This window comes from Lepidochelys kempii, chromosome 3, assembly GCF_965140265.1.
Source record: "Lepidochelys kempii isolate rLepKem1 chromosome 3, rLepKem1.hap2, whole genome shotgun sequence".
Lineage (NCBI taxonomy): Eukaryota > Metazoa > Chordata > Testudines > Cheloniidae > Lepidochelys > Lepidochelys kempii.
Window position 1 is genome coordinate 79,928,563 of NC_133258.1, and position 121,896 is coordinate 80,050,458.

At 42.0% G+C, this 121,896-nt stretch overlaps 2 protein-coding genes across 7 annotated transcripts; both read right to left on the reverse strand.

The window, feature by feature from the left end:
* Positions 1-13,449: 13,449 nt before the first annotated feature.
* On the reverse strand, positions 13,450-105,254 carry HACE1 (HECT domain and ankyrin repeat containing E3 ubiquitin protein ligase 1). Of its 5 annotated transcripts, none has more exons than XM_073336880.1 (24): positions 105,004-105,254; positions 100,802-100,856; positions 99,018-99,107; positions 91,236-91,340; positions 88,243-88,318; positions 87,211-87,342; positions 86,082-86,164; positions 83,226-83,322; positions 79,629-79,730; positions 76,637-76,743; positions 70,087-70,237; positions 57,314-57,651; positions 54,851-54,919; positions 54,040-54,127; positions 51,010-51,121; positions 50,815-50,912; positions 50,528-50,615; positions 48,593-48,742; positions 41,314-41,510; positions 28,838-28,969; positions 25,863-25,961; positions 25,524-25,594; positions 14,883-14,996; positions 13,450-14,383 (listed from the first exon to the last, which is right to left on the reverse strand). In XM_073336880.1, the coding sequence occupies exons 1-24, from the start codon at positions 105,221-105,223 to the stop codon at positions 14,281-14,283; spliced, it is 2,877 nt and encodes a 958-aa protein (XP_073192981.1). In that variant the 5' UTR covers positions 105,224-105,254; the 3' UTR covers positions 13,450-14,280. The 5 variants fall into 5 exon arrangements, with proteins under 5 accessions (XP_073192981.1, XP_073192980.1, XP_073192982.1 ...); XM_073336879.1 differs by having other exon boundaries at positions 69,991-70,237; positions 105,004-105,253; XM_073336881.1 differs by lacking the exon at positions 14,883-14,996 and having other exon boundaries at positions 69,991-70,237.
* On the reverse strand, positions 63,119-69,947 carry LOC140908890 (uncharacterized). Of its 2 annotated transcripts, none has more exons than XM_073336884.1 (3): positions 68,295-69,947; positions 64,217-64,817; positions 63,119-63,637 (listed from the first exon to the last, which is right to left on the reverse strand). In XM_073336884.1, the coding sequence occupies exons 1-3, from the start codon at positions 68,295-68,297 to the stop codon at positions 63,483-63,485; spliced, it is 759 nt and encodes a 252-aa protein (XP_073192985.1). In that variant the 5' UTR covers positions 68,298-69,947; the 3' UTR covers positions 63,119-63,482. The 2 variants fall into 2 exon arrangements, with proteins under 2 accessions (XP_073192985.1, XP_073192986.1); XM_073336885.1 differs by having other exon boundaries at positions 68,281-69,947.
* Positions 105,255-121,896: the final 16,642 nt, after the last annotated feature.

Here is a 121,896-nt window from a genome sequence, read left to right on the forward strand (position 1 = left end):
CTCCAGTAATCTGAAAGTTAGGAACTCTGTTTTAACCTACTAAATCCTAGATAGTTTGGGATCTACCTGCCTTATAAACTGCCTCTCACCTCCCAATTCCGTGGCAGGTGTGTTTTTCTGATGTGCTGAAGGTAAAAAACCCCAACTGTAAATGATGGGGTCTGCTGAGAGGATGGTCTTCGTAGGGCAATTTCTGAACTTGAATGTATTTTTTTCTTATCTTTCCCCATTGGCTCACCAGATCCAAAGGTGATTGTCTCCAAAGCAAACTGCAAGAACATCTGCTCTTCAGTGAAATGGGATGATTCATTAGCTACTGTGTTTTGCCACTAAAGGCATTGAGTTGTGGGAGGGAGAGGGTCAGCAACTGATGTCTGGGAAAATATTTTGTTGGCAGGGTGCCATTTTCTAGTGTTGATCAATGTATTAAACTATAGCTAGATTAATAAAATTCCTGGTTAATTTTTTTTTTTTGTATTACAGTAGCACATAGAGGTCCCGTGGGCCCATTGAGATCCTTATTGTACAAACATAATAAGATAACCCCCTGCCCCAAAGAACTTGCAATATCGAAAGACCAAAACACACACACACCAAAAAACACTGTGGAAGAAAAACATGCACAAAGAGACAAAAGTGACTTGACCAGATCAGTAGCAAAGCCAGGGATAGAACGGCAGTGTCCCGAGGCCCAGTGCACTACCTGCAATCACTGGACCATGCTGCTTCTCAAGCATAAAGACAGCTGAAAGAGGCTAAAAGCCCTTACTGCTTCTGTGGAGCAAGGCAGTCAAAACTTGTATAACTAGGGTATAGGGTCTGGAGGCAAGTTAGTCACTTTTCTGACTGGGTTGATTTGAAGCAGAAGCAAGATCTGCAGCCTAACACTTCAAGGAAAGGCCAGGGATGTTTTCTGTGGAATGGGGTCTGCAATGAGAACAGGGTTTCTTATTTTTATGCTCCTGAAAAAAGTACACATAGCTAAGAGCTGTAATTCAATTAACGTAATGATCTCTTCAATAGTCTAAATCAAATCAAAATATTAATACAAATTATTGCAATGTATTGGAAAAGGATGACTTTTTACATTAAAGGGTTATCAGTTTTTAATGCACTTTTTCATTACCTCAGCTCACTTTGCATTTGATAACACTATTATTAGAGTCACAACAGATCATCATCAAATAGAAAAGAAACCTTAATGAATTTTATAAAGGCTGTAAGTAGGCTTGTCCAGTGTTTTGAATGTCATTCTTAAACCACCAGGACCTGTTCAAAGCGACACAGATTCCAGCTCTGTTCAAAAAAGTCATTTCCATCAAGAATGATAAACTTAATGCAAGAAAGCACCGTCTGTTTGAATTTCAACTAGCTTGAGTTTCAATCTTTGTATGGAAATTGCTTTAGAGTAAGGTCAGGAGAGATTCTCTCTTCTTAAAGGGAAGACAGACTACCACTGTTCTAAGTAGTTTTTAAACCACACACACAATTAATATTTCAAAGGCCTTTTCTAGACTAGGAAGGTGGGGTTGAAAATGTTTGAGCTAGATAAGGCTCAAAGGTGTAGATGTGGTAATGAACCATTAAGTTCTCTGCCCGCAGAATTTATGTTCACAGGAGTTACCGTAAATAACCTAGTCATTTTTAATTATAAATGCTCCTAATAGTCAAAGAATGATGCACTCTAAGAATGGGAGTTCTTTCATATTGGCAACCTGTGCCCCATCACTAGAAGCCCAATAGGCTACAGCAAACAGTGTAGAAAAAAATGCATCTCACAGCAGGGTAGGAAAAACTCACGCTAAGCAAAAAACTCTCTGCTGAATTAGCAAAAGGCCCACTATAGACTGGAGTCAATTGTAAAGAAACAAACCCTGCCAAACCCTATTTATTGGTCTTTCCTTTCTCTCCAGGTGGCTCTCCCAATTTCTGTGGTTGTGAACAACTTTTACACTCCAAACAGGGGGTGGGGGGAAGGGGAAAATCTACAGACTCAAGAATTTCTTTACCTCAGGGAGACCTGGCCAGTCCTCCCACTCACCAGCTAGACCAGGGGTGGCCAACCTGAGCCTGAGAAGGAGCCAGAATTTACCAATGTACATTGCCAAAGAGCCACAGTAATACGTCATCAGCTCCCCATCAGCCCCCCCGGCCCGTGGCTTCCATCATTGGCAGCTCCACCGATCAGCGCCTCCCCCTCCCTCCCTGCACCTCCTGATCAGCTGTTTCGTGGCGTGCGGGAAGCTTGGAAGGGAATGAGAGAGGGCAGAAAGGGGTGGAGTGGGAGCAGGGCCTGTGGCAGAGCAGTGAGCACCCCTTGGCACATTGGAAAGTTGGCGCCTGTAGCTCCAGCCCCGGGGTCGGTGCCTATACAAGGAGCCGCATATTAACTTCTGAAGAGCCGCATGTGGCTCCGGAGCCAGAGGTTGGCCACCCCCAAGCTAGAAGTATCTGTGGCCGAAGCATCCCCATCATTTCAGACATTAATTCTCAGAGCCATGAGATCTAATTTCTCACAGGCATCATTCTACCAGGGCAAACAACCCTTTGTAGTCTGCTTCCTGCCTTTAATTTCCTGTTTCTCCCCTGCTCATGCCATCCAGCTGGAGTGTTTCTGGCAGATTTTGCAAGGCAAAGCTCATTGCAGTGCCTATCTGTAGGTCAGATCATTAACCCAGTCCTGCGTGGGGTTTGTATACCCTATCATATATTGCCATTCTGCGCCGCAATAGCACACAAATATTCAGAACAAGTCCAAATCCTAACAAAACCTGCATCTATTTACATTCCTAGCAGTATGGGGTATGCTTGGAAGCGTTAGTCTTTAAATATTTGTATAGTAGACTCACAATATATAGTATATTTCTAGCATTAAATGCACAAAGCACATTAGCCACTTGTGTATTTGTTGAAATCTTTGCACATCCACCCCACCCCCCCATATCACTCTTCAAATATGCAGAGTTTTCTTTACTCTTCACATAATTTGTAGACCAAGATGTTTTTTTTATATTGGACAATGCTAGGGTTCAGTTTCCTGTCACCAAAGTGTTTAAATTTGACTTGACAGTAGCAACTGCTTTTTAATCTAAGCAAACTGATCTGTCAAAGGCAATCAGTACAGTGAAGTTATCCCTTGAGAATCCTAATAATCCAACAGTTGAACTCTTGGCATAGAATGTCACAAGCACTTAATGCAGTACGTATATACAGCTACACAACATTCCTCCACAAAAACTACAGGCTCATTGTGCACCACTTAATAGTTCCGGCACTTCTTATGAAACAATAGACCTGGTTTTGGCCTTTGTCTATTTCTAATTATATTAGTATGAAATTCTCAGGCAAAAATAAGGACACATTCAATGCCATGAAGATATTTATTACTAAGCTTCTAAATCAGTTAATATTCAAAAAGTATTTGAGAGAGCTCTCCCTCGGGCAGAGTAAGAGTTAGGAGTAAGGAGTAAGAAGGTACAGTGTTTGGCAACTAATCTGATGGGAAGGAAGTCAAAGTGGCTAGAAAACTGGCCTTAGAGGAAACATCTCTTGATGGCTCATTACAGCCCCCCGACATTTAGGTCCCAATCCTGTAGACACTAAGGTATGCGTTGCACTCTAAATGCGCGAGAAGGTCATTGAAAAGGAATGTGTTCTACCCACATGACATGGCACAAAGGGAAAGATTAGAAATAATGGGCATCTAATAACTTTCTTTGCAATCAAAATAGAATGGAAAATTTTTGACCTTCAAATCAAAGCTGTCATGGTCTCAAAATTACAAATTAAACATTTTACTCACTCGAGCCGTCATCTTAACTCAGTGGTTTATGTCGAAGTTTTTATCTTACTTAAAATAGCTCAGCTATCTTTAAGTAAACTAAAAGAATTGCAAAATAAACGGCCGCATCATTTCCTAGCTTCCCCCCTCCCCCTCCGCCGCCCCTCATTCTGTGGTCCCCCTTGTCTGTACACGATGCTTAGTCGGTAGAGAAGTTAGTTCCTTGATTTAAATTTTGCTGATCTTAGACAAACTGGAGTGGGTTTCTTGAATTGGTTTGTGTACTGTATGCCTATAAAACAGATCACGGTCTCTACCCTATTGCTGTGTATTACCTCTGGTCATAAACCGATGTGTTGAACTGAAGAGAATACTTGTATTCTTACAGTCCAAGGACCCCTAAGGAACTTGAATTATTTTAATTTGAAGCTTTGACTCCTAATATCAATTTACAGCTGCAAGTGGCTAATTTTATGTTTTGACTGGACAAATAACTCTGTTGTGTGGCATGCTCAGAAGTTCATTGTACCATCTCATGTGTAAAAAAGTTAATCTGGGGTTTACTAAAGTGCTGGTGATTTCAAAAGGTTCACTGAAAAGTTATCCAGTTTCAAAACACTGTACAAGCTAATAAAGGCATAAATTCAGTACAAAAATCTCTCTGTCCATGCTGAAAACAAAGCTTCCTTTTCTCTGCACAAAAGTAGCTCAGTTACAATTAAAAAAAAAACAAACAAACAAACAAGAAAGTTAGATTCCTCACAGCCTGGAAGAAATAATCAAATTTACAGTACTTTGCATTCTCTTTAATGTGTTTATTTCATTTTAAAAACATAATTAAGAAAATAGTACAAGCTTGCTTGAAAAACACAAAGATTTTTCTCTTGTGAAACTGTCTCCCCAATTCCCCATTCTCTGTCCCAAGGGCCTCAGATTAATTCAAAAAACACTTAGAAACGGGCCACAGGCCACCACACCTGTATAGCTTGGCACTGAGACAAAGCACATAGCTCCTTCTCCCTCAGTTCTTGTTTAGCAGCCTGTTGACTGACCTTGCAATCAGCCACACAGCTGGATTTTTCAAACATTTTTCTGAAGCGGGAGGAAAGTTTTCTCTAAGACTGTGTCATCTCAGGAATAAGAAAAGGAAAACACAGAGGGAACTGAGCACTTAACAGTGGGAAACAAGAGATTCCAAAAACAACAGCCAGTTGCTAAATGACCACTTTAGGGCTGCAGATGCTTGGCTCTGTTAAATGTAAAGGGTCTGCCCCAGAAAGGTTCCCTGGGGAAAAGGTTCCTATTGGAGGACAACCCTGAAAACCTTGTGTAACTTGTCTACTGACAGCAGCCAGTGCCAGATTCTTCAGAGGGAATTAACAGAACAGGGAAGTTATCAAGTGATCCATCCCTGGCTGTCCAGTGCCAGCTTCTGGCAGTCAGTTGTTTAGGGACACCCAGATCATGGGGTTGTATCCCTGCCCATCCTGGCTAATAGCCATTGGTGGACCTAGCCTCCATGAGCTTATCTAATTCTTTTTTGAACCCAGTTATAGTTTTGGCCTTCACAACATCCCCAGGCAATGAGTTCCACAGATTGGTTCTGTGAAGAAATACTTCCTCATGTTTATTTTAAACCTGCTGCCTATTAATTTCATCATGTGACCCCTAATTCTTGTGTTATGTGAAAGGGTAAATAGCACTTCCCTATTCACTTTCTCCACATCATTCATAATTTTATAGACCTCTATCATAACCCCCTTTAATCATCTCTTTTCTAAGATGAATGGGCCTAGTCTTTTTAATATCACCTTGTATGGAAGCTGTTCTATATCACTAATTATTGTTGTTGCTCATCTCTGTACTTTTTCCAATTTCTAATATATCTTTCCTGAGATGGGACGATGCAGTATTCATTAATACATGGATTTCTATAGTGGCATTATGATATTTTTTGTCATATTATCTATCCCTTTCCTTATGGTTCCTGACATTGTTAGCTTTTTTTTAAATGCTGCTGCACATTGAACAGATATTTTCAGAGAACTATCCCCAAGACTTCAAGATCTCTTTCTCAAGTGCTAATTTAGAACCCATCATTTTGTATGTATAATTGGAATTATGTTTTGCAATTTGCATTACTTTGCATTTATCATCATTGAATTCATCTGTCATTCTGTTGTCCAATCATAGCGTTTTGAGAGATCCCTTTGTAACTCATCGCAGTCAGCTTTGGACTTATCTTGAGAAATTTTGTATCCTCTGCAAATTTTTCCACCTCACACCCTTTCCCAGATCATTTATGAATATGTTGAACAATCCAGGTCCTACTACAGGTCCTTGAAGTACCCACAATTTAGCTTCTTTCCATTCGAAAGCTAACCATTTATTCCTACCCTTTGTTTCCCATCTTTTAACCAGTTACTGATCCATGAGAAGACCTTCTCTTTTATTCCTTCTCTTTTATGCGTAGTTTGCTGAAGAGCCTTTGGGGAAGGATCTTGTCAAAGGCTTTCTGAAAGTCCAAGTACAATATATCCACTAGATTGCCCTTGTTTGCATGTTGACACCCTCAGAAATTCTAACAGATTGGTGAGGCATGACTTCCCTTTCTAAAAGCCATGTTGACTCTTCCCTAACATACTGTATAGGAAGCTGTAGCAAAGTGCGGCAGGGCCCCTCTGGCCCCTGCCTCTGCTAGGTCCACAAAGTCTCTCTGAGACCCTGGGGTAGTCACCACTGATGCAGTTTGTTCACAGACTTCTTCCCACCACCATTTCACCATGTACAGTTGGCCCTTCCCTCCCTCTAGCCTGCAGATGGTGAAGAGCTACTTCCCCACTTCCACTCCCTGCCTTTTCCCTTTCTTTCTGCTTCTCTTCCCTTTCTTTCCCCCTTGGCTTCCTTCCCCTGAGGCTTTTATATAGCCCCAGGCTAATTAGCCAACAGCTGTCTCTGCTTCCCCAATTCGGGCCAGGTCATCTCCAGCCCGCTCTAATTTAGTTCCCTAAAAAGAAGCTGGTGCAACAGAGGGCTGAATCAGCAACATTTTGCCCAGCACCCTGTCACACACCTCCCCACCTTCTCCAACTGCCTGGTTCGCCCCTCCATGTCCTTCCCTTCCTCTACCGAAGGGGAGAGGGCTTTACGGGGGAGTCTCTTTCCCTCTTTCAGGTCAATTCCAGGGTTTGCAAACTACACTACATGGGGTGGACAGCCCCACAGCTCTGCTGAAACCCACAGGTCCTTGTGCCATTCACAGCCCCTGAGTGTTCCCCCGTTTTCCCCCCCTTCCCTTCTGTCATGGGTTTGTGGTTGGTCCCAGCCCTCTCTCAGACACTCAGGGCCTCCTGTCTCCAAAGCTTGTCCACTGGGGCCTGGTCTCTTCCTTTGGGAGTCCGCTAATAAGGGCCTCTGCTGGGCCTTGCTCTCCAGTCAAAGACTCTGGGGTGGACATTTCGTCCATACCTTCCCTCTCCCTTTTCAGGCTCTATTGGCTTTTTTGCTCGGGGGTCTCTACCCCCATCCTCAGGGAATCTCCTCTTTTTCTTATCTTGGGCTCGAGGGGCACCTGGGCCGTAGGGTATTGCCTCCTATCCCCAGGGACGCATTCTATGTCCATCTTCTCACGAGGAATCCACCAGTGGGCCTCACCAGCTTCCTTTGTGCCAGAGAGCAGGCCAAGGCAGAGTCCACCAAGCATTGCTGGGGTTTCCTCCCCACCATTACTGTAATGGTGGACAGCTTCCGCCCCTTCCCCTGCCCTCCAACATTTGCCCAGCCATAATCCATGTCCGGGCAATCCCCCTTCTTGTGTCCCGGTCATCTGCACTGCCAGAGACCACCAGTCTGAACCCCATGGGGGTCCCTCGGGAATCCTCCTGTTTGTTCTTTGGGCCCTTCCCGGGCGGGGGTTTTCTGGACAGTCTCCCAGTCTCCACTTCCCTGCTCTGCCATCTCTCCCTCCTGGTGAAGTCAGTCTCCACATGCTCCTCCGTAAGCTTTAGAGCAACCTCGACCATATTCGGCTGGTGCCTCCTCACCCACACCTGTATGTTCTCGGGAAGGCCCCATAAAAACTGCTCTAGGATGAGCTCATCCATGATCTCCCCCACTGTCTGGGCATCCGGCCTCAGCAGCAGATGGCCCAGTCCATTAACTTTTGGGCAAATGCCCAGGGCCGCAAACCCCCGCATCTACCTCGCCAACCAGAACTTCTGGTGGTACTTCTCTGCGGACACAATCCAGGATGGCTGCCTTTACCGCTTCACAATTCCATGTAGGCTGCTTGGCCTTCGCCGGCTAGGTAGAGAACCAGTCACAGGGCTCAGGTTGCCCTGTCCCCTCCAGCCCCCATAGCTACTAGTTCAGATATGCCTAGGAAAGCATCGGGGTCATTGGCCAGGCCCATTTTACACAGTCCTAAGCCCAGTACCCGAACACCATTCTCTCCCATGAGACTAACCACTTTCTGCAAGAGCTGCTGTTGGATGCCGGCCTGCTCCCAAATGAAGTCCTGCAGGCTCTTCTGCTGTTCTGCCTTTCAGGTGAGCAAGGCCTGTCTCTCCAGCTGCTGGGCTTGCTGAAAACTCTGCATTGCCTTCTTCACCTCCTCTTGCTGCTTAAACCAGCCATTGCAGGGTCTCCTCCATCTCTGGGCTACCAGACACTTGCTCTAGCATGGAATCCTGGACAAGCCCCCATTTGTAGCAGAGCACGGCAAGGCCCCTCAGGCTCCTGCTTCTGCTAAGTCCACAAAGTCACTCCGAGACTCTCAAGTTAGTCACCACTAGTGCAGTTTATTCATAAGCTTGTTCCCACCATGTAAAGTTGGCCCTTCACCATCTACAGATGGGAGGGAAGTGCTACCTCCCCTCTTCTACTCCCTGCCTTTTCTTTCTGCTCCCCCCCCCCCTTGGCTTCCTTCCCCTAAGGCTTTTATACAACCCCAAGCGAATCAGGCAACAGCTGTCTCTGCTTCGCCAATTAGGGCTACATCATCTCCAGCCAGCTCTAATTTATTCCCCTAAATGAGAGCTGGCATGACAGAGGGCTGAATCAGCAACCCTTTGCCCAGCCCCCTCTAACAGAAGCCTATATGCCTAACTCAGGCTTTGTAAATTCCATTGTTGTTCTAGTGGTTTTATAAATCAGGCACTGCTACGCTCAGCATCACAATGCCTAAGTCCCTTTGTGGATTCAGGCCTTAGTTAAAGTTGTAGTGACCTCTGCTTTTAGCTTTGGAGATGCCCGCTTCAACCCCCAGTCATGGCCAAGATGGCAGTCACCACCAAAGCAGGGACTTGTCTGGGAGGAGTTTCAAAATCTGTAACGTTTTGGCAACGGGCAAGATTTCCTAGCTGACTCCAAAAAACTGAGAACAAGTCAACTATTAACAGAGGACTACTGCTAGCCAGAAAGAGGCTAAATTTTCTGTTTGCTCATTAGGTAAATTAAACTGGTGGTCTCTAAGGCTCAAAAGGGGAGAGGGTGGAGAGAGAGAGCGTAGCTAGATGTGAGAAAACAGAAGTGTAAATGTTATTCTGAAATCCTACCTCATGATACAAATGCTACAAACGAAATTTTTATTCCATGAACATGCATTGCTATAGCAGCAGAAAGAGTTTGGAGAAGTCTATATTGGAAGAACATAGTGGTGGGCTTAACAATGTCTGTTTAAAAAATGTAATGTTTTTCAAATTGCTTACAATGATTTTATTAAATGTAAATATTTGTACAGTAAGCAGTTGTTTGGTACTCTCTCTTTAATAAGACCTGCAGTCAGGATTTTGACTACAATTGCCCTGGGATTTGACTAATCTTTCTGAGACAGAACTTTGGCCTGTGCTACGTCAAAGAGTTAACCAGAGGTGCAGAAAGGGGAGTGTAAAAGTTTGCTCCTGCGGGAATCTGTGCCATTGCACACAGGCAGAATTCATGTCCCTTGCAGAATTTTTTTTCTCTGCAGAAAATGCATTCTGCCAGAGAGGCACTGCAGTTATGCCTTTCGCCCACCAGGGGCTGCTATGGTGCCAGAACAGAGAGCAGCTCCCACATGGGAGCAGCCCAGCTTTGGATAGGGAGAAGAGGCTACTTTCCTCCAGTGCCCTACCCCTGGGGCCAGATGAGGAGACATGGGTTATGGAGGGAAGGGACTACTTAGGGTACATGGGACTGCTACATGTCCCACACTTGAGAAAGGCTTTGAAAACTGCCCAACGTAAATACAACCACAAAGGATTTTTTTAAACATGAATTGCCAGATTTCTTAAGTGGAATTGGCATTAAATATTTTTAATAGTACAATCTTAGAATCCTCAGAAATTAGCCTACAAAAGATTTAGCTCAAAGAAGTTATTTCCCTCCTTCTTCCACTTTTAGCCCGTTACTGTATATTCCATGTGAATTACAACAGTTGTAGTCATTAGGTTACTTCTCACAGTTTATGGTTTTAATGATTTTTGCAACATTAGACGCACAACATTTTCAAGCATCAAAAACCAGCCTTTCCTATCTAACATTTTTATAAAGATAATAAAAGCTAATGAGCACTCATGATCTATGATCTGACAAGACATCTGTTCTTTTCTTTCTGAGATGATAAAACACCTACTGTGTCTTGTTCTGGCACAGTGGGAGAGAACAAATATGATCCAATTAATCATTTTAAACTATAAGCTATATTAAGTTATAGCTTCTTAACAGACTTGTCATACTCCGTTAATAGCTAGCAGGTGTTCTAAAATAGCCTTTGCAATATGATTATTAAATCTTGCTTTCATCATGTGGTCAGCTCCACCTAGTAATCCTGTTTATGTATATTAAATAAAAAAAATGGTTAATGCACATTTAAGGCTGAGCTTCAAAACCTGCAGAAGCAAGAATAGGGAATTCTACATATCATGGCAACAAAAGCTCTACTTCGTAACACGTATTTTGATAGAGTTTTTCAATACATACTCATAAAAAACTTGGCACTGATACATACATATTTATAGAATATTTGCCTGCTAGTGTAACAGAATAGAGCCCTTTATCCACGCCCTATTGTAATAATTTTGTACAAGCATGTCTTGTAAGGTGTCATTTGAAAACTCAGTTTGCTGGAATCATCCTGATAAAATATGTATGGCAACATATAATTTTACATACAAAGATTTCCCTGTATGATAACACATGTTCCCAATCCCACAGCTCTGACTAAACAGAAGTTGGTAAACAGGTTCGTCAAAAACAAAGGAACGTGTGTTCCGCTTAATTTGCATTTAAGCAGTAAACAGCAAGTAGGGAGAGAAGACAACAGAAGTTCAAACAGGTGAGAAAAAAGCAACAGGGACCATCCTTCCACATAGACTTTTTGTCTCCAGGTGCCCAGCTAGAAATGTTTCTCAAGACAGGGACTGAAACTACAAAAAAGGAGGGACAAACACCCCCAGGCCCTCCACTCTTCCCACCCATTGCACTCACTGCACCTGAAGGGACAAAGGAAGCAGTCAGACTCTAGGGGAGGGGTCCAGACCTACAAGGTTTGGTCAGTAAGACTGCTGTGAAAGCATGTGGTGAGAAACTTTGCTTCAATCTGATATAGTTTGTTAAGTTAGGTAGTAGTAGGTGTCTTATCTTTATTTTTCTTGTAACCATTTCTGTCTTTTATACCTCATTACTTGTACTCACTTTAAAATCTATTTTAATAGTTAATAAACCTGTTTTACCTAATCCAGTGTGTTTAAACTGAAGTGTCTGAATAACTATTTGAGATAATCAACTGGCATATTATTCCCTTTAAGGAATAACAGACTTAAAATATTTTGTTCTGTCCAGGAGAGGGCTGGACATATATTTTGGGAGGGAAATCGGAGACTGCGGTGTGTTGGGATCATCCTGCAGTATAACCAAGGCTGATGAGAGCCAGAGTGCAACCCAAGTGTGGCCGGAAGGCTGCATTACACACAGACATTCAGGGTGTAGCTTGCATGCTGGAAGGCTGTTTGTGAGCAGCCCCAGTGGGAGCTACTTCAACAAGGCATTGCAAGGCACTCAGGGTTGCAGGGCAGCTGCTCATTAGTCTGGATTGTACCCTGGTATGTCACAACAGATTAATTAAGCGGAAGTACAGACATGTGGACAGTGAAATATTTTGTTTCTCACCATTTATCTGTGTCAGAAATGGTGTGATTGGTGACACTGTAGAACATAACAGAAAACAGTTGCCCTTTGCAATTTATCATACATGTATACCACCGTCCAAATACTTTAGGAATATTTTTCTGAGAAGAGCATTTATTTAGCTCAACTAGTATTTACACTGTTTATGTTTAGTGTATTGTATGTAGACATCTGTGACCTTTTAAAAGGGGAGGGGCAGGGATGCCACCTTTGAAATTAGAATATAATAATTAGCTCCGATCTTTTTAAAGAAAGATATTTAAAAGGTAGTATCTCTCAACATAGGAGAAGTATGGTAAAATATGCAAGTCTCTATCTTTCTGTAGAATAAAACTGTAACACGTTTGCTCAGCCACCTATAATTATACAAGAATCCATGTATAAATCAAGTTATTTTAAAACAATGTTTACTATTTGTTTGACAACACTATTATGCCAACAGGTAAAATCCCTTTAATACATTACCCCTGTATGTTTTGGTACAAAGTGGTTAGATTGTCCTATGGATCAAAGTATTTACTTCTTTGATAAGAAATTACTTTTAAAAATAGTGGATTACTTGTGTGAGCTTTGTCCTCCTTTTCCTATGTCAATTACTGTCCTTTTAACATCACTGCTTGCTGTCCAGGATCCTTAAGAATATGTAGGGATTTAAAGACTCATTTGAAGATTTTTCAGACCTCCCTCCATATACATGATAATATTTCTGCATCAATGGACTGTTGCAAATCCATTAACAGAAAAGTATAAGACAAATATAAATACAACTTTGAAAATTGTGCATTCAGTCTTATGCCATTTGATGTTTAGTGTTTTAGATATTTCTTTTTAGCAGGCAGAGTTTTATGCTCTTTGCAAACAGCTGTACTCCACAATGAAAGAGAAAATGTGAGAAGTAAATGTTTGACAGAAATTGCTTAGTCATTACAAACCAAAAGCACTTGCAAGTTAAACGCCTGACATAAGCAAAAATATCCCAGGTTAGCTAGAAAAGGCAAAAAGTACAATTTTGTAGGGAGTAATGCTTATTTTACAGAAGGAAAACAAGATGGCAGTAACACTATTCAAAAGTCTTATGGTGTAGGACTTCATGTACAACCAGGGAAAAAACTCTTATCAAGATGGATGAACTGAGCTTGTGTGTAGGTGGGTTGCCCTCTATCCAAGCATCTTAGGGGAAAAAATGTCAAGACAGGAGAGTCCTCCAATAGTTTAAAGAAGCTTTTTTCAATGTAATGTGAAGTATTACTCAGGAGTGGTATGTTTTCTTTGCTAATTCTCTATGAGATGTGGCATAGGATTCTTAGTTATTACAGTCTCCTTGGTATCTCCACACATTCAAGCTTTTTCCTTTGTGCAATGTGAAAGCCTACTCAAAGCAACAGTCTTTGTCAACACAATGAAAGGTATATACTCATGCAAATGATGGTGCAATATGATTGTTCAGACCATTAATATATGAATTCGGTCCAGACAAAAACCAAACACTGGACAGTCACAGATTCTGCTAAAATATTAAAATTTAATTATACCTTTTCCACAGAGGACTATCGCAAGGCATGAGAAAAGGTATTCTTCGAATAAAGAACAGATATACATCTAAAACAATATATATAAGTTCTAAACGGCAAATTGACAACGAAGTCACAAATACTTTAATATTTAGTATAATATAGTGTACATGTTCATATAGAATATAAATTAGATCTTAATTCCATCCGCCGTTTACTTTTTCAGTGACAATGGTCTAAATTTTTACATTATATACATTAAAATACTAAAATGTTAAAAACCTTTTAATATAGGTACAATTCAATAACTGGGAAAATACACTAGATCTGTCATTTTGTACACTATCTAAATCAAACTTTCTATACAGTGTTCTCTGCAAAAATAAATGGCACTTTTACATGCAACAAGACACACAATACAAGTGTGTGTGTTAACAGCATATTATGTGAGTAGGAGGGAAACTATAAAACTCATTCACTCACACAGTTGAGAATCAGAAATAAAATTGGTGGGAAACATTGCGACAAACCTTCTCTTCTTCGTGTTATTTTAATGCTAATGAAAGTATACTGCTTTCAATACTAATCTAACATTAAAAAACAAAGATACAGTGTACTATGAAATTTAAGTCATGTAACAGTATCACAGACTTACTTAGACAACATAATGGACAGTAAACAGATCCTTTATGAATTTAAAAAAAAAAGTCAGCCCTGTCTCTGGGTCACAGCATCTAGGCTGCTTTTGTGTTGACAGTTTCCAAAATTACTTCTGCCACTCTGAATTGTGCATCAGTAGTCAGATGAGTTTTCCGGACTTCATTATGCCATTGTGTAACCATAGCTTCCACAGTGTAATGCCACAAGAAGCCTGTTCTTAAGGGTTTCTTTGCTTGGGTATTCAGGTAACTTGAGCATGTTGATACTAAAATAAAAGCATCACCATTAAATAGGAGAAGTAGAAGTAAAAATTTGATTGTTTTGTACTAGGTAATTAACATGAAACTGTCCTCTCAAATATGTATTCAAATCAGAAAACCCTGAAGTTGTCATATTTATGAAAAAACGCACTGCTGCATTGCAGTACCCGTCAGCATTCAAATGTACTGCAAGAAAATAAGTTCCTTGTGGTTTAAAGTAAAAAGCAACACAGTAATTTAGCTTGAAGCGTCCCTTAGTGATATTGTACTGCCTTCCATTAACTACATGGGAGTAGTTAAGGTTTCTCCTTCAAAAATATACCTACTTATGGCTTAACAACCAGTTTTATATTGGATCGTGGGTATGCTCCAAACTGACCAAAGGTTTTCCTTTTAATTAGGTTGTACAAGAGGGTTGTACCTGAAGTGTAAAACAAATAATGAAAACAATGAAAGGATTCTGCTCGGTTTCTTAATGCATTTAAATGAAACTATTTAACATACCATGTACTTGATGTTGGTAGCAAATTTGGAGTGTATGGCACAGCTGCAATTGTGAAATTCTGCAATCCACTGCCACCCATTATATGGGCAAAGCCACCATGAGGAACCCTGGAACTGAAAGCATCCACCAATTATTAAAACATTAAAAGGGTACTTGGGAGCTGAAAAACCAGCACACTGTAGAAATCTTGTATTGCCACGGCTAATGACCACCTGCTAAAAAATGGTTACCGACCTTTCTGCAACTATTGTTCTTCGAGATGTGTGCACATGTCCACTCCATTAGAGGTGCATGTACAACTCATATACAGTTCGCAGATAACGTTTTCCCCCTCAGCAGTACTCACTGGGGCAGCTCAAGCACCCTCTACGGCCAAGCGCCACTGCATGCCAGTAGAAGAGGACAGAGTCGCCCCCAATCCTCCTCAGCTCCTTCTTACTGGATAGATTCTGATAGAGAGAGGAAGGAGGGCGGGTTGTAGAATGGACTGGGCAACACATCTGAAAGAACGACAGTTACAGAAAGGTAGGTAACAGCTTTTTCTTCAAGTGATTGCACATGTTCATTCTATTATAGGTGATTCACAAGCAGATTAACATGGAGGTGGATTTGGAGTCTACCCGATCATTGTAAAACTGGCATTGTTCCTGGACTGATGGGAAACTACATAATGCGCAGTAAAAGCAAGTACTGATGACCAGACTGCTGCTTTGCAAATATCTAAATAGGTACTTGGACTAGAAAAGCTCCTGAAGTTGTATGTTCTCTACTCAAACGAGCCAACAATCGTGGCATGACATTAGCTAACTGGCAGCACAAACAAATACGAGAGAAAATCCTCTGAGTGGAAACTAGCATGCCTTTCACCCTGTCCACAAATCACAACAAATGACTGCATTGAAGTTCTAAAGGGTCTGGTGCTATCCAAGAATACGGCTTTCCTCGCACCCAACAAATAAAGCTCCTCCTCATCTGTATGCATGGTGAGGCTTCAGGAAAAACATCAGGCAATGTATTTGCTAATGTGGAAACTGGAAGCCACCTTGGTCAAGAATTTTGGGTGAGGGTACAGGTAAATTTTATCCCCATGGAAAATTGTACAAGGATGTTCTGAAACCACGGCTCAAAATTCACCCAATCTCCTTGTTGATGTTATAGGAACCAGAGAAAACACTTTCACAGAGAGGTAGAGTAGGGAGAGCATGTCGCAAGAGGTGCAAAGAGAGGTCCCACTGATTTTGTTAGTAAAGTTGAGATCCCACAGGGGAACAAGTCTTATACTCAAGGGTATAATCTGTTCAACTCTTAGAAATCTGGGCACTGCCTTGAGAGGTGGGCGGCTGTGGAGCAGTGGCTGTTGGCTGGGCATCAAGCTCTGAAGGCAGCGTCCTGCCAGCAGCAGTGCAGAAGTAAGGGTAGCAGTACTTCAACCCCCACTTCAATAAACTTGCAACTCCCCCCTCCCCACAACTCCTTTTTCGGTTAGGACCCCTACAATTACAACAATGTGAAATTTCGATTTAAATAGCTGAAATAATAAAATTTACAATTTTTAAAATCCTATGACTGTGAAATTGACCAAAATAGACTGTGAATTTGTCCAGATGTCGTGACCATTCATGATGAGGGGAGAGAGACCTGTGTCGGTGATCTGCCAACTTGTTCTACTCTCCTGGAAGGCAAACAACTTTGAGGTGAATGGAGTTAGTTATGCAGACTTCCCAAAATAGAACTGCTTCTGGCACAGTTGGGCGGAACATGATCCTTCTTGTCTATTTATATAAAACAGTGTTTAACAGACAAGATATCAACAGATTTTTTTTCCCAGAATACGTGGATTAAAGACAGAGAAGGCTAGACGACATGTAGTTTCCTGATGTTTATTCGAGTCCTCAGATTCCCATTCTTCTCAGATAAGCAGCTACCAGTGCCATTCACTTTGTGAAAAAAGCAAGGGGCTGCTGATATGGCAAATGGATGTTGTCAAGGTTCCTTCCCCACTCTGAATTCTAGGGTACAGATGTGGGGACCTGCATGAAAAGCCCCCCAAGCTTACTTTTACCAGCTTAGGTAAAAACTTTCCCAATGTACAAACTATTTTACCTTTTGCCCTTGGACTTATCGCTGCCACCACCAAACGTCTAACAGGGATATAATTTGGAAAGAGTCCGTTTGGAAACGTCTTTCCCCCCAAAATCCTCCCAAACGTTACATCCCCTTTCCTGGGGAAGGTTTGATAAAAATCCTCACCAATTTGCATAGGTGACCACAGACCCAAATCCTTGGATCTTAAGAACAATGAAAAAAATTCAGTTTCTTAAAGAAGAATTTTAATAGAAGAAAAAGTAAAAAGAATCACCTCTGTAAAATCAAGATGGTAAATACCTTACAGGGTAATCAGATTCAAAACAGAGAATCCCCCTAGGCAAAACCTTAAGTTACAAAAAGACACAAACAGGAATATCCATTCCATTCAGCACAGCTTATTTTCTCAGCCATTTAAAGAAACCAGAATCTAACGCATACCTAACTAGATTACTTACTAAGTTCTAAGACTCCATTCCTGTTCTGTCCCTGGCAAAAACATCACACAGAGAGAGAGAGAGCGCTTTGTTTCTCCCTCCCCCCAGCTTTTGAAAGTATCTGGTCTCCTCATTGGTCATTTTGTTCAGGTGCCAGCGAGGTTGTCCTAGCTTCTTAACCCTTTACAGGTGAAAGGGTTTTTCCTCTGGCCAGAAGGGATTTTAAAGGTGTTTACCCTTCCCTTTATATTTATGACAGATGTACTGTGAATTGGTAATATGTTCCATTTGCTATGAACCCGAGGAACTTGTGGTTGTCTGGACAGATTGCTATATGGAAGTAAGCATCCTTTAAGATGAGAGCAGTGTAGCAATCACCCTTTTCCAGAGAAGGAATAACGTAAATTGGGTGACCGTGCACAACTTTATTTTCTTCAAGTACTTGTTTAACTCTCAAATCTAAAATAGACTGAGACAACCTTTTGCTTCAGGAATAAGGAAAGAGCAGGAATTAAAAATCCTGCCCTCTGAGGAATAGAGGAACTTCCGCTATTGCTCCCACTAGAAAGAGATTGGTCCTCCTGCTGAAGAACGATCTCATGAGAGTGGTCCGTGAAAAGAGGTGGGGATGTGGAGACAGGAATAAATTGAAGGAAATATCCCACATCCACCATCCGTAGGACCCACTGATCCGATGTGAGTCCTAGCACACAGGAAGTGGGACAGAAGACTGGCAAAGGTATGGGTAGGAACCGATTCATCTGCAAGTACTGGTATGCTGCCCTCAACGAGCCCATCACAATGCATGTTTAGACTGGGCCACTGGTTGAGAGGAACCTGCTGTTGCAGATAACTAGAGGGGTGATGGTAGCTTCCTACAATTCCTGCCTCCTTTTCTTGGCAGGTCTGGGGGACAAAGTACAAAGAGCTGATATCTGCAAGCTTGCTGGAGCCAGAATTGCATCCTCTGTTACCTCTGTATGTAAATTCCAAGGGATTTTAGTGCTACCCTGGAATCTTTTAGGTAATGCAGCCTAACATCCTGTCTTTTCAGAAAAGAGGGATAAACCCTCAAATGGCAAATCCTGGATGGCCTGCTGTACTTCAGGAGCAAGACTAGAACAGAGGTGGGCAAACTACAGCCCGCAGGACTCTCCTGCCCAGCCCCTGAGCTCCTGGCCCAGGAGACTACCCCTGGCTCCTCCCCCGCTGTTCCCCTCCCCCACAGCCTCAGCTCACTGCGCCACCAGTGCAATGCTCTGGGCAACGGGACTGTGAGCTCCTGTGGCAGCGCAGCTGCAGAGCCCGGCCAGACCCGGTGCTCTGTGCTGCATGGCTGCCTGTCCTGGTGCAGCCGCGCCGCTAGCCACTGGTGCTCCAGGCAGCGCAGTAAGGGAGCAGGGAGGAGATTGGATAGAGGGCAAGGGAGTTAGGGGGGTGATCAGGGGCTGGATAGGGGTCGAGGCAGTCAGAAGGCAGGGAACAGGGGGGTTGAATGCGGTCAGGGGACAGGGAGAAGGGGTAGTTGGATGGGGTAGGGGTGTTAGGGGGGCAGTCCCAGGTGGGCCCTCCATACAATTTCAAAAACCCGATGGGGCCCTCAGGCCAAAAAGTTTGCCCGCCCCTGGACTAGAAAATTACAGCGACGAACACCTCCTCATAGCAATAGCAAATGCCATGGAACGAGTCTGGTGCATCCGAACTGTCACAAGCTTACCTTTCGCTACCATGAGAGTGAACTCCTGCCTGGAGTCCTCTGGTAGCCTGTTCTTAAACTTCACGATATTTTCCCATAGGGTGAAGTCATAGCACAGTGATAGACCTCAATGGTACAAGAGCCAAATTAGCATTCAACATTATCCAAAAGAGCCACAGGTAGCGTGAATTCATTTTTTCATTTACTACAGAACTACATATTCACATTTAAACAGTATAGGAGGGGAAATATTTAGTTTCTATTGGGGTGTCAAATAATCACAGTTAACTCATGTGATTAACTCAAAAAAAGTAATCACGATTAAAAAAAGTAATAGCAATTAATCAGTTTTAATAACACTGTTATTTAATACATTTAAATTGATATTGTATTGTTTATTTTGGATGTTTTCTCTACATTTTCAAATATATTAATTTCAAATTACAACACAGTATACAAAGTAGAGAGAGTGCTCACTATATAGTATTTTTATTACAAATATTTGCACTGTAAAAACAACAAAAGAAATAGTATTTTTCAATTCACATCATACAAGTACCATAGTGCAATCTCTTTATAGTGAAAGTGCAACTTACAAATGTAGATTTTTTTTGTTACATTCCTGCAGTCAAAAACAAAACAATGTAAAACTTTAGAGCCTACAAATCCGCTCAGTCCTACTTCTTGTTCAGCCAATCGCTAAGACAAACAAGTTTGTTCACATTTACGGGAGATAATGCTGCCCGCTTCTTATTTACAATGTCACCTGAAAGTGAGAACAGGAGTTCTCATGGCACTTTTGTAGCTGGCACTGCAAGGTATTTACGTGCCAGATATGCTAAACATTTGTATGTCCCTTCATGCTTCAGCCACCATTCCAGAATACATGCTTCCATGCAGATGATGTTCATTAAAAAAATAATGCATTAATTAAATTTGTGGCTGAACTCCTTGGGGGAGAACTGCATGTCTCCTACTCTGTTTTACCCGCATTCTGCCATTTATTTCATATTACAGCAGTCTTGCACGATAAGCCAGCACATGATGTTTGCTTTAAAAACACTTTCACTGCAGATCTGACAAAACGCAAAGAAGATACCAATGTGAGATTTCTAAAGATAGCTACAGTACTCAACCCAAGGTTTAAGAATCTGAAGGGCCTTCCAAAATCCAAGCGGGACAAGATGTAGAGCATGCTTTCAGAAGTCTTAAAAGAGTAACATTCTGATACAGAAACTACAAAACCTGAACCACCAAAAAAGAATATCGACCTTCTGCTGGTGGCATCTGATTCAGATGAAAATGAATATTGTCGGACCACACTGCTTTGGATTGTTATCGAGCAGATCATCATCATCAGCACGGACACATGTCCTCTGGAATGGTTGTTGAAGAATGAAGGGACATATGAAACTTTAGGGCATCTGGCACACAAATATCTTGTGATGCCAGCTACAAAAATGCCATATGAATGCCTGTTCTCACTTTCAGGTGATATTGTAAACAAGAAGCAGGCAGCATTATCTCCCGCAAAGGTAAACAAACTTGTTTGTCTAAGTCATTGGCTGAACAAGAAATAGAACTGAGTGGACTTATAGGCTCTAAAGTTTTATTTTTGAATGCAGTTATTTTTTGTACATAATTCTACATTTGTAAGTTCAACTTGCATGATAGAGATTGCACTACAGTACTTCTATTAGTTGAATTGAAAAATATTACTACTTTTGTTTTTTACAGTGCAAATATTTGTAATAAAAAATATAAACTGAGCACTATACACTTTGTATTGGTGTTGTAATTGAAGTCAATATTTTTGAAAATGTAGAAAATATTCCAAACTATTTAAATAAATAGTATTCTATTATTAACACTATGATTAATCGCAATTATTTTTAATCGCTTGACAGACTAAGTTTTTATATATATTATTCTCACAACAAAATGATGAATCAAGTATTATTTTATCAAATACAACTGGCTAACAAAACAGTAAAAGCTTCCTGATTGGTTAATAAGTTAGAACGGTTAATAATTAAATCACAGTGTTTTAATATGTGCTGCAAAGAGCCAAAGGAGAGACATTAAAGAGCCACAGTCGGAGTGTCACTGTCATAGCATCTTAGGAGAGCCTGCTGGTAAGCAATTCTTAGTTGTAGACCTCCTGTTGAATAAAGTTATTACTCACTCCTTGGCATTGATGCTTAGTGACCCTGCCTCTTGTGCTCATTAGCTGCTGTCACCACCAACACCTAATGGCAAGTGAGGGTTGAAGCCCTTAGAAGGGGTGGAATATCTCCTTTCTGCCCATTTTATCATAGGTGAGAGGAAAGAAGGGAATCTGTCAAAGCATTTTATCCAGTTCCAGAAGGGCTTCATTAAATCAGAAGTGCAACTCTGGAGGGTCCAGCAAACAGTAAAATGTCCAGATGGTGGAATTTCTCATGGACCTCTTCCATGTGAAGGTCTAAAACAGAGGGCACCTTTTTAAGCAGTTCCTGGTGAGCCTTGTGATACTCTGGTGGCAGCAAATCACTCACCCATCTCTACAGCCTCATTTGGTGATGAGGAAGATGATGCACCAGGATGCAGAGACAATGGCTGGTCTGCCTCTTGCAGGGGAGGAGCTCTCAGACTTCCAGTTGCTCAGTACCTGTACAGGTACTAGGCCTCCAAGACTGTTGCCTATGCTGCCAATTATCTCAGTGCATCCTTGAGGAAGTCAACTCAGATGGGTGAGGAAAAGGTCCTAGCAGAGGGAGGGACACCCCACGGTGTCCAGAGCGATCACTGGTATAGGGTGAGGGGGTGGATCCCATGGTTGACTTGTCACTTGCAACGTGCCTATTATTGAGACTGTCTTGACTTCCATGGATCCCAGGGCTCTAATGGAGGACAACCCTCCCTTCCGGTATGGGACACAAAAGATCCCACTTCCAAATCTGACAAAGGTGACTCAGTCCTGCGATAACGGTGGAGCAGAATCATTGTGCACTGGAGACAGTTAAGCTGAACCCGGAGATGCTGATACCAGGGATATTAATGGTGGCATGCCCCTGGAGTGTACCGGCCTCCTAGGTATCAGGAGCGGCACTGGCATCACAGACTCTTGCAGAGCTGGCATAGAGACCTGATATCAGGAGCAGCTGGAACACTTCCTACACTGCCAGGGACACCGGTGCCAGAGGGTTAAGTAATTCTTTTGCAGTAGCGTACACTTCCAGCATCCTCAGTACCGGGACCGGGTCTGAAACAAACTTCAGGGGTTGGCCTCGACAGACCTGACACTGGCTCTGGAGTCGATTAGCCTCACTTTGCAGCAGTGAAGCACTCAGGGGAATCTTTGCCTTCAAAGTCCGTCCCACAAATCTTTCTTTTACCTGACCTCAGTACCGAGATCTTACTGGATAAGGTACCATGTCATTGGCAGATGTGTCTCTCTCTTCTTCGGTACTGTCGATACAGAACATGGTGCCAAAGATGTCTTGGGAGGCACACACTGCGCTGATGGTCTAAGAATGTTCTGAACCCAATGGCTCTGATGAAGGGTGAAGTGCCATCCTCATAAAGAGACAGTTAAGTCTCACTGCTCTGTCTTTTTGAGTAAGGCTTAAATTCTGAGCAAATGTGTTACCTGTCACTGACATGGGACTCCCCCAGATACTTTTGGCAGCTGGGGTGTGGGTCACTGACTGGCATCAGTCTGACACATGACCGGCAAGACTTGAACCCTGGAGAGCAAGGCATGACTTCAGTACCAAATAACAAATTTGGTCCAAAAGGGACCTAACAACTGAAACCTAACTATGTATTACAACTCACTAACTAAGTACTAAATGGAAAAGACTATATACAGAGAGTGAGGGAACTAAACTTGCGATAGCAAGACTGGAAGTGCTCCAACCACTGTCACTGGCTGTAAGAAGGAACTGAGGGTGGATGAGGGGCAGTTCCAGCCTCTTATATTGGCACGCAGCGGTAGAGGGTGCTCAAGCCACCCTAACAGGTACCTCTGAGGAGGAAAGTTCTCTGACAACTGTGCACAAGGCACACACATACCTACAGTGGAACGGACATGTGCAATCACTCAAGGAAGAATGGTTGTTAGCAATAGGTCCCACTCTTCACCAATAGTGAAAATCTCTGCCTCACTCATGTTTTCTGTAATGCTGTTGAAAATGGGAGTGTCCCATTTATGATAGCTGTTAAATTGTTTAAACACTAGATAAGAGGGGCAAGCATGTGTTTGAGGAACTCACTCATTGTTAGCACTTGATGATTTTCCTTTATATATATATATATATATATATATATATATATATATATATATATAAACCTGTTGTCTTTATAGTTGAAGAAACATCAGTTAAAAAACTACCCTTCCATTATAAAAAGTAAGTTAATCTACCAAATATTCTTGACATGTCTTTTCCAGATCTTTGGCTTTTTTAAGAGTCAAGACTTAACAGTGTGGTATTTCTCACAGTAAAGCCAGTATACTAAAGAAAAGTGACTTAATAGAGTAATTATCAATTGTAATATTGTGGAACACTAAGGAAAATATTAACCGAAGAAATACTGTGAGCTTGACTATAAATCCATTCTCACCCTGAATAATGTGACTCACACTAACCTACAGTATGAGACTCAGCATAGTACCTATACCATTAGAGGCCATCTTTAAAATAGTGGTATAAAAACCTCTTCAATGGTGGGAGTGGGAGGGGTGTTTTGTTTTTTTGTTTTGTATAGTAGTGGTGTTTTCTCTCAGGAGACATGATCCCCCCTCCCATAGTATTCAAAAACAATTAAAAAAAAAAGACAACCAGATAGAGACATAACTCCAAAGGATCCCTCAACCCAAATTCTCAGTAATGAAAAGTCACAATAGTTTCGTAAAAGTGCAACCATTATTTGATATCAACTTAAATTCTTATGTATACAGTGCACATGAATGTTAAAATATAAATGACATTACTATGAGACCCTCACTTGGAATATTAAGATACTGTTCAATAAGAGTTGTAGCTAGAATAAAATAATCTGATAAACACAAGGACATTCTTCTAAAGAATCTGAATATGACTTAAAATTCTGGATTTCAGGTACAGTTTTAAAAATATGCTTGCAAAATAATGAAAAAAACACTGAGTCTTTGCAAGGATTGAATGCGGAAGGAGAATGAAATACCTTCTCAATTCTAGGGGTCAATCTCTCTTTCAAACAGGGTTAAAGCCTACTGGGTGAAGTAGTGGAAATGGGGAGGGCTTGCATTGCCATGTATGTTTTGTGACTAAATAAAGGATTTTATAGTCAAACAGTAATCCAATTAATGGTACTTAAATATTTAGATGCTAAATATCAGTACTAGCTATCCATATCCAACAGATAACCAATATAAACTATTACCACGATGAGATTTAACAGACAACTTTCTTCTTCCAGTATTTATGGTCACCCATGGATGTACAGACTTGGGCTTACACCTTCTGAAGTAACAAAGTTTCTCAAACGGAACTGTGCTTAGAGCTACAATTCAGAATGGTTACAAGTAAAGATTATAAAAGTATCCACTTGTAATGTGCTTATGGTTGTATCTCTCTAACATGATTTTTCCTCCTGAGAATGATGATCTTTTGCTCTACAAACAGTTAAGAGTTCCACATTCAAATACAAAATAAAACTCAGGCCTTCTCATTCATCCAGCTATTAGCTACTGATTCTATGGCTTGGCATCTCATGTCAGTAAGTCAAAATGATACAAAATAGCTAGCTAGGGATATTCTGAAAGACTAATTTGCTGCAGAATTGTGCTTCACAGTATAAACTTTCATTCTGAAAAAAGTTTTAGTCATTTTTATGACGAAAACCTTTCAGATGTGAACCAAATATAAAGTGGTATTATGATATTAACCTCCTGAGTCTGCAGACAGTCTTCAGCAATAGCTCTCGGGGCATAAACTGTTCCCATTCATTTCAATGGAATCCAAACTTGAAGTTTAATGATAACTAAAATATAAACATTAAATATGTCCAGTCTCATGATTAAGAACAAACATATCCATCACTACTGGATGACCCTGAAGCATATTGGGGAAACTGTTGAGCTTAAGTTCTTCAAAAATTTCTACTCACCAGAAATCACAAGCCTGCTCCCACAAATAGAAGGAAAATGGAAAATGCATATCCTCCTCAGTGATAAAACATTAACCGACTCCTGGTGCAAAATCACTTTTCCTCCCATGACTTCCTCCATGCCAAAAGCCCCAAGTTACCTCCCACCCACAGCAAACGGTAGACTCCTAAGTGAGTATTCAGTTAAGAAAAAACACAGTTCTTGGTCAGGAAATGTGTCTTTCCATTTGCAATCCAGTTGATTCAAGAGTACGAGTAACATATGAAATATAAACAGAAATATTTCTCACCTGCCAGTAACAAATTGTAATAGTAACACTCGTTCTTCCTGAGTTAGTTCTTCTACAACATCCCAGAACCACTAAATGAAAAATAAGTTTAAAAAAAGTTTTCATTTTCCATTAATTTGAAAAAAAAGATATAAACAAATAAGGGCACATTTATAAATTTATGGTTTAAATTATGGAAATTAGCTCCGAGTCGGATTCATACCTCATTTTATTATGCGACATTCCCATCTTAAGTGATTTATAGGAATACTTTGGTTAATGTAAGTTTTCATCCAAAAATAGCAAAAACTTTGAAGGATTAAAATACAATATTCTCCATCCATTCAGCTGGGACTTTACCTGAACAACAGGGTCTTCTCTTTCATAGCCACTTGTGTAGTCTGTATTTTTTATCCAATCACTCACATCAATTTCTGGCATACCAGACAGCAACAGCTCCTTCAGGGGAAAAAAAACACAAATCCTGATTAGTCTTCTCGACAAACAATTAATTTTGAAGAGTGCAGTTGCCTTAATTAAAGAATAATCCTGAATGAAACCAAGACGCCTTTTCTGTTCCAATTTGCTTTTAATACTTTATTCCTAATAATAAATAAGATATCAAATCTTATAATACAGGATCCTTGAGTCTCCTACATTTTAAATAAGACAGGCAAACCTTTGTGTATTATTTAATTCCACCTGCAAGTCATCAGAAGTAGAAATTTAATTACAAGCAAGTGCAGTGTAAGCAAGGGAGCTAGTACAGTCCTGGTACCGGAGTTCCTCTAGAGCCAACCTATCTACCCGTCCTGCAGGCAAGGTGGATCTTTGCAGACTACTAGCTCTCCAATGAACAGAAATGGATTGGCTGAAAAACCTCTCTCCTTGACTGGGAAAGTCTTGTGCCACAGCTGGAGGTAGTTTTTTCTTTGGCCTTCTCTCCTGGCAAGGGGGAAGCAACTTTCATCCTTTTTGGCAGAGATAATCCAAATCCATATCTGATCTACTGTGAGACAGAAGGAAGACTAGCATCTTTCTAAACAGGCTGTTCTCAGTAGAGGGATGCCAAAAATCCATTAGAGTTGGAGGATCAACCTACGCTGAGACAATGAGGAGGGGCACCATACTAATTCATTACTTCCAGACTAAGACAATTTAATATTTTAGATATGAAAGTAGAAGTCAAAGATACAATGTCAAAGTAGGTAAAAGCATTCTCAGACACCAGGACCCCTTTTAATAAAACAGATTCTAAGGGGAACAGTTAAGTGTATGAGGGTTGCAAAGTTTGTCTGCACTGAACTACATATTCAACCTTACTATAAAATGCATCAGATCCCTTATATAAGAATGAGAAATCCTTTGTGTTTTATGGTTGCACAGACCTCTGATAATGGAAGAAATCCTCTTAAAAAGCATACTTGAATATTAAAAACCAAAACACTTGCATAACTGGAAGACTGTGGTGTTAATTTCATTTTGAAAGGTCTGAATCAGTTGCTATCTCTACAATAAAACCTGCTAAAGATTTTACAGGTTAAGAAATTTTAAGTCTGTAAGTGATCACCTGATATGACAGGTTTTCCTTTTTAATAATAATAAAACATTCTTTAAATTTTAATATAATATTTTTGAATGCTATATTAAAATATCAATGTTGGTTTTAAATTTAGAGAAGTACAGGTTAGTGGCTGTACCACAAACTACTATTCAGAAGGCCAAATTTGGAGCTTAAAGCTGTGTTTTGTTCCTTGCCCAGCAGGAGCTGAATGCATTGTGGAGAAGAAGAAAAGGGAGCAAAAGAGGCACACTGTTCTTAACACTTGTCTGACACACCTTGCTGATCTGAGGATTGAAGATCTGTTTCTAGACTGACCCCACCACCTTAATCGAGGTGACAGTGACAGAACAGACATGAGGGGAGGAGATACCCAATGATCAAAAAAGCATCCCTGAGAGGGGACAGAAGAAAATAAAATGCTTAATGAACAGCAGCAAAACTTTTGTGAAGGCCTCCAGTTAGAACTCAGTGGACTGGCAGAACAGCATAATCTACAATATGGGGGGTGGGGGGGGTGTAATTTCAACATTCTACAAAAAATAGCACATATGACGAATCACAGGGCAATATTTCAACTCCTTCAGATAGTGTGTCTAATGAACTGGTGTCCCTAACATGACAACTTGGAATTGTATTTAAGCTTGCATGTGTGCGCACATGTGTACTATGTACAACGGGATCTTAGACGTACATAGATAGGGGGCAGCAAGACAAAGGACAAAATGCTGAAGAAATGAAAGTCCGCATTTCTTTAAGAACAAGGGAAGCAAATTAATTTTCAGTGGCTTCTCTGTTCCCCCTCCAATGACACCCTAAATGTGTGTACAAATACACATACACTTTGCAGGAGAAAACATGAGAGCATTTTAGAAATTTGTAACATCAGCACATGCAAGTGTTGGTTTCACAAGTACAAATATTAGAAGACATGCTGAACTTTTAAATATGTACACGTAGTGGAGGCTAGAACTCTTCGGAATAAAATAAATGGGACAAGACTGCATAAGAAGGATTTTTTATGGAATTTCTGCTCTGAATTTTCTGGTTTTAGTAAAAGATTTGGGTGTTAGTTTAACTACAAAACTCCAGTAGAAGTAAAATTTCCAATCTTAACTATTTTACATTAAATAATATTTAATGCTTGTAGTTTGATCTATGTTTTTACATTCAGTGAGACTTGGGCTCCTAAATCATTATGAAAATTTTACACCAAGTGATTTTGTGGCTTAGGAAGAAGGAAAGAAGAGAAACATCCAGATAGGGAAACAAATCATGGAATATCATGGAAAACAGGCAGAAAAGACCCAGACTGGTCATTTTCTCCAAGGTATTAAGTAGGTATATATGTAGTCAGAGATGAAAAATGCAGCAACTCCACGAAGATTTTTTAGGAAAGTAAATTTGAATTTGATTCAGAGAGTAGGAAATGGGTGAAGATGATAAACAAACTAGGCAATAGGAGCGTTTCCTGAAGTTTCCTGAAGGGAATTATGGACACCACAAGACACATGCACTTTCTATCTTGGGTATTACAAAGCAAGACTTTACTCTTATAATGAGTGATCAATAGTACCATCTTTCAGGAAAATGCTCACCTAAGGTAATCAGCGTGAACAAGGACAGATATTTCAGAGCAGGTGTACAGAAGTGAAAACCAAAGCATGGATATCAAATTATCATCTTTCAAAACACTGAGCTTTACTTTTACCTCATTACATTAGTGATCAAGTGCTGAATGCTGTCAGTTACAAATATAGGCACTGCTGCTTACCAGTTCATATTCATCAAAAAGCTGTATAAGAGAAGGTGGTATGAACATATGAAATCCTTGCAAAAAAGCATTTATCTGAGGTTGAATGGCTCTTGTCATTCGAAGTTCAGTAACAAGTTGGACATACTCAGCCTGCAAAGAAAGATACTGAACATTAAAACGAGATATTTTATGGTAAAAATACATGAACATACATATGCACAAACAAAGTTCTGCCTACATTAAGATTATCATTAAAAGTAAATTCTAGCTGCGACTTTGAATGCATCCTTCACTCACCTAACCGAGACTGGCAACTGCAGCACACATGGCCACATTTTCAAAAGGCCTCTTAAAAAGAGAAAGAGAGACCTACGAAGTTTGAGCAAGCACCCTTCTGTTTCCTTTTTGCCCATACAAATGTATGTAGCACAGCCATATTTTGTGGGGCATGTTTTTGGAGACCACTTCTGGAATGACAGTGCAGCACAGTCCCAGCAGGGGTTTGGATCTATACCAGGGGTGACCTATCTGAGCTTGAGAAGGAGCCAGAATTTACCAATGTACATTGCCAAAGAGCCATAGTAATATGTCAGCAGCCCCCCACTGGCTCCCCCCTCACTCCCAGCGGCAGCCCCACCGATCAGCACCTCCCCCTCCCTCCCCACACCTCCCAATCATCTGTTTCATGGCATGCAGGAGGTGGGGGGGACGGGGAGGAAGAGGAGGAGCGAGGGCACGGCCTGTGAAAGAGCCAGGGGTTGAGCAGTGAGTATCCCCAGCACATTGGAAAGTTGGCACCTGTAGCTTCAGCCCCAGAGTCGGTGCCTATACAAGGAGCCGTACATTAACTTCTGAAGAGCAACATGTGGCTCCAGAGCCACATGTTGGCCACTCCAATCTAGACCAAGAATGTTAATGGAATTTTACCTTGTCATTTTCTGACTGAATGAACAATACAACCTCAACGTTCTTAAAATCAGTTTGGATGGAATTTCCTTTTCTTGTTTTTTAACAAACAGGAGAAAAACAGAAGACTCACAATATGAAAATATTCAGTTGGACACCACTGAAATACTGTATCCCATACATTTTAAGCAATTGCCAGTGGGAACCTCTTACTCGCCACCTTCCAAGATACACACTAAATGAAACAAGGCCTTGGCTCACTCCCATTTTATCATTCAAAACTGCTACTACTATGGAGCAGACAAAAAGGAAAAGGGACTTTCAGATGGGGGCAGAAAGACAGCCCCTTCCAGCTTTACACTGCCTGGACCATGTACATAGCACCATGCGCTCGTGCACAGCTTGCCAGTCTATTCCAGCTCATCTTGATGCACAATATATAAGTCTTTAACACATTCTCTTTACTCAATGCAGACATCTTTCTACTTGGGAACCGAAAACTTATGCCAAGACTTCTCAAAACTAAGTTAAATCAACTTTGACTCCAAGTGATGCATGATTTCTAATTATTGGAAAAAAAAAAAAAGGTATTTCCAGGCTTACCCACCAAACAGATTAACTGAGTTACTGTCTGTGATGATTTGGGGAATCTGTCTATGTACAGTTTATAAATTCTGCTTGGATGTTATGAAGTTGCTATAAAAATTTAATCAGGGAATTCTATGTGGACGTGGAATCCATCATGTGCTAACATGGACTGTAGCACATTCCTACCAGACCAGGGTCAATAGAAAGTCATTAACTTTAACGTGTCCTGGACTGAAAAACTGCTTTGCTAAAGAGGCTGACTGGAACTGGAAGACGCTTCTTCCTCCAACTTGTCTGAAAGGATGGAAAAGTAGAGAGAAACTGGAAAATTCCCCAAACAGAACAAAGGGATAGAGGTGACAGAGCAGGATTTAAAAAGGACTCCCAGGGAGAAGCCTTTTAGAGGGACAGAAAGCTTGGGACAGGCATAGAAGAGACAAGTATGCTTTTGTAGCAGCGGTCTGTTTGAACTGTGGGACGAACCAAGGTCAGAGAAAGCAAGCTGAGCTGGAAAGATTCCACGTTTCTGAAGAAAAGAAAAAGTTGCAGGGAAAGGATCCTGGGCACCCCAGGGGACTCTGCCCAAGGGCAAAGAACTCTCAAAATGGTGAAGAACCCAAGACAGGGAAATTAATATAGGTTTATTTTATACACATCTGTATATTTCTTGTGCTATGTGGAGATCAACGGTGTTTTTGGATCCTGTACAAAGTCTGTCTGTTGGCTTTCACTGTCACACACCTCTTAAGAGGTGAATTGTAAACCAGAAGGTTCACAGCTTTGGTAGGATTCTGGGGACTGTTCAAGAGCTGCTGGGGATGTCTGGGGCAGACTGCACTAATTTAAGGGCTTAGACAATGGAGTACCCACTCCCATGAGGGGCATCACACACGAAGTCTGCATCTTGAGTGTGTGCTTAGAGGCCCAAAGCCACAAACAGTGCCTAAACTCTGCCCAGTCCCATCAAGTGAAGGGCACAGAGGATTCAGCATTGAATCCCCTCACAGCTGTCTAGTGAAAGTCCAACAGCAGGAGCTCAGCCAGATCTGAGACACCATCTTGTTCCAAAACAACAAGTTTGGACACAGTTTCTACTTAAGTTTTTATACCATACCCATCACCACAGCATCTAAGCATCTGGTTTCTTGAAGAATCAATTAACCTCTCTGCCTCCAGTTCCCCATTTACACACTGAAGATACAATAGAAACTCAGAGTTACGAACACCAGAGTTACAAACTGACCAGTCAACCACACATCTCATTTGGAACTGGAAGTACGCAATCAGGCAGCAGCAGAGAAAAAAAGCAATACAGTACAGTACTGTATTAAACATAAAGTACTAAAAAATAATGGGAACGTGTAAAAAAAGATTTGTCAAGGTAAGGAAACTGTTTTCGTGCTGATTTCATTTAAATTAACATGGTTAAAAGCAGCATTTTTTTTTTCTGCACAGTAAAGTTTCAAAGCTGAATTAAGTCAATGGTCAGCTGTAAACTTTTGAAACAACCACCATAATGTTTTGTTCAGCGTTACAAACATTTCAGAGTTACAAACAACCTCCATTCCCGAGGTGTTTGTAACTCCGAGGTTCTACTGTAAGTTGATATCTAAAGTGACATTTTAAAAATATCCCTATTTTGAAAGCCTGCCCAATTTCAGAGAAATCCCTTATACACCTCTGCCCCAATATAACATGGGTTTGCATACAACACAGTAAAGCAGGCTTCCTCCCCTGCACCCCAGGATCTGGGAGCTGGGGGGTGCACTTTTGGGGGCCCCGCAGGCCCAGGTGATTAGCAGGGGGCCAGGAGCAGCCCGCTCCACTTCCCTCGCCTCAGCCCCAGCTGTGTCGCTCGGGGGAGGGAGCTTGGGGGAAGAGATCTCTCCCCCCCCCCACCCTCACCGGCAGCAGCGGAAGCGGAGCAGCCCGACCCCAGCCCTCTCCACTCTGCCAGCTCCCAGCCACGGCGCTTCGCTCCCAGCCGCCAATGAGTGCGGTGGGCATCCTTTCCCCAACCTCCCTGCACTCCCCGGCGGCAGGAAGTGGAGAGCTGCGGCTGAGAGCTGGAGGAGTGCAGCGGGCTGGGGCTGCATCGCTCCACTTCCCGCCGCAGGTGAGTGCGGGGGGCGTCTTTTCCCCAACCTCCGTGCACTCCCCGGCAGCAGCGGAAGCGAAGCAGACCGGTCCCAGTCCGCTCCACTCCGCCAGCTCCCAGCTGCAGTGGGAAGCTGAGCGCCGCTAGTGAGTGTGGGGGGTGTCCTTTCCCCAACCCCCCCGCACTGACCAACGGAGGGAAGCAGAGCGCCACAGCTGGGAGCTGACGGAGTGCAGCGGGCTGGGGCCACATTTCTCCGCTTTCCACCGCTGCCGGTGAGTGACTGTCAGGGGACAGGGATGTGGATAGGGGTCGGGGCAGTCAGGGGACAGGGAGGTTGGGTATGGGGTGGGGTCCTGGGGTGATTAGGGACGGGGGTCTCTGGAGAGGACGGTCAGGGAACAAGGAGCAGGGGGGCCAAAGCAAGTTCGATATAACGCGGTTTCACATAGAACATGGTTTCACATATAACACGGTAAGATTTTTTTGGCTCCTGCGGACCGCGTTACATCGGGATAGAGGTGTACTTTATCCTAACAAGAACTGGTAGCCTCTTCAAAATTGGAAGAAATTCTTTTTTCAGTGTAAATGTGAGATGAATGATTAGTTAAATGTTTGTGAAGTGCTTGCAAGAGGAGAAGGGTTACTTAAGTACATCTTCAACTAAGATTCCGGTCTCTTCCAAGGTCACCACTGAATGGTAGGCTAAACCAGGTTGAGGGAACCCATGGGGGGAGAGACACCTCTGGTGAGAAAAAATGCTAATCTCCAACATGCATAGGACTGGGAATGGTTTAAGAACACTTTTCTAGATGCCCAAAAAGCCACAATCCCACAGTCGAGGAAGGCGGCCATAATGGTTTTAAAAAACAAAAAACCAAAACGGATTTAACAGGGAAGTGAAGACGGCTATAAAAAAAATTCATTTGTATATCAGGAGGATGTTAAATAGCAGCTACTAAAGTTAAGCATTTTAAAATCAGCAGTTCCAGACAATCTGCATCCAAGGGTCTTAAAAGCTGACTGAAGAGTTCACTGGATTGGTAATGATTATTTTCAGTTAAGTTAACATACCGCGGAAGTTCCAGTAGACTGGAAGAAAGCTCATTATGTGCCAATATATGAAAAGAAACAGGATGACCCAGGTAATTATAGGCCTGTCTGTCTGACATTGACCCTGGGCAAGATAGTGGAACAGTTGGTACAGGAAAGAATTCAAGAAGGGTAATATGGGTTTATGGAAACATGGGTTTATGGAAAATAAACATGGGTTCATGGAAAATAGTCTATCAAACTAACTTGATATCTTTTTCTTATGAGATTACAGGTTTGCTTGACTAAGGCAATAGTGTTGATGTAGTATACTTTGACTTAGTCCCAACATGACATTTTGATAAAAAAATAGAAAGATATAAAATGTACCTGTCACTCGTTAAATGAATTAAAATCAGGCTAACTGATAGGTCTCAAAATGTATCTGTACATAGGACATAATCAAGTGGGTGTGTTTTTAGTGGGGTACCGCAGGGATCAGTTCTTGACCCTTACTATAACGTTCTTATTGAACGACATGGAATAAAACAAAGGTCAATCACTAATAAAGTTTTCAGACGACACAAAAATTGGGGAGTGGTAAATAATGAAGAGGACAGGTTACTGATACAGAACAATCTACATCGCTTAGTAAACTGGGCACAAGCAAACAATACGCACTTTAACAGGGCTAAATGTAAACATTTCCTTACATAGTGGAAGACTCTCTCCTGGGAAAGGATTTGGGGATTGTGGTGGATAATCAGCTGAACATGAGCTCCCAGTGTGCCGCTGTGGCCAAAAGGGCTAATGTAGTCCTTGGATGCATAATAAACAGGGGAATCTCAAGTAGGACCAGAGAGGTTATTTTACCTCATCTGCTGGAATACCATGTCCAGTTCTGGTATCCACCATTCAAGGTGGTTGATAAATTGGAGAGGCTTCAGAGAGAAGCCACAAGAATCACTGAAGGATCAAAAACCCTTCCTCATAGTGACTGAGCTCCTTGAGTCTATTAGCTTAACAAAGAGAAGTTTAAACGGTGACTTGATTACAGACTAAGTACCTACATGGGGAACATATTTAAGAATGGACTCTTCAATCTAACAGAGAAAGGTATACCATGATCCAATGGCTGGAAGTGAAGCTAAACAAATTCAGACTGAAAATAAGGTGTAAAGTACAATGAGAGTAATTAACCACTGAAGAAACTTAACAAGGTCATGGTGTCTTGTCCATCACTGAAAATTTTTAAATCAAAACCATATGATCCAGTTCTACAGCCTGTGTTATACAGGAGGTCAGACTACATGATCACAATGATCCCTTCTGGACTTGGACTCTATGAATCTGTACTAAGTCTGCTTTGGTGATCAGGGAGGAGGAATCCTTTTGGTCCAACAGAGGGAAAGGTACTGCAGCCACATTCCATGATATATGCACCGCTTGACAAGACACAAAAGACATCAGTGGCTATTCACTGTAGCTAATGAAGTTCCTAGTCTTTATGACCCTTCAAGCCACTGGTCTTTGATTTCAGCAGCCCAGAGACCAAAATTGCCTTTTACACATCATAGAAAGGAAGTCCTCCAGCAATGCCAAGAGGTGAAATGTCAGGTGTAGGTGCATACTGGAAGTCAGTCACAAACCTTCATCCTTGGCACCAAGGATGTTAGGCAACATCCCAGGTGACTGAATAACCCCTTTTAAGACAGCACCGCTCACCCCCATAAAGGAAGAGGCCAGCAAAAGTGCCATAATATTGCCTGCCCAACTCTAATCTGGACAGTTTACCATATCTGGTGAATCATCCACACACTTGGTCATTCTATAAGCAAAAGAAGAGCTCTCACCATGAGGATATGGAACATATGGACTTTAATGGATAATAACAAATCAAGACCTGAAAGGTGTATATTATTAATTGCAAGGGAACTTGCAAGATGCAGCATCAATATAGCTGCCCTCAGCAAAAGAATACTTGCAGAAGGAGGCTCCAGAAAGGAACTAGGACAGAGGTCCCCAAAGTGTGGGGTGTGCCCCCCCCCAGGGGGGGCATGGAGGAAAATCCAGGGCCCAGGCCAGCCCACACAGAGGCAGGGAGGGAGCGCCATCCAGCCCCGTCCTGTCCCTGGCTCCCGGCCCTGTGCCTTGGCCCCATCACCAGCCTCAGTGTGGCTCTGCTCCTGTCCCCCCTCTCCCCGCCAACCCCCAGCCTCAGCCACAGCTCCATTCCTGGCCCGGGGCAAAGCCAGGAGCAGAGCAGCACCAGGCCAGGGGCTGGCTTCTGGCCCCCAGTACAACCCAGTTCCTGCTCCACTTCCGTCCCCAGCCTCGCCACTGCTCCTGGCCCCAGACCCACCCACCAGCTGCGGCCCCAGCCTTGGCCCCCTTACCCAATCTGCGTCTTCCCCCTCCCTGTCCCATGAGCCACGTCCCCGTTCCCAGCTCCGGGGAGATGCGCACGGCAGGGGGATGAGGGGGGAGGAGGACTGTCAAAAGTTTGGGGATCTCTGAACTAGTAGGTGGCTAATCTTTTGGAAAAAGGGAAAAACAGCAGAGGAAGAAACGATTTATGGCATTTATTTTGCCATTAGAAACAGCTTTCTGAAGTCACTGAAAGATTTACCTGTGGGAGACTAATACCAGAGTAGGAAAAGATAGGAAGACTTGGAACGGTGTAATAAAGACCAATGGAGTTGGAAAAATGAACAGCAATGGTCTCCTACTTCAGCAAGTGTGCTGAGCATGAGCTCTATTACCAACACAGTATTTAAGCAAGCAGACAAATATAAAACATCTTGGATATATATCTGAGATCAAAGCACTGGCACCTGAATGATTCATTATACGGCAAAGGGACGCTAATATCACCAGAGCAATGCAAGGGGCGAACAGCTGGAATCACCACACAATGATCAGAGCCATTTTTAAATTACATGCGGCTGAAGATATTAAATTAAAATTGAACATAGCAAAGCTGAGACATCCATTTCTTCAAGAAAAACTAAGGGAAGACTTAATGGAAAAGTCTGATAACCTTACACCATCGACCAATAATGTACTGTAAAAGTGGAATATATTCAAGATCGGCCATTCTTCAAGGCTCAGAAGATATTCTAGCTATACATCAAAGATGGCACCAGGATTGTTTCAATGAAAAAATCCTCAAGCAAAAGAATAGTGTGTGTGTCTTGGCAAAATGACAAAAACAACATTAAAGAAAGATAAATTCAAGTACCTGCAAGCCAAGGGTTAAAGACTGCATTCATTCCTACAGGAGAACTGGTGGGAAAAGAAAGCAGAAGAAACACTGCATTATGTCAATACTAACATAACATTGTTTTAGGATTTCCTGAAAGCTATTTATGACCATCAAAATCTGGACCAGCTCCACTAAAGAATTCAAGTGGATCTATCTTAATCAAGGACAAATGAGGCATCTCTGAAAGATGAGTACAACACTTCACTGAGCCACTGAATCACCCTTTACTATCAACCCACAGGTGCTCGAGGAATTGACCCCATATATGAAGAAATCACCCAAACCTACCATTGAGGAGTGCAAAGAGCTATCAAACAAATGAAGTCAGGTAAATCATCTGGCAAAGATGACATTTCAGATGAAATCTTTAAAACCTGCAGGCCTAAATGCTGTCAACTATCCACATGAAATCATCAAAGATGGGAAGCCAAGCAAATTCCTCAGGGCTTCAAAGATGCAATCAGTTACACTATACAAAAATAAAGGCATCAAATCTGACTGTGGTAACTACTGGGGTATTACTCTGCTATCTGTTAGTAGAAAAATTCTCACCACCCATATTTTGCTCAATCAGCTTGTCACAACAGTATCAGAGAAGTTTCTACCAGAGACCCACTGTGGATTTAGTTCAGCTCAGGGCACCAAAGACATGGTTTTTGTTGAGACAGAGATTCAGGAAAAAAAAATCTGAACACAGAACTGTATACTGTCTTCATTTATCTAAAAAAAGCACTCGATACCATGAGCAGAAATGGCCTCTGCAAAATTCTAGAAAAGTTTGGCTGCTCCACCAAATCTGCCAACATCATATATCAATTTCACAAAGGCGCAAGTGGTCAAGTCCTCTCAGATAGTGACCTTTTAAACAATTTCCCACACATAATGGAGTGAAGCAAACCTGTGTACTGGTACTGGCCCTTTCTGGTCTCTTTGCAGCTGTTCTGAATTACGCAATGACCAGCCTTCCAAAGGGCATCTACGTAAGGTGCGGAACTGATGGAAAACTATTCAATTTCCAAAGGCTTACTGCAAAGACAAAAATTCTTGAAGAACTCATATGTGAAGCCCTTTTTGTGGATGACTGTACGCCACTTCGCCATAGTGAAACTGATCTACAGTTTATCCTTGGCAGGTTCTCTGAGGCAACTAAACAGTTTCAACTCAACATCAGCCTGGAAAAAAAAAAAAAGTCTTCTTCCAACCAACCACCAGGCAAATATCATCACTTATTGTTTAAGCCAAAGACTGAATAACTTTACATACCTGGGCAGTACTATCTTAAGAGATGGTTCGCAGGATCAAGAAATAGCAAGTTGAATATAAAAGGCAAGCCAGGCCTTCAGAAGACACTGCCATAGGATACTCAACCAGCACACCATCCAACACTTAAAACTGATAATTCCCAATGCAGCACTATTAGTATCCCTTTTAGACAGGTGTGAAACATCAGTTTACTGCAGACATATTAAGCAACTTGAAAAATTTCACACATGCCGCCTCTACTCTATATTGAAAGTCAACTGGCAAGACAGTCTCAAACATTAATGTCCTTGAAAGAACAAAAACAGTAATTGAGGCCAGTTGAGGCCAAGTAAATGATCAAAGCTCAGCTTAGACTGACAGATCATGTTATCAGAGTGTGCTACAACAGACTCCAGCAAAAAAAGTTTTCTATGAGCTGGTACTCTTGAAAGCACAGGCATTTTTCAAATCTGCCAGAACCATTAAGTTATACAGTACAAATCCAGGTCATTAAGAAAATATTGAATGAATAGGTATGTCCAAGAACTGGCATAGGATACAGAGTCTTTGACTTTTAAATCATTAGACTGTATCTAGCCCAGATCAGTAGAAAGCTCATGAAATAGTTTGATAATCTCCACATTCCTAAGGGACTAACATCCATATTTCAAAAGTCACCACAACAATTAGCAACATCAAAAGGTGCTACGGACAATAAGGGAATAGAGATATCACCTCTAGAGGTGATCTCTGCAGGTCAGCGTTGAGCATGTAGTTGAAGTAGTATGAGAATATTTATAAAGCAAATATACATAAAACTATCAAACTAAAATATGTAAAATTCTTGTAGGGTAAGTCAAACAGAAGAATTTAAATATTAGATTAGGGATAACATCATGTTAGCAAATTTCTAACTTCATTCATATTGAAAAGAGCATTGTAAATAGACGATAGACTTTATAATGGCAACACTGAAACCACCAATTATTGTAGGATATATTATATTATATTAAAATATTATAATATATACAAGGAGAATTTAAAAGACTGGAAACAAGCAACAGTGTATTTGTTCCCTGACTCCATCCATGTAGAATATTGAGAAAGGGGCCAAATCTCCACTGACTTGCATTGTGTAGTCATTTATACCTGTGCAAAGTGGGTGGAAAACCAATTCTGAATGGTACAAGACAGTGGAGAATCAGTCTCATAACATGCATGTTAGTTATCTGAATGACATTTCTGCCCTGATAGAAAGGAAGAGTATGCATGTAAGCATTCACTGTCAAAGTCCCAGAAACAAGAAAACGTTAAAATAAATGATGACACCAAGTGGTCATTTGCCAATATAACAGCCTAGTATCATACCAACAAAAACCTAGACAAATACTATATACCAGGGATACCTTGGGCATGCAACCAGTCAGGGAAATCTGCTGGCGGGCCGGAATGGTTTGTTTACCTGCAGCGTCCGCAGGTTTGGCCGATCGCGGCTCCCAGTGGCCACAGTTCGCTATTCCAGGCCAATGGGGGCTGTGGGAAGTGGTGTGGGCTGAGGGATGTGCCGGCCACTTCTTCCCGTAGCCCCCATTGGCCTGGAACAGCGAACTGCGGCCAGTGGGAGCTGCAAATCGGAAGAACCTGCAGACGCTGCAGGTAAACAAACTGTCCCGCCAGCAGATTTCTCTGATGGGACCAGTTGCCAAAGGTTGCCGATCCCTGCTATACATACATCGTATGCTGAAGTCAGAACCAGTGCAAAGAAAGTACAGAATTTGATTGGAACAATGTCTGCTTTACTCTTCTGCAAAGTGTTAAAGTTATAACACCAACTATATTGATGCTCGTTTGCTTAACAATGAAAAGGATTATATGACTCTACGATGCTGGACTCCCAGACTCTCAATGTCACAAATAAAACTGTGATTAAAACTATTTTCATATATACTAAACAACTTATATATGGTTGGAAATGCTTCTCCTGGGAACTTTCAGATCACTACATTGAATAAACTGAGCACAGTTTTCCTTTTAAATCTATTCATACACAGTGTGCTTGTACTGGTAACAGAACCACCACCAAACAACCATTTAATACATATGGAAAGATTAATGAAGAAAACACATATGGTAAATTTCTGAAGTGTCAGTAACATGAAGGCATATTACCAAATACTGAACATGAAGTGTATTCTCCATGCAGCCTTTAGCTATTGAATAAAGGACAAAATTCAATAAAAAGGAAAGTTATATCATAATTTAGAACTATTTTTTTTTTAAGAAGAGCTGGGCAAAGGATACTATTTTAACCCGTGTTATGGTAATTACACACCAGACTAATGACTTTCTTCATGTAGGCAGTGCAAGAAACAAATCTCAGTACTAAATTTTAGAAGTCTACATTACTTTATATCTTTTCCAAAAAAAATTCTCTTTAGATTTCACTATTCCATTCCATTTTCAAGGGTTTATAGCCACAGGGTATACTGTACATATTTAATTTAGGTTTAGTTTTTATGTAGCACAACCAGCAGCAAGTTGCTTACAAAATATTTAGCACATAGAACAGAAACAGACTTTGCTTTAGTACTGTATTTAAATATTAGGCCCACCTGCGCTACCACACAGATTTTAACCCAGTTATAATTCTGTTTGTCAGCTTCCACTTTACACAGATCAAAATGTTCTACGGTTAAACTCTGTTTTTGGCTCATAAAATATGCCTGGAATTGTTGAAAGATGAAAGGCCTAATAAGTTTAGTTCAAAATCCTATTCCTTTCCATTAAGTGAATGAATTCACACCATGTTTTGTTCAATGATAACATAAGGCCAAACTGTCTGGGTAGCTGAGCAGCACAATTCCTACCGACTTCAAATGGAGTTTTGGGTGCTCTGCACTTCTCTGTCCCAACATACCTTAAATACGCCACTGCTCAGTGAACAGGCCATGTTTAACAGTGAATTTTGCAACACTTAAGCAACATTACCTACAGCTGTATTTTTGAAAGGCACCACAGGTGTTCCTTGTTAATATTCCCCTTCCTCCCCCCCGCCAAGAGCCTGACCATGTGCAATACAGGTATGATGTCACTTCTAAAAAGTCCTTCATTTGAGTTTTACCTTGTTTTTCTTCATAAAAACTCCAACAAAAGAGGAGACAGACAATTTCGGAGAGCTGTTTAAAGAACTTTCTTCAGAAGAGTGGCCCAATTTACTGACACATACGAATGCGGACCATTTTGCCAGCTACTTTTTAATATTGTGGGTATGATTACTTTAAGTACATAATTTATGCTTCTACTCACTCATAAGTCAGTTCAATTGTTCTTATCAGTAACTTCTGGATAAACATGAACACTCACTTTGTTTTCTTGTGTAACAAGAATACTTGCACCCCCTGGTTTCAAAGGCACTTCTTCCATTGCTCCAAACACATCAGTCTCGACAGAGAAGGTCAGTTCCAGCCCAAGATCACCAATATCATTATCTAAAATCCACTGCAAGTTCTTTGCATACTCTGGATCAATAGATGCCACATCCTGATAATTTACAGGAATACCTGAGAAAATAAAATCAAAATCCACATATTCAGTTTGCCTTAGCCTGCTTGTTCTATGGTAGAAGATTGCCCTCTAGAGAGAGACTGGAATAATGCAAGGATAAAAAAACATTTATAGTCATGATACACCGCAGAATTTAAACTTGCCATATCTTCTGTATTTTGGACACAGCCATAGAAAGTAAAACATGTCCTTTGATATAGACTCTCCTGGTGAACCAAAAAGTTACACACCATTTACTCAAACTACAACAAGTGTACATTCCTGGGACACTGACTCAAGCCTCACTGTGAAGCCCAAGGCTTTCAACCCCATACACCTTCAGCCTCATGAAAATACACCAGTCCAACAGGTGTTTACAACCAGTAAGTTTTACAAAACCAGTTGCTTTAGTATATTTAAAAAATGTCTCTTTTCACTAAAAAGCCGTTTGTAGTTGGAAGAAAAATACTAAGAAAGTAGTTATGGAGATCTTTTATATACTCAGAATAAATTAATTTCCTTGGCTCTTTAGATTTCTTTTTTCTACAATTTCCTATGAGACTTGCTGCTCTTTCAGCAACAATTGTGGTCTAGCTACAAATCATTTTTAGTACAAAAACTAAGTTGTGAAACTCTAAACCAACTTCCAGATTTGCTTTTATAATGTAAAGAGACTGAAAAGCAAAAGTTGTTAGAGGCTCAGCTGAGTACAGAAAGAAGTTTTAGAATTTCCTATTTTTATCCCCCTTCCCAAATACACATCTAAATTACAGCTTACATTTTGCAAGCACCACTGCTAACCTGATCCTTCCCCATCTTCCCCCCGCCGTGAATCCTTGGAGAAAGAGGGAAGATCAACAACTCCTCCAATCTCAGCCCTGGTCACTCCTTGCCTATCACACAGTCATAGCCAGAGCCAAAGAAATTACTTTAATTTTTAGTTCCAGCTTTCTTCTCTGCCGGCACAGTAATGTGAACGAGATTACTTACTAGTAACTATTAAAGAGCTACCTCTGTGCAGTTCACTGCAATGTGTCACCCCTGGTGTCAAGCTACTTTGCAAAACTACATCCACTGGCAGGTGCACAAGAGTTCTTGTGTATGAGTGACATCACCACCTTACTCTACATAAGGAATTACCCCAGTTCCTTCTTCCAAACTACAGTGTCCTGATGTTACTCCACAGCAAAGAGGAAGGGGGGGGGGGGGGTAGCATGGATACAGAGAGTTAACTCTAACCACAGTAGTTACCAGCCTATATGCTTCTCACATATGGGAGTTTAGCAAGCATGGTTCAACCAGGTAGATAGTGGGTGAGAAGTTCTTAGCTAAATATGGACAATTTAACTGCTACACGAAACCAGGCATTGGAGCATGATGCTAAGTCTAAGGAGAAGCACCTGGTGAAAGTGTACACTGAATTCTCAAATGGCTTCTTTGCAAGTCTCCACCAGGGGAAGCCAGCCTAAGATGGGCCACTGACACTGAGGTGATGGTTGTGGAGTGAGTCTTCGAACAAGGCACTGTTTTCCTAGCGAAGGTAATATATGGAACATAGCAACATGTAATCTTGTGGAGAGTGTCTGGTAATAGGTTCTCCCACATGCTGCAAATAACCAATTTGATTATTGAAAGGGCTTAATTTTTTTCCAGGTAAAGCACCCTCATATCTAGTGTATCTGCTTCCCCTGGGTGGGAATGAGGTGTTAGAAAGGAAATAGACTAAGATGATGGAAATCTGAGACTAACTTAGGCATGAAGTTGGGATGCGGCCTCAGGATGATTTTGTCCTTTATGAGCACAGCATAGAGTGGAGTGGTGATCCAAGCACTAAGCTCACTTGCTCATCTTCCTACCAATTACCTCTGCTATCAAGAAGGCCATTTTGATTGATATATGCTTGAGAGAAGCCTGAGCGAGAGGCTCATAAGGAGCGTACCAATAGCTTTACTAGGACAAGATTTAGATTCCATGTTGACAGGGACTCTCTAATTGGCGAGAGGGTGGAACATTTAATATGCCCTTGAGGAACCTGTAAAGTGAAAGAAGGGTTTGTCCTTAACAAAACATTCTGATAAGCAGATATTGGTGCCACATGGACCTTCAGGGAGAGGTGAAGACTACTAAATCCTGAGACTAAGTTTAGAAGGAACTCAAAGATTGAAGTAACTTCAGCTTCAGATATAGCAAAGCCACCCAGACAACAGTGGCCATTTTTATTTATAACATTTCAAAGTAAAAGCTGTAAGAGAATGGCTTGAGGTCATTGAGATCAGGAACTGTTCACATTAGTCCCAAAGTAGCTTAGAAGTTAGATAACAAGTGGAGTGTCTCTATGCTAGGATGAAGAGTCCTTCCTTGCTGTTGAGACAAGAAGTCTGGGGACAGAAGCCAGTGAAAAAGCAGCACCATGGCCAGCAGCAGGAGATCTGGATACAAGTGCTGACAAGACCATGTTGCAGCTATTACTATGATGTTTGCTCTGTCCAATCTGATCTTCCTTATGTGACCCTGGGAATCAGGGAAATGGAAGAGATGTTCTTATGTATCTGTTGAGGTTTGTGAGATCCAGAATGGACCTCAGACATTCACTCTTCTTGGGAATCAGGAAACCAAGGTGTTAAAATCCTTTACCACAGTATTCCTCTGGAAACTCCTTTATGGTTCCCTTCTTGAGGAGGGAATCCACCTCTTCCATAGGACTCTCTCATGAGATGGGAGAGAATGGTGAAGTGGCCTGATGCAGAATTGGATGGAGCATCCATCATCAGTGCTGTTCACTATCCACTGATCCAAAGTAATCGTGCACCAGAAGCTGTAGGAGGAGAAACTAAGCCATTGTCCTTGCACTCAAGTCTGAGGCACCATATGCTGGTCTTAAGAGTGTCTTGTGAGCATACAACTATCTGTGACCAAGGACTTAGCCACTTCCTTCTGTTCCTCCGGTCAAGATTCCAAGATGGGGCTCATGGCATCCCAGAGTGTAACTGCAGAAGGACAAGATGGTTTAGTCATCAGCCATTTGGGAGGTCTAGACATGTAGGCTCTCCTGCCAAAAGCATCCAGCTTACATCCCTCGGTCAGGAGCAGAAAGAGAGGTTTTGTTGCCTCTAACTTTCTCTAATGCTGCAGACACCACCAGGGAATTGGCTGGAAAAAGTTGTTTGATGTCCATTGTTTGCTGGACTGTACATCCTGTCTGCTCACCTGGTCGCAGACAAGGAAGAAAAAGGAGATAGTCAAATAGTTCTGTCATCCTCAACCCATCAAAGAATAAGAGGCAGAGACTACTCCTCACTAGTCTGTACCTGTAATATGTCAAACGGGATTGGATATCTCTGGTGCCATGACCCATTTGCAGCGGACGTGTATCTGACATTCTTCCCAGGAGCCCCTGAAACAGTCTGATTGTTTGGAGTGTAAACAGATGAGGAACCAATTTGGTCTTCAGGAAAGGTACTATCTGTATGTTCCTCCGAAGGGGACTCAGATGGTTACTCTGAAGGAGTCTCATCCCATTCCTTAGATATGGGCAGGTCCTCCTGCACATCTACTGGATTCAGTGGCAGCATCAGTGCTGATGAGGAAGGTTATTTTGGCACTGGATGAATGATAGGTACTATGAGGGCATCAATGCCAAGTGGGGCCCTGGTGCCAGATAGGGCATTGGAACCAGTGCCACAATCAGTGCTGGGTCTTCAGAGTCCTGTATGTATGGCCACATGAGCAGCTGAAGAAAGCCTATGGCAGATTTCCATGACTTCTGGACCTAAGACAAGAGAAGAGGTCCAGTGCCCTGAGATCAATTCTGGGGACCCTGTAAAGTTCATCTCCAAAGGGGTCATAGATATTCAGAGGCACCTGTTGATTGGGACTGGAGGATTAAGTTTCAGTTTAGAGTCAAGCAGTGGAAAAGCATGCTGTAGGGTGGTTATTAGATTCAGACACAGAAAGATCCAAAGTATTATTGGGATCTGAACTGGTTAGAAGTCCAAGTTAACTGGTGCCGAGATGTCCAACTCGAAAGGAGCTTTGAAAAGAGATGAGAGTGGTACCATTTGAGAATTTCTGAGGCAGTTGTGTGTCAGCGAATATAGGAGAGACACAAGAAATCCTCTTTTCTTTTTTGTGTCTCATGAGGAGGTGCTGCTTCTCCTTTCTTTTACCTGAATGGACCTCTGAATGAACCCTTGTAGAGCTGAGACAGTAGATGAACAGAAGGAGTGCCAAATCATCATGTGAGGAGCGGGTGGCAAGATGGGCACTTCTTGTGTTAGCACTGGCGCTAAAGAAACTTTTAAGGTGGTGCCAACTTGGTCTTTGGTGCTAGGTGAAGGATTCATTCCCAGCATGCAACCAAGGAGATTCTGGTCTCAAGTCCATGGCAAAAAGCTGGCACTGATGCCAGAGCAGTAAAACCCATTTTGGGTCCTGCATAAGACAACCTCTGCACTGAGGCTGGGGTCTCTGCACCATCAATTAGCCCAGGCTATCCAGGCTGTAGGCACACTGAGACACTAGATGAGCCTAGTAGGAAATGAAGTCACCCTCATCCAAGACTTCTCGTGCACTCCCCAAAGGACACTGCTTTTCATGGCTCTTCTGCAGCTCAATGCCAGAGACAACATATCCCATAAGGGTACTGCACAGAGGTCCTCAAAGAAGAACAGATGCGTGCTTTTTCCTCAGGGAGGAGTCAAAGACACCAGAGTTCTTAGTTTCCCCATTTCTAAAGAAGAACAGAACAGAACTCCAGCACATTTCTGGGGACTGGAACAGTGCTGTTGCATCTGGGGCAACCTTTGAGACACTAGGGTTCTCCCACGGGAGAAAAACTTGAGGTTATGGTGGACATGGTTATGCTGAGGCAGCTATGGCAGCCATGAGACTCTTATGGAAAAATCCCATAGAATTTAAGGTGGGTGAAACCAAAAGGGTACTATAGAAATTGGTATGAAATTCTTTGGAAACTTGAGCAAGAATAATCTCCTTTCTATTAAGAGTTGTTAGATTCCGAGAGGATAGTTTATAGAAAGGACACAAAACTTACATTCTAAATGATGACTCAAAAATAGTTCCATTGAAAAGAAAAAGAGGGTGAGAAGGTGTCATAAATATAAAGGGAAGGGTAAACCCCTTTGAAATCCCTCCTGGCCAGGGGAAAGCTCCTCTCACCTGTAAAGGGTTAAGAAGCTAAAGGTAACCTCGCTGGCACCTGACCAAAATGACCAATGAGGAGACAAGATACTTTCAAAAGCTGGGAGGAGGGAGAGAAACAAAGGGTCTGTGTGTCTGTCTATATGCTGGTCTTTGTCGGGGATAGACCAGGAATGGAGTCTTAGAACTTTTAGTAAGTAATCTAGCTAGGTATGTGTTAGATTATGATTTCTTTAGATGGCTGAGAAAAGAATTGTGCTGAATAGAATAACTATTTCTGTCTGTGTATCTTTTTAGTAACTTAAGGTTTTGCCTAGAGGGGTTCTCTATGTTTTTGAATCTAATTACCCTGTAAGATATCTACCATCCTGATTTTACAGGGGGGATTTCTTTATTTCTATTTACTTCTATTTTTATTAAAAGTCTTCTTGTAAAAAACTGAATGCTTTTTCATTGTTCTCAGATCCAAGGATTTGGGTCTGTGGTCACCTATGCAAATTGGTGAGGCTTTTTATCCAACATTTCCCAGGAAAGGGGGGGTGCAAGTGTTGGGAGGATTGTTCATTGTTCTTAAGATCCAAGGGTCTGGGTCTGTAGTCACCTAGGCAAATTGGTGAGGCTTTTTACCAAACCTTGTCCAGGAAGTGGGGTGCAAGGTTTGGGGAAGTATTTTGGGGGGAAGGACGCGTCCAAACAGCTCTTCCCCAGTAACCAGTATTAGTTTGGTGGTGGTAGCGGCCAGTCCAAGGACAACGGGTGGAATATTTTGTACCTTGGGGAAGTTTTGACCTAAGCTGGTAAAGAGAAGCTTAGGAGGTTTTTCATGCAGGTCCCACATCTGTACCCTAGAGTTCAGAGTGGGGGAGGAACCTTGACAGAAGGCTACTGCAGCAGCATCAACGAGCCACTACTGAGAAGTAATAAATTTGTCAGGGGAAGGAATGGTTAGTATTGGTGGTGGTAAAAATACAGATTTACTTTGGTGCAATGGGATGAGAACCTGAGTGTGTATGAGGGTGTTTATGGTAAGAGTGGAGTAGTAGATTTTTTTCCGTAGATCTGGCAAGTTTCTTAGTTAAGACAACGTTGCAAATTTATCAAAGTGCGGGGGGAGGGGGGGCAAGAGGGGAACTATTTTCATTCACTGGAAAAACTTCTTAGTCAATCTTTTTCATAAGTTATCAAATCAAGCACCCTTCACTGAGGGATAGAGTTTTAAGTTAAAACCCCGAATGTTTGAATTAGAGTTCACGGATCCACTATGAAGAGATTTTTGTCAGAATTCCTGAAAGGTCTCATACTTCTAGGCTAAGGAACGTAAGTAATTTCAGACCAGAACATATCTAAGAAATTACAAACCTTGGAAAACAAGGTTTAGAATGAACGTGCCATTTCAATATCAACAGGGTGTTATTACATGATAAAACTAATAAACCTGCTGGCTATAATGCCTGTACTTCTGGTCTCTGAACTAAGAATGCTTTTAAAAAGACAATCGAATGCAAAGTGGCAGTGGCCACTAATTATATATTTACACTTGAAAGGGGTTATAGCAGTGGCACTGTAATTTTTTCTTAAGAAAAATCCACAAGTGAGCTTCATATATTGGTTAATAGTGAAGGACGAGCTATTTGCTCCAGTTGATATAGCGCAAAAGTTGCTCTACTAAGATTCCCCGTACAGAAGTACCCAGTATACTTCCATTTTCAACAACTTTAGTATTCCAATCTAAGTCTTTCTTCAGAGAATGCCAGTCATGACATATTGTGCTACAACTCTGATGCAGGCAAAAAAAGACTTACTTTCACATCCACCATTTTTTACCATAGGTCACCAAAGATGAAAGCCTAGTACCTAAGTAACTGTACCACCAAGCCACATCATTTATATCATTTACTGAAATGAATTTGTTGTCTAAAACAGGATTTTAATAGAACCATACCAAGAATATGCTTGTAGAATGACCTTGTGAAGTAAATGTTGACCAGCTGCCTGTGATTCAGAGCTAAACCCAAGATCTGTCCAGCAAATCGAAAGTAGTTCAAGTGATCAGGATTTACAGAAGAGTTGCTGTTTGGCTGGAAGGTTGTTCCTATGAAACAAAAGGGTGCTATTATATTTAGTCATAGTTTTAGCCTGTATCTTACAACTGCAGCCTATATAATTTTTACTGTAATTTGAATCTCTCAAATATATTCAACAGTTGCAATTTGTTCGTAGGACAACAAAAACAAAAACACACCCACACTACCCCCTTTTCAGAGCAATCTATTGTGACCAAAAGCAAAAAAAGCAAAAAGCAAAAAAACAGGATAAAACTTGTAATTACTGATTAAAACTGAAACTTTGATATTTCTTACTGCACATATATATTCTTAACATTTCAAACAAAAACAACATTTCCCAGGGCCAAAGTGTGTGTACCTTCTTCACCTCAATCTACTGAATTTACAAAAATTTGAATATTTTTCAGAAATATTTACATTCTTGCTGGTTTGGAGTTAAAGTATAAAGGCCATCTAGAGCGAATATAAAACACGCATAGCCAAAACTTGGGCACAACTTACAATAGGCAAGGTCTGACACTATGAAAAAGGAGGAGGAAATGTTCCTCTGTATAATTAAAATTTAATTATGTAATTTCAAGTTCTCAGTAACTTTCTACATAATAAAAAGTTGAAGCAAGTTCTCCAGACTTTTAGAATTAGCGTGCATTGTTCAATAGACTATAATTAGAGCCAAACAACTTGCTTAAGTGTAGCTGTACTTACCTGTGGTCTATTTCAAAGTTATTTTTCTTCTACCTAAGTAATCAGCTTGTTTGATTATCTGAAACACTGAAGTAAAAATTTGTTCTGGTTTTTGTGTGTGTTTGTTTTTAGCATATTCTAATTCATATTGTAATTTCTGTACTACATTCAGCAGGACTAAAGTGATTTAGGAAAGAAATGGGTTAAAATGGAATTTTAATAGACAATCAGGGATGACTCTGAATTATGCCCTCATCATAAGGGTAATAATGAGCTACTACATATAAGCCCCAATACCGACAATCCTTATGCACAGGCATCATTTTACTCACATAAGCAGTTCCATGGCTATTCACATGGCTAAAGTTCTGAACATACTTTAAGTGTTTGCAGGATTAAAGCCTAACAGCTCCTCTTCATCTATTAAAGCATGGTGACAGAAAGTTCAGTCTCTCTCACACACCCTCCTAAATCCTTTTTCCCAGCTTTCAGGATGCAACATTTGCTGGCTGGGTTCTCTTTGCAGTTTCCTAAGAAACTGGTAGAAGGAGTGAGACAGACAATCCCTACTGCTGAAGAAAGCTTTACAGCTAGAAGATCTGTTGGGTACCCAAGAGACAAGACGCTAGGCACTGAAGAGCAATTCCAGGGAGATGAATAGCTGTTTTTACTGCAGAAACCAGTTGTGGGGCTGATGTCAAGACGTGATGAAAAACTCCCCATATCCTGCCTGCATCAGCCCAGACATACAAGTAACTGCAAGGGGAAAGACTGCACCCTTTTGCTGCTGATGCATGAGGTATGTCTTCTTACTACCAAGAAAAAGACAGGAAGATTAAACTGGAAAGTCAAAAAGACCTAAAATAGAATTTCTCCACCCATGCCAAAGAAAGAGCAATACTGGCAAGTCAGTCAGCAACACTTCAACTAATAAAAGTTGCTTAGTTCTCAGTTGTAGTTAATGGACAGTGCACACTATTTCTTTAATAGCAAAGGATTTTTTCTGTTCTTTATATCTTAATTGATAACGGTTTGCATTATGAATAATTTATCTGACCTTTTCCTTAGATTATGATCATTTGCTGAAGCAAAATGTAAAGTTAGAAGAACAAGAGATACCAACATACCATCAGCTGACTGGGTGAACAGTGCATAATCTGGATTAACTATCTCATTGGATAAGATATCAAACCATTCACGTACCACACCTTGACCCTACATGTCAAAAGGATAACAATACAGCACAAAGAAATTTAATTTTACAAATAGTTTAACAAAATGAGTAACCAAATATATTTCTTAAGCAAAAGTATAAGAGTATTGTTAAAATTTCATTTAGATTAAAATTTTAGTTAGAATTAGTATAAATGATTTATATGTATATCAAAAAATTGTTTATGAAGGTTTTACCCACCATGCCTTCTTCGCCATGGAATCGCACCGCAATCCCCTGCTTTAGCTTTGCACAATTTGCTTTAAACACAACTTCACAGCTACTCCTAAAAATAGAATCTAAATATGAAACACTAGTTAATTTTATATCTTAAAAGAAAATCACAAAAATATTACGCACTTTATACATGCACTCCTTCTCCTTGTAGTCTAATACCTCTGTGAACCAACAGGATGTCATTTTCATTGACTGGTCTGTGCACCATGTCTGAATCTGGCTGTCCAGAGTGCAAATGTTCATAGAACCACTCACAACGATCTTTAAAGGGCTACAAAACAAAACAGGTGAAAAATGCCCAATGTATTAGTCAATCATACTCAAGGCTAGTAATCAAAGCATTCTGTTAAATTCACTTTAAATATTAAGCTCCAGTAAGGGACTTCATTAAAGAGTAATTAGACATTTCAACAAGATTTCACAAAGGAACTAAAAGCAAAATCAAGCACTAATCCTGAGAAAAGAATATACAAACATTCTGTATAGCTCATTTTTGTATTTGGAAAAGACGACACTTAACAATTCAAGTGCTTATGTCCAGGCACTTTGAACATTAGATCTGTAATTGAATACATTTGCAACCAATTAGCTCACTTTTAAGTTCAATAATGAATTCTCACGAATAATGTTTTCTTTGAAACTATCCTCCACATGGTCTATTTAACATATTAACACAAGCATATGCTTCCATTCTTATTCCTCATTGATCCCCTATGCTAAAGAGGCCATAATCAATAGTACCAGACAATAATAGGACTTTACCGAATACGATGATGGAAGAGGTCTTCGGTAAAAGTGAGCAAATTCAGAATGGTTTTTGGTTGGTTGGTTTTTTTAAGTCAGTTATTTTCTTCAGCTTTGAGAGAAATTCAGTATGTCTGATTTGGTTTTGACCGAAGTTAGGCCCTGATCATACAACAAGTACAGCCATGCTTTTGTAACCAGTTCATGACACCCATGTGACCCAGTTATGTGTTTGTCTTTCAGTACATCACTTCTATCTCACAACCATAGTTAAAATACAATTATGCATGTGCACTTACTATGCTATCTGCATCAGTGCATTCTGGGAAATGTGGGCAGCTCTCTCACACATCTCAGCAGACAGAACGCTTAGAGAAAATGCCAGAAGCAGCATTGCGGGTTAAGTGTTCAGGCAAGGAGGACTGGCCTCACCAGTTACACCGTCAAGCTTTGAAGTCCTTTCCACACAGGACTTGGGGAGATGCACTGAAGATGCATTATTTGAGATGCACTGAAGAAGTGGGTTTTTTACCCACAAAAGCTTATGCTCAAATAAATCTGTTAGTCTTTAAGGTGCCTTGTTGTTTTTGTGGGTATAGACTAACACAGCTACCCCCTGATACTTGACAGGTTATCAACTGTGGCAGCTGACAGTGAACAGAGAGTTGTGGAGACAAATCATGTTTATGGCCAACCATGCTGCTAAGTGGTTACAAACTTATTTAAATTATGTAGCATAGACAGGGCCTTAATGTGAAACTGCTCTGGTTTTTAAGAAGCTGTTTGATGAAAGAGGTTTTCCTCATTTAGGGTACTGATTCTCTGTTTCCTCAATTTAATAAAGGAAAAAGTCTCATAGACCCACCTCCCCTCACAACACCCAAAACCCCCACTGTTGGATTCTCAGAATGTTTTATTGTAGAGTCCCCTGATACTCCAGAGACTATAATGAGAATTACTGACTCAGAAATTCAATATTTTAAATCCTTATTCATATGGTGTTTTGTCCACCATTGCAGGTTTATCTTAAAACTAAAAGTAGAAGCTGTTCTAAGATACAAACAAAAAACCAAATATAACTCTCAATAGAAAAGTCAACACTGTCATTAAAATGACAGCAACAATGAAAGGTATGATTTACAGTAATTCAAAGTACTTTTGTGACCTCTAATCCAATAGCAAATAAGAGCTATGGAAATGGAAACAGCCAGGATTCCCTAGAAATCTATACAAAATGACATTTTTCAGCAGATCTCACCAGAAAGGTAGTTCCATCTTGTTTGACTCATAAGATTCAAACAATTGTGGCGACTGTTAGGGATTTTGCTTAGAACAAAGCCTGACACGAGGTGTGTTCTCTCCCCACTGATCATCACTTGGGGGAAGCAGAACGTGCCTTTACTTGCTTCAGTGGATAGGATACCAGAATACGGGGCTTGGCTGGGTACAATATGGAATAGAATTGAAAATCATCTAGGGCACTGACAGCTAGCACACACCTCACACCCTACCCTGAAAAGTTAGTCACATGGCAATGGACGTGGGTTCATAAACTCTAAGTTCTTAAAATAATTTTTTTCCTTTGTGGACTATGGAGAAGAGGGGAATCCTCTCCAGACCTTTATAACTCTCAAAATACAGAATTTCTTTAAAGAGATTTTTGCTACTCAGGCAGCATGGCCCAGAGCTGGCCTCCATGCCTTCTTAGGATTTGAGCAAATCTTTAGAGAAACTTGTCTAAAGGACCAACAAAAATGGTTTCTTATCATAGGTCTTTCTAATGAGCAGGACTACAGAGAATATTAGGAAATCACCAGACTATCCCCAGGAGTAAAGGTGCTCTCTTGTGCAATTTGTTGAAGATTGAAAGAAACACAAAGTGCTGGCCACAAGCCACCCACCAGCACTCCTAATGCAGACTTGGATAATGATCACATTGCAGCCGATGCTAACATGTATGGCCTTGTTTGCAGCAGTAATACACTGACTGTACTGGGTTTTGTTTCCTGCCCTTTTACTTAACTCACAGGAACACAAAAAAGAAAGAAAGCAATTGCAATAATACCCAAGTTTTTTAACCTCAGATGGCACGTGACAGGTGGTAGGAGGTATACTACAGAGAGTAAGAGTGTCCTGGCAACATATCTGACTGAAGTGAGCAGCCATAGCAGAATTATAAATTGAAGACTCAGACTAATCATTGCGCAGCTACAGGCCAGAAACAGTTGGTCACAATTGTCCTCAAAGTACTTCAGTTATATTTTAAGTGGAAAAGATAGCAGTTAAAAAGTTCACCCTGACAACTATCACAATCTATTTGTTTAAGCTCAAATACTAGAGGTAGTTAACCTCCACTGTTTAGAGTTAATCAGTACTTTATGGCTGTGCAAATGAAAAAAAAGAGTGTTGTATTGAAGATGTAAATAAGCAGTGCTTAACATTTACCTGTGCTTTTATGATGTGCATGAATCTTGACATCAGTTCAGGGCACTCAAGGAGAAAATGAAAGTGGTCAAAAATTATTTTGGGGTTTCTGAAAAAAAAACGTTTTAGGTTGGAAGTTTACTAGTTGCTGGTGCACAGATCTAACCAAAGTCTCATGACAGAAATGAGCATACCTAAAAAGGTATTTTAAAAAGTCTAACAAACCAAAAATGATTACAGGATATTTTCAAGAAACAAGGTCATTGCATAAAGTGTGTTTTCCTGACTCATTTCGCGGGAGGCTTGCATTACCTCACCTCACCTAAAGAGGCTCTTCAGAGAGAGGACAAGGGAGTAGACGGAGCAATCCTCAGAGGAACTATGGGAGCAGCCAAGCATAAGGAGAAGACAAACTAGGCTACATGTTTCATTCAACATTCCTTTTGTGAGTAAACCAAACTCTTGGGAGATGGAGGGTAATTCTGACCGCTCGTGTGGGCTGTGTTTGGAGCAGCGTAGGAAATGGCACCTACTCACAGACCAATAGTTCTAGTTCTTTCTTGACAAGTTTTGGGATACGAAACATACAGAACAGTTGCTTACATACATATTCATTCAAGCCTCGTTCCTATAAACGCTTGTGGACATGCATCATTTATGCACAGGAGTACTTCCACAGAGTGCAATGGGCCTACTAATGTGCATAGTTAGATGTGTATGAATACATGCTAGATCAGGATTGTACCCAGCAACGAACACCTCTGAATCACAATTAAATATGAATTTGTAACTAACATTTTAGTCAAGTAAAAACAAACTTTTGAAGGCCTACCGGTTAACGAAGCACTTAAGAACATTGTCATGTTTGCAGACAAATTCTATAAAACGAGGTGATGTCATCCTGTAATACAAACAAAATATACTTAGTTGTAAATAATTTTTGTTCAATGAAAATAAAACAAATGGAGAATTTAAGATTATACAACAAACCTTGTAATTTTAAGTAAAAAAATCCTATGCAATCCCTGTATCATGTTGAGGTAAAGGATTTTTCAAGTATATAACTAACTAGATATACTATAAGATTAAACACCACCACTGTGGATGCAATGTAAAGCAATCAAGAAGGCAAGAAGAGTCAAAGAGTCATGCAGCCTGACTGGTAACTGCTCTCCTGGGCGTATGATTTATGTTACAGCCTAACTGATCACATGCTTTTTCTGCAGAATTTTTGCTTCTTTCACTATGCAGGTGGGAATACACGCTAAATTGTATCATCCAGTGCATACATCCTTTCTACTATAACGTTAAGAGCACCTAACATCTTGAGTTTATATCTAAATATACAGAGAATGTTAACATTACTATGTTTTTAGTGGAGCTTTTAACTGTTTAAGATAGATCTCAAAAGGTATTAACATCTGAAGATGAACTAAAACATTTAATACAAACACAGATACCAAAGGCTTGTCTACACATACAGAGCTGCAGCTGCACCACTGTAGCACTTAGTGGAGATGCTACCTACATCCCTGGTAGGTACTCTGCCTCCCTGAGAGGCGGTAGCTATGCTGACAGGAGAAGCCCTCCTGTTGACATAGCACTGTCTGCACTGGGAGTTAAGTTAGCATAACTGCGTCGCTCAGGGATGTGGATTTTCCAAACCCATGAGCAATGTAGTTATAGAGACATAAGTCTGTAGTATCGACCAAGCCAAAAGACATTAATATGATCATGACCTTTCACCTGCCCACACCTGAACTCAGAAACCTGTATTTCTCCAGCAAGAGGTGATGACATAAAAGACCTCAAACATTTTAGGGAACTGCATCTTTTACACTGCTTTAGGCTTCTGATTTATCAGTTCTTGCAGGAGAACAGTTCTGGAACTTCCTCTTAACTGCCAAGACCTGAAGTTATTTTAAAATATATTAAATGCTTTTAAAAGTTTTTATGGTTTTAAGCCTACCCTATATCTACATCCAGTATTGTGCTAACCACTGAGTGGCTAAGAGTTTTGTGCAATCATTATAATCCTCACTTAGAGGGGGAACCCTATTTTTAACCTATTTTTCTAGTTTTCTTTAATCTATTTTCCAAAGTATACTCAATATTTAGAAAGAGTTGGAGACTGTAAAAGTTTGACTCCCTTCTCAACTTAAAAAAGAGGACATGTTGCCCGTGTCAAAAAACTTCCATCTACAACTGATCAGCCTTCAATTAATTTTGCTCTGTTGGGAATATCCTCTGGATTCTAATCTAATCTTGTAGAGTTAGACAAGAAGTTTTTTTTTTATTACTCCTACTGCTAAGTATATTTATGAAAGCAGAAACATTTTCTTTTAGATTTGAATTTGTGAAAGAAGTGTTGCATGGACAATACTATTCAATGAAATTCTAGCCTTAGTAAAACTGAGGGAGCAGCAATACAAGCTCTCTTACACTATCCCACTAATACCAACAGTGTTATGCTTCCAGGGCAAGTAGCATATTATCAAGGCAAGTTCAATCCTTTATGTCCAATAGATTAACAAGAAGAGTTCAGTTATAATGGAGACACTTGTCTACTAACTAGGTATTGGACTGCATCCAACGAAGTGGGTATTCACCCACAAAAGCTTATGCTCCAATACGCCTGTTAGTCTATAAGGTGCCACAGGACTCTTTGCCACTTTTATAGGTATTGGACTGAGACCACCAATCTATTTCACATGGGCCATTAGAACAGATGTCATAGGGTAACAGCTTTTTAGTGTCTGCTAACCTGGGACTGAATTCATAATGGGTGTGACCTAGAGATAAAGGTTTTGTACACCATTACAATTCTCTGCAACATCAAGTCAGATGAGTTCTGCCACCGGTGCTTATTTTTGCATGAATGACCGTTCTGATTTTTCTGACATCACAATTATAGTAGCAGTTATGAACATAATTATGTGAAACTAGGGAGGACTTCACATGTGGAATATAAAGTGGAAGTAGTTGAACCCTAGGAGATCACGTTTTCCCACAACTATCACATGTAATAAGACAAAAAAGGCATAAATTACTCAAGATACTCCATGTGAGCAGAATCGCACTGAGAATTTTCATGAGACAGCAGCAACACTAAGAAAAGGAAGGTAAGCTACATTGTTTAGAAGCGTTAGGAAAATAAAATACTTGAACAAATGAAAGAAGCACAGAGCAATCCCTTCATTGTCGTTAGTTTAATGTGTCAGTATTCATATTTTCACAAGAAATCAGACTAATTTTAAAAAATAAAATTTTAGATAATGAGCAGAATCCTCCTTACCCTTGAGGCATCTGACAGGAGCAGCACATATAAAACGCTTGAATGACAGCACTCAGCCTGTTTGCTGTCACTGAGATAACATCCTGGCAATCCGCACAAGCTTCCTGCTTCCTTGCAACATCATATGCTTTAGAATCCCCTGTGTCAGTAGATAGCTTTTCTCTGCTCTCAGTTCCTGCAGCATCAAAGGCAGGCTTAAGAGTATCATCCTGCTGATTTGGCCCTTTCTGCTTTAGTAAAATGGATGTAATGTTGGCAGAGTCTCTCTTGTTTTTCATCAATTCTGTAGCTATTAGAACTAGCCATTCATCTAATGAGTGCCAGAGTAATTCCAGCGGCTGCAACGCACAAGGAAATGACAAAAATGTAATTGGACATATTCGTGAATATTAGAAATAAGATCACACCATAAATAAAGACAAGTACAGCAGGACTTCCATGCAAATGGTGAAGCTGCTGAATTAAATTCTAATAAAGCTTATCTCATAGATGAGTCAAGTACTTGTTCAAGTAAAATCTTTTCACATATCCATACAATAATCTAAAAAACCTACATACAACCGTGGAGAAAGGAACAGGGGAGGGGAATCAAGTAGTAGATAAAGAAGAGATATATGATCACCTGGTGTTTTATACAACTTTAATTTATAACTCTCTCACACATGCATGCTGGTCCAGCAGTTGCTATTACTGACCAGAAGTAGCACTATCCTAACTGCTAGGGTCAGGCAGTGAGACAGATGAAATTCAAGTCTTAACAATCCTGAGTATACTATTTGAAATGTTGGAAGTCTGAACAAGTCTGTTCTTTTTTATATCTAGATCAAGCAAGCTGCTCCAATCAGGTGGACCCTTGCACCTATACAGAGCCCCAGTTAAGTCAACAGGGCTCTATGCAAGCGCACACTAACCATCAACATACAGTTTGCCAGAGCAGGACCAAAATTAGTATTTTTATGAGTAGTTCTGCTAGTATCACCAACATCTCAGTTCATATGGCTAATATGATCATTTCACCAGCTAGAAATAAGTTTATTGGTATAATTATGGAAGTTTCCCCACTGCCCTTTAAAAACCAATCTCATTCACTATTTTGCAACCTGATTCATAGAGCAGTTTAATTTTTGTTGTTTTTTTTGGTTTTGGTTTTGGTTTTTTTACAGGACAAGATATTTAGTATCTATTTTGTTTAAGACCATAGCTCACTAGAGGTGTAACTGAAGAGTATGGATTAAGTAAGGCAGCTTTTGTATGCACCCACGTATTATCAGTTCATCCCCCATCTTAAAAGCATTATTGCAGAGGTACAGTAGAACCCCATTAATCTGGTCAAATTGGAACCGGAACCAGATCAGATAATCCAAATTCTGGAAAAAACAGAAAATGGGAAAATGTGATGCTGCAGCACCATCTAGTGGCCACAGGAGAGATTGCCCACTTCTGATCCTGGAGTCCTGGTTCATCTGGTAAAATGTGTAGAGCCTGTTAAGGGAGGGTCAGTAAACAGGGTTCTGCTGTGCTTGAGAAGTGGGATCTGGACCTCTCCCCTTATAACTTCAGTACTCTGTTCCTGCCACTGACTGATACCTGTTTTCTTTGCACCCATGCTGACAAAACAGCATACGGATGACACTTCTTAGGGGTCACATCAACTGAGTGCTTCAACATAGGAGTCATTTTTACCTCAATTATTTCTCACAAGAGATCAGAAGGTTAGCTTCCCTTCAAGGATGCATGACAGACTTTACCACAAAACAATGTAAGACTTAAATGTTTTAATTAAAAACAAGATTTACTGAATTACAGAAAAATCAGATTAAAAAGTAGCTGTATACATAACATATATACTCAGAAAGACAAATCTAGCCTTGCATTTCTAAAGCGTGCTTTCTCCTAAGTATTTCAGATGCTTATCAGACACCCTTCTTGATTTCTTAGGACTCCTGTTTTTAATTCTCTGTTCCATTATGCCCTTAAGGCATCAAATTGGTATTCCTGGAGGTCTGACCCAAAATTCATTCAGATTGTATTCAGAGCTGTGGTCGAGACAGTTTCAGTTCCTGTTTTCCTATTTCAACATTATAACTTACCAAATGTGAATCCGCCCCACCCACACACACTTCCAAAGCGGTCTACGTTTTATGCCAGCATTAATGACCATGCCTAAGCAGGATGACTTAGTTGAAGTGGTCACCAAGAAACCAACTTCATTGGCTTTTAAAAATGTAGACCTTACACTTCATTCTATAATGGTAAGAATTAATTTAATTCTATTCTATATCCAATATGAATAAGGAAAAAGTAACTGATCTCCATTTTCTCCTTGCGCAAGGGCCTGTACTTGACCTCTCAAGGCCCCTTCCAGTTTTATATTTCTATGATTCTAGCACCTATATCAAACATCCTTTGAGTCACATCATTTTTATTTTGTGTGTCCAGAAAGGCTACCGTTCAGTAACACATGGCACTACCCCTTCCCTTAAACCTATTCATGTTGCTCGTGCAGCACTTTCATTCTCTACTACAGTGGTTCTCAACCAGGGGTACGTGTACCATATTTCAATAATAGTGTACTGTGACACTTTTGTATTTCTATGTCGAATTTGTAAGCAAGTAGTTTAAGTGAGGTGAAACTTGCAGGTACGAAAGACAAATCAGACTCTTGAAAGGGGTACAGTAATCCAGAAAGGTTGAGAGCCACTTCTCTACTGACCTGGAATGCCAGAAATCAAACCCAGCTCTCATGCTGCAGTATACAGCAATACCTTCCAGTCAACTGACAAATGTTTTAGTTTTAACAAGTTTTAGAGCAGGGAACCACTAGTCCATAAAAGCGATAGCCATATGACAACAAAAAATCATAATTTGATTCTAGAAATGAGAGAATCAAATGTTACAGGCTTCTCTGATTAGGACAAGGAGATTATGCAAAGAGGTTCATTAGTACACTGTCATATTTAACAAAACTATCAGAAAAAAATCAAAGACTTCTTAAAAAAATCAGCAGAACAAGAGGATTAAAAACTTAATACAGGCACTGAAGCCTACAGAATACTAAGCCACAATTCAGACATAGCATGTCTAACATTTATTTGTCCCAGTGATCTCTTAGTGTATGTCTACACTACGGAATAAGGTCGAATTTATAGAAGTCGTTTTTTTAGAAATCGGTTTTATATATTCGAGTGTGTGTGTCCCCACAGAAAATGCTCTAAGTGCATTAACTCGGCGGAGTGCTTCCACAGTACCGAGGCAAGCGTCGACTTCCGGAGTGTTGCACTGTGGGTAGCTATCCCACAGTTCCCGCAGTCTCCGCTGCCCATTAGAATTCTGGGTTTAGATCCCAATGCCTGATGGGGCTAAAACATTGTCGCGGGTGGTTCTGGGTACATATCGTCAGGCCCCCCTTCCCTCCCTCCCTCTGTGAAAGCAAGGGCAGACAATCGTTTCGCGCCTTTTTTCCTAAGTTACCTGTGCAGACGCCATACCACGGCAAGCATGGAGCCCGCTCAGGTAACCGTCACCCTATGTCTCCTGGGTGCTGGCAGATGCGGTACTGCATTGCTACACAGTAGCAGCAACCCATTGCCTTGTGGCAGCAGACAGTGCAATATGACTGGTAGTAGTCATCATCATGTCCGAGGTGCTCCTGGCCACATCGGCCAGGAGCGCCTGGGCAGACATGGGCGCAGGGACTAAATTTGGAGTGACTTGACCAGGTCATGCTCTTTAGTCCTGCAGTCAGTCCTATTGAACTGTCTTATGGTGAGCAGGCAGGCGATATGGATTGCTAGCAGTCCCACTGTACCATCTTCTGCGGGCAGGCAAGAGATGTGGATGGCATGCAGTCCTTCTGCACCGTCTGCTGCCAGCCAAAGATGTAAAAGATAGATGGAGTGGATCAAAACAAAAAATAGACCAGATTTGTTTTGTACTCATTTGCTTCCCCCCATCCCCTGTCTAGGGGACTCATTCCTCTAGGTCACACTGCAGTCACTCACAGAGAAGGTACAGCGAGGTAAATCTAGCCATGTATCAATCAGAGGCCAGACTAACCTGCTTGTTCCAATAAGAACGATAACTTAGGTGCACCATTTCTTATTGGAACCCTCCATGAAGTCCTGCCTGAAATACTCCTTGATGTAAAGCCACCCCCTTTGTTGATTTTAGCTCCCTGAACCCAACCCTGTAAGTCATGTCGTCAGTCGCCCCTCCCTCCGTCAGAGCAAAGGCAGACAATTGTTCCACGCCTTTTTTCTGTGCGGACGCCATACCAAGGCAAGCATGGAGGCCGCTCAGCTCACTTTGGAAATTAGGAGCACATTAAACACCACACGCATTATCCAGCAGTATATGCAGCACCAGAATCTGGCAGAGCGATACCGGGAGAGGAGGCGACGTCAGCGCGGTCACATGAATGATCAGGACATGGACACAGATTTCTCTGAAAGCATGGGCCCTGCCAATGCATGCATCATGGTGCTAAAGGGGCAGGTTCATGCTGTGGAACGCCGATTCTGGGCTCAGGAAACAAGCACAGACTGGTGGGACCGAATAGTGTTGCGGGTCTGGGATGATTCCCAGTGGCTGCGAAACTTTCGCATGCATAAGGGCACTTTCATGGAACTTTGTGACTTGCTTTCCCCTGCCCTGAAGAGCATGAATACCAAGATGAGAGCAGCCCTCACAGTTGAGAAGCGAGTGGCGACAGCCCTGTGGAAGCTTGCAATGCCAGACAGCTACTGGTCAGTTGGGAATCAATTTGGAGTGGGCAAGTCTACTGTTGGGGCTGCTGTGATGCAAGTAGTCCACGCAATCAAAGATCTGCTGATATCAAGGGTAGTGACCCTGGGAAATGTGCAGGTCATAGTGGATGGCTTTGCTGCAATGGGATTCCCTAACTGTGGTGGGGCTATAGACGGAACCCATATCCCTATCTTGGCACCGGAGCACCAAGCTGGTGAGTACATAAACCGCAAGGGGTACTTTTCAATAGTGCTGCAAGCTCTGGTGGATCACAGAGGACGTTTCACCAACATCAACATGGGATGGCCGGGAAAGGTACATGACGCTCGCATCTTCAGGAACTCTGGTCTGTTTCAAAAGCTGCAGGAAGGGACTTTATTCCCAGACCAGAAAATAACCTTTGGGGACGTTGAAATGCCTATATGTATCCTTGGGGACCCAGCCTACCCCTTAATGCCATGGCTCATGAAGCCGTACACAGGCAGCCTGGACAGTAGTCAGGAGCTGTTCAACTACAGGCTGAGCAAGTACAAATTGGTGGTAGAATGTGCATTTGGATGTTTAAAGGCGCGCTGGCGCAGTTTACTGACTCGCTTAGACCTCAGCGAAACCAATATTCCCACTGTTATTACTGCTTGCTGTGTGCTCCACAATATCTGTGAGAGTAAGGGGGAGACGTTTATGGCGGGGTGGGAGATTGAGGCAAATCGCCTGGCTGCTGGTTACGTGCAGCCAGACACCAAGACGGTTAGAAGAGCACAGGAGGGCGCGGTACGCATCAGAGAAGCTCTGAAAACAAGTTTCATGACTGGCCAGGCTACGGTGTGAAAGTTCTGTTTGTTTCTCCTTGATGAAACCCCCCGCCCCTTGGTTCACTCTACTTCCCTGTAAGCTAACCACCCTCCCCTCCTCCCTTTAATCATTGCTTGCAGAGGCAATAAGGTCATTGTTGCTTCACATTCATGCATTCTTTATTCATTCATCACACAAATAGGGGGATGACTACCAAGGTAGCCCAGGAGGGGTGGTGGAGGAGGGAAGGAAAATGCCACACAGCACTTTAAAAGTTTACAACTTTAAAATTTATTGAATGCCAGCCTTCTGTTTTTTGGGCAATCCTCTGTGGTGGAGTGGCTGGTTGGCCGGTGGCCCCCCCACCGCGTTCTTGGGCGTCTGGGTGTGGAAGCTATGGAACTTGGGGAGGAGGGTGGTTGGTTGCACAGGAGCTGTAGTGGCAGTCTGTGCTCCAGCTGCCTTTGCTGCAGCTCAACCATACACTGGAGCATTCTGGTTTGGTCCTCCAGCAGCCTCAGCATTGAATCCTGCCTCCTCTCATCACGCTGCCACCACATTTGAGCTTCAGCCCTGTCTTCAGCCCGCCACCTCTCCTCCCGGTCATTTTGTGCTTTCCTGCACTCTGACATTATTTGCCTCCACGCATTCGTCTGTGCTCTGTCAGTGTGGGAGGACAGCATGAGCTCAGAGAACATTTCATCACGAGTGTGTTTTTTTTTTTCTTTCTAATCTTCACTAGCCTCTGGGAAGGAGAAGATCCTGTGTTCATTGAAACACATGCAGCTGGTGGAGAAAAAAAAAGGGACAGCAGTATTTAAAGACACATTTTATAAAACAGTGGCTACACTCTTTCAGGGTAAACCTTGCTGTTAACATTACATACATAGCACATGTGCTTTCGTTACAAGGTCGTATTTTGCCTCCCTCCACCGCGTGGCTACCCCCTCCCTCCTCCCCGTGGCTAACAGTGGGGAACATTTCTGTTCAGCCACAGGCAAACAGCTCAGCAGGAACAGGCTCCTCTGAATGTCCCCTGAAGAAAAGCACCCTATTTCAACCAGGAGACCATGAATGATATCTCACTCTCCTGAGGATAACACAGAGAGATAAAGAATGGATGTTGCTTGAACACCAGCAAACATACACTGCAATGCTTTGTTGTACAATGATTCCCGAGTACGTGTTACTGGCCTGGAGTGGTAAAGTGTCCTACCATGAAGGACGCAATAAGGCTGCCCTCCCCAGAAACCTTTTGCAAAGGCTTTGGGAGTACATCCAGGAGAGCCGCGAATACCAGGGCAAATTAATCCTTTCACATGCTTGCTTTTAAACCATGTATAGTATTTTAAAAGGTACACTCACCGGAAGTCCCTTCTCCGCCTGCCGGGTCCAGGAGGCAGCCTTGGGTGGGTTCGGGGGGTACTGGCTCCAGGTCCAGGGTGAGAAACAGTTCCTGGCTGTCGGGAAAAGCAGTTTCTCCGCTTGCTTGTTGTGAGCTATCTACAACCTCCTCATCATCATCATCATCGTCCCCAAAACCTGCTTCCGTGTTGCCTCCACCTCCACTGAAGGAGTCAAACAACACGGCTGGGGTAGTGGTGGCTGAACCCCCTAAAATGGCATGCAGCTCATCATAGAAGCGGCATGTTTGGGGCTCTGACCCAGAGCGGCTGTTCGCCTCTCTGGTTTTCTGGTAGGCTTGCCTCAGCTCCTTAAGTTTCATGCGGCACTGCTTCGGATCCCTGTTATGTCCTCTGTCCTTCATGCCCTGGGAGATTTTGACAAAGGTTTTGGCATTTCGAAAACTGGAACGGAGTTCTGATAGCACGGATTCCTCTCCCCATACAGCGATCAGATCCTGTACCTCCCGTTCAGTCCACGCTGGAGCTCTTTTGCGATTCTGGGACTCCATCATGGTCACCTCTGCTGATGAGCTCTGCATGGTCACCTGCAGCTTGCCACGCTGGCCAAACAGGAAATGAGATTCAAAAGTTCGCAGTTCTTTTTCTGTTTACCTGGCCAGTGCATCTGAGTTGAGAGTGCTGTCCAGAGCGGTCAGAATGGAGCACTCTGGGATAGCTCCCGGAGGCCAATACCATCGAATTGTGTCCACAGTACCCCAAATTCGACCCGGCAAGGCCGATTTAAGCGCTAATCCACTTGTCAGGGGTGGAGTATGGAAATCTATTTTAAGACCCCTTTAAGTCGAACTAAAGGGCTTCATCGTGTGGACGGGTGCAGGTTTACATCGATTTAACGCTGCTAAATTCGACCTAAAGTCCTAGTGTAGACCAGGGTTTAAAGGATATTGCTTTGGATGCACAGGGAAATTGGTCAACACCAACATCAACTTTGGGCTATTTAATGCTTAATCAATAACAAGACCATCATAATCTTTAATTTACCCATGGATGAGGCATCTGACCTTGCATATACTACCACCACTTAATTGGATTGCATTGTGTTAGTACCTGGCTGGAATAAGATGAGCTAAGTCCAATGTGAACTGAATTTGGACCAGGAAAGAGGTATTGCTACGTTTTTTGTATTCGATCTCAGGTTTAGAAGATGCCCACTCTCAAGGACATGACTATCAAGTTCAAGTGTCCTGGAATACAATTAATTTGTAAATCTGGAAGTGTGCAGATCACATCAGTATTTATTGGAATTACTAGCCAAGTTTATTGAGTTCTACAGTCTTAATATTGTCCCAGTGTTAGACCCAGATAAAAGCAAACTGGCTATGACTTAAGCAATGTAAGACAGAAGCATGCTTGCAGGGAGAAACATTTAGCATAAGCAAAAGTAGCGCCTGCATGATTTTTTCAAAGATAGTTTGCTCTTTTAGGGTCCTATTGGACAAATTGTTGCCTCCAGTTTACAAGGTAGCAAAGGTAATCTATAGTGAGCTTGAACACACAATGCAGAACAAGAAGTTCTGATCCTTTTCTAATGACTACCTCAAAGCAGCCATCCATGCCTGTTACTGACAAACTAAAGCTGCAATTTGATGTGGGACCATTACTTCAGTCTTGAATCTGAAATAATTTGAATCTGAAATAATTATCTGAAATAATAATTCAATGGAATATAATGGAGAGGAGACTAGAGCCTGGTCAAAGTAAACAGAAAAGGGGCTTCTCACAGGCAGACTTTTAATTTGAGTTAAAAGGGATTTTCCTTCAAACTTGGGTTCCTAAACAAAATGTATATTAGCCAAAGGACTTCCTTGCACAGCCAAAGTTGAGTATAATCAAGCAGTGAGTTTTAATTAGCTAGTGATTCCTTCACCCACGAAGTGGGGCTGACTCCTAGTGCATTCTATCATCTGCATGACACAGGTAATACACCCACTTTTAGTACCTTTGGAATAGCTTAAATGAAGCTTGCTCCAGTAAGATCACAGCTATTCTCTTCCCTCAAACTGTGAGCTTTTTCCATGTTAGCCCATGCTCAGGGTCTATCCAAACCCTTTTCACCTCTCCATGCCAGATTACTGTGGCCATTTTTTTTTTTTTTTTACTTAAGTGTATAAGCAGGGATGGGCAAACTGCAGCCCGTGGGTAACATCTGGCCCGTCGGCCCTTTTAATCTGGCCCTTGAGCTCCCGCCGGGGAGCAGGGTCGAGGGCTTGCCCCGCTCCAGCGCTCCAGTTGGGGAGTGGGGCCAGGGATTTTCATGTAGGGGCAGCTAGGGAGCTCCACATGCTGCCCCGCCCCAAGCGCCCGTCCCCTCCTCCACCTGCAGTTCCCATTGGCTGGGAACCATGGCCGATGGCGCCTGCAGATAGGACGGCCATGGCGCTGCTTCCGGGAGCAGCTTGAAGTAAGCGACACCCAGAGCCTGCACCCCTGACCCTCCCCGTACCCCAACCCCCTGCCCCAGCCCTGATCCCCCTCCTGGCCTCTGAATCTCTCGGTCCGAGCCTGGAACACCCTCCTGCACCCCAAACCACTCATCCCCAGCCCCATCCCAGAGCCCACATCCCTAGCTGGAGCCCTCACCCACTCCCGCACTCCAACCCCCTGCCCCAGAATGGAGCCTCCTCCCACAGCCTGAACGCCTCATTTCTGGCCCCACCCCAGAGCTCTCACCCCCTCCCGCACTCCAACCCCCATTTCGGGGGCATTCATGGCCCAAGACCTTAAGCACTTCTGAAAATTTTAAAATATAATAAATCAGTATATTAAGAGGAGTAACCAGATTGCATATGATCATATTTATTAAACCACACATTTCCCTACACAGCAACATGGGTAACATTTGCTCCATCTACAGCCTTTTTAAACAGTCTTGCAACATGTCCAAAAGGTCAGCAGATTCAGGGTCCTTTGAACCCTGAGGATTACATTCCAAAGGAAAGGGCTCCTTCACAGAGGACACCCTGCTATTCTTTTATACTTAGGGGTAGGAGGGGGAAGAGAGGACCAGTTCCCATGCCTGTACTCATTTTCACAGCACAACATGACACAGGAAGGTGGTTTCTCAAAAAGGAAATTTCTAGAGTTGCTCTTTCCTTGAAGGGCACCCAGCGGCTTCACCTAGTGAAGAATACATCCACCTGCCTACAAGAGGGAACACTTGCATACAATATCTGTTCTCAGAGCTCTGCACTAGTTCAAATGAATGCATAGCATTCATCCTTTGCACTAGTTCTTCTCACTGCTTGGTGCAATTCAAAGCAAAGCCCTAATGGTTTGAAAGCCAGCTACATAAGACTACTACTTTCATAACAGCAGTCATGAAAGTTAAGATCAACTGAAATCCTATATCAACTCCGTAGCGTACTTAGGGGAGGAGCGGGGCAGCGGCTGCTCCCCCACCAACCACAAGTGGCGCCTTTTTAATTTTCACTCACCCGGCAGTGAGCCGGGTCTTCGGCAGCTCTTCAGCGGGTTCTTCAATCGCTCCGGTCTTCGGCAGCGGGGTGTATCCTTCAGTGCCACCGAAGACTGGAGTGAGTGAAGGACCCAATGCTGAAGTGCCGCTGAAGACCCGGAGCGCTGCCAGGTGAGTACAAGCGGGTGGCGCCTTTTTTTTTTTTTTTTTTATCTCCGCTCCCCGTTTTCTCCACCTAGCTACGCCACTGGATAAACTGTAAAGCCAGTGGCAGAACTCTAAGTTAAGGACCTTTGCCTTTAAGTATCTTCCAATCTAAAGCCTAAATTTAGCAATGTTGAGGGTACTATGGAAGATATTTTAATATGATTTGACATGGTGCTTATTTCACCTTTGCATGGATTTATATTTTGACTTGTGGCAGTAACTTTTGCTACTCACTGTAGTTATTTCAGAAGCTTGCACTGATATGTATCAATCAATTTTGGCCCCACTGAAGTTAACAGCAGCAGTCAGTTTTATCATTGACTTCAGTAGGGCCAGAATGTCACCCGAGACATACATTTTGAAATGTATTAAATATGTACACATTGTTTGGTACCATTGAGAGATCTTAAGCAGCCTCCACTTGAAACAGTATCCACTGCTAACTGGCAGGCACAGTATGACGTCTTCCTTCCCAAAGGATTAAAGTGATCAGGACCACTACATACCTAAGGAAGGATTAAAGAGGAAAACATGCCTTCTGGGAGCCAAATACTTCCTGGCCCCCACCACCTAAGCTATCTGAATACTGTGAGTCCAAAAGAAGCATACTCCTTGCAACATGCCACTGAAGATTTTTAAACAAGCCCTCCCTATTGCTTGTAAAGTAAAATGTAAAACTGGAGATGAGGGCTAACACCTGAAAGTGAAAATGAATCTGTCCTAAAAATGCCCAGACAGAAAAGCCATCAGAAGCCAAGGCAGAATCCTCTCTTCAAAATTTAAGGTTTCTAAACACAGACAAACTTCGCTAAAAAACAAACAAAACAAACCGAGACCCGTCATGCAATTCTCACTTTTGCTAATTAGCAAGTTAAGATTTAAAGCCATGTTAGTACAGAACATCGTTAAATATACTCAGCTCATGTATTTGAAAATATAAGTTTTGCTTTATATAGTGTAAAACGGCTATTACCAGCGTATTTTGAGAAGCAATGAGATCTTAGTAACACAAACCTTCCCCACAGCACTCTGCCATTAAATCTTTGCTGACAATAAGGGAGGGCACTGTGAGTAGAGTTTAGTGATGTTCACCTGCATATCAAGTTATTCAACTGTAATAGTTCAGTTTTAGGAAAAAGCTTTAGTTATATTAGCAATATTTCTTCTGCAGTAGATTTCATATTTCCTAGTAGAGTCCACTGAGAAAAAGGACAGACTATTTTACAAACAAGAATCAGACATCATCTGAAACAGAGAGGCTTTTTAATTTATATATTTTCTCCCCTCCTTCCAATAGGAAACACTATTCAACAAAAAGAAGAATTACAAGGTTCAAATTTTGAGTATTCTCTTTTGGGGCTGCTTTGTTTCTACCAATATATTCATCTCTCAACAAAGATACATACCTACCTCAATGCTAACGTGATTTTCACATCATTAAGAAAATGTAACAACTCTGTTTTGAAAAGATGAAATTTAGCGGATAGCAAAAACGGAATGCTTTACAAAATAGCAAGTTACGCAATTTCCTACAGAAGTATCATATACATGAAAAATATACATTCAGAGGTGAGACTTCATTAACCATAGCTTTGTACAGATGTGTCAAGATAGTAGAAAGCCAATAAGCTTTAAAGTATTCAGTAATAAAGTTATTGACTGAAAGTTCTTAAACAAGATTACTTCAGAAAAGACTTGGTGATGAAAGCGAAGAAAGAAAAATTAAATTTAATCTATTTTGAGAAATATAAAAGAAGTGATAAAAACCTGATAAACCTCTAATCATCATATTTTGGATTTACATTTATGCATTCTAGTATATTTCTTAATATTACAGCATTGAGATTACAAGCTATACTACTAAACCTAAAACAGAAATTAAAAACTAAGATCTACCATTACAAACACAGAGTGATAATAAGACATTTTAAATGTTTTAAAATGACATGAGATTATTAGTAGGAGAAATTAAGAAAAGAAAAAGAAAAGGTAAGTTGTAGGTCAATAAAAAAATGTAAAAAAATTGATTACACAAAACGTAAAGAGGTGGGCCTAGCTTAAAAACAGATATGGGTATCAACCAAACTTACTTCCTGTTCATGAGATGTCTGATTAATGAATGCATGCTTTGTGAAATTCATCTCTTTAACGTCTATCTTCCTAACAACGTCATATACTTTTCTGACCTTGAACACCTGACTTCTTGGAGTTTTATTTCCATTGTAGCCCATGTCATTTCCATTATTGGGAGAGGATGGGCCTATGCGAAAGACATGACAAAATATCCTCACGATCCTTAAGAGACTCTTCATTTGAGCTTCATAGTTACTTGACAAGCTGGGGGGAAAAAAATTGAAGTATTTTTCCGTAAATTAAATGATTCAGTATATAAAGGGGTAAACACAACCCAACACTTCGGGATTTAACAGTTCTCCAACACACATGGCTAAACAAATGATGGATCTATTTCCCATCCCAAAAGGACAAGGAACACATGCTGTAATTTTTATTGATTTCTAACCATATTTAAATTCCAGATATTTTGCAATAATAGCTAAATAAAAATAGCAAATACAAACTTTTAGGGTATATTTTGTTAGTGTTTGTATATACCTACACCATTTCTGAAGCATGGTAAGAGATAACATCTACAACAGTAAGTTCTTAACACACACTAATCATAAACCAAGTTGACTCAGAAGAAAATGTTTTCTCCAAGTGAAATTATCTTTCAGCCTACTACTAGAACTGTGCCAGCCAAAGAGACTGTGCTAAAGTCCAGTATTAGCAAAATACTTGTGCTGAATACATCAAATTAGACCAATCTGCTTATGGGCCAGGATGATAGAAATCACACTGCTTCCACAAAAAAAAAGTTGTGATGAACAGCATGCTAGCTATTATTTTGCCCCATATGTAATATATGTAATAATACTCAAAAAAGTCACTAAATAAATAAAAAGTTTAATACCTGTGTGACTACTTTGGCCAGAACTTCAACTGTAGACCAGTATCCCTGCACCATCAGTGTAATTATTAATATATAATCTAGATATCAGTGAATTCATTCAACACCACAGACTCAATCATGTTCAGATTGCTTTCTGTTAACAAGTTTTACAACCAAGCTTCAAGAATTTTTCAAGCCTGGTAAAAAGGATGCTTGTCCTCTATGAAAAATCTGAAGACACCATAACAGTTTTAAACAACTTCAAGGAGTTAAACTTAGCATTCAACATATTAAAATACAGGTGTTGAGTGCCAACTCTGACTTTAAATACAATAAATCAGTGGTTCTCAACCAAGGGTCTAGGGCGAAGCAGGTTTCAGGGAGTCCGCAAAGCAGGGTCGACATTACACTTGCTAGGGCCCAGGGCAGAAAGCCAATGCCCCACCACATGGGGCTGAAGCTCATGGCCCCGAGCCCTGCCAACGAGCCCTGAGCAACTTAGCTTCATGGGGGCCCAAGCAACTGCCCTGCTTGCTACCCCCAACACTGGCCCTGGCTTTTATATGCAGAAAAACAGTTGTGGCACAAGTGGGCCATGGAATTTTTTTCGCATGTTGGGGAGGGCCTCAGAAAGAAAAAGGTTGACAACCCCTGCAATAAATTATACCCTCTAATTTTTGAGATGCATGTGGTGACATAGCTATAAAAAGCCATATACCTACTATCTTGAAGGGTGTTGTGATAGTGCCCTGACTAGGTTACTGAACCAGTGAATATTAATGTTATAGCATAGGTTGTTCCAATCTATGCAGCATACCAAATAACAATCATGCCCCAACAGTATTATAATATTCCTTAAAGAAGATTTGTCAGTGAGGAAGCAGCCTAGATCTGCTGCAATGGCCTATACATAGTATATAAACACTTGGTATTAAAATGTCGTATTAGCCAGTTTTCAGTATTTCTTAAAACATGGTTTGCGTGTCCGTCGCAGAAGGTAGCATAACCATTTTTAAATAATAACCTAAACCAGACCAAACCACATATAAAATTGGATCAAGCAACATTAGAGTGCCAACAGCATATGAAGCACTGTACTAAACAAAGCACTTCTTCTGATTTTGATTGGGTCTGAAAGAGTTCATCCTCTAAAAAAGGAAACAAAGAAGGGGGGAAACTACATTTTTTTAAAAAAGACTGCCTTTTTTAAATAAAAGGTACTACTAAAATATTTGAGTATTTAAATTAACACCTTTTTGGAAAAGTGATATGTTGAGTTCACATCTTTCCTGCTGTTGTTTGATCTTTGACCAGGGAGCTTTTTTGTAAGCCAAGATTAACAAAAAACAGTATTACAATGTGACAGAAAAGGCTGCATTTTCCCTGGTTAAATTTTAAAAAAGGAAAAAGAAAAACAAATGTACAGGTTCAAAATCGTGGTCACCTAAGGCCTTGGTCATAGCCACACATTTATCATTTTGGAGATTCTTATCTAGCCACCACCAAAGTTTCTGAACACAAGATTTTTTAATTTAGATATGAGACAAACTTAATCCATCCATGTGGATCAGCCTAACGGCAATGCTTTCCACATTAGAATTTGGTTCCAATCTTTTGCTTCCCAGGCTGAGAATGCTTCACAAGTATACGACCAGCCCAAAAGAAGAAATAAGCTAACATTTTCCCTAAACTAGTATTAATTAATCCTGGATTGAGTTCCATCCAGTCCTCTTCTGCAAATAGTATCCCACCACATCTGCTATATATGTTTCAGAAAAGCTATACTAGACATGCTGAGTATTAAAAAGAGATACTACTTGCATCGCTCCACCTGCAAAACTAGCTTCCCTTAGTTACAAAGGTTAACTATACAAGCATCAGCATGCATTGTCTAGGTACTCATGACCCCCAACACTAATACCTGACTACCTCATAATTTATTTGAAACACTTCCGTGCGTGGAGAGGTATTATGCCCATTTTACATATGGGGAACTGAGGCACAGAGATTCAACTGTGACCTTAGGCAAATCACCTAAAGCTTGTGGCAGGGAACTAAACCCAGGATCTCTCAAGTACCATTTCTTCACCTGCACGATGCTGGTAACAAAATAACCGCTATAAAACCTTGCTGAAGTATAGAGATGGCTTGCAATGTAGGAAGTGGGAATAACCAACAAAGTTTTTTTGAAAATCTGAAAGTATTTTGCCAAATTTTTTCATTATACCCCTTGAGATATAAAATATTAAGATTTTTTTTTTTAAACTACTCCACATTGCATATACAAAAATGTCACTCCATTTCTGTTAGCTGACTCCTATAGGTTGCTTTCATGTTTCAGCAGGATTATGTGCCGTTTGTGACACTACCATCTTACACGGTGGTACATTTGTTGTGACTATGAATTTAGAGACCTAAAACAATGCATTGCAAAAATGTATACATTTAATCTGGTGTTCAACTCAAAAGTCTACAGGTCTTTTAAAACAAGAACAAAAAAAACAAAAAAAACAAAAAGTGAGCTTATCTTTGTATGCAATACATAAAATTAAAATGGCATTAAACCAATGCACTTTAATGTTGTTTAACTTGCGATGAATTAATATATTTTTTAAATATACCTTTAATGTTTTTCTAGTGAAGTAGATTCATGTCAAAAGGAGAAGGCAACAAATGAGTTTGTGGAAGAATCTGAAGTTCTAGACATAGTAGGAAGCTCTGACCTGCTACCTACAAATTGGATCCATACTCGACAATGCTGGTAAAACAAATTTAGTTGGGAGTGGAAGGGGACCTATTTGATCCCCTGTTGATTGAAAGGACAAGCTGCCAACTTCCCTCAAACTGTTCATGAGCATTGCCCAAATAAGTCCTTTCCTTTCCTTGATACAGAGAATCTATCCAATTAATACCCTCTCTCTAAATCACTCCTTTTCCAGAAAGGTTTCAAGAAGGTTTTAATGAGGCAATTCCACTCTGGAGTTATCTTATTTCAGTTAGCCCTTTCAGAGAAAGTCTCACTCACTTCTCTAGCAAGGGACAAGAGAGTCTGTGCCAATCCATTACTACTGAAAGCAATGAAATCTGGTAAACTTTCCTGTAAAAAGTAAGAGGTGTTTTATGCCAACAACAAGATTGCGTGAAGTAACAAAGAAGGTCAGTGCAAGACAGAGTTAGCAAGTAGCTTACAAGGTCTGAGGTAAAACCTATATCCCACCACACACTGTACAGCAATGAAAGATGTAGAACACCAGAGGAAGAATGGACTGAGGTGGAGAAAGGTGCAGAAAAGATATTGCCAATGGCAGGAGCTGCTTCTCAGAAGTGCTCCTAATAGCAAATTCAAAGAAAGAACCAGCTTCTTCTGGGTGTCAGCAGACATATCCAGAGGCAAGATCCTACCAGGACATTTTAGTAGGCTTACAAAGAAAAATCTTCTTTAAATGGAGTTCTCTAACGTACAGGGAGCCAGCATAATAATTTGACACTAGAGAAGTGAGTACACTTGTATGCAAGACTACTGACATCCACTTTCTGCACATTAGTCTGAAGAATTGGGACATAAGATACTTATACGGGTGTTATTAAAGGAGCGAGAGGAGGTGAGGGAATGGATGAGGATGGCAACAAACGAAGTTGAGGCAGTGGCATAATAGCCATACAGGATCAGACATGAGGCCCATGTAGACCAAGATCCAGCCTGCAATAGCAACATGATTCAGATGCTTCAGAGGAATACTTAAGACAATGCTGTCAAACAGCAGAAGCCTGATTTGTGGAGTAGCTAGATGCGAGAAGAGAATTCAACTTAAGGAAAATGCTAGTGTTAGACAGCAGAAGCAAAATGAAGCATGGGAGATAGGAGTACCTTGTATGTGAGGATACTCTTGCCTTGCAGAAGCACCTATGTTAGGGCAACATTTAGCTGAAGGAACATGAAGCAACAAGTTATAGCTAAACTGTATCAAAATGGTAGACATGGCCTGTAACGTTACACCCAATATTCTTCATAGAAATATTGTTATGATATGAATATAGCATAACAAAGATATGTTTTATGCAAGAGGAGTCATGTGAGATTAATGGATAGGTTATGATTTACTGAATGTGATTATCCAGTGCATATGCAGGTATCATTTCTGTACCTAAAGTTAGGAATATGGACTATGTAACTATTACAACTGGGTGTTTTTGGAAGACACCCACCATACAACAGGCCATCACATTTGATGGTCCATTAGGCAGAAACAACAAGACTGAAGATACTAATCTCTCTCCTTCCTGAGAAGCATCCTGAGACGTAGCTGTGACGCTACCAGGCCAGGTGGCCTTGTCACTTGATACTAAACATTATCTTGGACCTGTAACTTTCCACTAAAAGAAGGGGGGTGAGGGGATCTGTCAAGTTGGAAAACAAAAAAAAGAGTCCAGCCTTATGTAAATATTATTGAAGGGTGGGGAGGAGGGCAAATGGGACTCTACTCCATTGCCTGCCTGCCCAAGAAGAAAGACAGCTAAAAGACACCTGAAGGGATGGCAAGGGGGGAGTCCAGACTGAGACAGTGATCCAGTCTGAAAAGAGGTATAACTGGAACTCTAAGCTACAGAAACTTTGCAACCTGCCTAAAACAACATTTAGAGTAAGAAATTACATTTTGTTACCTGTTTCTTGAGTGTATTAAGCTTAGCTTGCGTATTTTGTTTTATTTGCTTTGTTCTGTTTATCTCTTATACTCACTTAAAATCCGCCTTTTAGGGTTAATAAATTTGTTTTGTTTATTATTAAACTCAGCTTGTGCAATTTCTAACTGGGAGGGACAGGGGGCAAGAAGTTGTGCATCTCTCTCTTCACATTGAGGTAGAGGGTGAATTTTTATGAGTTTGCATTGTACAGATCCTTGTATACAATGCAAGACAGTATTATTTTGGGGTTATTTCCGAAAAGGGGTGTACACGTGAGTGCTTGGTGAATCCTCTCACACAGAGCTGACTTCGGTCTGTGTCTGCAGCTGGGTGTGGCCCTACGTGTGTGTGTGGAGCCCAGAGAGCTGAATTCAGCAAAACAGAGAGAGGGAATCCAGACTAGTGGAGCAGGAGGCGGGGCTTAATACATCAGATGGCATCCCAAAGAGGGTCTAACCCATCACACAGTCATTAAGGATTCTAAAGACACATGGTTGAGTATTATCAACATAGGTACATAAAAATCTTAAAATTAAAAAGGTACAAATGAGATGACTAGGGAATAGGCAGCAGGAAAGGGCCAGGAGATTATGTGTCTTTCACAGCTCGGCAGACAGCTTGTTGAATTTGGATGATCTTGACACACCAAACAAAATGCATTAGCCCATAATAAACCCATCCTAAAGATCTACTTACCTTAAATCTCAAAGAATGACTATGGACCCCATGCTTTGCAGCTTACTACCTGACCCTAATCTGCCTTTTCAAGTGAAAAGAGGTGGCAGAAAACTCCACTAGATCCTAGATCCGTCACTACAGAGCCCCCAAAATCATAATGCCTACCTGATCTCCACTTAAAAAAAAAATGCACTGTTTCTTTTAAAGAGCCTTTTAAAGAGATTCGTTTAAAATGCAAAATGAAAGCCCCACTAGGATGGTCTTTCTTCAAATGTTTCTACCAAGTATGACTGATATTTGTCTTCATGCCAGTCGGGCAAGAAATCAAATGAAAATAAATATTCTGTTCTTGATATAACAAGTGGAACTAAGTATCTTTAAGCATATTTTTCATTACTGACCTACTTGCATATTTTGACACTTACCTAAGTAGTTTGTGACCATTTGTTGTAGCAACTTCAGCAAGGCTTGTTAGGATCTTAAGGTACTGGCTTTCACTCTGCTGGGATAAGTGTTCTAGAACTTGCCGTAACTGGATATGGTAAAATAAAGTAGATAACATGTTCTATTACAGATTAATCCAAAATAGAACATATAGCTAGGTGAGGCAGGAAACCCATAGAAACGGTAATATGTATGTGCCCAACCATTTCATAATTAGCACCTAATACTCAAAAAGATCTTTTAAACTGAAAATTTATTCAAAAATTTATTTTAGAAGTTGGTTTTTGTATTATAGGACTTGAGAATATAGCATGAATAAATGCTCTGAAAGTACTAATAAAAAAATCATCATTATGCAAAGTGTCATTTTTTTTTGGTATGAAAATCCATCAAGTACATTTTAGAATTTATGAACATGTAAGAAGGCAAATTCAAGATCAGCACAAGCTTCATCACTCTGCCGATACGACTAAGTTTCTTGATTTGTTCCTTTGCTGCCCAATAATGTTACATTGATAGCCTGGCTGATCCCTAACTTTCACTACCTCCATTCTTATTCAAATAGTGATGAGCTCCAAAGTCCAAATTGTGCTAACCACCAGTTCTTTAAATTCATTCTCTCCTCTTCCTTGCTAAACAACTTTACTTCTCCCAAGCAGACTTATCTTGCCAACAACCAGAATCTCTTCTCTACCTTCAGTTCCTCCTTTCACCCCTCATCTGCACCCTTCACTGTCCAGGACCTTAGAGAATTTTTGTGACTGGGAAAACTTTCAACTCTTCTATCTGTGCTCTTCACTACATCCTTTCATGCCTGCTGTCATCCCTTGTTACTTTTCCTATTCCCTTCTCTTCATGCATATTTTTGCATCCATCCCCCCCAAAAAGCCTGTTCCTCAAGCAAACTAAAAAAACCTTCAGCCCTGCTGAGCTCACTTTCAACCCCCTTCTTTTCATACACACCCCAGCTGCAGCTTCTTGTCTTAATGCACACCAGGGAATTTCTGGTAACCATTCAAATGAACAGTGGGTCAGACCTACCCTCCCGCAGGGAGTCTTTGGCACACTACAGTCTTCCGTCAGTTTCCAGTCCTAGCCAGCTTTCTTGCATGATGTGGTAGCTGCCAGCCTACTCTCATGCCAGGTCAGCATCCAGTTGAGCTGTGCTTCTTCCTTCCAACTCCTCCTTCCAGCCTGACACCCAGGCTGACTGGGGTCACCGAAGCTTAACAACACCTTCCTAACGCATATGGGGTTTGTATACCCCATCACAGCTACTTTATTCTCAGGACCCAACTTTGGGGTGGGTTGGGTCACTGACCCTGGCGCCTTGCTGAGAGGGGCACTTTCAAAGCAGGATGTCCTGTCCCTCCTCCCCCTGGCTGCTCTGTGGCCATCTGCAGCTGCTGCTTCTCCTGCCTCTACCTCAGCTTGGAGCTGCCCCGGCCAAGCTGCTCCTGAGAACCTCCTGTCTGCTGTGCAGAGCACAGGTGGACGGCCGATGTTGGGGTGTTCCCATCTTCCCGCCGTGTACCCACTCTCCATTGAGCTGGGGGGGAGGGGCAGAAGTCTGTGCTGCTACCAATTTCACAACCTGAAGAACATGTCAGTGACTGTGAAATAAGCCCTTCCCAGTGAAATCTGATCTCCCTGAAATTAGCTGGACTGCAGAGGGACAGGACTTGTCTTTCCCCTGCACAGCTGTTACCAGAGGGAGATCAGTCCTACCCCCACAGCACCCTCACTTCTGCGCTACAGCAGCCCCAGAGCTGGGCTGGGGGCTGCCTCCCCCCAGCAGCTCCTACCCATGCTCGGGTGGGCCCGGGCTGGGGGCTGCCACCCCCCCCCCCCCGCAGCCCCTGTCCAAGCTCAGGGTGCCCTGCCCAGACTTGGGGCTGCCACCCCCCAGAGCTGCTCCTGCCAGGGCTGTAGGCAAACAGGCTTCAGCCGGAACTCGGGGCTCCTGACCCTGCAACTCTTGCCCAGGCTCAGGGTTGCCGACCCCCCACCCATCCCCCTCAGCTCCTGTCCGGGCTCAGGGACTTGGGCTGGGGGCTGCCACCTCTTGCTGCTCCAACTGGAACTAAGGGCTTTCACCCCCCATAGCTCCTGCCTGAGCTCCAGGCTTCCGCCCCCTCTGCCTATGAAATTGACCAAACTGAACTGTGAATTTGGTAGGGCCCTAGTCATGAGTTCTGTGCTTAAAGAGACAGCTCACTGTCTCTCTCTCATACACACACTCTCCCCCCCAACACATACTTGTATTACTGTTGTTGTTACTTCTTGGTACTTCCTCTCAAAATGCACAATGCATATATATTCTCTGTAACTTTATTCTTTCAAAGTTAGTTAAGGATTACAGTACTGTTATTTTACTTTATTGGTCTGCACATTTCATAATTTTATTTCTCTTTTATGTTTAAAATTCTTTGAGTAGTGAGTTCTAAAATGCCTGGCTGGAGTAATTATCATTACTACCTTTATTACCATATTGTGCTTTGTAATTCATTATTTAAAGTGGTACAACCAAATAATAGTATCCTTCTAGAATGTAAATTAGGTTTGTATTCACTTTAGCAGAGCCAGTTTAAAAAATATTAGCTAAACACATAACTTTAGACACTGTGCACATGGAGGTCACTTATTTTTAGTTATATCTGTAAAATAACTTAAAATTTGTATGCAAATAAATGCAGTTCCAAGTATGGTACTCATAGCAAGGATGGAGTCAAATGCTAGTGAGTCACGTACATGATTGTGATCAGTAAACAAATTCCAAAATAAATTAGGAAAATTCCTATTCTTAATAAAAGAGAAGAATCCTTAATCACATATGTTAAAATTAAATAAATACATTTTTAATGGAGTGAAAAACAATGGACTAAAATACAGTAGATAATGGCACTAAGAGTGTGTTAGAGAAAGTAAGGAGAGAGAGACTGATGTAGACACAGCATAGAAAATATGTATTACCATGTTTTCCCGTAGCTCTTCATTCTGTGTCATTTGAATAATTGCCTGGAAGAGTCTAGGATGATGCTGTATTAAAACTTCACAAGTCTCTCCATACCCACCCTGTAAGACAGCATTTTTAAAGCAAGAAACTATTATAAAACAATTTTAAGAACAAGTGCTATATACATCCTTACAGACAGGCAATCCATCCTCAGGGACCTATACTAAAGAGCAAATGCAAAAGACTCAAAGTCCTCATCTCAAAGTAAAGACTTGAAAGTTAAATAAAAAGTGAGCTTCAGGTGTTGAGTGGATTTTTTGTTAATACAGATAAATGAACATTCATGTGTCAAGCATTAGTAGTCTCAGTTTCTCTTCTCAAGGTAATCAATTTCATCTTTGAAAAACTACAATAACTTTACATTCCAGCAGCCATTTTAACTGATAATTAAGAAGAATGCTGAAAACAACAGAGTTATACATAAATCATATTAGCTCCTGCTTTCACATTTGGTGGGTATTGCTATTCTAGCTTGTTGCACCCAGAAAACTACTTCCCCAAAACAGGATTAAGATGTCTTAGTTAAAGATTCCCAAATCCCAAGCTCAATTTTTTTTTTATCTTATAGATCCCGGCAATAGGATAATCCCATAAACAATGTATAACTTTTTAAATTAAAATGAACAAGACAAGAAAATTGAAGTATTATGACTAGATATGCACCCAAGACACAAGGTTTAAAAATGAACTTCCCAAAAGCTTCCCAAAATCTGGAGTTCTGAATTGTATCACATCACTAATTTTGTTTCAGGAAATCTACCCTAGATGACTTTTTGGATTTCCGTACCAGTCAACAGCACTTATGCTTCAGTTATATTTAACAGTATTAGAATATTAATATAGGTCTTTATAACACTCAGTTTCCTCAACAGTATCACACCAGCACAATCTTCAAGGTCCTGTGTCACAAACATCTTTACAGACAAAGCTCACTAGCCAGGACTCCTTTAAGCACCAGTAAATGACACTTTAGAAGTCGGCCAAGTATAATCCTCCAGAACTAAGCACTTGCACAAACACATCCCAAGTTTCTGTAAGCCCACAGAGGACAGTACTTCAGGTATCCAACTAGAGTCATGCCAGAATATGCTGACTGATGAAGAAAATATACAAAAGTAAGCAGCTACACATATTAGAGGAATCCCCAGCTTGCTTTCCTTTCACAGCTCACTCAGCACAGAACTGAATCCAGGCAGAGTTTAGCTGGCTGACTATTAGAGTCTAAAAACTAGTCTCAGTTCTGCCATCTGATTTCTCAGATGTGGGGGGGGAGGTGGGGAGGGAAGAGAAGAAGAATATATTCAAAATTAAATGCACCAAAGGATCAGTAACCACTCCCTTCTCATCACAAATGAGTTGAGCTACCAACGCAGAACTATTAAGAGTGAGCAATAAAAATCAGTAGTGATTAGGAAATATAGTTTTGATAACTATATAAGAAAGCCACATGCTAAGGATGGCCTAGCATGCTATTTAAAAGGATATAAAGTATGAGTGAGTTAAAAAAGAATTGGGTAAGTTCATGGAGGATAGGTGGCTATTAGCCAAGATGGTCAGGGATGCAACCCCAGACTCTGGGTGTCCCTAAGCCTCTGACTGCCAGATGCTGGGACTGGATGGCAGGGGACAGATCATTCAATAATTGTTCTGTTCATTCCTTCCGAAGTGTCTGGCATTTACCACTGTCAGAAGACAGGATACAAGACTAGATGGGCCATCGCCATTTTTATAAAGCCTCTAACTATTCTCTTCAGTACTGTCCTAGAGGCAGCAACATCCTTAATACTCTTTCCTATCTCTAGGATTCCAATGTATCATTTACCCACTTTCTAACTTACACTGTATAGATTCCACCTACTTTTCTGGCAACTAACCAGCTATTTGTTTAATTTTTCTAATTAATGTCAAAATTTTCCACTTACAGAGAATCTTGCATATGCTAAATGGTGTCACATGAGTTCTTCCAGTCTGATCTCATGTTTGATAAACTAAAAGACACTTTACAGGTTAAACCTGATTTGGAATTATACTAAGGTATGTTACTCCCTAAGGTTTTTGTAGAACCAAAAGAAATGCTAGCGAAAATGTAGACCAGGGATTGGCAACCTTTGGCACGCAGCCCGTTAGGGAAAGCCGCTGGTGGGCTGGGACAGTTTGTTTACCTGCAGCCTGCAGGTTCGGCCGATCGTAGCTCCCACTGGTTCACTGTGGTTCACCGTCCCAGGCCAATAGGGGCTGCGGGAAGGGCAGCCAGCATATCCCATTGGCCTGGGACAGTGAACTGCTGCCAGTGGGAGCTGCAATCAGCCAAACCTGTAGAAGCTGTAGGTAAACAAGCCATCCCTGCCCACCAGCGGCTTTCCCTGGCAGGCCACATGCCAAAGGTTGCCAATCCCTGATGTAGACTGAGGGAAAGCAGCGTACTGGAGCTGAGGGAACTGTGCCCAAAGTGATAGTAATTAAAGCCCGTAGACTTATTAGATACAAAGGTGATTCTAAAAGTGCTACGAATTGAGCAAGACATTTTACAGATTAATCTATTAAACACCTCGTTCAGAATCATCCCTCTTTAAAAGATTCCAGAAGCATGAATAGCAGAATTGCTGCCAAACACATGTAGACATTCTTTAACTGTAAGTGACCAGGCATGAATCTGTCTGTGCAGTCTTCAGAAGGTAGAAGGCAATAAGAGAGCTTGCCTAACTTTTAAAGATGACTTGGAAATAGTGTATTTAATATCCTGAATCTTGACCCTTTGTCTTGTCAGACAAAAAGAAACAGGTCACTGGAGTTACAAGATACTCACTAACGTACATTCTATAAAACCTCGTAGACTTCTGACAAAACTAGATTTTGTTTTGCATGGCAGCTGAAAATGTGTAGGAACAGGAAGTCATAACATCCTCATCCTTTTTAAAATAGAGGCCTGGATGTAGAGATTGCAATACCTTTGGAAAAACTGAAGGCTCAGCAGCAAAATCTTCATCTCCTTGAAAAGTTAACATCTGAAGTAATAAGTTATTCTTACGTAGAGGCCTTCGGCACTTAGCTGTTATAGCAGTTTACACATGAACACCTAAAAGAGAATGTATTACCCCAAGATGATATAATTATGGTCTGAATAAATGTGGCCTTTAAGAAGAGACTAACTGAATGGCTGTTTACTTCTTTTAAGACCCTAACCTTGTGAGCAGCTATTTTGTGACAGAAGCATCAATCTTCTATATGCCTACCCTAATAAGAAGGTAATCTTGGTTGATCTAGATTATAGCAAGAATATACATTCTTCCTAATTACTCAGGAGAAGAAAAATAAAACATTTTCTAATGGAATTAATAGACAAAAAATAGCATATGTTGTGCTATTCTGAACTAATCCAAGAAGTCAAACCAAAAGAGTCAGGTGGAACTGCTTCACTGTAACTCCTCAAAAGAGGTCTCTGACCTCTAGGGATGAAGTCCTTGTTTTCAGATAGCAGAAACAAAGGAGGAGAAAAAAAATCATTCCATATCAATTGTACACAAAACACTGGTTAATGTAAAGCACATGTATACCTGTACACAGAGATCCAGTGGTGTAACTCCATTTTTGTCTGGTAAGTATTTGGCTCCTCTCATCAAAAGGATTTGTGCGGTGTCTCTTTGACCATGGCTGCATGAAACACACAAGGTTTACCAAAATGTATTTAGCCCCTGAGTGGTACATGTGTCTACATTAAATAGCTAATTAACAGTGCAATAGGTGTTCCTCCAAAACTTTGATTCCCAGCCCAATACAAACTAGAGACCAAATGCATAAAGTTACATTACAGAAATCCATAAGCAGAAGCACAGCATGGAAGATGACACCTCTTCTGGTCCCTCTGACATACTGCTAAGTGGCTGTTCTCCAGCCTGCTTCAAAGGTATATTATTGGCCTGGCCTGGAATTTTTTGCCTATTCATGCAGGAACAGTCTGACCACAAGTAGCCCCTAGGCCCATTTGATGGTTCCTGAGTTTAATACAGTGCACAAGGAAAAATATAGGCATTTTTAATGATACTTTTACATTGGAAAAGTGTACTTAGAGAAGATGAGATATTATGATTCTTTCCAGATGCCTAGTAAGCTTTCATCCAATAAATTTTAAATAAAAGAATCACTTACATAATTTGTTTCTAACTAACCATGTTCTTACAATAGACTGTAAGGGTAGGAAAACAGAAGTTATCCGTTATTAAAAACTCTTGCCAAATACAGCAATGTTAAATATACTATATTTGCATTAGTGGTGTTTGAAAGATAGAACAGACCTATTCTGTCATCTAGTACATCATCCTGACAGTGCAATAACATGGTGTATGCGTGTGGTTTTTTTACAATAAGTTTTTAGTGTCTAACCTAGATAAAAGTATTCAGAGTGATGGGCTTTACTACTTCCCTTGGGAGACTATTTCACAGTCTAATACATCTCATTGTCAAAGCTCTGGGTCAAGGAAACAATATAACTACTTTATGTAACATATAATCAGCTATTTTCTCGCAGCCAGTGGTGGCGCATTAAAGACCAAAAAGCGATAAGTATGCCACACACCCCATAGTTGCACTTAAGAAAATTAATTTTCCAAGTAAATTTTAAAGGAGAAAGGAAAAATTAGATATAAGTGCTTCTATAGTCACCAGAATACTATAATAGGATGTTATATTATATTGGTGTTAGCCTTTATGACTGCTCACTTTTTAGGCATATATCATCCATTACAGTAGTTTTTAATTCAGAATGGGTGAAATTCAGCCCTCCAGGAAGACCTGGCACAAAGACTTCTACACCAATCAAGGACTGTCTTTACTCTCTGCAAATGAAGCAGTTGCACAGAAGAGGATTACTTGGTTGACTACTACTCAAAACCAATTGGCCTAAAACCATGCATAAGAGCTTCCATTACTACTCCAGCTACAGAGGCTCTATGCTGCATTCTAATGCCCTAACCCTATAATAGCCCTTAAACATCTCCTACAAAGCCCAAGTAATGTGGCCTTAAGTGTATTACATGAATTTCATTTTGCAAATAATTAGTCTTAACCCCTGTATGCCCTTAAACATAGAAAATATTTAGCAGTCTTATTGGGGATATACACAATATTACAATGCAAATGGAATACAGAATTAGCATTTCAGGGTTCTCCCCTTAAATTTACCTGAACCAGGCAGAATAAACCAGGTTTATTCTCAACCAAGGATTTTTCATTGTTAGAAGTTACCATTGTACCCACCACACACTCCTTTCTTTTCTGAAAGGTTTAAATGCCTCTAATCTGGAGCAACTCAGCTGCTTCTTCTAATATCAATACCAGTCCCTAAATTGAATGCCAGAAGACATTCAATTAGCTAGCCACTATTTATTCTCTCCTTCCCCTCTCCCCAACTGTCAGCATATGTCTGACCTCCAGCAGACCAGTCTCCCACAATCTAGCTCTTAGCAGGCCAATGGGTCAGCTCATTTCTCACTTTGTTTACATTTATAATTTCACCACAGGTGAACTATTTAACCTGTAATCAAAGCACCAGGATTACAGAATTGTAGATGTCCTAACAAACAGCTGAAAGGATCCAATTAGAATAAGAAGCTATTGGAAATTGAATTAATCAATGTAGAAAACAAAATTTCACTCAAATACAAAGTCTTTAGGACATGATGTGTATTTTATGACAGATTAGTTTAGATAGCTGATTCACTTTATGTTGGTTAGTTTATAACGGCATGATTTATAAAGGCGTATTTGACCATATTATAGGTTAGCATCCATTACAGCAATGATTCCAAACCATTTCCATTATAATCCACCTTTTTCACATGTTCAATTTGCAACCCCCTGAATTTTTTTTTTTTTAAATGTACAACTGTTTTAAAAACAGAACTGGAACACAATTAGTCTTCCAATGAAGTCTTAAACTTGCCACAGATATAACCTTCCTGGAAGTGTAGTACCATTGATTGTCTGAATTTTTTTTCCATAGTGTTGTTTGAGAATTGTATACAAAGAATAAATTGTATACCTAGAATATTGACCCAGCATACAAAGCTGGTTAAATACTGGTTATTTTAACAGCTTCCTTATTTTAAATCTAAAATTATGATTCATTAGTTTATTAGGGTATACCCTGGTACAGGTGTAGAAAGGTGCTTAGCCTGCAATATTGACAGACATGTATCTTATACACATGTGCATGTCTGAAAATGTTGACAAAATATTCAAATACTATACCATACAGCATTCCGGCAAGAGGGAGAGCTTAGACGAAATACATTCTTCGTTTTTGTATTTCCTGATTTGAGTTCTTTGCTATGGATTGAATTAGTGTAGTTTTGTGTATTTAAAAATTAAAATTTTAAATTTTGTACAGTATTAGGAAGTCAAACATACCATACCTGCAAGCAAAATAGAGTGGAGTTGCTCCTGACACGTTTGGCCTGTTAATATCTGCACCACTGTCTAATAAACACTGCACTGTCTTTTGGGTAAAGGAAAAAAGTAGTGTCAGAACCAGAAATTAACAAAGATATCACTTGGCTTGAAACTTAGTTTTATGCATCTCTCTTCAGTTATAAGAGTACATTTAATTTCCAGTAATACATCTCAAAAGCAAGATACCTAAAAATTAGGAAAAGGATTATGACAGTTACACCCTGAAATGCTTTCGCATTCTCTAGTCTCTATTTCTAGGACTTGGCTTTTTAATTAAAATGCCTTTTATAGGACTTGGCCATTCTGTAAGACCTCTGAAATCAGATTCCCCCCCAAAAAAGCTTATATTGACGTTTAAATATTTATCAGTAAATTGAGGTTAAAAAAGATATTGCCTTTTTGAAAAATATATTAAGAGGAAATTCTAAGTAAAAACAAACACTGTAAAGTATGAAAATGCTGAGCTCAGGTACCTAAACAACTTCAACTCCATCCCATCCACATGAGGTAGATGTGTCTATAATTATCAGTCTGATTACTAGCTGATGTCTTGAACCTTGTAACCCTTGACAGCTGGTCTTCAGGAGCCCTTTCTGGTGGTTCACAGAGTAACTTTCTGACCGCAGCAGAATGGAGAATTGGGTTGGGAAATAGTCCAGAGACCATTTCTTACTCAAAGTGGTCTATATCATTGGATAACAGGATCACTGTTCCATATGATCTTAAAAAAAAAATTTATTTTAAAGGTCCAAATCTGCAAAATCTATTCTGCATGTATATGCTTAATCCTAATGCAAAATCAGTCCCCAAAAGTACAAACACTTAACTGTATCTGATTAAAAGTTGTCATATACGCTTTTCTGTATGTAGTCATTCTGACAAACATGGCTCAAAATACTACACATTATAGTGAGTAATGCATGAATATTCAAGAACATTTAACACTACACCAATATCTGCAATCAACTATGTAATAATACATTAATCAATTGTATGAACAGCTGTGGGATGTGCATTAAATTATTTAAACTCTCAAAGGAGACTGCAGGTTTTAACCATTACAGTCAGTTCAAATGAGTTTTATGAACTTACTGTCTTGTGACCGTTCTGGCAAGCCACGTGTAGCGCTGTCTGTCCCATTGCATCTTCAACATCTACGTTATTGACATGCTGTACAAGATCATGAAGTAGTTCTGTTCGCCCATTGACAGCAAGCCAGTGAATCTAAGTAAAAAAAATCAAATTACTAATATTCTTAGTAGTCAATACATACATATATTTCATAAACACAAGTGTACAAAACTTAAGGCTATGGGGCAAAGATTTTCATAAAAAGGATCCTAGAATTACCTGCCTAAATATGCATCTAGAAGTCTAAATCTGTGCCTGAATTCACAGCAGCTCCCTTTGAACACGAGTAGATTGCAAGAATGTGTTTAAGAAAGGATCCTCAAACACCATACCTGCTGAGGAACGTAACCAGTAGACTGAACACCCTATTGATAGGAGGTACAACCAGAGGACAGAGTTAAATTTAGATTCTTGGACTCATGAGGTGCACGAGAGGGACTGGTGCCAGCTAAGACAATCAAGAATGTTTGAGGGAGGAGCCCTCTGCTTTGATATCAGAAGTCCACATTCATTGTTCAGGTCAGCAAAACTAGTAGTTACAAATATAATACCATGTGGTGCCACAACTTTACCCTCCTTAATTTCAAGTCAAAGCAGTTTGCTACAATACCAGTTACACAAAGGAAAAAAGTTAAAATCCTGTATAAAAGTGAAATTTTGTTATGTTGCCTGCTCACTGACAAAGGAGGTAGAAAAATAAAAAAGAAGAACCTTGAGCATATAAAGTTGCATTTCTGAAAGTGTTTTATTTGAATCAAAGATTTTACTGTTTTAGAAATATTTTGATCAATTTTTATCACTGGTAAATTAACAGTTCCACAATACTTTACAATTATATATTAACGGGGACCCTTCCAGTTTTAATGATAGCCGAGCTCGTCAAACACTTATCAGGCACAAGGTACAGGTGTTTTCAGTAAAGTTAGCATATCACTGGTTTATTAATTTCAAGAGAAGCACTTCAGTAACTTAACTAAAATGGATAGCACTTACTGCAGTCAGACCTTCATTATTGCAAATATTGACATCTGCACTATATTCTAAGAGCTTGCTCATACATTTCTTCTGCCTGTAAAGGAAAGAACATATTCAGTTCCAGTCACGAAAGAAGAAAAAGGGTCTGCAGAAAACAAATATCTTCCCCATGCCCCTTTCAGACTAATTCATCACATGCATCAACTGCAGTATGTAAGTTTTCTTCATAACAGTGCACCATTAACTGATATTTAAAGACAAGCAAATGGTCACCAATGCCATAGCAGACTCACACAGCCAAGAGTTTTAGCTTACAGGAGATAGAGGGAGAATGCTGGGTTGATTAGACAGGTTTCTATGTTACAAATATCAGAATACTTAAGTGTCCTGTTCTAACACATCATTTCAAAATCCATAAAAGCATGTTGGGAGAATAGAGGCTGCCGGTGAACGAAAAATGACAGTTAAAGAGGGAGGGAGTTTGGGTGCATGAGGCGATGCAGGGCACAGGCTCTGGGAGGGAGTTTACGTGCAGGAGGGTGCTTGGGGCACAGGAAGAGGTGCGGGGTGCTCAACTCGGGTGGCTCCCTGCAAGCGGCGACCTATCTCGGCTGCTACCAGGCAGAGGCACAGCAGGTGGCTCTGCGCGGTGCCCCCGCTCTGCCCTGAGTGCTGCTTTGCAGCTCCCATTGGCTACGAACAGCAGTCAGTGGAAGCTGTGGGGGCCATGCCTGCGGCCGAATGCAGCATGCAGAGCCTCCTGCCGCGCGTCTGCCTAGGACCCGCCCGAGGTGAGCAGCCCCCAATCCAGCACCCCACACCTCCTCCTATGCCCAAACTCCCTCCCAGAGCCCACGCTCCACACCCCCTCCCATGCCCCAACCGGCCCTGTGCCAACCAGACTATAAACCGGACTTTCAATGAAGATCAGAAATGCCGGTTTATAGAGCTTTCCATTTGGTGATGTGCCAGACAAAACAGCTTTTACTCTAAATGGAAGGAAGGACGATCCACTGACATGTCAAGCTCAGAAGACCTCAGATAAGTTCCCTGCTCCATGACACTTTACCTGTGTTACCTTAGGCAAGCTACTTAGGCCCTTTGGATATGTCAACGCAGCATGCAGCAGCACGCGCCCAAGCTCAGGTCAACCAATTCAGGCTTGCACTTCAAATAGCTGCAGGGACAGTACCTTCAAGTTGCAGCTCAGGCTGCAGCTTGGGCTATGAAGTTTATCCCCCGCCCCAGGCTTCAAAGAGCAAAGCGGTCAGGGTAATAGGCACATGTCTTCTTAATTTCATGTGGACTTTTGCTTTAGTGCAAGCAAGTGTGATTGTTGACAGCAATAACCTGTTCTTTTAACAAAATAACCCAGCCCTAGAATCACTGCTAATATTGCACCTACCTTTAAAAGGGACAACTTGAAGAGTCAGATTTCCTTCTGAAAATTCTGTAACTATTACCTTTACAACCACCACTTAAGATAACTGAAAAGTATTTTCTTCATTTTTTTTCATTTCACTTTGTATACTTGACATAGCATATTTTCAGTTCCACTTCTTCACTGATGGTTAATTGCATTTCCCATCATCTTCACTATCATAACATAACTCACATATGCTGCCCTAGAGAACTTATAAGTACATTCTTTCCCAGGCCCTTGAAGAGGCTGTCTGCCAGTCACACGATAAGAAAAGCGGAAAGCGAAGAGGCATCAGGCATGCATGTACACAGAGAAAAGGGTTGGATGGGAGGCAGCGAGTCAGAGCTTTTAAGTGGCGTTATTCTCAAGATGCCCCAAAAAAACCCACACTTAACCAGCCATCAGCAGGATGGCTAGAGAAATCCACTACCAGATAAGAGGGAGCCCAGGTAGGCCAAGCCCTCTTGTCCTATTAATACCATACATGTAATACTACGCTATGTCTACACTACTAAGATAAATTGACCTATGTTAGGTCGACTTATAGTCACAGCATTAGTTACTATGGTGGCTAATGTTCACACTACCTCACTTCTGTCAGTGGTGCACATCCTCACCAGGAGCATTTCTACCAACTGAAGAGGGGCAGTGTGGGAGGACTGAGAGCCAGGCCAAACGTGTCAGGGGGGTCGAGGAGAGAAGAGATTCACACCTGGAGTCGTCAGCTGCTGTGCGCCAGAGTTCCCAGTGTGGAGCCCAGGTGACAGCCCGGTTTGGAGGGGAGACCAGGCAGCAACAGGGCTCAGGAGCCAGGAATCTGCTTCTTATCCATTTCACACCTCCAGCAGCCAAGAGTGACAGCCAACAGCCAACATAAGGACTGCAGTGTCAGCACATACACTGTATCTCCCTAACTATGTCAACGTAAGCCCTAAGCCTCTTGTTGAGGTGGTTGTTTTATGTCAGCAAAGCAGGGGGTTACATTGGCGGGAGGAGCATTTCAGGGTGTACACCTACACCATTTATTCAACAAAAGCTCACTTTTGTCAACAAAACTGTGTAGTGTAGACAAGGCCTGAGTCTTTTTGTCTTGCAGAAGATGTTCCTTCAGGGAACACAGTTAATTTCTTGATATCTAAATACCAATCCAAACAGTGAAACCCCTTCAACTTCGTCTTCCAGATCCTGAATAATCCAATCCATGCTTTACACCTTTAATGTATTTACCTTGTTCATTGTCAAGTGTTGTATTACATACAATTACAATATTGCAATAAGAGTTTTATTATTATTAGTCACTAAATAAAATCTCTCCAACTATCAAACTGATGATTAGCAAAAATGCTTAAATGGTCATAGAAGTTTATGTTTCTTGCTTGGTTGTATTTAGATAGATCAATATTCTAAAATTAAAAAATTAAATATCCTACAAATTCATGGTTCACATTCTGGTTTTACTTATATTTTCGAAAGTGCAAAACATAATTTAACCAGTATGCAAACCAAAATTATAAAACATTCTTAAAACAGGTCTATAATCTGTGTTAAGTAAAATCAGCATGCTTTGAGAAGGTAATAGTTTTCTTACCCATTTCTAGCTGCCAAATGAAGGGGTGTACATCCCGAAATATCCTGGTAGTTAGGATTTGCTCCCTTTTTTAACAGCAGAACTAGACATTCAACTGATCCACAGCTTGGATGGAGGTATGGAAAGAAAGAAAGGAAATGGCAAAATCAGTAAAATGAAAATTTAATGGTAAACCATAGCAAGAATCTTTGAGAGAGTCAAATTCTACACTGATGTACACTATCATGCAACTTCAATAACTTCCACAGGTTGAAGCCAACACAAAATTTGGCTTTAATGTCACTAGGTTTTTTACAACTTGAAAACTTAGGTTACTTAAAAAAAAAAAAAGAGGACACTCCACTGGAGTGAGAACTGATAATACAACATTTGGTTAACATTACAGGGAAAGAGTTAATTGACTCAAGACCAAATCGCAGAAGCATGTGCAAGGAAACCTCAAAGATATCAGATTTGCACACCCTTGGCATTATGTTTATGTTTCCCCTCAACTAATGTCCTTTCGCAGTATTGGACTGGCCAAACCTCTAACTTACTTTAATTACAACACTACTTGTTAAAAAATATATGCTAAAAAAGTTTAGTTTTCAGAAGAAAGGTAGATACTCAAATATAAGCATAGCAAAAAGAAAAAACAAAGACTGAGGGTTACATGATACATCCAAATATCTGAGTCTGCCATAGTTTTGTTACGTAACTGCTTTCTCTTTATTTTCTGTTTGCAACTTAATTGGTCATTATTCATAGAATATCAGGGTTGGAAGGGACCTCAGGAGGTCATCTAGTCCAACCCCCTGCTCAAAGCAGGACCAATCCCCAACTAAATCATCCCAGCCAGGGCTTTGTCAAGCCTGACCTTAAAAATATCTAAGGAAGGAGATTCCACCACCTCCCTAGGTAACCCATTCCAGTGCTTCACCACCCTCCTAGTGAAACGGTGTTTCCTAATATCCAACTTAAATCTCCCCCACTGCAACTTGAGACCATTACTTCTTGTTCTGTCATCTGCTACCACTGAGAACAGTCTAGATCCATTCTCCTTGGAACCCCCTTTCAGGTAGTTGAAAGCAGCTATCAAATCCCCCCTCATTCTTCTCTTCTGCAGACTAAATAATCCCAGTTCCCTCAGCCTCTCCTCATAAGTCATGTGCTCCAGCCCCCTAATCATTTTTGATGCCCTCAGCTGGACTCTTCCCAATTTGTCCACATCCTTCTTGTGGTGTGGGGCCCAAAATTGGACACAGTACTCCAGATGTGGCCTCACCAGTGTCAAATAGAGGGGAACGATCACGTCCCTTGATCTGCTGGCAATGCTCCTACTTATACAGCCCAAAATGCCGTTAGCCTTCTTGGCAACAAGGGCACAATGTTGACTCATATCCAGCTTCTCATCCACTGTAACCCCTAGGTCCTTTTCTGCAGAACTGCTGCGTAGCCACTCAGTCCCTAGTCTGTAGCAGTGCATGGGATTCCTCCGTCCTAAGTACAGGACTCTGCACTTGTCCTTGTTGAACCTCATCAGATTTCTTTTGGCCCAATCCTCTAATTTGTCTAGGGCCCTCTGTATCCCTATCCCTACCCTCCAGTGTATCTACCACTCCTCCCAGTTTAGTGTCATCCGCAAATTTGCTGAGGGTGCAATCCATGCCGTCCTCCAGATCATTAATGAAGATATTGAACAAAACCGGCCGTAGGACCAACCCTTGGGGCACTCCACTTGATACCATCTGCCAACTAGACATGGAGCCATTGATCACTACCCGTTGAGCCCGATGATCTAGCCAGCTTTCTACCCACCTTATAGTCCATTCATCCAGCCCAAACTACTCTAACTTGTTGGCAAGAATACTGTGGGAGACCAGATCAAAAGCTTTGCTGAAGTCAAGGAATAACACATCCACGGCTTTCTCCTCATCCACAGTGCCAGTTATTTCATCATAGAAGGCAATTAGGCTAGTTAGGGATAACCTGCCCTTGGTGAATCCATGCTGACTGTTCCTGATCACTTTCCTCTCCTTGCAAGTTGGGGCTGTCAAGCGATTAAAAAAAATTAATCGCATTATTAAACAGCAGAATACCATTTAAATATTTCTGATTTTTTCTACATTTTCAAACATATTTATTTCAGTTACACAGAATACAGAGTGTACAGTGCTCACTATGTTTATTTTTTATCACAAATACTTGAACTGTAAAAAATAGTACATTTCAAGTATATTTCAGTATATTTCACCTAATACAAGTACTGTAGTGCAATCTCTATATAATGAAAGTTGAACTTACAAATGTAGAATTATGTACAAAAAATAACTGCATTCAAAAATAGAACAATGTAAAACTTTAGAGCCTTCAAGTCCACTCAGTCCTACTTCAGCCAATAATTCAGTCAAACAAGTTTGGTTACAGTTTGCAGGAGATAAACGCTGCCCACATCTTGTTTACAATGTCACCTGAAAGTGAGAACAGGTATTTGCATGGCACTGTTATAGCCAGCATCGCAAGATATTTACGTGCCAGATGCACTAAAGATTCAAAATGCCCCTTCATGCTTCAACCACCATTCCAGAATATGAGTCCATGCTGATGACGGGTTCTGCTCGATAACGATCCAAAGCAGAGCGAACTAATGCATGTCCATTTTCATCATCTGAGTCCGATGCCACCAGAAGATAGATTTTCCTTTCTTGGTGGTTCGGGTTCTGTAGTTTCCACATCGGAGTGTTGCTCTTTTAAGACATCTGAAACCATTCTCCACACCTCATCCCAGTCAGATTTTGGATGGCACTTCAGATTCTTAAACCTTGGGCTGAGTGTGTGACAGGTTTGGCATAGCAATTGGCTGAACAAGAAGTAGAACTGAGTGGACTTGTAGGCTCTAAAGTTTTACAGTGTTTTGTTTTTGAGTGCAGTTAAGTAACAACAAAAAATATCTACATTTGTAAGTTACATTTTCACAGTAAAGAGATTACATTATAGTATTTGTATGAGATGAATTAAAAACACGTTCTTTATCATTTTTACAATGAAAATATTTGTAATCAAAAATAATGTAAAGTGAGCTCTGTACCTTTGTATTCTGTGTTGTAACAAATCAATATATTCGAAAATGTAGGAAAAAACCAAAAATATTTAATAAATTTCCATTGGCATTCCATTGTTTAACAGTGTGATTAATCACAGTTAATTTTTTTTAGTTAATTGCGTGCGTTAACTGTGATTAATCGACAGCCTTAATCATCAGATCAAGAATATCCAGCATTACTTGCCATCAAGAAAGTTTTAAATGGGCATGAGGAGTAGTTGATTAACTTTCTGATTTTCATTATATCTTGGTCATAAGGAACATTATTAAAAAATTGGATACATATTTTATGTTTATTGCTATGGCCAGGTTCAGAGCTTAGGCCTGGTCTACAGAACGCAGTTATTTCAGAATTAGCCGAGTCATCTCGAAATAAAACTGATTCCGTCCACACGACCAAACCAGTTTTTTTCAATTTAAAGGGCTCATTAATCCAATTTCTTTACTCCACCTCGGCAACTGGAGTAGCGCTAAAATTGAGATCGCAGGTCCGGGTTACAGGTACTGTGGACGCAATTCGACGATATTGGACTCCGGGAGCTATCCTAGAACGCTCCCTTGTGACCGCTCTGGACAACACTCTGAACTCCGATGCACTAGCCAGGTAGGCAGTAAAAGCCCCGGGAACTTTTGAATTTCCTGTTTGGTCACCTTCAGCACAGTCCACCATCACAGGCGACCACGCAGAGTCCACCATCACAGGCGACCACGCAGTCCCAGATTCACAGACGAGCTCCAGCACGGTCCGAACGGGAGGTACTGGATCTCATTGCATGCTGGGGAGATTAATCTGTTACGGCAAAATTACATTCCAAAAAAAGAAACGCAAATACGTACACTAAAGTCTCCAGGGCCATGACGGAAAGAGGCTACTCCAGGGACACAGAGCAGTGTCATACAAAAAATCAAGGAGCTCAGGCAAGCATACCAAAAAGCCAGGGAGGCAAACAGGCACTCTGGATCACAGCCCCATACATGCCACTTCTACCGTGAGCTGCATGCAATTATGGGTGGGTGACGCCACCACTACCCCACCACTGTCCATGGCCACCTACAAGGGAAGAGTGGCACAGAGCGAGGAAGATGAGTTTTTAGAGGACAAAGAGGAGCAGGACAGTGCACAGGCAGCAAGTGGGGAATCTGTATTCTTAACGCTGAAGCCAATAGCCTCCCCCCACTCCCAAAGCATGCTCCCGGACCATGACCCTGGAGAAGGCACTTCCGGTGAGTGAGAGCTTGATCGGAACCATGGAATGGGGGGAAACCCAGCCACGCTGGGCTGTTCGCGTTTAGTTTGAAGGGCTCATCCCTGCTCAGAGCCTCATCGGAGCCCCGCGGTGGGTGGCTGTGTATGAAGCGATCATCCCAGAGAGCCCCCAGACCCTCCTTTTATACGGCAAATCCACCATGCATTGCTTGCTATAGGAAAGGGGGCCCGGCAGTTTGAAAGCATTGAAATGAATGCGGAAGAAGCAGAACCCCGCGTGCCCCAGGGCTTACCATGGCTGCCTGCAAGCTGAATTCTGTTGCCTAGCGGCATGTGATGGCTTACTCACACCAAAGTGGCAGGCACTTCAGTATAAGAGGCAAAATGAGACCTTGTACAGAAAGAACATGTACTATGAATTGCCGGTTTCACTGAGAAAGTGTGTCCCCTTTGTTCTCTAAAATGTATCTTTTAAAATCCTACCCTCCCTTTTTCTCCTCCCGCAGCAGGTGCAAATGTTTCAACGCAGCCCCTATCTACTCCATCCCAGAGGCTGGTCCAGATTAGAAGGCGGGAAAAACGAATTTGGGATTACATGTTTGCGGAGCTCATGCAGTCCTCCTGTACTGATAAGGCCCAGTTGAATGCATAGAGGCAAACAATTGTGGAGTCACGTAAAGCATTACATGAATACGAAGAGAGGAGGGACACGTGCAATGAGAGCAGGCAGGATGTTATGGTCAAGCTCATGGGGGAGCAAACTGACATGCTCCACTGGATGGTGGATCTAATGCGGGAAAGGCAGTTAGACCACAGACTGCCACTGCACTCCTGTATAACCGCCCTCCCTTCTCCCCAAGTTCCATAGCCTCCTCACCCAGACGCCCAAGAACATGGCGGGGGAGGCTACAGGGACCCACACAGTCCACCCCAGAAGATAGCACAAGCAGCAGAAAGCTGGCATATCCTAAATTTTGATTTGGTTTCTGCACTTGTCCTTCCCTCCTCCTCCACCCCCCTAACCCAATTACCCCCCCCACACACACACTTCTAGCTTCTGATTTCTCTCAATGTTTTGTGCAACAAATAATAAAGAACGGTTTTTAAACAATTTGACTTTATTTCCTATATCTATATCTATCTATCTGGGGTGGGCAACTTTAAGAGAAACAAACACAACTGTCACACCGTACCCTGGCCAGTCATGAAAGCGGCTTTCAAAGCTTCTCTGATGTGCAGCGCGCCCTGCTGCGCTCTTCTAATCACCCTGTTGTCTAGCTGTGCGAAACTGGCCACCAGGCAAGTTGCCTCAACCTCCCACCCCGCCATAAATGTCTCCCCCTTACTCTCACAGATATTGTGGAGCACACAACAATCAGCAATTACAATTGGAATACTGGTTGTGCTGAGATCTAACCAAGTCAGTAAACTGCACCAGTGCGCTTTCAAACGTCCAAACGCACATTCTACCACCATTCTGCACTTGCTCAGCCTAGAGTTGAACTGCTCCTTACTACTGTCCAGGGTGCTTGTATACGGCTTCATGAGCCATGGCATTAAGTGGCAGGCTGGGTCCCCGAGGATAACTATAGGCATTTCAACATCCCCAACAGTAATTTTCTGGTCTGGGAAGCAAGTTCCTTCCTGCAGCTGTTCAAACAGACCAGAGTTCCTGTAGATGCGAGCATCATGCACCTTTACCAGCCATCCACGCTGATGTCAGTGAAACGTCCCTTGTGATCCACCACTGCTTGCAGCACCATGGAAAAGTACCCCTTGCGGTTTATGTACTGGCTGCTCCAGTGTTCCGGGGTCAAGATAGGTGATAGACTGAACACATATCCGCTGCTGCAGTTAGGGAACCCCAGCGCATTAAAGCCATCCACAATGGTCTGCACATTTCCCAAAATCACTACCTTGGAGAGCAGCCGGTCAATGATTGCACTGGCTACTTGCAGCACAGCAGCCCCCACAGTAGATTTGCCCATTTTAAACTGATTCCCGACTGACCAGTAGCTGTCGGGTGTTGCAAGCTTCCACAGGGTTATGGCCACTCGCTTCTCAACTATGAGGGCTGCTCTCATTTTGGTGTCGTTGCGCTTCAGGGCAGGGGACAGCAAGTCACAAAGTTCCATGAAAGTGGCCCTACACACATGAAAGTTTCTCAGCCACTGGGAATCATCCCATACCTGCAACACTATGTGGTCCCACCAGTCCAAGAATGGGCATTCCACGGCATGAACCTGGCCCAACACCCCCATGATCTCCCAAACGCCAGATGCCGTGCTTCTAGGAACGTCTGTGTCCATGTTCTCATCAGTATAGTAATCGCGCTATCATCACTTCCTCGCCTGGTTCTGCAGGTACTGCACATACTGCTGGATAATGCGCGAGGTATTTACAATGGTCAAAACTGCAGCGGACATCTGATCGGGCTCCATGGCTATGGCACCTGCATGGGTAATCCTAGAAAAAGGGCACGAAACGTAGGAGAGCAGAGTGGCAGAGGAAGCTGTGCTGTTCGGTTCACGGTAGCCGAAAAAAGGAGGAAAATGGTTGTTTTTTGTAGTTTCTGTAGTGGGAGCCCAGGACAGACAACATGGAGAAGCTCAGAAGCGCGGCAATAGCGGGAGAGCAGAGTTGGCGGCGGAAGCGTTCGATGAGGAAGAGAAAGAGTAGATAGTAGAGATTACATAGGAAGATGAGAGGTGGATTCATAGTAGCAAGAGAGCAGCGATGCACCATCTCCTGAAAGCAGTATGGCGTCTGCACGCCAAAAAGGCGCGAAACGATTGTCTGCCGTAGCTTTCACGATGGGAGGAGTAACTGACAACACATACCCAGAAACACCCGCGAGAATATTTTTGTCATCATGCATTTCATATTTACAGGCAAGGACTTCAGCCTGGATAGAAATGTTCAGCATACAGCCTAAAATTCTTCCCTGTCTGCTCATAATTGAGCAAAGTACCAACCCACCATATTATGACAGCAAAGCACCTAATGAATAGTGCAGCGCTTCTCACTTCCTTGATGTCATTATCATGAGACAGAATGACTGAATGCTTCCCAAAAAAAAGCCAACTGTCTACTACAGAGGGAAAAAGCAAGTCTGGAATAGCAAAGCTCAGGCAGCTAGCAACTGCAGAGGTAACTCTTTAACCAACATACACCGTAAACAGGCTTTATTCCTCCCACAGCAGTCCTATTTCAAAAAGGATGAAAAAGCAACCATCAGTAGTTAATGTTGCCTATCCACAAGCTTGTCAGGATATGGAAGCCCACTTGAAATCCTGAGTGTAAGCTGCCTGGTTTTGTGTTAAAAGTTATTCTTGAAGGGGTAAGTGTGCACACTGGTAATTCAAGAAAGGTTAGGGAAAAAATATAGCAACAAATATGCACTGAAGGGTTTTCCCGTTTAATGGTCTAGATTTCTGTGGTAATGTAATCCTTTAAGTGATCTCCCAGACAACTTAAAAGTGCTAAATCTTACTTTGCTGCAATATGAAGCAAGCTCCTCTTCACACGTCCAAATGCATAATTCACATCAAATTTTGAATTTGACAGCAGCTCTGAAACAGACCTTAAGCAGATAAAACTGTGTGTTAGGGAAAAAAGTCTAAAGATAGTTTTACCCACTTTCAGATACACATCACAAAACATTTGCATGACTGAATACTTTATCTGTTTTACCATCATCTCAGTGTACCACTTTTCTCCCTTACAGCCTATAAACAAAGCAGGGCTCCACAGCTCAGTTAAAATACCTGAATACTAACCTGCAATGCCCCTCACTCTTCCACTTCCTAGTTCAAACTGACATCAACAAATATGTCATATTGTGTGGTTATTTTGGATGTACATTAATGTGGACTAGGACAAGATGTTCAAGACATTTCTTTACTCTGGTAAGCACTGACTTTGCTTTGAGCAATTATAAATAAATGTATACCAATACTTCTCCCCACTCCTCTACATGTTCCCTGTCCACATTTCTGGCAAGTTCCCTATGCATACACCAAGTTTAGAAGGAAAAAGCGCCAATATAATAAAATTTAAGGCAGACTGTTCGACTGAACTTCCATGATTATGGAATAAGTCTGACATGTAAGACACACAGCCGTATTAACCTGGATGGATCACAGCATTAACTACAAGACACACATTTCAAATTAGGCTCAGGTTGAAACAACCTGGTGACTTGGTGTCCAGGAGGCTGCATAACTGAAACTCTAGTATATGTGTCAGCATAAACATATTGTGGAGAAGGAACAACATACACCCTGATGTCAGATCAACAAATTTCAGTGCTTCTTACTTGTCTACAAAACTCAACAGGGGTAGGGAAGTAGCAGCAAACTCGTTTGACACATCCCTCAGACAGATTCCAACAGCTTCCCCGCTTCCCAAACAACTGTCATTTAAGAAGGCCCCCAGCCATCAGTCTTGTCTGATCAACACATGTTGGACAATCTCCCCTAGAGATAGATACTATGAGTTTCAATACCAACAGTACATCAACTCCTAGTGCTACATCTCATTCACAAAGAAACTACCATTGTTCTGTTCTCCCAGTATTCATTACATACTGGCTCCTTCTCCATCACTGGACCCACTTCAAACGCCTAGTCTTAAGCGCACACACAGGCATTTCCAGGATTGAGTCAACTAGATTTCTCAGGTACATAAAGTATATACATAGTCTTTTGCAGGTTTGGGCATTCAGTGAGCTGGGCCCCAGCTATGCAAGAATCTTCTCTTTGGGCAGGTCTACACTACAAACTTGCATCAGCACAGCTGTACCAATGCAGATGTGTCGCTGCAGCACTTCTGGAGAAGACGCTCTAGGCAGAAAACACCTCTGCAAAAGGCAATAGCTATGTCTGGAGGAAAAACTCTCCCACCGACATTCTGCTGCCTATACAGGGGGTTAAGGTCAATATAACCATGTTGATAGGGGTGTGAAAAATCCAGACCAGTAAGCAACGTAGTTATATCAAAGAAAGTATGTAGTACAGACCTGGCCTCTGTGACCCTGGATGGCAGCTCAGCAACAGAAACCCTGGAGCCAAAACTACTTTAATAAATAAAGCTCTACTAAACATGTTGCTTCCTATGCCCTTAAAAATATTTAGCTGCAGACTACTACTATGGAGGATGTTTATAGTTATTACCATTTAGACGCATGTTACAGACAGGCTAATGGTTGTAACCTTACAAGTAAGATCATTTAAAAAGTAGTAATTTATGCACAAACCTGTAGGAAGAAACACTCACCTGTGCTGGTCAGCCATAACCATTGGCATTAGTGTGTAGACAGCAGTTTCATTATCTGTGCAGAAATTAGATTATTCAGTTACCATAAAATCTTGTGTGTAAATTTATCCAGTAATTATTGTCTGTTTTTAGAAGTTACGGTAGATGAATAGAATTTTTACTCTGTATGATAGACCTAGATATAGATATGACAAATTATTGAATAATTCTAAAAGAAAAGCTACTGCTGTTTATATGGAAAATATATGATGAATTAATGAGATTACTGTAGGTGAAAAACTACTCTTCCTAAGTAAGAAAAATGTACGTTACTAATTTTATTTTTAATTTTTGTCTATCCTTTTATCCTTCAGATTGCTGCTAAGTTCTCATTACTGAATTGTCTCAGTATCATGCAAGTTAATTTAAAAGTGAAGATATTCTAGATTTCCTGTATTTACATATTATTTCCATAGTTGTGTTACTGATGTTACTAAAATGATTTTTTTTTAAATCTAATCTACCTAATAGTATTAATGCTGTCGACTTTTTTGTTTCAACTTATACACTGAAAAATAGTCAATTTCCCCTTTTGTTTCTAGACCTTTTCACCTTTTTGGTTCTGACAAGCACAAATCTACAGTGTTTGGGTTCAAACACTGTAGTAGAATTACTCCTGAGGGAAATTCTGCACCAAAAAATAAAAATTCAGCACACAATATTTTAAAATTCTATGAAATTCTGCATATTTTATTTGTCAATAAATAAATGTAGAGGCGCCTACATGGCCATGGGAAGCACAGGTCAACGGGTGGGAGATCACCCAGCAGCCCTCCCGCTCAGGGACACAGACTGAACGGTGAGGCTGTACCCGACCCTGGCAGTGCAAGGCCCGAGCCTGGCCCAGAAACACCCTAGGGCCCTGCTCCTCCACACCAGGCCCACCAAGATAGGCAGCAAGAGGGACAGAGTTTCACATGCATGCCCAGTCTGGCCTCTGATCCAGGTGTGTGGCAAGCAGGCTCAGCCTGGCAGGACCCAACTGGGGAGGGACTTAGTATGGGGAGGATCCAGGTGAGGGGCAATCTGGATGCACAGGAACTCACTGGGGGGGTTCTGGGTGCAGGTGAAGGGGGTGGGGGTTCAGCGAAGAGGTATGGGGGGAATGAGCTCAGAAAGCAGGGGGATGCTGGATGCTGGGGAAGTGGGGCTTGGCGTCCAGCTGCAGCTGTTTGGGGCTTAATGGGGTGGGGGTCTAGGTGCAGCTAGTTGGGGCTCAGTGGGGTGGGGGTCCAGGTGCAGGGAGTTCATCAGGGTAGTTCAGGTGCAGAGGAGGTGGGCTCATCAGGGGGAATGGAGGTAGGGGTCCGGATGCAGGCAGAGATGCTCTGTGGGAGGGTTCTGGGTACAGGCGACTCGGGTGGGGGGGTTCTGGGTGGACTGGGAAGCAACTCCCCATACAGAGTGGCCCTCCTCCAGCAGCTGAAGAATGATGCCGGGAGGAGAGGCACACCTTGTGAGGTTTCTAGGGGTAGGTCTGAACCAGCCCTAACCCCGCCTTGCAGGGGAAGAAGTCGTCCTGTCCTTCCCTGCCCCCAGCCCAGCCAGGACTAGCAGCTGAGCCTAGCAAAGAATTGGAGCCACTGACCAGTGCATCTCCAGCCCCCCCTCCCCAAGATTTACCTCTCCGTCAGCTGCTCCAGGTGCCCAAAATGACGCACCAGTGCTGTTGGGGAGGGGCACATGACTGCTCTTGCAGCTTCCCTTTGCTTCCCAGTTAGAAGTCATTTTTCTTCAAGGAAACAAAGAAATCTGCAGGGGACATTAATTCCGCATGCGTGCAGTGGTGCAGAATTCCCCCAGGAGTACTGGAATGTTATTCTTTTTAAAAAGTTAATGCTTTCAAAACGTAAAAAAACCCAAAACCCAGAACCTTTATTGCAATACCTAAACTGATTTTTGATATAGTATAAGATATGAAGGAATCAAAATATTCAGCATTAACAAAAGAATATAAAGTAGAAACAGGTGAATTTGTATGAAATATATTTTGTAAATGCCTTTTCTCTCATAATTTTAAACTTGGCTAGGAAACTTAAGGCTGGTCTTACTCTATATACAGTTTGTGCCAATTTAACTATACCAATTTAGAAACAGACATATAGCAGTTAAATCTGCACAATCTCTCATAAGCACCTTTATATCAGTGTAACTGCTTCCATACTAGATGGTTGTGCAGATTTAACTATGTCAATTAACCAACACAGCTAAATCACTAAAAAAAACCTGTGCATAGACAAGCTCTTAGAAAGGGTGGTTTAGGGTTGGTTTTGTGAAGTTTTTGGTAAATCTAGCCCTTAAGAGGAAGTAGTAAACAAAATCCTATTAATTCAAAGAACAGGTACAGCACAAAGAAGAGAGAAATCTGTTCTTTACTTAGCTAAATAATGAAACTTACAATGCGACTCTTCCTTGTCCATGAAACTAACCTTTTTATTCAACCTTTGTGTAGAACGATATACACTTGAAGACAAAGAGCATATATATTTTAAACTTCATTTAGTCCTGCACAGCTAACACAACTAAGAGTGAAGGAGCTGGATTCTCCTCCATTTTGCATATCAGCAACAGCACTTGTTTACTATTGAAGATTTGGGGGATGTTCTAGTATCACTAAGGGCATAATTTTCCCTGAAGAACCATTATTACTAATGATGATATTGGAGATGAAAACACAATTTGACTCAAAACCCCGGTTGAGTTTGCAGGGCTGTCAGTTACAAAAAACAAAACACTGATTTAATTGTAAAGTTTGAATATTTAGTAACAAAATTAAGCAATGAACAAAGCCCTACAAAGAGTTTTGTTTTTAATTAAGGAGTGACAAGTCAGAGTAGACACAAAGCCTTGCATTAAAACGGTTTAAAGACATATTTGCCTACCCATTACTGGTGAATGCCAAGTTGAGGGGGCCTAAGCCATTAGCTTCTGAGAATTATAGCTTTCATTTAAAAATGAAGTTTCTAGCCATTACAGATTACAACAATGTTCTAAACATGAACAGATACTATCTTCCTGAGTCTGCAGATATACACTCATGCCTCTGCACAGATTTCCCAAACAGCTGCAGAATGAAAATAAGGGCTTAACTGCACACAGACATTGCATTAGTTTACTATAACCTCCTTTAAATCAGTGCAACTTTTGCACCTGAACTCTTTAGTATCCATTTAAAACTGATCCGAAGAAGAGCGCTTTGTAACCTTGAAAGTTTGTCTCTCTCATCACCAGAAGTTGGTTCAAGAAAAAAATATTACCTCACCCACCTTGTCTCTCTAATGCCTGGGACCAACCCAACTATGACAACATTGCATAGAACTGTTTATGTCAATTCAGAGAGCACCTGTGTAAATGTCCACACAAAGTTGCACCAGTTTAAGTCAGTCAGTATAACTGAAGGCGTGATTTTATGTCAGTACAACTTCCTGTTTAGACCAAGTCTAAAAGGATTATTCAGTTTTTACTGCTGCTCTTCAGAAGCCAGAGGTTAACTCCTTTCCCCTCAGTACTATTTGTTTGTATTATCATAGTAACTAAAAGCATGAGGGAAGACGACCCCCCCCCCAAAGTAGCAAGGATGCTTGAGACAGGGCGAGGGGCGAAAAGGAAAAGAAATTCTTCCTCCCTTCCAGTAGGGAAAGAGGGGAAGGGAGAGCCACTAGACAGAGAACAGTCTAAAACCAGCCCTGGAGTAGGGTCCAGGGACAGTACATCAGTAAGGTTGTCCACACTACAAGCGCTACTATCCTGCTTGTAGCACGGACACCTGCTACAGCAAGGGAAGGGTTTTTTCCACTGCTGTAGTAAATCCATCCCCTCAAGAGATGCTAGTTAGGTCGACAGAAGAATTGTTCTGTCCACCTAGCGGTGCCTACCCTGGCTCAGCCGAACTACATCTTTTTTCGCACCCCTGAGCAACGTAGCTAAATTAACCTACATTTTAGGTGCAGACCAGGTTTCAGAATCCCAGCCACCTCCCCAGGCCCAAAAGCAGCCTGGCGGGGCCCGGACTTCTCACGGGAGCTCTGCCCTATCGCCCGTCGGGGCATCGGGTCCTAGATAGGGGACCTAGGGGAGCGGAGGGCAGCGGAGGGCAGCGGGATCCCCTCGCCGGGGGACGGCGCTGGACCGAGGAACCGCCCCCGGCACCGCTCCCCTCTTACCTTCGGGCAGCTCCACGGTGCGGGCGCGGCGCAGGGACCTGGTGAGACGGTTGAGCTGTTCCATGGCTCTCTCCATCCTCGGGGGGGGCGGGGGGGGCCGCTCCACCCAACCCCGCGGACCCGCCTCAGCCCATCGCAGCGCCGCTTGCGTGCGGCCAGAGCGGGGCCCGCGGCCCTCTTCGCAGGCTCCCACCCGCACGGTCCCAGAGCCACGGCGCATGCGCGCTCCTACGCGCGTGCCCACCGGCGGAAGGGCACCTCCTTGAAGTGGCTGCCCTTACCCGCAACAGCGCCCCGCCCACCCAGCGTTGCCAACGGTACTACGGGGGGCCGGAGGGGGAGGGGCGAGGAGCGGGGGCGCGGCTAGGAGCTGTGGGCGGGGCAGGAGCCGAGGGGCTGAGCTCGGTAGGAGCTGGCTCAGCAGCGGGGGAGGGGGGCGGGAGTGAGTGAGGACGGAGCAGGCGCGGGCGCTCCTCTCTCCCTGCGCTTCGGAGGCTGGGGCTCGAGGAAGCGCAGAGGGAGCAAACTCTCCGCCCTGGGGCTTATAGGGAGCCACCACTGTAGCTCCTGCACCCCTCGAATTATTAGTGCCCCCTCCCGCACACCCTTCGGTTTCCTTCCCCTGTCCTCAAGGGCGGGAGGGTGCTTGTGGCGCTGTGTGCTGTTGCGAGAAGTCTGCGTCCTCCGGTGACTGTGCGTTGTGAAACAGAAAATGACTGTGGCTAGCAGGTGACTGAATAAAGATCATAGTAGACACTAAAAGAAAAGGAGGACTTGGGGCACCTTAGAGACTAACCAATTTATTTGAGCATGAGCTTTCGTGAGCTACAGCTCACTTCATCGGATGCAACTGTAGCTCACGAAAGCTTACGCTCAGACAAATTGGTTCGTCTCTAAGGTGCCACAAGGACTCCTTTTCTTTTTGCGAATACAGACTAACACGGCTGCTACTCTGAAATAGACACTAGAAGACCAGGAGAGGCACATGCATATTTGCAGGATTCAGGTCTACACCCAGAAATTGCACTGAATTATGCAATTTCTGGGTGTAGAGCTGAACCCTGCAAATATGCATGAGCTACGCCTTACTGCCAGGAGTAGTCCAACTGAAATCAGTATACTACTCCCAGTAAAAGTCAGACTTATGTAAGTGTAAACAGTATCAGGCCCCCAAGATACTGCTAAAATTCTTTGAGTAGGTCTCTTCTTTTAGTTAGACAAGTCCTTGGTGGTGTGATGAGTAGATTATTTTCACAAAAGGACATTGGAAAACTTGAGTGATATTAGCATCAAGAATACTGAAAAGAAAGGGGCTGCAGTAGTTAGGTATGAAGATGACATTGATCACTGACTTGGAAAAGGACTTCTGCAGTGAAAAAGGAGAATTAAGGGCAGATTTGGGAGCTATTACAGAGATTAAACCCTCAGGATTTGATAACAGTAACCATAATGCAATGGAGAATAGAGTGACATGAGAAGTAAAGAACATGAACATATGAAAATACATACTTTCAAAATATATTGTTTGTTGCTTCTATTGCAGTAGAAAATAGAGGTCCCAATTAAGGATCATTGAGCTAGGTACTGTATATACATAAAAGTCTAAAAGACTGAGGGGAAACTTCATGTTAAAAAAAGAAAATATAGAACTGATGTGGAGGCACACAAACATATACATAAACTGATGTAGTAAGTTTTAATATTGAAAAATGACATTAAAATGTAATTTACCAGAGGATAAAATGTACTGGCAATGCTGAAAAATCCACTCCATTTTAAAAAATATTCACAGCATTATAAAAATTGTGTAATTACATTTATTTAAAAATGTATGTAGCATGTAAGCTATTTTGAAAGTCCTAACACAGTTGGAGCCTGATGATTACACATAGAAATATAAATGAAAGGCTACATATATGTGCTTTGTTAACAGCCATTCATTTATTGTGTTTATTTTGTTGACTCAAAAGAATTAGTTAAAAGTATGCACAAGTAGCTGATCTGTTGCACAGTCAATTGTGTACTTGCATATAACTGATTAGCATACTTACACTAATTTTAAGAAGTTAAGAATGATCAACTATAAGTGTATAGTGTTGTGTGCCCAACTTCAAATATTTGACTATATGATGTTTACATTTTTGATTAGTCTAAAAAAGGAAAAATTATGGTATCTGGTGTCAATCCAATCCTGACTCAAACAAAACTCTAGATGTTTATGGCCAGACTGCAGTCAACTCTTAGCCCAGGTCGATGTAAAGCAGCTTTTGTCGACTTAACTCTGTAAACATCTACACTAAATTGTTGCTCCCACTGATGTAATTTGCCCAGTACACTGATTAATAACTCCTCAGGAGGTGTAGAGTCTATGTTAATGTAGTTAGGTCAACTCAGTGTCAGTGTAGACACTGCATTACTTACATCAACTGTTGCTACCTCTCAGAAATCATCCCACAGTGCCCTGAACTGACAGTTAAATCAATGCAAGCACTCCCATTGAGGACGTGCACCGCCAACACAAGGAGCATAGTGTGGACATGCAAAAGCAATGTAATTACTGCGGTGGCTGCATGTTGATGTAACTTAGGTCAACATAATTTTGTCATGTAGGCATACTCTTAGAAGTTATCAGATGGCTTCTAGTTTTTGTATCATATTTATTCACAACATTTTTAAAAGGTAATTGAGATGCTGATTGTGCAGACAAGACTATAAACTAAACACCCAACTGATGATGAATAAGGGAAATTCACTCTTTCTAAGGCTCAGTTTTCCTTTACATATAACTGATAAAAATAAAGCAGATGTTTAAATTCTGAAGGCTGCCTTCAACAAGAGAGAAAAAGGTAAAAATGAAACGAAGGATCAGACTCAGGCTTGGTCTACACTACAGAGTTAGGTCGTGTCAAGGTTCCTTCCCCACTCTGAACGCTAGGGTACAGATGTGGGGACCTGCATGAAAAATCTCCTAAGCTTCTCTTTACCAGCTTAGGTCAAAACTTCCCCAAGGTACAAAATATTCCACTCTTTGTCCTTGGATTGGCCGCTACCACCACCAAACAAATACTGGTTACTGGGGAAGAGCTGTTTGGACACAGCTTTCCCCCCAAAATACTTCCCAAAACCTTGCACCCCACTTTCTGGACAAGGTTTGGTAAAAAGCCTCACCAATTTGCCTAGGTGACTACAGACCCAGACCCTTGGATCTTAAGAACAATGAACAATCCTCCCAACACTTGCACCCCTCCCCTTTCCTGGGAAATGTTGGATAAAAAGCCTCACCAATTTGCATAGGTGACCACAGACCCAAACCCTTGGATCTGAGAACAATGAAAAAGCATTCAGTTTTCTTACAAGAAGACTTTTAATAGAAATAGAAGTAAATAGAAATAAAGAAATCCCCTCTGTAAAATCAGGATGGTAGATACCATACAGGGTAATTAGATTCAAAACATAGAGAACCCATCTAGGCAAAACCTTAAGTTACAAAAAAGATACACAGGCAGAAATAGTTATTCTATTCAGCACAATTCTTTTCTCAGCCATTTAAAGAAATCATGATCTAACACATACCTAGCTAGATTACTTACTAAAAGTTCTAAGTCTCCATTCCTGGTCTATCCCCAGCAGAAACCAGCATATAGACAGACTGAGACCTTTTGTTTCTCTCCCTCCTCCCAACTTTTGAAAGTATCTTGTCTCCTCATTGGTCATTTTGGTCAGGTGCCAGCGAGGTTACCTTTAGCTTCTTAACCCTTTACAGGTGAGAGGATTTTTTTCTCCGGCCAGGAGGGATTTTAAAGGGGTTTACCCTTCCTTTTATATTTATGACAGGTCGACATAAGCTGTCTTATGTCGACCTAACTGTGTCAGTGTCTACACTACAGCCTTGCTCCCACCAATGTAAGTGCCGTACTACCAGCGGTGCTGGAACAATTTTTATAATGGGAGTGGTGAGAGCCATTTAACCAAACTGCAAACCTTGTATATAATGGAAACCATTTCAAGCCAGGGGTTGCAGCAACACCCCTAGCTCCTGCACCTATGCTTACTACACCGACATAATAACTCCACCTCCACAAGAGGCATAGGGCTTATGTTGGTGTAGTTAGGGCAACACCATGTCTGTGTAGACACTGCAATACTTACATAGGCTGCTGGCTGTCTTGTCAATTTCATGGCTCCCCTGGAGGAGCCATGGAATTGACAAGAAAGCCAGCTGCCGGGGGGGCTGCTTCCAGTTCTCCCTGACCTCCAAGCCAGGCTGCCACCCAGGCTCCTCACTCCCCGCTGAGAGCCCTGTTGCCCCCCGGCTACCCACTCCCCGCTGGGAGCACTGTGGCCAATTGGACTCTGTGCACAGATCTCCCTGCCAGAGGCAAGAAGCCCTGGGCAGCTGCCACCTCCCACCTCACTTCTGGCTGGGAGTGGGGAGGCAAGAAACACTGGGGAGCAGCTGGGCTCATGGTGGGGAGCTGCGCAGAGTTGAGAGCCCTGGCTCTAAGCCCCCCACACTGCTCCTCTTCAGTCGGTGGAAGCTTTCAGAAGGAAGGTAGTGTGGACATCAGCCACCACAGTAATTACTGAGGTGGCTGTAAATCGACCTAACTTAGTGTAACCCACACACCTCCTGGGTATGGTATTCTGTGCCATCTAGTGGCACTGAGACCACTTAGAGAGAGAGAGATTAATGAGTCTGCTCTACAGCCTTATTTAAGAGCCGCATGGCTTTTAGCTCATGAAGTAGAGTTCCCAGGGCCCCACGTTCGATCCTGACGACCGTGGTCTGTTGGTGTTACAAGTGGGTGCTCGTCCAGGATTTCAACTGGGAAGTTTCTGAAGCTCGGGATGCGCTTCCTCAGCTAAGGGAAGTATGTAACCCACATGCCTCCTGGGTGTGATGTTCTGTCCCATCTACTGGTAGTGAGACCACGTAGAGCAGGGATCTCAAACTCAAATGACCACAAGGGCCACATGAGGACTAGTACACTGACCACATCACTGACACCTTTTCGTACAAAGATACAAAAGGCTGCCCGCCCACCCTGTTCCCACTCCACCCCTTCCCCAAAGTCTCCGCCCCCTCCTTGCCCCTATTCCAACCCCTTCGCCAAATCCCCGCCCCAGCCCTGCCTCTTCTCCGCCTCCTCCCCTGAGCGCATGGCTCCTGCTCCTCCCCCTCCCTCCTGGAAAGTCCTAAGCGCCGCCAAACAGTTGTTTGGTGGAGGGAAGCGCTGGGAGGTAGGCAGAGGAGCAGGGACACGGCGCAGTTGGGCGGGGAGTGAGAGCAGGGCCGGCTCCAGGCACCAGCGAAGGAAGCAGGTGCCTGGGGTGGCTAATAGAAAGGGGCGGCAGTCCATGCATCATTGGGGTGGCACGTCCGGGTCTTTGGCGGCAAGTCAGCGGTGGTCCATGCAGTGCCTCTCTTCCTCTTCGGCAGCAGCTCAACCAGGCTGGGTTTGTTTGTTTTTTTCTTTCACCGCTTGGGGCAGCAAAAAAGCTGGAGCCAGCCCTGGGTGAGGGGCAGAGTGGGGGGAGGCTTCAGGAAATAGCTCCGCAGGCCGCATGGGGCCTGTGGGCCACGTGTTTGAGACTCCTGACTTAGAGAGAGAGAGAGAGATTAATGAGTCTGCTCTATGGCCTTAGTTAAGAACCACATAGCTTTTGGCTCATGCGCTAAGCTCCAGAGGTCCCAGGTTCGATCCCACCCACCGACAACTGGGGTCTGTCAGTGTTACAATAGGTCTACTTAAGATTGTAATGAAGGCATGCCCTTAGAAAAAAGGGAAGCACTGACCATTTTAACAGACCTGTGGCAGGGAGAGGAAGGATGGTCTAGTGGTTAAGGTTCCAAGCCATAACATAGGAGATGTGGGGTCAGTTCCTTGTTTCACCAAAGACTTCTTGTGTGGCTTGGCCAAGCCTCACTTCCCTATGGGGACAATAGTACTTCTTCCTTACCTCATGGGTGCTGTGAAGATGAATTAATTCAAGACTATAAGGTGCTCAGAGACTCAGATAATGGGGGTCAGATACCTCACCATAGATAGACATGGATGAATGTGGATCTATGACTTCAAGGATTTATTTGAAAATAAAATAAAAATACTTCCTGACATTATTCAAACCCTAAGTATTTAAATGTATGCTATTATTGTGTTCCAAATATTTGCCCAAAAATATAATAATATCTAAAATATGATGAAACAACGGTTAATCAGAGAAAGATAAAGTCTCTCCACTCGAAGTACTTCAGCTCTTATTTTAAAATTTCTGGGCTGAACATGGAGTTTAAATTTACAATTTTTTCTATAGTTATCCCAAATCACATGCATCCAGAAAGGAGGATTAAATACCTTGAAAAGTATCAATTCTAGCTGTTAAGTGAATTGAGCACTTCTTGAAAGCCTGAATATTTGAAATAGGAAAGAACACAAAGTTTCTTATTAAAATTGCACCAAATACAGTTATTTTACTTTTACATAAATTCAATTAACGAATAAGGGTCACAGCATTGAAAGAACACTAATGCAGTAGAAAGCAGCAAGATGTATTAGCAGGAGTATTGTAAGCAAGACACGAGAAGTAATTCTTCCGCTCTACTCCACTCTGATTAGGCCTCAACTGGAGTATTGTGTCCACTTCTGGGCGCCACATTTCAGGAAAGATGTGGACAAATTGGAGAAAGTCCAGAGAAGAGCAACAAAAGTGATTAAAGGTCTAGAAAATGTGACCTATGAGGGAAGATTGAAAAAAATGGGTTTGTTTAGTCGAGAGAAGAGAAGACAGAGAGGAGACAGGATAACAGTTTTCAAGTACATAACAGGTTATTACAAGGAGGAGGGAGAAAAATTGTTTTTCTTAACCTCTGAGGATAGGACAAGAAGCAATGGGCTTAAATTGCAGCAAGGGTGGTTTAGGTTGGACATTAGGAAAAACTTCCTCACTGTCAGAGTGGTTAAGCACTGGAATAAATTGCCTTGGGAGGTCATGGAATCTCCATCATTGGGGATTTTTAAGAGCAGGTTGGACAAACACCTGTCAGGGATGGTCTAGATCAGTGGTTCTCAAAGCCAGTCCACCGCTTGTTCAGGGACAGCCCCTGGCGGGCTGGGCCGGTTTGTTTACCTGCCGCGTCCGCAGGTTTGGCTGATCGCGGTTCCCACTGGCCGCGGTTCGCCTGAAGCTCCAGGCCAATGGGGGCTTCAGGAAGGGCAGCCAGCATATCCCTCGGCCCGCACCACTTCCTGCAGCCCCCATTGTGACTTTAAAATTCAGAAGGAGTGAAAAACTATTAAGCCCCTTTTGGAAAAACTGAGCATCTTTAGGAATAATACTGTTTTCCTTATGCTTATTAAGTTTCTCGTTCTGTGTTAGAAGAAAATAATGCTTTATAACATTCTTTGTCATTTTCATGACAACCTCAGCTCCTATTAGCATATTTATCTTTATATTCCTCTTTTTTGGCTTTAACTTTAATTCCTTTAAGACAAAAGATGTAATTTTGAAATAATATGTCAGGTTACTTAAATAGTAAATTATAGGGATTTAGGAATTGCCATACTGAAGGTCTGTCTACTCCAGTATACTGTCTCCCAACAATGACCAGCACTAGATGCTTCAGAGGAAGATGCAAGAAAAACCTCACAGTAGGCAGATGTAAAATAATCTGCCTGACATGAACGTCATGTCCCAATCCCTGATAGTTAGCGATTGGTTTAAGTCCTTAAACCTGCTTGTTAAGGATAGGTAAGTGTTGTAGCTGCATAAGGAATATGGTTGTCTGAAGGATACCCTTTGTGTGAAGAAGTGTTATCTCTCCCTTCCCTTCCTCTCCCAGCTACATAAACGAGCTCGGGTTCATGGCCCCTTCCTCCCTCCCCTGTGAACTTCTGATTAAGGGAATTTGTGTCTACAATTACCTCAAAGAAATGTATCTTCAAGGTAAAAATGTCTGTGTAATATGTTTAATGCTGTAAACAGGGGCAGGTATAATTATATTCAGTATATAGCTATTAATATTAATTATATGGGCGTTCATATAGTTAAAGAAGGGTTTTGGGGGCATTGTAGTAAATGTGAGTACTTACGTATTTACTTAGATAAAAAAGAGTGTGATGTGATTAATTTGGGGCTTACTCAACAACTGGGTCGAGGGGAACAAGTACCACAATAAAGAAATCTGTTTACTCAATCCATCTCTGGGTCCTTCTGCTCCTTCTTTCTCTCTCTAACACTTAACTCCATGTTAATGTAGGTTTTTGCCACTGAATATCCATATAGTACTACTCATGTAAAAAAGTTAGTCATTAACTTAGCCAGCCCTTTCCTGCCATTGTAATGAACAAAACTGCAGTCAAAATATCATTAAGCGGTGATTCAAAATTGTTCTAGTTGTTTTAGGCTTTACAGCACGAGACTAGTGATGTGGAGAAGGTACCAGAAAACCTGTGGAGGGAAGTAATGGAGTTTTAGTGTGACATGGTTCAGAAGCCAGCATGTGACTGATTAAAAGTGCCTCTGATCTAGCCATATCTTATAATTACCTCTTAGAAGATTTGTGTGCTGCCAGAATAAGGACCGTGTTTGGGAGCACCTCCAAAGAACTATTTTCCCTCTGTGATGGGATTCCCACACATCATGAAAAGGGTAAAAATAGGCTTGAGAGGCAAATTAACCTGCCTGCTTGCACGAGGATGGTGGGCCTAGCCTAATTAGTGATAAAGCACACCTGGAGAAAGGGTTGGAAGGAGGTTCTGTGACCCTGAGGCTCCTTGGCAAAGAATCCCTTGCTCTTTACAACCAACTTTCATCTCAGGCCTCACAAACTGCTACACCAAGCACATCCTGCAGGGTATTCATCCATCAAGAACAGCAAGTGAGGTATCTACAGAAAGCTGATAACTGATCAAGACTCAATCATGGTGAAATGCATTTCTAATACATTTATTCTTAATATTTAAGGAATAATGTAACTATACTGAAAATATGCTTAGAGTAAAAGTTAGTCACCAGTGGATAACATGTCTCGGTGATGGCCCATTCACGCAGGAGGGAGTTGCTACCCCAACTTGGTTAGCCAGAGATGTAATGCAAGGCTCAATTGTCTAGCTTTGCTCCACCCCAAGACTATTAATGGAAAACCATCAGACACCACTGCAAACAATTGACACCACTTGGAGGTAAAAATGGAACATTACAACAAGCAGAGGTTTGTCCTGTCTATGAATAAAAAACAGTATAATAGAGGAGAAGGAAAGATCCTCTGCATCTTTTCCCTGAGGAGACATGTTGGAGAGCTCTCATGAAAAATTGGATCCTTGTTCCTGAAGTCAGCCAGCTCTGCAACAGACTGAAGTTTGCAGGAGGGGGAAACCTACTTTATTAAATAGGAAAGGTAACTACTGATAAGTGTAGACCCAGGGTCATGTTTTATGATTCTCTTTTATATTGTAACCATTTGTTTCCACCACTCTCTGGTTCTAGTTAACTCTCCATTGTTTCTTCTATAGCCTACTGTTGTTTTAATGTAAGTGCTCACAAATGCTGTAGGGATTACAGAAGTGGTGGTTTAAGGTAAAACCAGAAAACTGAGATGCATTGCAATTTTGGTGCAGAGGATTTGGGATTTCTGAGAGTAACCCATGTCAGTGTCTGGATATCACAGGGGAATGACTCAAAGGGACTTGAGGACTGTGATGCACCTATAATTAACCTGTAAGGCGAAGATGGGGCTGGCATAGCCCAAAGGAGAGTACTTGAGTAGCTAATAGGCTGGTGGTGTTAGGTCGCTAACACCTAGCCACCACAAGCAAAACTACCTCTATCTGGAGGCAGAGGATGACAAGGTGATTCACAGTCCTTGGTACCCCAAGAACCATCACAGGTTCCCATAAAAGGAATGAGCAAGCTCAATTAGAGAGAGAAGTTAGAAAGCTCCTTCTCTCTCCCCGGAAGTATGACTGAAAATGGCTACACAGATGGGATCAATCCCTGGGGTAGATCTGCAAACCCATCAGCACAAAAAGTGGCCCAGAGAAATCACAGTGCATCTGAAGGAGCTGACCTAACAGCTCAATACAGGGTCCCTGGGCTGAATTCCCCTACCAGGGGAGGGGCATACAAGCCCATCTTAAGTACTGTTGAGTCCAGCATGGGGCTGTAGACTGAGCCTCAAGGACGGGCTGAGGAATTGCCCAAAGGTGGGAAAGAAAAATGTTTTGGGGAACTTCCGTTGTTACCCTGGAAGGGGTGGATGGAAAAAGTGACTTGGCTGGAGGGCCAAGTCAAGGGAAGAGAGATCACTGTAGGGCTGGAACTCCAGTTAACATGGGGTGCTAAATAACAAACAAGCTGCTGTGCCAATCCCAGCCACGGGATGTGAGTGCATTCTTTACATCGCTGCTTGTGAACATTAACAAGGCAAATTTCAGGTCACAACTGAAATCAATAATGAAATTAGCTTCTCCAGAAAAGCTGAAACCCAGACATTGATGCACTTGTTCATAACAGATCATACTACATGTGAGAGTGGTCCAACTCACATAAATAATTGAAACCTGCTGTTTTCACAGATTTTTCTCATTGGTATATTTGTACAACAGCAGGACTTTACAACACCTTTGAATAGACCTAGAATTTTGTCCACAGGCACACCAAAAGAGAGCCATCTATTTTGTTACTTGTGCTTGACCACATGGTAAAACCACCTGAGAGACTGAATCTATAAACACTTGTTACGAAGGTAATATTTGAATAATATTATTTCACCTTAAATAGCAATGTTCTGAAAAATCTGGTCAGAACTAATGTCAAGTCTGTATTAAATAGTGAACTTAATTAGTTTTGTGATGATGATGTTGAGTCCCTGTTACATATAGCCTTGCATGTTCTGTTTATGCAAATGTACAGACAGTTCTGGTGCAATTTTTATTTTATTTGCAGCTGAGCTTAACATGGTTATTCCTTGCCTTAGTCTCGGTCTGTCTCGTTCTTAGGGGCAGAGCTTTTGCTCTCAGATTATAACCCCACAAGCAAACAAAAACATTACTTTAGTGGCAGAATACCTTATTCCAGTGGTCCCCAAACTGTGGGGCGCACACACACCCCTAGGGGAGTGTGGAGGAACATTCAGGGGGTGCACAGCAGGGGCCAGGCCAGACCCCATAGGGGGCAGGGAGGGAATGCCCCCCCCTCCAACCACAGCTGTCCCTTGCTCGGCTCCACCTCCAACCCAGCTCTGCCCTCATTCCTCCTTGCCCCTAGGCCAGCTCCACTTCTAGCCCCAGTTCCTCCCCCCTCTCCTGTTCTGCCCCCAGCTCCACCTTGAGCCCAAGCTGTGCTGAGGAAGCCTTGGCTGTGCAGTAATGGGGGGAGGGGTGCAGACAGATTCCATTGCTGGTAAGGGGTGGCATTACAGGAAAAGTTTGGACACCATTTCCTTACATGTACAGGGGGCTTTCAACGGGGATAAGATGGCCCCAAGTTTAGTGTGAAGTAACTGGCATGGTGGTTTTACAGTTCTGCACATCTTAAGTGACCAATTTCAGCTTGAACTAGGACAACCCTAAAAAGTCTGTTGTCTATATAAGTTTTTAGACCATGCTCAGTATTGTAGTATCTGATTGTCACCTAGAAGGACATTAAGCAATTTGCCTACACATCTGTCACATGTTGTTCTGTCAGCCTCTTCCCAGAAGGAGAAGCATGTGCAGGGAAGTAACTTGTTTTGATTAGAAGTTTCTCTTTTAAATAATAATAATTGTAGCTGTTAGGTATTTATATTAGAGATGCAAGGTCAAGGTTGTGTGCCTAACCCTTGACGCAGAAAGTGGTGATGTTTGTGATGGCCCTTAGTTCTTGAGGCAAGTCATTCCACAGTCCTGAAATCAGTCTGTTGGCCAGTTGTTTCCTGGTCAGTGCCCTAAGTCCTCTGTTGCCATACCAAATTGTTGAGGCGGGGAGGAGGCGTTGAATGTTTGCTTGTTTCAGTTTAGCAGCTTTAGATGTTTAAGCTACTTGGGGGTTATTTTAGTTTAAAAAGGGGGGGGGCTTAAAGCAACTTAAAACCTAACCCTCCACCTGTCCTCCACCTCCTGAAAAATCCACACCCTTCTGGGAACAGGAAGGGGGCTGGAGAAATGGACTTGCACTGCCTTAAAAGTGTTCTGAAGTGCATGCTTACAAGGGCATATAACATGCAGAGGGAAAGAAATGCATATCTAGCCTGGAGAACTAAGAGAAACAAGTTGACCTTTGGCCAACTGGTGCCTGTTAAATCTAAAGGGTACAGTTTACTAATGTTGTTGTTAAAAACCTAGGGAATTAAATAACTGTTAAGGTTAGACAGTTAAGCTACCAAAAGTAAGAAAATGTGAAACTTTTAAGACCAAATGCAAAACTTTCATTCTACCCATTTAAATATAAACGGTGACAGGAGGAGAGCTAGAAGTTGACAGGTCATCATAGCTCCCACCTGTGTCCACCATCAGTCAGGACTTCTGCATGATGACAGATGAGCCCTCTGAGACGCAACCACCCCTCTTGCCAAAGCTTAGTACCAGAGGCAGCAGTGGTGCTAGAATTTATTGGACCATCATGGCTCCATTCCTTCCATACCTAAACCTAACCCACACCAGCTGGGGCTCTTCCTGGGGGCAGGGGGTAACCTCCTTTAAGAGGGACATGCACACTGCCCCAACCATATGACAGCAGTGAAGCAGAAAGGTTGGGAGCTGCCAAGTCGTCATGGCTCCAAACCATTCTGCCTCCTCACCAACCATGACTCTTGCACAGTGAAAGATGAACCTCTTTAAATCCATTCAGTCCCATTTAGGTCAACTCCATTTTGTTCACTGGGGGCTGTGATGGTCTTTGCTCATGGCAATTGTTGCCTAGTGGTCAGGGATTAGGTCTTTCAACATGCAGGAGCGGGGTGGTAGGGGAGCCCAGGGCCTCGTGAGGGTCTGACACCTAGGAGCACCTTCAGGCTGCCCTTTGTGGACTACTTCCTACCACCTTGCTATTGTCCAAAGTTTAGCCTATCACAGGAGGCCGTGTAGAGGGTCAGCTCACCACATGGCACCGCTTTGCAGCCAGGCATGGCATGAAAGCTCTCTCCCTCTTAAGACAGCAGTTGTCTCCTCTCCTCTAGCCAGGTCAGTTCCAAGTCTTTCCCTTTCAGGGGTGGGCCATAAACACATCACAAGGAATTAACACAAACTGCGTCAGAGGGGAAGCTCTTCCTTCTCCAGGTATAACAAAAACCAGCCCTTCCTTCCCTCGGAGAGGGACCTTCAGGCAATTGTTGAGGGAGATAAGGGCTGAGGGAAGGCAGCCTTTCTCAGGAGCAGTAAGGCAGAGTCCTTTTTCTTTCCTGACCTGCACACATGTTCTGCTCCCTTTTAATTCCTCCTCCAGTCTGTCCATCTCTTGCCCATATGACTGGACAGGGCTGGCTGATCCCAGAGCCGGGCCCTAACCCCTTGTTGCCCAGTGTGGGGTTTGTCTATTCCAGGGGTTGGCAACCTACGGCACACAAGCTGATTTTTTGTGGCACTCTGCTGCCAGCCAGGGTCCCAGCCGACAGTCTCGCTCAGCCCACTGCTGGCCTGGATGGACGGAACCCCGGACTGGCAGCAGGTTGAGCAGGGCCGGTGCCAGGACCCTGGCTGGCAGGGGCCGGTGGACGGAACCCCAGACTGGCAGCAGGCTGATCGGCTCAGCGCACTGCCGGTCTGGGGTTCCATCTGCAACCCGCGCTGCCGGTCTGGGGTTCTGTCTGTCGGTCCCTGCCAGCCAGGATCTCAGCCACCAGCCCCACTCATCCCGCTGCCGGCCCAGGGTTCTGTCCATCCAGGCCGGCAGCAGGATGAGTGGGATCCCAGAGCAGCAGCACGGGTGGCAGATGGAACCCCAGACCAGCTGAGCGGCTCGTGGTGCTGGTCTGGGGTTCCGGCAGCTGGCCCCTGCCAGCACCGCTCAGCCCGTTGGGTGGGGGGGCCCTGTAAATGTAAAATTTGTTACTGGCATGTGAAACCTTAAATCAATGAAGACTTGGCACACTGCTTCTCAAAGGTTGCCGACCCCCGGCCTGTTCCGTCACAGGGGCTAAGCACAATAAGATTTTGTCTGGGTGTTTTTTTGCATTGGTTGAATATAGTACCCAATATAATGTGAGCAAGCCTTTCGGCCAGAAGCCTACTCTGCTTCGTGTTCAATGGGTCTTATAGGCTAGATTCTCATACCCTTATTCACAGAGAGTACCACCTTAATTTTCAAATAGACCCACTGAAACCAGTGGGATTACATTTGAAGAAAGGTACTACCCATTCAGGGTGGATTGACTTAAATCACCAATTTTAATCATGATTTAAATCAGCAAGCAGGAAACCTTGATTTAAATAATCTATTTTAATTTTATTTTTCATTTGTTCTTTTTAGGACTTGCCAATATAAGGCAAGTCTACACTACAAACTAAAGTGGACCTATGTTAGGTCGACTTACAGTCACCACAGTAATTACTGCGGTGGTTCATGTCCACATTGCCCTCCTTCTGTCAGTGGTGCGCATCCTAACTTCTTCCCTCCCCCAGGCTCTTGGCTCCCTGCTCCCCACCAGAAGCAGGGCATCCACCCAGGCTCCTAGTGAGAAGCTCCACACCCCAAGCCTGGGCAGTTCCCAGTGGGGAGCTGGGCAAACATAACCTGGCTGGGAGCTGGGAGCCTGGGTAGCAGCCCAGCCGGGAGCCCCACACCTGCCCCAGGGTGACAGCCTAAGCTGTAAGCAGCTTTCTTGTCAATTTCAGGGCTCCATGGGCGGTGGGTATGGTATGCTGGTGGAGGCTGTGCCTCCCCAAACAGCCTAGCATGGCCCCACCCATGCTCTTCCCCCCCAGGCAGGCCCCCTTCTCCAGTTCCCAGCCCTCTGTCCTGGCCCGGGCTGGCTAGCTTGCCTCCCACAGGGACTTGGGGTGGCTGGCACTGGGGCAGCGCTGCCTGCCTGGCGCTTGGACCATGCTACCTGGCTGCCTGGAGCACCAGGGCTGCCGAGGCTGTGGCTGCACTGCCTGGGGCTGGGGGTGCTCTGGACTCCTGAGGGGGTAGGGAGCACATGGAGGAGGAAGGGAGGGGCCTCGGGCACAAGGAGAGGGGCTGGGGACTAGCCTCCCCCAATGGCCGGGTCACCAGCCACACGTCCATGGAGCCCTGAAATTGACAAGAATTACCACCAACTGCCAATGTAAGTAACCCACAGTGTCTACACAGACACTGCATTGCCCTAACTACATTGACATAAACCCTACGCCCCTCATAGAGGTCGAATTATTATGTTGGTGTAGTGGGACACTTACATGAGTGGAAGCAAGGCTCTGGTGTAGATACTGACATAATTAGGTCAACATAAGCTGCTTTACATTGACCAAACTCTGTAGTATAGACCAAGCTTTAGTGCACAGAAAGCTGGGGTGAAAATCTACCTTGTACTAGATTGCTGTGTACTAATTGTCCATGTGGACCCTGCTCCTGTGCATTAGAAGTTCTCTATTGCACTCTTATTTATCCTGCTTTTGAAATTTTCCGTAAAAATAAAATTTAAAAAAAGGTTGATTCTCATTGACTGGTAACCATTAAAACATGTTGAATTGCAACTAAATATAGCCTTTATATAAACGTGATGCTGGTTTTGTTAACTAGGAGAGTGTGTGTGTGTGATATATACATATAGTATAACGTACATTTATTTATATTCTTAATTTTTACATTTGTATTACATTAGACAATGGTGAATGATGCATTTCTTATTTACTATGATTATTATATGTTTACCTGGGATTTGTCAAGCTGTTTTTGGATGGAAATTCAAATTCAGTTAAAAATGCACAAAAACTGCATTTCAAATTATTTGTTAACTAAAACTATCTTACATTTGCTGTGTAAATAAGGGGAAAGTTCATATTTTGTAGTAAAAGTGATGAATTAATTCTTGTTTATCTGTAGTTAGTGAATTAAGCTGTTTTTTTTTTTTTCTGGTCTCCATGTCCTTCAAGATTTTAGAACTAGTAGATCTTATCCTCTCACACTTAGTTCTTAAACTTAAATTGGAAGAGGAAAACAAACTTCCCTGCATTGGTTTCTTAACTTTGAATGAACTAGTCATTGAACTGAACTAGTTGAATAAAATGAAGTGAAGAGAACATTCTCTGCACCTGCATAAGAGGCTACTGCTGTAAAAAGCTGTTTCAACAAACTCAAATTCCAGGTGCTTAGCCAGTAACTACCATTTTAGTGGTTTAACTTTCTTTAAAACTTGGCAGCAAAGGTGAACTGCTTAACATTTTTTTTTTTATTTTATTTTAAATCTAGGTCTTAACATAGGTTGTTATAATTTCAAATGGGTTTATTTTTAAATTGTTTTTTTTTAATTCAGATTTTTATTCATCCCGCTACCCAGAATGAATAAGGGTATCTGAATCTAACCTTACTGAGTAAACAGGGTTCACCTCCTTATGTCTGTTTTGGAGCTATTTGAAATCTTTGTATTACTATGTCTAGGGGTAATGGGGAAGGCATAATACGTATAGACACTTTTTAGCAGAACATAATGCAAATAAGTCATTGAATTAAAAAATGAACTACATTGTAAGAAAAGCTGTCTCACTGAAAAAAGTTTAAAATGGAAAAAAAATCTCATAATTTAAATCCATTTAGTCACAAACTTCAATGATGTTAGAATATTTTTTGAAAAAAACAGAATAGATTAGACTGTAGACATTCCTGTCTGAGAGCAGTATGGTTCAGAAATCCTGGCTAGGCATAAAGGAGTTATTTATGTTCTGAAACAGAGCAGACAGAAATGTTAGCATTGGCTTATATAAACCTGCTATATATATA

Excerpts from the sequence above, each read along its gene's own strand:
- LOC140908890 (XM_073336884.1), bottom strand. Across the intron at positions 63,638-64,216 it reads AGGCGGAGAAGGGACTTCCG|CTGCATGTGTTTCAATGAAC; the intron begins GTGAGTGTACCT and ends TTTCTCCACCAG.
- HACE1 (XM_073336879.1), bottom strand. The coding sequence starts at position 105,223 with ATGCGCCGTGGCTCTGGGACCGTGCGGGTGGGAGCCTGCGAAGAGGGC. Across the intron at positions 83,323-86,081 it reads CCACTCTATTTTGCTTGCAG|CCATGGTCAAAGAGACACCG; the intron begins GTATGGTATGTT and ends TGTTTCATGCAG. Across the intron at positions 48,743-50,527 it reads GTTCACCCAGTCAGCTGATG|GAACAACCTTCCAGCCAAAC; the intron begins GTATGTTGGTAT and ends TTTGTTTCATAG.